Raw genomic sequence first — 117,270 nt, 5'->3', positions numbered from 1 at the left:
TTAGTATCAGAAGAACAGTGCAAAGTTGCATCAGTAAACAGGTAGGGAAAGACACAACCTTCACTTCAGGGTTAAATCCCAAGTGGTGGCAGTCTAAGGAAAATAAAGGTGTTTGGCTTTCTGGAAATGAGATGCTGGTATCAGCTAAGGTTTGTTTTTTGTTTTTTTTTACTTGATCAAGGCAAGGGCTATGTGTTAACTGTTTGAATCCACTATGCAACCAAAATGGGACTCTAATTCAGAGATAAATATTTGGTTAATAGTTATTTCATGACTACCTGCAGTTACTCGTGAGGCCACTCGGGTGCTGTAGGATGTGCCACAGGGAGCAGTCATGGAAGAGGGCAGCCCACAGCCACTTGTAGCAGGTACAGCGGCATCTCCACGTACTCTGAAACCATCACCTCACCCCGTTTGCCTCTTTGTCAGTCAAGGGCCACACTCCTCAACCGCAAAACATTAGTCGTCTTGCAAGAGCAACTGCATACCTGTACACAGCTTATGAGTAAAATGGTGTTCCCCTGAACAGGTGCATCCACAAAGCCAAAGGTGGGACCACCAGGATTAAACACTTTTGCTCCACAGGACTGAGCTGCAGGAGCCCCTCAGATTTGGCACAACACACAGCCTTTGGGCCATGGCACCAGTGTCCCTCCTCTGAAACTCAGGGGAAGAGCCATATAAGTGAGAAAAAAAAAAAAAAGAAAACAAAAACCAACCAACCAACCAACCAAAAACCAACAAAACAAACAAACAAAAAAAAAACAAAAAACAAAAACAAACAAACAAACAAGACCCCAAAAAAACCACAACCCATCATTTTTCAGGTCTACATATCTAGAAGGAGCACTGAGAGTAGAGCAGAGGAAAAGCCAAGGTTTCCTAAAAACAACTGAATGACCATTTTTGGTGGTCCAGTGACAGGTACTGTCATAAACCTCAGCAGAAAGAAACTCAGTGCATAAAGTATGTATTCCATTTTCTTCGTGGATGAGGTCCCTGCTTCATTTTGGTGGCTTAGGACCCCATTAGCCTCAAACTTGCTTCTCTCTTCGTGTCCATAGAGACCCAGCATCTGCCTGAGGAGCTGCAGGGACCCCCAGTGAAGGAGGCAGCTTGGAGGACACGATCTGCCGATCCTGGTTTTCCCTGTTTGTAGGAGGCTGGTGGCAGGCAAGGGTTGTTTCCTCCACCAGGAGCAGAGGGACAGGCATGAACACTGAAGAGTAGTGAGATCCTAGGAATGTAGTTGACACTGGAGCAGGCAATTTTTTGCTGTTTATTTGAATCTAACTATTAACAGTCTAATATTAAATTCGTACAATTTTATTACCATACTGACCTCAGACAGCAGCTGGCCACAGCTGTGGCAGAGGCCAATTGGATTAGACAAGGTGGAGGACACAGTTCATTTCTGAGTAGAAGCCAAATTTCTCTCACACTTATTTCTAGTTTCTCTTTGGTGTTACAGTACAATATTTTTTTTAAAGCACAGATGATCGGAGTCAGTCAGAAAACAAAAAGACTTAAGATTGATTTTGCTTAAGTAAAATGGTGATTTCTATTACACTAGCCTTTACTTAAAGGCTTTTGTCTGCTACAAGGAATCAATTTATTCTACTTGTCAAAAAAATCAAAATCAGAAACAACCCAGCTCCTTCTACACCTTGCATGAAACAAATGCCCAGCTTGTAGAAGCTGACTTTTTTGCAGGAGAGGGGCCAAAGACCGCAGGAGTTAATTACATCAGCAGAGAAGGGCTGCTTTTCATTTCCAGCGAGCCCAACTCTGACTAAATAAATAAAGCTGAAATGGGAGAGCAATGAGCACAATAAGTAGCCGAAACTTCACGTGATGACAGAGGAATGATTTCCCACCGCCACCGCTTAAATATAACTAAGGTGTTCTGTAATTTTACTTCCAAAAGCCAGAGGGCTTATTGTAATCCTGATAAATTATAGCAGCAGAAGCAGGAGAGAAGTGGGACAGAAGAACGGAAATGTTAATGCAAAATATAAAATTGCCTCACAGAAAAGAATGGGGAGAGCAAGCAAGCGGTTTGTTATCGTTTATTTTTCTTCAACATATCATTCAGTTTCAGCTGTCTCCCATTGCACCCAGATCACCATTTCTCAGAAACGTCTCTCGATGGCATCTCATTCTCTTCCTGTCTTTCACCAGCGTTTCATTATTTCTTAACTGTCCCTGAAAGGGTCTGGGCAGGAGGCGGAGGAGAGAGGCAGGCAGACGGGAGAGGGACGAGGCTTCGCCTCACGTGTCACCTTATTTAAGCAGTTTCCAAAAAGCGGGCGGGGGGAAGAGGGGAGGAGGAGACGTTGCAAATAATGTTAAATGTGATTAATCTCCTGGATTCCTGGAAATCAGACATGCATGAGTTACAGCGAAACCTCCTTTATTTCTCCATGAAATGCTTTTGCATAATGAGAAAGAAAATGTCCTCTGTGCCCTAATCAACTCTGACAGGTCCTGGACTCCCAAATACTTTTATTTATGGCATTATTTATTTTATCCCTAATAACCGGGGAGGCGGGTCCTCGACTCGCTCCGGGCTGGGAGGGGATGGTCGGGCGGCCGGCGGGGCACGCGCGGCGTGGCTCCGCGCCCGGCGGAGGGGCCACAAAGTTTTTGCGGCGGCTCCGCGCAGCGCGGAGCGGGGCGGTACTCCGCGGCCCCTCCGGGCCGGGCCGGGCCGGGCCGGGCCGAGCTGGGTGGAAGCGGGGGAGACTCCCGCCGCCGTTCGACCCCCGCGGCGGCTCCCGGCTGCTCACCTGCCCCCGCGGGGGAGTGCCGGGGGCGGTGGCAGCGGCCCCGCCAGGGCCCGCCTCCCCGCCCCGCTGCCATTAGCAGAGATTACCCTAAACACTTGCCGGTCGCCGCCCGTCTCCCTCCAGGCATTGGCGCGGCCGCCTGTCAATCAGGCCGGCGCCCCGCCGCGCCGGGGCTCCGCCGTGCCACAGAGACGAGCCGCGGCGGCGGCAGACACAGCCCCGGAGCGGGGCCGCGCCGGGGGAGGCGGCGGAGGATGGAGGAGGAGATGCAGCCGGCGGAGGAGGGGCCCAGCACCCCCAAAATCTACAAGCAGCGGGGCCCCTACAGCGTCCTGAAGACCTTCCCCGGGAAGCGGGCGGCGCTGGCCAAGCGCTACGAGAGACCCACCATGGTGGAGGTGCCCCGCGGGCGCGGAGCGGGGCAGCCCTTCCCGCACGCCGCCGAGCCGCTGCCCTACGCGCCGCACGGCCCCTTCCCCAACGGGCCCGCCCGCCCCGCCGCCGCCCCCAGCGCTGCCCAGGGCCGCCCGCCGCCGGCCCCGAGCTCCTCCGGCCGCTACGGCCCCTGCCCGGCGGCGGCGGGGGGCGGCGGCGCGGAGCTGAGCGCAGGTACCCGCAACTCCTCTCCTCCGCCGCGCAACTTCGCGGGGCACTTTGCAGCAGGCGGGAGCGGAATGGGGGCTGCGGGCTAAGCCCCCTACACACACTCCTCTCCCGGGGGGCTGGCGGGGTGCTCGCCCCCCGCAGGGTTTCCCCCATCGGGGCTGGCGGTGCCGGGCGCTCCGAGGCCGGGTGCGAGGGAAACGCGGCGAGCGGCTGGGTCCGTCCGTCGGTGGGCCACCGTTAAAGTTCCCGGGGACGGGTGGGGCCGCTGTCCGGCCGGCATCGCCCCCGGGGAGGCAGGGGGGAATCGCTGCCGCCTCCGCTGCCCTCGGGGCGGTGCCGGCAGCTACTCGGGACTTGGCGGGGCAATTGGCCGCCGGTCGGTTCGCACCTGCGGGAGCGGCGCCGCCGTCTGCGGGGCGGGGGGGGCCCGGGCCGGCCGCTCCGCCGCGGTCGCGGCTGGGGAGGGCGGCAGAGTGGGGCTGACTGGCGGGGGGAGCTGCTGGTAATGGAGAGGCTGCTGTGGTGGTGATTTTAACAGAAAGAAAACAAGTCGGCTGCTTGCCTGCACTGTTTTCCTAAGATGCAGCGAGGAACAGGAGATCAGATGTTTTTATTTATTTTTTTTCTTTAAAGGTGTAAGATACCGAGATACTGAATACATATCTTTCTTCTAGTGATGGCTTGGAGTTAAAAACCACGTAGATCTTGATATGCAACCTAAATTTGGCATCAGGAAATGGGAAATTGCATCTTTAAGCAGAGTACAATCAAAAATGAATTACAATAAATCCTATATAATTGCATAGGTCATTCTCTTTAATGAGATTTTATTAACCTGACTGTCAAGCTTTTGAGTCAGGCAGATATTTTATCTTCTTCAACTGATAAAAGTGTCAGCTATAAACCACCATATAAATATTCATAAATCTACACATCTGTGGCAGCCTATCAGCATCATTCTTTTGGACATTAAAAGCATTCTAATTACTTTCTGTCTAGCAGAGCTGAAATGCTGCCTGTTATAGTATGTGCTTGGCAGGCATGATTGCTTTTGTTTGCCATCACAAATAGCAGCATCCTATTTTATATACTGATGGTCCAGAATATATTCAGGGTTTGACTGAACAGGATGAATATTATGAAGCACCATCTGGTTTTGATAACATCGGGTATATTAACTCATCTGTTAATTTTTGACACATCATTGATTTATTTATTTAGAAAAATTGGATCCTGTTTTGGTATGTTGCTGTTTGCCTTTGTAACAAATGTGATGACATTTCCTTACTAAACAGGGCGATATGCTAGTTAATAGGATATATGGCTATGTTTTAATGCCTCTTTTTGCTCAGAAGCAGCTGTATACTGGATGAATTTATTATGTCTTGTTACAGATAATTCAAGTACTTTACAAAAAAAAGTTTAGAATAGATTAGGCCGAAAATTCACAGCTCTGACGCATAGTCCCATGATCCATGGAAGAAGGTCATATTTTCTTTTTTCTTGAAACTACTTCTTATTTTAAATGCCCAAGTGGTGGTAGTTCAGTATTTTTTGTGGCCCAAAATCAAAATGCTGCTTATAAGTGTGACACCTATGTTTCTTTACAGAAGCAGATTACGCCATGGAAGACATTCAGCTGTCTGGTAGATGATACATGGGGCCATATTCACAGTGAAGCCCTCTGGGCTTTCATGAGCAGAAGTTTGGACTTTCTCCTGCTTCTGTAGATTGTGCTAGCCAAGAGCTAAAGCAGGCTTCAGGGTTTGTCATTGATTCAGTCCTGTGCTAAAAAAAACAACCAACCAGCCATAGTTAAGGGACTTCTCTTTGAGCACTGAAGTTCTATGAAGTCCCTGTCCCGTCACCTGCACATCCAGGCTTTACTTTTACTTTAGGTTCCCGTATAGGTCCCAACATACCCTTCTCTCTTAAGTCAGAAGCAGAACAGAATAGGAGAAAACAAAACAAAAACTTACTATGGTGTGCTGAAGTGGAATTCTGAATAGAGTCAAAGTTTAGACCTTTTGGGTGTTGCAGTTCCTGAGGTGCAGGTGCTCTGCTGAGCTATGGACCTATCACTCCAGCTTTGAGATGAAGAAATACCAGGTGCCTTGTGTTGGAGGAGCGGTAGCATGGTTAAGCTGAGCAGGGAGCTGTCGAGGGGTAGCATGTTGGGGCCTGGAGGCTGTAGAATCATTGAATGTCCTGAGTTGGAAGGAACCCATGGGAATCATAGAGTCCAGCTCCTGTCCCTATGTATGACAACCCCACAGTTCACACCATGTGTCTGAGGGTGTTGTCCAGTCCCTTCTATCAGGCTTGGGGCCGTGACACCTCTCTGGGGAGCCTGTTCAGTGCTTCAGCACCCTCTGGGCGAAGAACCTTTTCCTCATGTCCAACCTAAACCTCCTCTGGTACATCCTCCTGACATCCCCTTAGGTTCTGTCACTGGTTGCTAAGGAGAAGAGTTTGGCACCTGCCCTTCCTCCTCCCTTTGTGAGGAAGCTGTAGACAGCAGTGTCTTAGTCTCCTCTTCTCCAGGCTGAACGAACCAAGTGACTTTAGACACTCTTCATAGGTCTTCATCGCCAAACACTTCAACAACAACTTTGTAGCCCTGTGTATGTATGGGAAGTACTTCCATCACGTCGTCCAGAGCCCTGGAATCCTCTTAGCAAATGTGTGAGCCAGTTTAATTGCTCAGGCTGCTGCTGGGGAAGCAGAGCTGGGGTTTTGCCCCTGGGGAATGGGATGGTTTACATGTGCTCCATGCGTGGTCACTCCGTGCTTTGCCCAGTGCCTGCAGGGTCTCTGCCCAGCCATCTCCTGGGTTCCCCGCAGCAGCAAGGGGCACAGGCTTGGCCCTTTCCAGAACACCTTGTTGCCAGAGGTTCATCTCCTGAGTGGTGGCTGTTGTAGTGGGGAAGGATCCTTCCCTTAGCAGGTATCCAGCAGCAAGTCTGCTGGGTTGTTCTCCACAGAGCAGTCACCATCCATGACTGGTATGATTTTCCCACTTAGCTTTGCCATAGCACTTAGCAGCTATTTACTTGAGTGAAGATGTGGAGGGCTGTAGGTCAGTTTTATAGGGATACCTATTTCATAAGCTCAGAGATTCCTCCCTTTTGCTGATACCTCTTCACTTGTGTGGGCAACAGTGAGCAAGCTGACAGGTAAAACACCATTCCTGGGATGTCTAACTCTGCGTTAGCAACTTAAACACTTAATGTGGTTGATTCTTAATCCTTAGGCATGACATTTCTGGCTGCTTGGGATTCAGAATACCAACTTTGTTTCTGAGAGTTTGCACCTCAAACACAGCTACAAGTAAGGATTCTTCCATATTTTTGAAGCTTTTCCTGATGGTTAGAACTCTTTCCAAGAATGAACGGTTTCTTCCTCAGTTCGTCTTGAAGATATGGCCCTGATTTCCATCTCCAGAATTGCAGGATGAGAGGTTAGATGAACGAGGAAAAGCAGGTGTGCACCCTACACCATGATGAGGAAAGCTCTCACTTGAGATCCCATCTTGTATGGAAAGATCCTGCATGAGAAATACCATCTTATGATGGGAGATGTGGAACTGCACTGCAACATGAGCTTTCTCTTCTAGTGAATAGTGGTTATACTGACTGCTGCTGTGGAGTAAGCCACACAAATGGATGCATCCAAAGCACCAACAGATACCCATTTTATCCTGTAAAATATTAGTTCTTTGTTAGTCTATTCAGATTTTCCTGGATGAAAAGAATGTTTGTCTTTGTGAATATTTACATGCTACATTTACCTGTGTCATAGTCTACCAAAGAAACTCCATTTCCTTAGGAAATCACGATGCAGACCTTACAGTGTGCCTTAAATTTTAAGATGGAAAGCAGAGATAGAACAGAGCTGTCTTAGAGGTGTTATCCCACTGCCAAAAACCTGGCATGTTTAACACAACCAGTTAATCAACCTTTATCATGTCCAGACAGAAAAAAGGTTTTTATGTGAACAGAGAAGGTGAAGATCATAATTTTGGCCTTATACAAGAAGCTGGGAACCCTCATCTGGAAGTAGATCTATTGGATCAGTCCTGAAATGACCAAACACTTGTAGTCTTCATCCGCTGGACTGCCTTGGTGATCTTCATGCAAAATGCTCCAGAAATCATCACTTAGTCAGGATGGGGGGGTGTCAAATGCTCTTGAGTTTTGTGACTCAGCCGTAAATGTTTGCAGCAGTGTTCGTATCTAAAAGCATAATGAGAAAGTCTGTATGCATGGATGAAGCCATTTGAGGGGTGCAGAGCTGCTGCCCCAGGATCTAAGGTAATAATAATATTATTACAATCTGACAAATAAGGAAATACAAATCATCAGGTGAGAAGACAGAAAACACTGTAAGGTGAAGAGTGAGGTGATTGAAATTGCTATTTCAAATGGACTTTCAAATCTTGCTGAAAATTAAATAGCAATGAATACATTCCGCCCAGGTGAAAATGTACGGTATTCAGACCCGCTCAGTAGTTATACAGATGGCTTTTTAAGCCATCTGTATAAGATTACAAAGGAAACTATGGAAGAGCCACGACCTGCACCCAGAGCCATTGAGACTCAACACAATACCTTATTAATAAAGCTGTCTGGTATTGAAAAGATCATCGGATGTAGGAAAAGCTGATGTTATACCTGCCAGTCTTTCCAAATATCTTTTCTGATGCATTGGTGTAAGTTGTCAAGTTGAGTTTCAGAAGTTTGCTCTTTCTAATAGCCTGGTTTTAGTCTGGCTGTTGGATAGCTAAGAAGCCCCATAGTTCGGCATCAATTAGGAAAAGATGTAAAGGTGAATGCTATATCCAGGGACTGGTACCTGATTTGCCATATGATAGTGTCTTCTGGTTGCTTGCACTCCTAAATAATCTAGTTAGGAATACTTAACACTTTTAGCAATTTAATCCTGATCTATTAGCACTTTATGGGCTTGATCTGGCAAGTCTACCTTCAGGCAAAAGTCTAGTTAAAGTCCTTAAAAGTTCTGTAAGACTAAAGAGTGCAAGGTCTGAGTCATTAGAATTACATGGTTGGTGAGCATCGTAATAAGGAAAAGGAATATCACAATAAGACTTTATTAAAGTGTTTACACTGTTTTAGCCTGGTGGAGTCTTCAATAGAATCCTCCTTTCCTAGAAAATATACACATTACAGTAAATCAATTAAGAATCATAGATCAGTGATTATTCAATAATATTCACATCAAACCAACTTTTTGTCATTTCTTAGGGACTAGATATTGCATAGTGCCTGCATTTCTAATGACAGCCCATAAAAGCTGAAATCGCAATTTCTATGATAAATGCTAAATGGCCAGCATTTGTTTCTGGTTTTTCTCCTATACAAGAAATAACCATAACTATCATTCTCAATTAGGATTGTTCACACTGTGGGTACGCATACTGTTGTTGGTGTAGAAGCCACATTAAAGTGGTGGTACCTCGTTCAGCACAGAGCTGGATGTTTCCAGAATGTGTGCTGAGAGCATCCCTCACTATTGCTGCCCAGTGGCACCCACAAAAAAAGCATTTGCAAATCTTTCTGCTAGCATTTCAAAATAGCCCTGCCTTGTCATGACTTTCATTTTTGTATCTTTGAGTATGGGTTAAAGTTAAGAAAAAGAACAGTAATTGCTGTTATTGTGTCTTTGTAGTTGATCTGATACTGAAGATTAAATCAATACTGTCATTTCTGTATAAAATTTCAGTTACATTCTAAGCTATTATCACAGTGGATGTGCCTAATGCATTCAATTTTACAACAAAACTAATGATTAATTTTATCTTTTCTGATGTTAGTGTGTATTACAGCATTCTTCAGAACTGATATTTGAAATGTCAGGTTACTTTTCACTATATTTTAGGAGAAACCATAATATTAGTGTAACATATCTTATACTAATCTAATCCCTTTCCAGTTTCATTCATATTTTCTCTCCTTGCAACAAGGATATGCAAAGAATGAGTAACTGTTTTGTCAACAGGGACCATAATGATTAAAATACAAACAGTAAATATGACTTCACGTCTGGAATCGGATTATAGGATTAAAATGAATGAAAAACTGCTCCGTAGTAGGATTGCAAAGTTCCAATCAGTATCATCCTGTAATAATTTTAAAGGGAAAATGTGGGAAGTGAAGAAATCGAGGAAAGAAAGCACAGCTTAATGTTGTTAGTGATGCTTGAGTTTCTTCATTTTCTTTTGGTTTATCAGTAAGTTCCACCTAGAAAGCTACAATGTCACCGGGGTTCCATGCTTTTGATTTACATTGCACCTGTTGTGCTGGGTTATTTTCTACTTGCATTGTAAAGGTTAAAGGCAGCTGGCCTTAGGTGAGTGCAGTAAGAGGGAAGGAGGGACAGCAGGTACGGAGGCTACAGAGCACCTGGCACCAGCATCCACTTGCAGAGAGCATTGCTTAGTATTTTGCATCAAAGATGTGTTAGAGTAATCTTTCGTGGTTCATCTGAGCCCATCTGTAAGGGTGTGGTATGACTCATTAGCACAGGAGGCTGATTGCAAGGATGCTTTAAGGGGTCTTAGGGCCACCTCAATCCTTCAGGTGCCAGTGGGCTCCCTCTGCTTGGTCCTGGGCAGCCTCATTGCCCAGCGCTGAGCCTGTGCTTGTTCTAGCAGCCTCAAGTCCCTCTTCATACAGGTGAGTTCTCAGGAGGTCACATCCATGGGTTAGTGCCAGGGAGGTCTCCTCGGGCTGCATTCGAGATGGAAAGCATTTGTATGCTGCTTCAGCCCTGCCCTCTTTACAGAGATCTGGAGAGTGGTGAAAATGCCAATTAGTGTTGTTTCAAATATTCTTCAGGCCAGCTGTACTAACCTCAGTGTGAAGTAGATTTTCCACCAGAAGGAAATTGTGGATCGTGGAGAAGTACCATGGCAAGTGTCACCTCTTCAAGGTGGCATTCTGAATGTTTCTGTTCTTTATGTATTATCAGTGTGATGAGGCTGTGCTTTCATCTCTAGTGATGAAGTTAACATAAATGAAAGTCTGGGGTGCTTCGTCTCATGCATCTGTAGCAGGTTGGCTTTTCGAAAGTCAATGCGTTTGTCACTTTCTAAAAGTCAAGCCTGCCTGAGAAGAGCTCTCCAATTTTGGCAGCACTTAAATCTCCTTTTTTTTTTTTTTTTTTTTTCCACGTTTTCTCCTGCAAAATGTTAGCTGCATGATTTTAGGCACCTAGAGGAACTCAGCTAAGAATAAGCTAGGAAATTTTTGAAAGGCATTATTTTTGGGAGGGAACCTAGCAAGTCATACCATCAATTAGAGCCAAATGTCATGGTCGTTTTCCATCTGGGTCTGAGAACTGTTAGAGCAGCTTGACTCTACATACACAGACACTCAGAAATGAACCATCCTGCTATAGAGGTTTAGGCTGTAGCTGCTATTGCTCTCTGAGATGTGACACCTCGTGTCACTGGAGGGAAGGCTGACTAGGTGCAGGGTGGCATCCTTATCCTGTTTCCAGAGCTGAGCTGCTGGCTCCAGAAACTGCTGCGCAGCCCCAAGCAGAGTTTCCTGATTATGTCCAGAGCAGCTTGAAGAAGCCTGCACTGCTCTCCACTGTGTGATATTGGCCTACACATAAACTCTCAGGAGGTCAGCAGGACCGAATTCGCCCTCTGACCAGAGGAGCTTCAAATTGTGCATTTTGTACCTTTCCTTGGTGTAAGAAGAGGGTGTTGTGCTTATCACTCTTGAGTTGTTCTTGCACAATCCTGGAACCAAGAGGAACAGAAGCAAAGTCCATAAAACTGAGGGTGGATCACAGGAAGTGTCCCATGTCCAATGTCATGCAAGTGCAGTAAAGATGAAAAGGAATAAAAACAACACTTGGATGTCTTGTTGGAGAGGAGCAGGGCATGGGAAGAAGGTGTAGTGCAAAGTCCTGCAAAAATGTACAGATAAAGCCCACCAGCAGCTTGAAACAGGCTTCCAGAGAAATAATTAATAACTTAAACTTTTACTTGTAGCAAATCGGATGGAATTTGTATTTTCTTCCTCATTTTCATGTCTTAATCCCTCTGAAAGAAGATGGCAGTAAGCAGTGACTATCATCACAATGCATTTCTGATTAACAGCAAGGGCACAAGGGCGCTCTCAAAATAGAAGCAAAGTCGGGATTGTTTTAAATCACAGTGTTGCAGAAGTATTAAAGCAGAAGCCATATTTTTAATGTGTTCAGAAATAAAATGCATGCTACTGTAAAGGGTTGTGTACATTCATCTAGCTGCTACTGCCTGGCATAACCTTTTGCATCAGGTTTCTGTGATTCATCTTTTCTTTTGTTTCAGAGAGTCGAATGATTCTGGATGCCTTTGCCCAACAATGCAGCCGGGTTCTAAGTCTCTTAAATTGTGGTGGAAAACTACTGGACAACAATCACTCTCAGTCCATGATTTCGTGTATAAAGCAGGAAAACCCAAATTATAGTGAAAGACAAGAGCAATGTCAGCTTGGGAAAATGGTCCATAGTCAGACGTCAGACATTTTAGACATAGAGATGCAGTATATGCAAAAGAAACAACAAACCTCAGCCTTTCTGAGAGTTTTTACCGATTCCCTTCAGAACTATTTGCTTTCTGGGAGCTTCCCTTCTCAGAACACCTCATCAGTAAATGATTTTAGCCATTTGGCAGATGTGGATCCACTTTCGACCTCTCCAGTACACACTTTAGGTGGATGGACATCTCCAGCAACATCTGAATCACATGGTCACCCATCATCTTCTACACTTCCAGAGGAAGAAGAGGAGGAAGAGGAAGAAGGTTACTGCCCTCGGTGTCAAGAGCTAGAGCAGGAGGTAATTTCATTGCAACAAGAAAACGAAGAACTTCGTAGAAAATTGGAGAGCATTCCAGGTAAATAATCCTCTGCCATATAATATTGTCACTCACTGATAAAAACAGTTTAGAAAGGAGTCTGTTTGAAGTTCTAGTTGTCTTTTAAGGTCGCAGTCCTAATAATCAAACACTGGAATTTGTCTCCATCCAAAATTCCTTTAGCTGTGCCCATTGGAAAATTATCTATTTATCCATACAAATTGTGAGTCCTATACTAGTGAGCTGTGTTCAGGATGAAATGTACTTGTAATCCCAAATATCAGGTGATGTGTCATGGTAATTTCAAACATATGCTTTTATACTTAATTATCTGTATTGTTCTTTAAGTGATGTTGCAGTTTATAAAACTAGTTCATTTTTTGGGCTCCTTTATTGATTACTTCAAGAAACTATTCAAAGTTACATCCATATTTTTATCCAAAATATATCTGGCTTCTGCCTCTAACAGTATCTCTTAAACTGTTTGTAGTTGAATGAGAAGCATAAATACATCTCCTCCCATTCATCTTCATATAATACCTGAAAAAAGGTTTCACAACAAGTTCTCCAGTTCAGTTGCCACTGGGGGAGAGGAAGCAGACAGAAAACCTCATCTAATTAAAACACCCTCTGGGAAAATCTTCTCTTGCCCCTTTGAACTTAGGACTTCTCACTGTTAAGTTCCTCTGACATACTTGAAGACTGATAATGGATGAGAACAAAGTATCTTGGACACCTATCCTCTAAACTTTAAACAGGCAAAAATGGACCCCAAATAGTACTACTAAAAGCAAACTGAAATTTAGAAAGGAAAATAAGTAGACAACAACTTCTGAAATCTCTGTAAGTGCTACAGAGCTGCACCCTTGCTATCTATGTTTGAGATGCCTTGGGTAGATCCATGCGAAGTTCACTGAACTAATCCCTAAATAGTGAGAAAGCCATTTCGCACGGGCTGCAAGAGAGAAAGCACTCCAAAGCTGCTAACTATGCAGAAGGGAAGATGGCAGCAACCAACCACTGTCCAAAGATGTATGCACAGTTGCAAAGTCTGAGCAAAAAGCAAGCAGTAGTTTTCATCATTCTTTTCCCCAGCTATCAGTGATGTATTATGAATTATTTGTATTACATTGTGGTTTTCTGTTGTGCATTGGTCCCTTGGCAGTAGCAGCAAATCCCATAACTAACATTGTGCAGTGCAGAGAAAAAACGAAGTTTAGAATACTTCCCCCACCCCTCTCAAAATCTAGAGTCGCCATAACTCTCACACTCGCACTGGATTCAGTAGTGGTTCGTACATCACACAGAAACAGTGTGTGACAAAGGGAATTGTGTGGACTTTGACTGCTGTTGGGTCCTAGCTTCAGTAGAATAACACCAAAAATTACCATTAGGGTCTATAGTCTCACCTACAGCTTTCATTCAATGACCTGTATTGAACCCAGTGATGCTTTCAGTTTTGGCTAAAGCGTAATTTATATTTGGGTCAAGTAGTATCTCAGAAGGCCTCCAGTCCTGGGTTGGAGACTCTGGTAAGCAGTGGCTCTACCTCTTACTCTGACAGTTGGCTCCAGTGGAATTACACTGGTGAAAACGTCTGCTGTATTCCCTGCCTGGCTATCTGAAATCAGCTTCTAGTCATTGACTTGTGCTTCTCTCCACTAAATGAAGTGCTGTATAGGACTGAGTGCTTTTTTTTTTCCAGATGAAGGTACTTACAGATTGAAAGCTGACTTTCCATCTAAGCGGAGTTGTTTAAAATTCCTCAAATGAGTTGAAACCTTTTTGTGGTTCTTTCCTCTACTCATTTCTTTGAAACTTGGGCACTGGAAATACGTGCCTAAGCGAAGGTGAATAATTTCTTTGTTCCCACCTGCAGTCACCCTGGTCATTTGGCCATTGGTTGTGCAGCTGAGCTGCTCATTTTGTGTGCATTTCTTCCTACACTTAGTACTTTGTATTCAGCTGTGTTTGTTTACTAAGTGATATAGATTGCTTTGGCTGCCCTTTTTTCCCCACTGTTGCTGGTTCACCAATTTTCTGTATCATCCAGAATTTTTTTGGTTGTTTTTAAATTAACTTTGTGATCCTGGTTAGAAGTGTTGAATGATATTGAGGCTGCTGTCATTCCCTGGTGAGCCTTGCTAGAAACACCTCTGTTCATGATGATTCCCCCAGTGACAAATACTTGAGGTGTCTGTAGCAGGTTCTTAATCCGTGTGTGCTCTAGTCTACTGATGTTATGTGTTGCTGCTTCTGCAATCAGATAACTCATGGTTGTAAGCTAAATGTCCTTCAGGAGTCTAGTTATAGTACATCTCTTCAACCCAACTTTTTCAAGCAAACCTATAATCTCATCCAAGAATGACAATCGGGTTAGTCTTGACAAGATCCACTTTCCGTAAGACCGTTTTGACTGGCATTAATTATATTCATGTTCTTTAGCTCTTAGTCAATTGAATCCTGTTGCAATTGCCTGTATTTTACTAGGATTAATGTGAGGCTAAGCAGCCAGTATTTGCCTGGGTCATCACAGTTACCCTTCATCGCATTCTGAAAGAGAGAGAAATATATGTAAACGTAGTCCTTTTTCACCTCTTGGGAGTGATCAAACACCTTGTTAGTGGTATATCAAAGGAAGCAGACAAACATAAAATAAATGTACAAGGATGTATGACCTCATCAGCCAACATAAAATCATCAGCAGCTGCATCTGCTGCCATCTGGGTGACATATACAGATAGGTCTGAAGTGACCTATGTGTTTGGGGAAGTGTTAAGAGCCACAGAAGGTGCCCTCAGATTTTGCTACATGTTAGAACAGAGGTCTGAGCTCCCCAAACAGTCCCTCAGCCACCATTGAGAAAGGCTGATCAAACATCTAAAGGAAGTCTCTGCCTCCAGTGCTGGTTTTGCTCCAATGAGCTTCTGCTACCAAAGAAGCTGGCAGAAATTTTTGTGGGACTTGAAACACACAACTCTGTATGTAACCAGGCACAATGCTCATTCTGTGAGCAGGCTTTTTTTGCCACTCAAGACATGTGCCTCAGGAGGGAGCCAGAAGGCTCTCTGCAGAGGGTTTCAGTGGTGTTTGCCACCATCCATCACATCAGAGTCATCTCAGAGCACAAACTTTCTTCCTTGCTCATCCACGTGTCCCGTGCTGGGCACCTGGCAGGCCAGGCAAGGCAATTAGCAGCTGTGGTGGCAGCTAGATGAGCATGGAGGCTACTGTGCTGTCCCATCAGGCTACTGAAAGAGCACATATTTTTGACGTAGGTGGTTTCCCTCTCATCCCTGGGGAAGCCAGACCGGAGCTGCTTGCTGAGGCTGGCCAGGGAGCCCGCGGGGTGCGGGGAGACATACGCCGTGCCCTCCTCATGGGCACCCACCAGCAACTCTGTCAGCAGCAGATAAAAGCACCAACCCTTCCTTCTGCTCTGTAACTGTCTATGAATCACTTTATCCTTTTCCTGAAATACTTTGCTTTTTTTTTTTTTTTTTACTTTCCATATGCAAAAGCCCCTTTTAAAATCCATGAGAATTTGAGGTCTAAAAATAGTTACCACTGTACATCTCTGCCTCAAGCTCTGCAAAGCACCATTTGCCTGGCTCACAAAGAGACTACTGGGAAGAAGCGTGTTTTCTCAGCAGATGTAAAAGCAACAACTTCTTTTTTTTCTTCCTTTTTTTTTCTTTTTCTTTTTTTTTTTTTTTCTTAATGAATATTACACAAAACATCCTCCTGTAGCTTTTGAACACAGAAAATAAGTTTTTCTGTTTTCAGGACTCTGCCCCGTTGCTGTAAAAACCTTTAAGTCCTGTAGGTTCTTTTTGCCCCTAGCCTAGCATGACCCTTTGACAGACACCACTGGAGAACAGCAATTACATGGGTGAAATATTGCATATGCCTTGGTTGTTGGGGTGTTTTTATCTCAAAAAATACCCATTTGACTTGACTGAAACAATACTTAAATTTGTGTGAAATATTAATTGTTTCAGCTATAGCATAAATGAAGTAAAATTCATGTTTCAGTGGTTTGGATTTAGAACAATATGACATCTTGCAATTTGTGCAGTTTTCCTGATTTTTTTTTTTTTAAGACAAAAACATTAACTGAAGATTTTCAGTCCAACTGAAAAAAAGGAGAAACATTTTTGTTCAGTGTGGTTTTTTGTCTTGTTTTAAAAAAATACTTACTTAAAGATTCAGTAATTTCTGGAAGAACTTTGGCAAACTTGTCATTGTCTTTTCAGGGTTTTGAGACTGTCAAGAACAGAGCAAAGTAATCTATCTATATGAGCAGAAAAATGTTTCCTAATCTCTTTCCTCTGTATGAAAATTACTAGGGCTCTGATACATTCCCAATAGTAAAATTAAAGACTTATTTGTGAAACTGCATGTAAGACCTGGGTGTAGACCATCTAATATCTAAGGATATTAAGCAGTTCTTCTTCGCTGTTGTCAGTATAATCTTCTCACAGCTTTCAGCCTAGACGGGAGAAAATATTTCCAGATGGTTAAAGCAAAGGCCAGGAGTCTTGAGTGAGGGTTTGCCTCCAGGTGCCTCCCAGCTTTGTGATGTGGTTTGGATCCAGCCAGCCGGAAAGTAGTGAAAAGGTACAAGTAAGTAAGGTAAAGCAGTGTGTGATACAGTAATTATTCTTACCTCACAAGCCTGGCAGCAAAAAATACTTCACTGAAAGATGGAAGAATGAGGGTGAAAAAAAACCTCAAATGTAGAGAGACAGTAACCTACAGAGAAGATGTTCATGGTGGCTGGAAGCAGCCAAAGCAAAGTGGGATTTGCAGGTAGAGTTAATATCAATGTAATTGAAAAAGTCAGACAAGTTTTCTAGAAGGTTTTGTGTGCCGAAGGCTTGACTCTTTTTCCTGACTCTATCGGATGATCTAATAAAAGATATTACTTTTCCCTACAAATCCTGTCTCCTTTATACTTTCAGAGCATCGCATTTCCAAAGAGCCTACCACAGCCGCAGCGTAGATAAAGCAGCCATCAAGGGTTGTGACAAACACTTTTTCATGTGCTTTCTTTTTTGTCCTTTTTCTTGATGTTCACATTTAACCACTTCTTTGGTTTCCTTTGATGTTCTGGATGTTTTGGTCTGATCTCTGGCCTTGTTCTGTTGTTCAGCTTCAAAGTGTTGAAGGTACTTCGGGAAGAGGGAGCCTCGAGTGCAGTCGCCCAGTGTTTGGCACGAGAACCCCTTTGAATTTGCGGCACACCTTTGCTGGCAGCTTGGGGGTGCCAGATTAGTTTGCTAAACCAACCTGAGTACAAAAACTTACTGAAACACATAGCTGCAGCAGACCGAGGCTTAATTAGCTGTTTTTTACATGCTTCTGGTTAAAAACCCATGAGAATTCGGGGAGGCAGGTTTCTTTGCCTACCTTGGGGAGAAGGAGCTGGTGGGAGCTTTGCGGAGGGCTGGTGGTTCAGCCTGGCGAAGCCGCAGTCCCTGATTTCAACTTTTTTTTGTGTTTTGCAGGTCAGTATTTAGCATTTTAGTGACACAAACTGCTATCCGTGCTCACTGGGGGCTCCCCTGTTGTTTTATCAGCAGTATGAATGTGTAAAGAGGTTTAAAGGGGATGTCCCTGTCCTGAAAACATAATGAATGAAAGGGAGGACAAGAAGAGTTACTTTCTATTAAGTAGGCGAAAAGTTAGGGAGCACAGACAAAAATAAAAGCCGCAGGAGCATGTGGTAGCATCGCTTAAATGAGAGACACGCAGTTGCCTTGTTTTATCTCTTGTTGTTCAGGCAGAGGCATGCATCCCAGGGCTGTATGGAAGTGGCACTTTCTTTCTTTCTGGAAGAAATATTCTTTCAAAATAAAACTGAAAGACATACAATAGTTTTTCAGATGCAGATTAACAGAAGTAAAATGGTTTTCCACTTCACCTGGAAAATACAATTGAGAGGGATTTTAAATGTAATGGGATATTTGCTATATTTTTTTTTCTCTTCCCTGCTTTTGGCAGGCACGAGAGGTCAGTTTAGGCAGTCTTTAACACCTTCTCCGTGTAATGTCGATTCTTATGCTTTCTACTGGCTGCTCTCATTAAGAATGCATGCTGGTTTTATTTTACCATCTAATTATGAACATCCAAATTTGCAGTCTCGAACACCAAGATCAGTTCCTCATTACTAACACCATCTTCTCACCCCTCGCTCTTCTTCCAGCTCACCGCACCCCAACAACTTGTCTTCACAGGCTGTCCATGCAGATTTCACTGGCTTTCAGCTGACTATTGAAATAAATGAGCATATGAGCTAAAGTGGTCCAAGTCGTGTTATACTGCACACTTGTCCAAATCTCAGGCAGAGAAGGCATCTCTGTTAATGTTATAAGAAATTCACACTGCCATCTAGTTCGTCAGCAGTTTCCCTATCATTTGTTACATCTTTTTGACAGTTGAGCATCAATTTAGAAATGCCCTGCAATGAACTTGGAGTGAAGAATTGCTCAAGGTCAAGCAAAGGAGGATGCATTGCAAAGCTGAGCCAGTCTTAACTAACAGCTGCCAGTCTGAGTGAGGTGGGTGCAGATGTACACCCTTCTCAATCCTTCTCCTCGCTGGCGAGTCAGAAGTAAATGGTCTTGAGTGCTAAGGGATTCATCTTCTGCTGTGGAAAACAGCAGGAGGAATACTAGCCAGTGTCAGCTACAGAGCACAAAATCTCATTAATGAACAGAATAACCAGATTTCTTATTGTCTGCTTATGGGGGCTGAGGCCACTGTGGCTAGTGACACGGCTGAGCCAGGGGTGAGATATCCCTTCTGGCGAGGGCTGATGCCCTGGGAGAGGCTGGAGATATACCTTATTTACATTGGCGATATGCCTTACTTACAGCAAGCCCAAGCATCTCTTTGTAACACTGGTTTGGCAACAGAAACAGCCCCAGAGTCTGTTACACTGGAGGTTGCATATTAGGGAGGATGAATGAGTCTTCATTTTGACAGATACCAATACGAGTGGCTCAGTAACATACATAATGAGCAAAACCCCAGCCTAAACCAATAATGGAGATGTTTTTGGCACTTTGTAAACCATTGGAAACAATTATCAGAGCCAAAAGTTAAAAAAAAGAGAGCGGCTGATAATTGGGAAACGTTTAAAGCATGTTGTTGAAGGCCCTGAAAGAGTATCTGGGAGGAAAATTTTCACGCTGGTTATAGAAACAACCAGTTTAGAGGCAAAGCAAAGGAACAGTAAGGATCATAACAAATGGAGTAAAGTGGAAGTTGATGGTGATGCGTAAAAAGCAAAGGTTAGGATCTGTGGAAAACTCCACTCTGTGGAGAAGATATTGTTTCCTTGGCAAATTATAGGAAAAATATTGAGTCATAACAACAGTATCAGGCCATTATCAGATGGAGATAGTGGGTTATGCCAGTAATAGAGGACTGCTCATTGCATATTTCTGTTCTGGTATTCATGAGGAGTAAAATGATGCAGTCACACCACCATACAATGATGATGGTAACCAGGTAGAAATATTTTCCATTTCCACCATAACTCTGGGTGTTAGTATGCATTCAGTAGTGGCTTCAAGTGGGACTGCAACCTCGGCTGTCTTCTACAACTTCTCCCAATGTCAGGGACAACCTAAGAGCTTGTTAGTCAGTGCCAGAATTGCTGGCCCTTTTAGAAATGTTGAAGACATGCTGAGCCCAGCTCAGGTTGTAAGACAGAGTGGTTCAAGAGCAGAGTCAGAAGTCTCTCTTTTAGAGACTGGCATCGCCGGGAGAGCCACAACACAGGCCGCTGAGAGCAGCTCCTGCTTGGGCACACCAGCTTTTCGTCCCTAAGAGCCCATCAGCTTCTTACCAAAAACATTAGGCAGCTGCTACCAAAGTGTGATGTTGCCAGAATCATGAGATCTGGACAACTCACTTCATGAGCTAGAACAAAAACAGCAGTAGACAAAGAGGGCTCTGACTATGATTTTCTTTGTGCTTTGGAATATTTGCGATGCCCCAGAAGACTGAAAGACACAAATACTGTATGTTTTCTTCTTTAAAAAGGTCACATAAGTTGTCCCAGATGATTGTCAGCTCATTGGCCTGATCCTTTTCCCAGATGAAGTAATTGCACAGCTGATGCTAGATTAATAGAGTACTAAAAGAGAATAGTAGAGTTAGTACCAGGCAACATCTTGCCAAATTATGGTTTTGATGAGATGAAAAGTTTGGTTGATGAGGGTTTTGCAGATATTCAGGGTGTTACATAACATTACATATCTTAAAAAAGTTATTTAAAAAATGCAGCTGCAATTGTATTCAGGCCATGATGCAGATTAATTTCTAGAGGGACTCACAGCCTATGTTTTTAATACTTCATTGGTGAAAGAAAGCATACAGTCATTGCTCATGGCTTGCAGGTAGTGCAGAGGCAGCAGTGCATGAGGAAGACCATGAGAGGTAACAGACTCAGCCGAACGTGGTGTGGCTTTAACATGTACTGAGGCACAGAGAACGTCACCTGTTCTTGGTTTCAGCCCCTGGAAAATGGATATTGAGAAAGACTTTTGGAGGCTGCGGTGGCTGAATATTGAAGCACAGAGTGTGGTCTTTGGCTACCCAGACGTGTAGGTAGGTGTAGGGACTCTGCTTTTAACATGAGCCCAGCATCTCAGGAAGGTTAGTGTTGAGTTCAGCAAAGAAAAGACAGATAAATTATTTGACTACTAACTAGGAGTACATAACAGGTGACAGGCATTTACAATTTCTTTTCCGATACTTTATAAAACCTAATTGAAGGAAAACAAAATGCAGACTTGAATTAAAGTGAATGTTTCTGAGAATGAACTAGTACATACCGTAACAACAAACCAATGGTAGAATCTGCATCTGGGAAATGATGACTTGAGTTGTACTGTCTTTTACCTGCTGATGTAAAGAGGATTTAGTCTGGGGAGTTGCTGCACTGTGTGGCAGATCAGACTGAGGGATCACACCCTGGCTTTTGGCATCAGCACAGTCGGTGGCCTCCACACCGTTCAACTGTTTATTAGGAATTAGGATACTCTGCAGAGAAAGCTGTGACAAGCTATGCCAAAGCAGCACTTACTACAGCATACAAATGCCTAGAATAACAACGATGTCTTACAGATTGGATCAATAAACAACAAAGACCTGCTACTTCTTGTGTATGTCCTGCTTAGTCACTGCTTAGCATCTTAGCAAGGCCAGCCTTCCCCAGCACGCCACATTCCCTGGAGCATCTCCTTCTCGCCTTTAGCTCCTGCAAAGATCGCACTCTTTCACTCGCTGCAGGCCAGGTTACTTTGCCACTTCCAGTGTCTTTTCTGAGTCACTGGCACTTTCAGAAAGTAAAGACCATGGAAACTTCTTCCTAATGGGCAGGAAAATTACTGCCTCCACACAGGCTTTCGACTAAATTATGACAAGCAAGTGTGGTTTCTACATGAGCATCTCTCCTGTTGGTTTCAGTAGGCACAGATCCCTGTTGGTGGTGTCAGTGGGAGTGGGTACGTGTGTAAGTACACAGAGAATCTGCTCTCAGCGTTATGGTCTTCTTAACTCTCCAGAGACCACATCAGAGTCAAAGAAATACAAAATAAATAAGCTAGTAGGTTCAAATGGTATTTGTACTCACAGCAGGGAGCTGCAGGCTCTTACAAAGTTATGTTTGCTGCAGGGTTTGGAGGTAACAGTTCCTCTTACCTCTCAGCGGAAAGGATGTTTGTAGAGCCATCAGAAAGACAAGCAAACTGAAGCTTTGACTCTCGGCCTTGTGTTGCCCAGTTTGTGGCTTCCTTGAGGCTTTAGTTAATGTGGCAGCCCAAGCAGCCTGGCTTTGCAAATAGCATCTGGTGTTTGAAAGGCTGAAGTTATTTGTACCAACAGCAGATAGTGTGATGTATGGTGGCTTTACAAGTCAAAAGTGCTCAGAGTCCTCCAGTAACTAGAAGGAAAACAAAATCATACAATTTTGTGGTTGAAATGTGACTGCTTTTGTGAAGAGAGAAGTATTCATAAGCTTCAGCCAGCTTTTAGTACCTTTGTATTTCTCACCAGTAATGAGAAGCGTTTTATTAGCAGAATACAGTTAAAGTAGAGATGTACTTCATCTGCTGGGGACACAGCAGGTTAAATGGTTTCCTGGTATCTTCTCGCTTGTGCCTCATCCCTTTGGAGGAACATAGGTAAGTACATCTTTCAGATGATAGCCTAAAGTGAAATTACTTACTGTGGGTAAAATACCATCCTGCTGTGAGATCAGCCCCTAAAAATTAGAAATTTTTTTATGCATTATATTCTGTTCCCTTTCAGGCCCCACATTGTTTCACATAATTACAGGCAATAGCACCAAGTATGGCTGAGAGCTATCAGGACATCACCAGGGACTTTTGCTAATAGAGATAACCAGACAAGCAAGTGCAAACTTCACAGACTGTTCTAAGGACAGCTTCATGGGGACCAAAGAAGTCTAAAGCTTCCAGGTACCACTGACGCTTTAGCAGCCATGTCCTTAGTGAGCTTGCCAAACAAAAAGTAGCATATATAGAGCAGGAAAAGCATACTTTGCGAGTGTCTCAGGTTTCCCAAATATCACTCGACTGTCCTCCAGGTCGAAGTATTGAGCATCTTTTCTTTCAAGCAGTAATACAATCACCCATCATAGCACGATAGTCCATGTAGCCCCTTCCGTCCTTACAGGGGATCCAGGATCCCACAGGAGATGCTGGGTACGCGCAGTAACTTCCACCCAAATGGGAGGTTTTGCTGAGCTTGTCACAGGGTTTCGGATGCTTCTTGGGATGAGATTTCATGATCCTCTTTCTTGGACACCTACTTAATCAGTGAGTAACCTCTGCATGAGAGTTCCTAGTTTAATCTTCATTTTGGACATGCCAGGTAGCAAACAGGCAGTTTAAGAAAAGGGTCTCAAAATACAATCTTATCCTTCAGCCCATCTGCATGAAAAAGAAATATTTTCTTTTTTCCACATATGCTTTCCTGTATATAAAAATGGGGGCACAGGAGAAAGTCAAATCCTTTTCTGCCACACCTTCTTATGAATATCCAGTGTACTATTATAAACCATTACCTGTGGTCATTTTTCTCCTTTATTCCATGTGAGAACTTGTTTGCTTGGTTGGTTGCTTGCTTGTTTGTTTTTTGTTGTGGCTGTATGCTAAATACAACAGCTCTCGTTACAGGAAGGCCACAGAATGTGTTGGTGGGACTATTAAGCTGGACTGTCCTTCTGACTTTATCATAATTGAAATGTTTTCTAAAGTCATCCATGGGGTTTTTTTCCTATGGAAAAAAAGTATCCATGCTCACGTAGTTGGGCAGAGTCACTGTGTAGCAGCTACACCACCGAGACACTGCCCTGGTCTGGCCATGAGCAGTGAAGTCACTGGAGAAATTAAACAGGTACGAGTCACTTGAAATCCTAACTTCTGCCTAGTGCATAACCTCCTGCAGCAAAGTGTGATATATCAAATGGAGCAAGAGTAAATACACGGGTGGCTTGTCTTTACGGAGGAGTCAGCATGGAGTGAAATGACAAAGGACTTTATACTCCATGCGAGGCACTTTGCGTGACTTCTGTATGCAGAGTACTGTATGTAACACTGCTTAGCCTTTAGTAAAGGGTCTGTTTTGCACAAAGTAAAGGTGTTTTGCACCGTCTGCCTAGACAGGGCCATAGTTACTGCACAGTGTCAATGCCCAGGAAAGAGTATAGAATATATGAAAATACTGCCTTGAGACATTCCCAGAGATTTCAGTGCTTGCTTTCAGAATGCCAGCTTAAGACAAAACCTAAAATGCCACATTTTTTCCAGGTGTAAAGGCTAATTGCCAAGACTTTTATTTTTTTTTTAAAGGAACACCGAAATATTTTTTCAGGAATTTTATCTGAAGCTAAGATTATCTCTGAATATTTTACAAAAACAACTCATATGAAATGTGAGACTGATAAGGTACCTTAAAAACTATGCTTATTTAGTCTTGCACGAATCAGTCATAATGGTGGGTTAATATCTGTTTAATTCTCCTATGATGTTTCAGGCTCAGGAGAAAAGCACTGTATCTCAAAAATACTCCAGAGTTAATCAGGGATGTGGCAGCATCTGCTTAAGAGAGATCCGTAATTGAATCATCCCTAATTAACCTATCACCTCAGCAGAAGGGAATAGGACGTTGATACCACTACTGAAATGGATGAGAGTGATGGAAATGGAAAGGGGGGGAGGTTGTGGGAAAGAGAAATAAAGCAATTTGCGTAACACCTAGTTTTGTAACAAATTTGGGAGGAGGGAGGGAAAAGAAATTAAAGTATATGAATCATTAAATCTGTTCAGTATAGTTAATCAGACTGTGGTTTCAAAAGCATTTGAGCGTATTTACATGTTAATCAGTACATGATTTAGGTCCAAGAAATGTTTTCTCCTTTGTATGGTTTGGGCTGTTTACAATATTTACGGATTTTTTTTCTTATTATCATTACTGCTGACCTAATTTGTATTTGTAATAATTATAATTTCAAACTAGGAAAATAACCTTCGAAAGCTAGTGGGCAGAAAATAAAAGCAATATCAGAGATATCAACATAGGAAATACAACATCTGTTGTATATTTATTGAACGAAATGACTGCACAAATCAAAATGAGAAGTATTTCCTATTTGAAATAAATCTCACAGATGTACAAAGCAGATCCTGAAGAACACTGCTTGATATAATATTGTTGTTCTATTTTGTGCTAGATAGCTAATATACAGTAATTGCAATTTGTTTCATGCAGTGCCCTGCCAGACTGTTTTAGATTATTTGAAGACTGTACTTCAGCATCACAACCAGCTTATGGTACCACAGCCAACAGACCATCCGACTGAGGTAGTGTACAGTGAAGACGAGCTACATCTCTGTATGTTTGACAATTAATTGTAAACATGTAGGCAAATAAATCAGTGGGTGCTGGAAGAATATATTTAGTAGTAAAAAAAAAAAAATAAAAAAAAAAAAGGTAAAATCTATTATTAAAGTGTTGTTCTTAAGTACAATAATCCTCCAAATGGAGTAGACTCACCACTAGTTTAATCTGGGATTAATTTTACTGAGCAGAATGTAACTCCTTCCATCAGCACCAGCTGCACTTGCCTTGCTTGGAGAATTTTTCTCTCACCTTTCCTCAGAAGCCTCACTTTTATGGGTGCACTTTAGGCTAGGGCTGGCCTGGTGAGAACCAGAGCTGGCTGATTGACAGTGGCTGCCGCGGTGGCTGTGGGTGCACAGAGGCTGCAACCCATGCTTGGGGGCACCAACGTGTCGTGTGTATGGACACATGTCTATACACTTAGTGTAGCTCTCACGCAACCCTGCTATGGTTAACTCTAAAATATACGTTTCCTTCATTTTGCAGACAGACCCAAATATAGACTTCTGCAAGTCTTTGGAGTGCTCTTGGATTTCAGAAAGCATCCCAAACAAAATGTTGAGTGTTGACAATTTTGTACTTGATACAGAGTTTGGGGATTTTCGTAATTATGTTGTGTTTAAAAGCACTGCAGTGCAAAAGCAGGAAATTTAAGTCCTCCCCTTCTCTATAAGATAGATTTATAGATTTCTCTATCAGCTCTAGCGTAATGCACGCTCCAGTGTGTTTCTATTCAGGCTGGTAAAAAATGCCTCAAATGAAGTTATTTTTGTTGAGACACTTCTATTTTAGACTGTCTGTGTTTGAGGCTCTTGCTACACATTTTTGTATATGTAATTCATACATGTCACTACCTGTTATTCATGCAAACAGAATCAGAAGAGGGAAGACAGGTCTAGTCTGACCTCCCTTTGCACATAAATGATACGTAGTGCAAGCCTCTCATAGTCCAGCTTACTGTAGTTTCACTGAAGTTGCTCTGCAGCAGTTCAGGATGTGCATCACTTTGCTCCTCCATTCAGTATTCATATTTATATATGACATCAGCTGTTATTGCTCAAATATATTCCAAGGATTCATTTTCCTTTTTCTAATGCTCTTTTGCTTAACTAAAATTTTCAAGCACTGTAAAAAATGAAGCTTTTCTGTAACATACCCCATGAAATAGCTTGTCATGATGTGACGGAATATTTATTCAATTAAATACATAGATGCTAGTATTTTATTCATAAGCTTAATCATGTACAAATACAGCATGAATGCATTTGTACTTTGGTTATTCCTTCACAATTGGCTTATTTAATTTTTGGAAGGTTTTCTGTTTGTTTTAGTTTAGTGACTGCTGGACACACCAAACTTCATCATATATTTACCAAGAATCTTTTGCCCAGAAGTGTTTTACTTCCAGAGAATGTAATTAAATTGCATCTGTAGCAGGAACCCAGTAATCAGTTAACAGAGTAGTATAACACAGACTCATGCCTTTGCAGCAGCAGAAGGAAAAATATCCTAAATTTCAGGGGAAATAAAAGAGAAGTAGAATAAAATTGGGACTGAGGAAATTACACAAAATTTACTGCCGTCTCCTCAGTTAACAGTAATGTGAGCTCTCATGAAATTTAGATGTTGGGCTTTTCTGAACCCTATTTCCATCAGTGCAAAACATTTAAACACAGAGGTGACTTTTAGGATAGCTTGCTATTTAGCAAAGCCACACATCAGCATCCATCCCTAACACACAAGAGCAAGCCTGTAGCCTTGCATTACATTGCTGGTTTGCATTGTGTTCCTCCTGCCTGCCAGGGCTCCAAAGCAAGACAGTGCCTACAGAGTTAGCTGCAGCTTGTACTTTGCACCATTATCAGTAGGAAAGTCCTTGCCTCACTGCAGTTTTTTAATAGGGAAAAAAGTAGGTTTCAGGAGTCTCAGGTAGGAAAATAATTATCTTTATATAAAAGGGGTGCTCGCACTAGCTGCTGAAAAAAAAGATCAGTACCACTGTAGGGATCAGATGGTCCAGTGTATTGCCTCTGTGATCAAACAAGGCAAGGAAATACAAGTGTTCACTCCCCCTGAGATGGAGCAGTCACAGTTGCTTCAGCATAAGAGCATCACACCCCCAAAGAGCTTCCCATGCTGCCCCCCTACTCTTCCTCCTTCCTCAACCCCCTTTCCATGTTGGCAGAGGACGAGGAGCTGGGCTGGATGGAAGAAAAATTCTTTCCACAGCAGAGCTCCCCAGCCATACTGTTGGCTTCCCAGGGGTGCGTGTACCCGGCAAAATTAAAGCAGGTTCTTGTGTCATGAGCGGAGCGGGGGTGAATCGACCATGGCTCTTTTGCAGCAGCAGGAGGAGACAAGCAAAGTGCAAAGAGAAAGCCTCAGATTATAAATAGAGTTGGGCTGTAGGCGAAATGTCTTTATTTTAGGGGTTGCAAGCTTGGATTTACAAGCTGGAGGGTTGAGATGTTTGGGGAGAAGGGGAGGGGCCCATCAGACAGACAGAGCCTATCTCCTCTATATTTTGACTTCCTTTGCAGGGGTTTAGATTTGCTTGTGGCTGCCTTTGTCAGCAGTTTGCACCGAGGCAAGCAAGTAGCAGACGCTCACGGAGGCTCAGCTCCCAGTGATGCTATCCCCCCTGGGAGGTGGTGGTACCCTGAGTCACACAGATTCTTCGAGGACTCTCATCACAGTCTTCACTAAATTCAACCTTCCACATATTCATCAAACTTGCAAAAAAAATAAAAGCAAATAACCTGAGGAAAAACTTCAAAGATGCTCCCAAGCTGTCTCCCAGGATGCTGTAATAAATACAGGAAAGGAGGCAAGGGTATTCCTTAAAATAGTTCTAAGATATCAAATATACGGAACCAAGTAGGAGAAATTTGTAACAGTTGCCCATCAGTGCAGCATGTGGATCATCACCTCTGTTGATCCTCAGGCCCTTATTTTTTCTAGTTAGCAGTAAGCTCCTGTCTAAGCTCGGGGCTATGCAAATGTTTTACTAATTGGGCCTCCAGATTTACGTGATTTAATAAAGAGGTATAGCTGCAAAAGTGCATGAGTCTCTAGGAGGGTGTGGTTTAGGTTTTTTGTGTACTTCAATTATTTCAAGTGTATTAGCAATACCATTTTATGTTAATTGGGTAATCCTGAACTAGAGCATCTTATGGGCAACAAGAATTAGATACAATTTAGGTACAATTGACTGAACAGGGTTTATAAATGTGTGTGGATTACAGGAATTCCCCAAATTAGCCCCACAGCATTCTTTCAATGTGGAAATATTGAAGCACACAAGTTATGATGGTTAAAAGCAGAATTTTTTTCCAGCTGACATGGTGGTATTTCTGTAAATCTATAATTTGAGTTAATATGGCATTCATTAATAATAATGAAGCTTTTAGTTTTCACAGTTCCTTTACTTATTTTCTTTATATTTTTCACAGTAACATAACTGCTGTCAAGTTTCAGGTGTGTTCTACAGAAGTAATAAATTTATTATAAAAATAGACCAAAAGAGTCACCTCTGAAGTAAACTGTCAGCTGCAATGAAGTGATCCATTTGATCACACTCTTCAAAGACCCTTCTTATGCATTTTAACAGACTAAGAAGAAAGGTTATACTTAAATAGCAAAGCTAGTCACTGGTTCATAATTCTTTTTAACCTACTTGTTAAAGTGGGAATTATCAATAGCCACCTCTCAAAAAGTAGTCCTTGTACCTCACCAAATGCAAGTTCCTAGAAAATTGAAATGTGATTTTAAAAGTACTTATTCACAGTAAGAGCAATTATGTGTTCACTTTAGGATGTGTTTCGCTGTCAGTATTGCAGCTAGTTAAAAAGGGTATTTTTTATTGCAACTGACATCTTTACTTATTTGCCTTGTAAAATAAGCAATGAAATTTCACTTTTTCAGGGGAGCAAACAGTTGCTGAACAACTACCCCGTCTACATCACTAGTAAACAGTGGGATGAGGCTGTAAATTCCTCCAAGAAAGATGGACGACGGCTCCTTCGCTATCTCATCAGATTTGTTTTCACAACCGATGAGCTTAAGTACTCATGCGGCCTTGGAAAAAGGAAAAGGTCAGTGCAGTCAGGAGAGACAGGTCCTGAAAGACGTCCTCTGGATCCAGTTAAAGTAACATGTCTCAGAGGTACTGCATCTTTTCGCTCAGTGTCCACCATATGTGATCTCATTTCACCACATTGGCTCTGGCTCAATCGAAGCGTTTAGCTGACAGTTGCAGAACTAGAAAGGGTTTCACAGGCAGGTGACAAACAGCCAGAACCCCCCCGTGTTGTTGTTTTTGGTTTTTTTTATACATACATAACCATATGTATGTATTATATATGTGCACTATTTTTTAATGGGAAGAAATAGCACTGCTTAAAAGAAGAGACAAATACAAGGGCACAACAACACACTGATATACTTGGAAAAGAATCAGACAATCCTAATAATGCTCTTTTATAATAAACTAACAGGGCATTCTTTGACACTGATACACAGCAAAACTAACCAAAGGAATATTTATAGCCTAATGTGTAGTGAGCATAGGGCACTCAAGGCCACAGTGCATCACTGGAGTTAAAAGCTGAGTTTCACAATAGGTTTGAATATTTTGTAGGGCAAATAACAGCTACTGGTTAATTACGTACAAACTGTATGCCAATGCATTGTCAAGGATTTAACTTTTTTTTTGAGTACTGATGCACCATTGACTGAAAAATGTAGGGAACAACTTTCCTTGATGTTTAGCAGAAAAGAAGGCAGAGTTTTTTGCAAGCATTTCACAATGTCAGAGGGCAAGGATGTTGGACAATACAGAGAAAAGGTCCAGACTGAGAAGAATTATCTGTTGTGGCAGTTCATACTTGGGTTTCCTGAAATTGTTCAAAAGGCCTGATACTGAGCGTTATAGTGAAACATACAGAACAGGACTTTTTAAAGGCCAATTAAAAACATGTTTGTAGTAGTATTTGCATTTTAGAAATGCATATACTTCTAATTTCTTTAATTAACTCATAGTTAACTTTCTAGTATTTCGTGAGCATACACACAAAATTTTGGTTGAATGGACTTTGAGAATATTCTACTAATCAGTACAGTGTAAAAAGCTATATTTTGGCCAGTCAGTGATAAAAATACCTTTAGTCATCCAAGTGGAGTCCAAAGTGGTTATATACATCAGACCGAGCCTCTTCCCATGTAGGACAGAAGAATCCAACAAGGCCAAGTAAATAAGACTTGGGGTACACTGATGTAACCAGGTAACGAACTCAGATTTTACATACAGCCAAATTAGGCAAAGAGGCTCTTTTTTACTACAAAGGAGCCTGATAACCTGTTCTATGATGCTCTACCAGACCAGTCAGAGCTTAAGAGAAGGACAAGTCTGTTGCACATCATGCTGCACAGAGGTCTGGAGCAAGATTCAGGATCCCAGAAGTTCTCCTGGAAACCGAAGGCTGAATACAAATGCATTAACCCTTTACTAAACTACTTTAAATTTCATCTAGTGATTTATGCAAAAGCAGAGTGATAATACCATCTGTTCCACTTTCTTTTCCCTGCCTCCCACCAGGACTATCCGTAAATTCACCTGTAGACAGACTTTTGCTTATGGTCAATCTCCTTTCTGGTGTCCTGGATATAGAGCATGTGTGGAGCGCTCCTTTCAAGAAGGAGAAAGGCCAGTTTCCTTACTTTTCAGGAACTTGAGGAGGGAACTAAAACATTAAGTATCCAAGGACCAGTTAAGAAAGCAGATTAGACAGCTCTCCCTTTGGCCTTCTGTGCGTGGGTGGAAATGTGACAACTTTCTCCAGTGCCAGGAGTTGGCCACTGGCACTTACCCATTTGCAAGCCAAGGCAACAAGTGTCTGACTAATTCTCAGCACATCCCATTACGCCACCTCACCATAACACGGAGCACAAACTGCTTCTCTCCTTGCACTCAGAGTAGTTTAAACATCTATAAACATTTTTAATATATTCCTGCAACTGACTGATATCTGGAACCAGCTTTAAAACAACCTGGCATACTTAAGTTATAGCATTACACCTTTATATAGCGGGTAACCATTTCTCTGAGAAAAACACCAGTCTGCAGAGCCTCACGTGAACATAACTAGGTAGAGATTACTGTTGCCTGTGTGGATTTCCAGGGAAATGAATTTAAAAACCAAGATAGCTATCGTTTTTGCAGACACACTGCTGGAGGAGCTTTGCAAAAATCACGTCCTAATTGTCCAACAGATGAAATAGCTTGCAGGCACGTGCACTCACGTAAAAGCACTGCATTCCATTGCCTCGAGATGCGGTGACAGCAATGAAGTTACCTTACGCCACTTACTGTGCTCTTGGCTTGTCAACAGTAGAAAATAGAATTTAAAAATAGCCTGGGACACACAATACCATATGAGGGAATAACTAATGTTACAGAATAAATAAGAAGCTCAATTTCCATATGAGTTACAGTGTATTCAATATATCTAATAAGGTGCCCTCACATTTAAAATCGTATTTGGACATTTCAAAGTCCAAATACACCTATTTGAGCTATGTCTAGCAGTTACAACTCCAGAATTGGTAAGGTGCCTTCTACAAGCTTAGCCTATTACTTGTGAAAGAATCTGAAAAAATAAATGTAAAAAATGCAATCATCACATACAAATAGCTGTGTGCGGAAGCAGCAGCTACTTAAATAGCCAAATTACATGTAGTACAATTCATTTTCTCCTGCATTGAAAACTATTGCAAAGCTCCCCAAATTAGCCCTCTCATCTCATTTAGCTATTTCTAAGGGAAATTTAGTCTCTGAAAAATAGGTGTCAGATTCAGGAAGAGGGAAAGAGCAGGACTTAAAATGAAAGATATTTCAAACAGAAAGGAGCACCAAACTGAAAAATAATGGTAGTGACAGGCTGTGGGCTACTGCAACCTGCAGATGTTGAAGCAGCCAGCAGAGGGAGATCATAAAGATCCATGAGAGTAATCACCTTAAGGTACAAGTACAGAACAGGTTGCAAATGAAGTACATCCTGGTTCATGTTAACTCCCACATGTTTTGCACACGCTGAATCACAACTGCCTCTTTGAATTAGTTCTTTTTGTTTCCACAAGAAGGGATTTTACCTCCAGGTCCCAGGTATCACATAGCTCAGGTATAACAAAATACGCTGCATGTGGAGAAACATACTTGTACAGAAATAAAATAGGTCCAAGTGGCATTATCATGACATCCCTCATAAGGCTTTACTCCTGCTTAAGTAGAGCAATAATGCCCCTTTCTTGTTTCCCATCAGCTTTAGACACCTGGGCAATAGCGAGTTCCACAAAGACAAGTTGTTTTTTATCCATGCATGTTTTCCTGCAGAGTTCATTAGGATGCATTGCACTTCCAACCCAGACTGGTGGATGCCATCCGAAGAGCAAATAAACAAGGTATTCAGCGACGCGGTAGGACATGCTCGTCAAGGGCGTGCCGTGGGGACTTTCCTTCACAATGGGAATTCGTATTACGAAGGGACTGACCACCCAGGATCACAGGATGAAGTCTTTAATAGAGGTATGCAAGATGGATCTGGTGATTGATGGCAGTGAGAAGATCCTCACACAACTAGCAGCCACTTAATTTAGGAGAGACTATTTGTTAAACATACTTATCCTGCTGTCATTTAAGAGTCCAAAGCATGTTTGAACACATACTGCATACATTTCAGCTTCTTCATTCTACCATGTCCCAGTTAACAAAAAGAAATCCACTTCCAGACCTGCTGTGTGGAACTTCTCAGTGCCTATTATTTGCAAATCCTTCATAGCACTCTCAAAGGGAAATTGCAGCTCATTTGATCTAGTTCTAGAGGAAAGGTCATTTTAAACTATAAAAATGTCAAAATAAACAGCAGCTACTCTCTTGTCTGCCTATTGATAACAAACCCAAGTCTGGACCCAGAACAGCTTTCCTTGAGTAGTAGATGTAAGAACAAGTCTGCAGGCTTATAACAAAAAAAGAAGTGGTCTCCCACTTCCTAACAGAAAATAACATAATTATAAATGCTACCTTAAAATATCACACAAACTGGAAAATGCAGGGACTTCCTTAAGCCAACTCTGCCAGGAAATTAAGCTTCCCGGGTAAAACAGCAGCACTCGTCAACAGCAGAATCCTTCAAAGACCCAGAACAATAGCACGCACTTCTAATAGATAAAAATTGCTTTGTATATCAGATAGACACTATATTTATCTAGATTTCTAGGGGATTAGAGTTGATCATGACAGTTTTCATTAAAACAAGATTACTAAAAACAAATTGCCATTTCAGAATAAAGGTTTTCCTTTGTCTATTCCTATTCTGCAGCCGTATTATGTAGCTTTAGAGGCTCTAAATTGCCTTTTCTTGGTTTTGCTTTCATTTACGTTTTATATCCATTTCTTCAAATAGATGAGGCAATGTGCTGATCTTAGTCAGATACTCAGAGTTGCATTCAGGGAGGGGCTGGGTAAGAAGCACCTAATTTAACCTTCTGTTGTAAGTAAACACAAGTAACAGCTGCAAGAAAAATTCTGATGTGCTACAGCAGAGTTCATAATGGCACACAACACTGGAAGCTTTAAAAAACAAATCAGTCCACTGAAAACCCTTAATTTTAAAGGCTTAGAACTCCGTTGTCCCTCCAATTTGATGCACTCCAGAAACACACAATGCCAAAGAAACTAAACCCTTTCTTTTCCACATCAGGGTGTTTCCATCTCCTCACCCTTGTCCGGTCGCTCAGGCCGGTGCTGGTGTCCTTCACAGCCCGAACCAGCTCTCCTTGAGTCAACATTTCCCCTCTGATGGGTACAGGGAACTGTTTTTTTGGAAAGAAAGTTCACTTTGCTTTTAACCATCCTTAGTGCTACCTCATCAGCATTGACTCTCCTGAATGCATATCTCATACTCACCAGCTTTCCTAACCACCTTGCGCACGCCCCGAGAGAAGCTACTAATTGCTCCTTTTGCCCTTCTCCTCTCCTTCCCGACCTTCTCCCCATGTACCAGGCAGGAGGCACCCAACCCCTTTCTCAAAGATGAGGAAGGTCCCCATGGGGCGAAACACTGCACTAGCTCCGGCCTGGTGACAGATGGAGGGCCGAGGCAGTCTTCCGAAGTCTGGCTCGCCCACACAATGGTTTCTTCCCACCATTTGCCTCTTCTTTGCTTGCAGTTGTGACCCGTCTCTCACAGCCAACCTGCAGGGTGTCCCAGGACATGGGCTCCACCGTGCACCACAGTAGACAGGACCTCGGTCAGCCAGGATAGGCTTTAGGCCCTTAAATGTCCAATACCTCTTGATTATTTTTATTTCTGGTGATTTTTTAAAAGGTGGTTGAAAGGCACTCAGTTGACCCAGAATAACTCATTTATTTTCTAAAAGTGAATGAGCAGTTTAGTCACACTGGACCTCACCAGGCCCAGGGGTTTGGGACACCGTCCCTCACCACAGGCAGGAGGCGGCTGGCTCTGAACAGTCAATGTTGCGTGGTGGCCTCCGGCAAAGAAACTCAGTGTATAGAAATGTCACGGTACAGATAATCCTATAGTAGCTTTTCAGTGTTGAACTTACACATTTTTTTAAAAAAAGAACTATAATAGAAGATGTTACATTGCTCAGATGGTGTAAGTCTTGCTGGTCTGTCTTTAATGTGGTGACATTTGCCAGAACTACTTGGTAAAACATGTCAGAATGTGAGTCGACATTATACTGTAAATTTGTCCACAGAAATATGTATCATGCTGTATTTTTGTAAACTTTGTGATGGTTTCCTTTTAAATGTTTAATTGTATGAGGTCAAAAATACAAATGCTTCATTTTTAACAGTCACAGAACAGAATTACTGGACTGGACAGACCTCTCACTTAATAACTTGAAGATTTGCTAAACTCTAACTAGTAAGCCTAGCTTTATTTTTAGTGTAAAACATGTAGCCAGCCTCCTGGAACCACTCACAATCCTCTACTCTCATATTGTGCAAAATAACCAAATGTATAGTTTCATCCTGAAAGCCACTTTAGCACTAGAAATGGCTTTGCAGGCTTGGACCTTTCTTTACAAAACTCTGCCCTTAGTTGCTTGTGTGCACTGGCCAGTGATGTGAATTGTAGTCACAGACAAGCATTAGCAGACACCAGCTCATCTTTTTTTGTTCATGTTTGGTTTTAAAATAACAGAGCACAACAACTTTTCTCAGTTGTCTGTCTTTGTTTTTAATTACCATCATGGCCACTCGACTCTTGACGCACTCATTTCATTTTAAAAAAAAAAACAAAACAAACCTTCCACAACAGCTTTACACTGAAGTGTCTAAATATCCACAAGATGTTAGGTGTAATAGTACAGGACTTGAAATAAGGGATAGCACGTAAGCCTCCACAGAGCGAGACACCCGCATTTAAGTGGTGTGCTTTCTAAATCAGCACACCCCTTCCCAGCTCTGGATGTCGACAGCCAGCTTGTGACAGAAGGAAACTGCTATCTATCATGTCACTCCAGAAAGTCCCAGGAGGATAGAGATTCTTGTCTTATCCTTCCATACTCTTTAATCTTACTGTCATTTATGTATCTGCCTTCTCTCAAACTTTGTGTAGCAGTACCGCACTCCCATCTGTGCCAACATGCCTTCGCTATATTTTCTATGACAAATATTTGTGGAGAAACTGTGATTAAAAAACCATTAATCCTGATATTTTTATTGTTATGGTGTAGTTAATTCTATGAATACTTTCTAATGATGATTGTACTGTGTAGAGTATGTACAAGCTAAGGATAGACCTTTACCAGATATTGTAAAAAAAAAAAAAGTGCATAGTGTAATATAGATTAGTAAGGTTTTTGTGACAATTTCTATAGGATGTGTGAATTGTTTTCTATGTGGCAACACACATTTCTTTCAAAGAATATAAAATCTTAGAGAATTTTTTAAACAGTCAATATTTTTTAATTATAGAGACATTTGTTACCTATAGTTCACTATTTCAGGTGTTAATTCTAATTTGAATATTTGTTTTATTACTACATACCTCCAGTTCCATTTGTTCTGTTGCATAAAAATGAACAATAAAAGTTGGTCTCTGGTTAATCTCTCTCTTTCTATATAGGCATTATGTCAGTGCGACACCTGTCACAACTGTCTCTCTCTCTATATAAAGTTTTAGACCTATATTGCTATAAAAGGCTAGAGTGTTGTCTTTTATGTTAAATACTTGTTTGGTATGAAGCACCAGCAAGCACAGTGAAAGATTATGAAGAATTAAACTATGAATACAACATAAATAATTTTCACCTCAAAACATAACCACATATTTATGTGCTGGTTAGATAGAAAGACTCTTCAGAGAAAGTACCCATCTGCAATCATAAGACCTGGATTTTCAAGTGGTGAAGTTTAAATCTCATTTTAATTCAAATTTCAGTGGCTGAATGTCCGATTGTCTTAAATGCTTTAGAAAATCCCGACTCCAATTAATTTGTAGAGGAATTAGGGTGACAAATGCCCAGCATGGCAACCCCTTCTGCTGGGCTGCGAAGCAAGACGGGTCTGACCACAGGCTGGTGCCACCATCAGAAACAGTTGCAAAATATTTCCATTATAAAACAACGCTTTCAGGTGCCTGTAATGTTGCAATACTAACTAGGGTTGGGGTAGTATTTTCTGGACTATTTTTTGTGAAAACCCTTACTAGTGAAACCCTCACCAAAATTATTTCAGGTGAGTATGCAAAATCTAAGTTCAAGTGTGTTAAACCCTCTGAAAAAAATGACAATTAACTTCTCTTTGTAAAGTTGTAACTTCCCAGCCCATTGAGCAATGACTTGAAGTATCAGAGGCAGGAGTGACTGGGGACAGGCAGAGGGGGAACGGCAGGGTCATGGGGCAGGACAGGCAGCAAACCAGCAGGGAAAGCTGGCAGGGAAGGAGAGCACAAAGGTGTGCAACTAGAAGCAGCAGTTGAGTTTTCAAAGCTTGGAAAGATCCCCACAGAGATGAGGTCTAACAGCAGAGTCTATAAAAAGCTGATAAATGTGAGAGGTAGCGACTGGGGCTGGAGAGGCAGGGAGAAGGGTAAGGAAGGGGTCCCTGGGGTGAGGGAGAACCAGGCCTGGGAAATAACCGGTGTGGAAAAGGCAGCACAGCTGAGGGGTGTGATTCAGTGTGGTTCAGTAATGTCGTGTTTTACCGCTCTTCCTTCCACCTGTTAACCATACTGGCAGGGCAATAGTTAAACCATGGTTCTGCTCTGCCGTAACACTGGGCCATTCAGAGAAGCACGGCCCACTGCTGCGAGTATATATGCCCTTTCTCAAGTGCCAAGATGTCCCCGAAGAGGATCTCTATGGTCCAAGTCAACCATTGAATCTCATGCATATGAAGTAATTTAGTTTTTAACTGATTTTCTTAAAAAAGCTCATGTGCAAGCTCACATTATAAAAATATTTGTAATATTTTGATAAGATCAGTTGCAAAATCTAGCCCTCAGGAGTTCAGCTAGGCAGGAACTGCTGTTTTCTCTGCTACCTTCCCTCTGCTGAGGCACCTCTGTGACCAAAGCCAGTGGAAGGATGGTCAGAATAGGAAGTGCTTCCATCACAGTGAGGAGACTGAAACATCAGCGTCCCAAGGAACACAGCATGAGGTGGTATGTTTCAGCCTTCAGCCCATTGCACCCAAAACCCAGATAGTTCTACCTCTCCATGGGTGTTCTGTGAAGATTAGTGCTACTGCAGAACCAGAGCTATAGTGTGAAGCACAACAGTAAAGCCCTTGAAGAAGGTAACAAGCCCTGCCGCAGAGTAGTTTGAGTGCATGCAGTACACAAAACCAGGCCACAGATCAAATCATGAGGATAAACCAGAACATCAGTCTCTGAAGGAGCAGCATCCTTCTATGGGAGGCTGGGGTGCTGAACAGCTGCAGCACTGTGGAGTAGATGCAAGGACTCACAGGCACAAGGAGACTGAGGTTATGTTTAGCACAGCAGCTTTAATTTTGCCCTCTCCTAATATCCAAGTCCTTAAGATACTGCCTTCGCAATGTCCTCTTCTCAGAGCTTTACAATCATCAAGGTCACTCAGCATGGATGACAATGGAAGATGAGTACTGACTTGCAAAGTTTAGCTTTGGTTTGTAAACATGCACATAAATGACATCTCAAAAGCAACAGCAAAGAAAGAACTCATCTTCCGTTACCTGGCACTTACGCTCATCAGCACCACGGGTGACTACAAATGGTTCCTGAGGGTTTCAGTAGAAGCAACACATGAATACAGCTCCAGGTGACAATCATTTAAATCTTACTGATACATCAAACCAACACCACTGATGAGTACTCCTTGAGTGTGGCCTTTTTAAATCAAAGGCCATGTCTTGGTTATTTCCTAGCAAATTCATACATGAACAGCTCTCCAGGGACAAATCCTCCCTGCTACAGCATGGAGTCCCCTGGCATACTGGGCACATCTCTGAATATGACCTTGCCCTATGAATACAAAAACCTTCCTCAAAAACCTTCAACATCTGAAGTATAAAAGCAGCTTCTACTACAGATGTATGGCATTAAGGGAAAACAAACAAACAAACAAGCACAACCAAGCACAAGCAGCCACCACAAACTAGCAGTTTACTTAACTGAGTCAAGAGAAAAAAATCTGACATGAACTTATATAACAATGTTGGGAAAAATCTAAAAAGCCCCTTTGTCCTTAAAAACACTTTACTCTCGCTCATCTGACAGATATAATTGCCACTACTAAGGCAGTCTTTTTAGAAAAATGGAAAGAAATAGTCTTGCTAATGATTCAAAGTAGTTTCCCATTAGAAAAGTTATTATTAAATTTAGTTCTCATTTAGGAACAGGGTCATAGTACAGTAGAAAGTCTAATTAAACCTTTCAAAAATGCCTTGTAGTAACATTAAGTGAAAAACTGAAAGGTCTTCTTGCAAAAGGATGTGAACCTGAAAGAGCCAACAACTGAACTACTAATTGAACCGATGGAAAGAGGGATTATTTTTCTAAAGGATAATCCAAAATGAGAAGCAGAGCAGCAAGCAGTTCTAACACAATCTCTTGATAAAAAGGAAGTGTAGGAAACACCCAGGTTATCTTTCCTGTCCACAGCATCAGAAAGACAGTTCCAGTGAGAATAATCTTACTAATTGGTATTGGTATCACCACCCAAAATAATGCTGCTTAACATGAGCTTGTGACACACAGTCTTCAACAATCCCAGCATTACACATTAATATCCAGTGTGTTGCTGAAAGAAAATCCCTTGAAAAAGGGAGTTTCTTTTAATAGAGAAATTCCAATGAAATGAAATGTCTTTATCAATTCGGACAAAAATCTGCTTATTGACAGGTTCATCTTCAAGTCACAGGATATCCCAGTTTATTTTTGAATGCAGAAAACTGGTACCTGAAGCATTAACTGCATGTGCTGATGAATTTGAGTCTTCTAGCAACCTGAACTTGATTGTCAAGGCTGAGCTGAAGAACAACGTTCTCATCTTTCCTGAAGTACACTGCTTGACCACCTTATTTCTCATAGCTGACACCATAAAGACAAAAGCTCCAGTTTTTCGAGTTTCTCCAGTTTAACGCCCAGGCTTCTTCCTTTTTTGTTTCCTCTTTACAACCACATACAGATTTTTTCAGCCCAAACAGAAGTAGTTCTTTCTATAACTGTAGAGATGACCAGTTTTCATCAGGATTAATGATAAAAAAGGTGTTTTAACGAAGCAGACAGTATGCTAGATCCTAAGCTGACTAATTTCAAGTCAATACCTGGCTTTGCTGGGATTGTCATGTTACAGTTTTTACCTAAGTCTAATCCATAAACTCAACCTCCTCAAGAAATTCTCCATACCCTTGACTACACACAGCTAAGGAAGCCATCTCTCTTACTACCTTTCTTCACATCATCCTTAGATCTGGCCCAGGACAGCCATCCAACTGCAGACAGAGGCAGGAAGAGCTCGCTCTGTCCTGGGGAAGGAACAGTGCCCTGGGGGGGCGAACAGGACGAAAGGCACAGTTGCCAGGGAAGTTCAGAGTATTAATAAATACGGCTCGGCTCTCCTAGGCAGGTTGCTCATGTACTGAGTGCACACTATTTAACAGAGTGTATACTGTCGACAAAGGCAAACTGAATAACTAGCACAAATAGATGGATATAACCTTTGTTTCACATCTATAAAATACTGATATATGCATTTTGAATTCAGAAATGTAGCAAATCATCATCAACTGCCTAGAGCCATTGTTATTGCTTACCTTTATGATATATGTAAAATCACTTGAATTAACAGAACACAACCTTTACTGGCTATACAACATTTTACTGAATAATTACAACTTGCAGACATTTTACAGGCTGTACAAAAGACAGAACATATGCAGAGAAATATTTAAATGCCTACACTTCACAAATCAAAATGACTTCCCCATACTAATCTGAAGTAACCAAGACACAGAATGAAAAAGCCAATACACCGAATGGAGGGAAGAAAATACATTCGATTAAAAGGTTGCATGGAAAAACATGGTTCAACTTTGAGATTGCCCTTTGAAAGTTCTACCACCAGTGAAAATCCTCACCCTTGACTTTCAAAACTTTTAATACAATTTTGGCAATAACCCAAATGTTTTCCTAATGCTGCTTCTCACATAATTCTTCAGCATCTTTAAGAGAAACTTACAAAAAATCCTTTATATTACATCATTTCTACAACATTGCGTATTTTTTTCTTCTGTCTCAAGGTTTGAAGCAGCTGATCGCAAACTCAAAAGCTTTAAATATGATGTAAATTTAGGTTACAAAAATCAAACATATCCTCAATTGTGGAGCTGAATTCCACTATTTTAACGGACACCTCCCCATAACAGCACTGGGAATGCTGGCAACACAAAAATCTGATCAGGCTTACTGTTAGGGTAACACTTCTAGAAAGTAAACCAGAACTTTTGTTTTAATTGGTGGGTTTGATTTACACAGAAAAAGAATTGTCCTCAAGAGCATTGTGTAATATAGAACAATTTACTGCCTATCTACTATAAGCTATTTTTTATTGTCTGTGGTATTTAAAAAATATACATCCTTTTCACATTACACTTTGAATGTTTTCTTAAATCATCACATTCTGCAAAGGAGTTAAACTAAAAATCTTGCTTATCCACAGACATTTAAGGAACCTGAAAACGATGGACTGACACATTCACCAATGATCACAGTCTATTTTAAGAATACCATAGACCTTAGAAAACCGCACCATTTTTTCCTCCCCACAACATCTTCAGTATGGTGCTTCAATAATTTTCTGGCTGAAGAATCATTTTCTCTTTAATTCACTCTAGCTCCCGTTACCACAATTAAAATTATTCACCCTCCACACCTCACCAACAAAGCTCCAGACTGAGATTACACCATCACCCTTAGCAATAAGAGTAAGTTTTCAGAGGGCAAATAGGTTTATACCTGCAAAGCTGAAGACCATATAGGGAAACGGTTAAACAGAGGCACTGATTTTCATTAAAGGAAAAAAGGAGATGAGTTTATCCTGGGAGTGGGATGGAAGAATCACCCAACTATCTTAATACTACTAAGAGCGTGTCATACTACATCGTTTTATGCATTCTAACCAAATACGATTTCTTACTGTTCTTTTCCTCTCCAGTCATCATTTCTTATTTCCGGCCACATATGTTCATATTTTTCTATTCTCCAGTGCTCAACACCTAAAGTTTTTTTCGCTTCCTTGTATTCTTTTCTTTTCACCACACACTTCATTATAGTTTCTCTTCTTCTGCTTCAGCGAAGCCTGATTGACTGCAGTTACTACAGTCTATACAACCTGGCACATTTTAGCTTTCTCAAAGGACATTCATTTCAAAAATCTAACTATTATGCTTTAAAGCCTGTTTCCTATTTCTCTATAAAGATACAGTCTACTTTTGATCTTAATCATTTGTGTCTCACTAACAAGAAAGGAAAAATTACTTAAGCTATGCAATTCTTCTCCACAAAAAACATCTTTTTGGTACACCTGAACTTCTCATTTATATTAAGCAGGTAAACTGCAAAAGAGATGAGAGTGGTACTCCGCTCAGAGCTAACAATAAGAATAGAGGCAGCACGTTACTTAAGCTAGAAGAAAAAAAGCACACTTTCATTTTATATTCGCTTCTGCAGTGCGGGCCTTTAGGCATGCACAGAAGTTCACTTTTTGTACAGGAGTCAATATTAATCAATTGTTCTATCAAGCCAAAATGCCTTAAGAACATATGACTATCAAATGAAATACTTTTCTTTCAAATCTTAAACAATATGCTTCTGTGGATTCTTTCATAAGAAACACATATAAATCAACTTTAGAAAATGGACTATTTAATTGACAATTTTCAAAAATTGCCAGAGTTTCAACACACAAAAGCCTACGAACCCTTTGCCAGAAGCCTGCACTGGATACAAACATTCTTAGTTGAGGTACTTCCACAATGCAGATTTTTTTCTTTGTTATGGAAAAAAGATAAGTCAGCTAAAATGATAACAAATAAAAGAGAGCACAGAATTGCAATCAGTGTATTACCTAGACAAAACACACGTAAAGCTCTTCCCTATACTCTTCTTTATCAAAGAGAGGCCAGTAAAAATCTCTCAGTAAAAACTGAGTCTTCAGATATAACTGAAAAATTTGCATCTGCCAGAATCCTGAAACTCTGGTAGTTTTGGCTAACGTGATTTGTAGCTTTCAAAACAGCAATCGCTATTGTCAACTATCCACGACCAAGAAATACAGTACAAAATCCAGAGATCAAGAGTACCATCTAGCCCTGCTATTAAAAAAAAGGCTCATCATGGCTTCCTCCTCTAAAAGGTATTAAAAAAAAAAATAAAATCTGTGCAGGAATTCAAGGAAAGAGAAAAGCAGAGGCTAAAAATCCTTCAGCTTGAATGGAGTCACAGAGGATAAATGATCCAACTTGTCCTTAAAAAAATATGTTCTCCTGTTCCCCGAGTCCCTGCTACTCCTAGACCAGAACTGAGAGCAAACAGTCTCTGCTAATACCACAGGTCACTGAAGTAGTTATTACTACAACAAGCTTAATGAACACTTCACAAAGCAGAAGGGTAGAGGGGGACTACATCAAATACTGAATTCCACAGTGTATTAGGGAGACAATTTAGATTTGAAACAATTTAAATTTGAAAATCACTTCAGAATTTTATCTTTTCTAGAAAAACAAACTATACAGGAAAACAAGTATTACTAATGTCCAGACAACTTTGACTTAAAACACATTAAGATCACTGGCCATGTTGGAACACCAAGACAATTTTTTCAAACATCGCAAGTTTTACAGAATTATGAGACGTTGCACAACACGTAAGCATCTTTCACAAAGCAGAGGACAGCAGTACTTTGAAAATTTGAAAAGACAGAACCTGCAAGGTCATTCTACAAAAATAAATTTTAGAAGATCACACCTTAATTGGAAAAAATCCTAGAATATATCTTTATTGTTAGCTAAATCCTCACTCCTCCTTAAAATCAATCTAAAAGAAACATTACATTTGTGATAAAGAAAAAAAAAAAACATTCCTCCACAAGTTTTCTTTAATTCTGAGAATGCTATTGCATGAGTGTACTAGCTGAACATTTTCCACAAAAAACACTAAAATAAAAGTAAACTAAGTACTTGGACCCACATCACCCACATCATGAAGACAGGAAAAAAAAAAAAAAAAGCAGTAAAAATATCAAAACTGTTAAAAACAATCTGTGAAGTATAATAGATATTAAAATGTAACAGTTCAGAATTACTTTTCCTTTCCCACCTGACAGGCTCAATGAATTGACATTTTCATCCAACTGCAAGACAGGTAAACTCACAAGGTACCGTCAACACCAGCCTGCCTACCATTTTGTGGTACATCACCATCCAGGTCGTTTTCAAAAATGGAACTGGGTCCTCAAACTACACAACTGTTATGTACCCAAAAACATTCAAGTTCTGGCTTCTTAAATTTAACATATTGTGATGCTATAATCAGTAATGTAACAAGGAGACCAGGACTTGAATTTTATCTTGGAATACAAACAAAAGGTCTGTGGATGGGTATGCTTCTGTCTCAGATAAGGAAATTAAGACTAGAATTCATAGGAATTACATCTCTGATGAATAACAAAACATTTTATAGGCTCTTGGAGCAGATGCCCTGTAAGAATATAAACTCATGCCCCATCTTAAACAAGATCTGGGAACGCTTCAGTATTGAGATGACATTTACTAACCTCTCAGTGAAACTCCTGCCCTGCAAAGCGCATACTACCACTACTCATTCATCAGTAACTCCAGCACACAAACCACTCGGGTCATACTGGCTGGCTTCACTAACCTCCCCAGTAAGAGCATTTTCTCAGTTTTACCTCTCTTCGAGTTCTTAAGATTTCTGGAACAATGGGTTTACCAACGTGTTTATTCAAATTCAAAATCCATTTAAATATTCTAGGAAGAAGGAAAGAGGTTATGCATTATCAGATTCCAGCGCTCTTCATGAATGAGACAAACATCAGTAGAGTGCATAATGAAATGAGATGAAGTTTACATGGAAGAGTGAGTAGAAAGGTAATGACTTATAATGTGCTAAAATATGCCTTATTTACTTGATACAGTGTTACCTTTAGACTGCATTTCGAATCATCAGGTTTAAATATACTAACTAGTTCTACAATAGGAGAAAAGATAAAGCCTTCTTTCAGATTAGATGTAATCATACACTATAAAGAAGCCACTAATGAACTGGAATTACGGTCTAAAGAGCCCACTTTGCCCACAATTACTGTATGTAAATCCCCATCTGTAACTAAACCCTGGAATGTTTTGCTACTGAAAGTGACCAGCATGCAACATGCTTTGCAGTTGTCAGAAGGCATGCTATTAATATTTTAAATTCTCATAGTTCACTGGTGACACTTAGTATGAAAAAAAAAAACCCAAAACATTTTAAAAAGCTTTTAGTCAAATCTGGACATATTGGTCTCCACAATTATTATTTGCTGCAATGTTTATAATTTTATCTTAAATTGATGTTCGAAGATTTGTGTTTCTTATCAAGATTTCTTCCTTAAGCAAGTCAGTCATTACTCAGCGACTGAGTCACTAGGAGGGTCTTATTACCACCTCTCACCCATGAGGAATTCTCATTTTACTGTAATATGTTAAAGTGCGTAAAAGGTTTCCCTCAAGAGTTATTTATGTGCAGTGATTTCACATTTCAACTTGCATGATCAGTACCCATGGCTTTACTAACAAAGACTGGGTCTCAAAGAATCTGGTACAACCTGGGTGCCTATTGCAGAAAGTCTTGAGGCTGATTGTGTGCAGTGCTAGAATTGCACATTTCAAAGTTATAAACTCTAAGCACTTATCTCAGGATTGTTGAGGACCACTGATAGATTTACTTTGCCAAACAAGCAAGGTCAATTCTTCAAATACAGAAAGTGGTTTAGAATTCAGATAACAGAAAATGTCTAGAGGTAAATAAATTAAAAATACAATGTATTCATTTCTTTAATTATAAATAGTTCTAATACATTTTTTGCTATTGTAACTTCCAACTACATCTCTTACACCTTCTAGCAAAGACCATTTCTGACAAGACAGTCTATTAAAAGTATAAAAAGCAAAAAGTGCCAGGTAACTTTTAACAGGCGCTACCATAAATATCTCCCAGATTACATCTGAAGATGTTTACAAATAAAAGAACAAGTGTCAAAGTAGAGAAAAAAGAACAAAATTTAAACCAGAAGAAGTTCACTGAAATCTCTGCACAGTAATTTCTTCACAGTAACTTAACGTACTCTGGCTAACCACATACAGGTGACTCCACTGAGGAGAAAAATCTTATTTTTCTGAAGTGCAGCTGGTAATTGCAATGGTGGCGAAAAGCAGGTTTCCAGATCATGGTACTTGACAGAAGGTCAGTGCCTGTTTGAAAGAACTTATCTCATAGAAAAGAAAAACTGTGAAACAATCACACAGTTGAAATCTTACAATTAGTTTAAGATTGGCAGGTTCCACTGGAACAAACTCTTCCTAGCTAATCTTAATATCTCCCAAGAATCTCTAATGATATCTTGAAAGAAACTGGAGAAGTGCAAACTCACTGCATAGGGACACAAATGGAAAAACTAAGTGTGTTGTATATTTTCACAGGCAGCTAATATTTGCCTAACTAGACCTCAAGTTCTGAATTGCAGTAAATATGCTCTGACAGACTCTCCTGTGGAATTTAAGTCAAGTAGCTTTTTAAAACTTATTTTGCCATAGAAATTTTTGTCTGCAAGTCTAGCGCTCTTTTATAAACAGAGCAGTGCTAACAGCCCAGGAAGCTCACAGCACAAGTAAGCGAGGTACGGTGCTGAGGTCGCTGCAATTTCAGAAGCTTTTCAGCCCTTTACACGACTTCTTTCCCAAATGGTTGCAACCTGAAGATTTCTTCTGCCCAGTCTATAGTATCTCCAAATCCACATGACGAACATCAGGATTTCGTTGCTGAAATAAAATTCAACAAAAAATACATTCTTTTTTAAATATTCAAACACATTTTTGTACATGGATACAAATAACATATTCTTGGTATGATGTTGGCAACTGGATAACAAACTCCCTTTTCTGGTAAGATAGGGACTATTTTAACACAGGGACTACTTCAAAACAAGGAATAGCTTCAACAAACACTGCCCGTACTATAAGCAAGTTTTTGAAGGCTGTCTTTTTTTGTTTGACAAATACTTTTCAACACCAAAGAAAAAATAGTTCTTATGCTTTATAAATTATGAAGTAGCTCGCTTGATTTTAAAAAGGCAGTTTTTATACAAAACTCTTTAAATAAAACTTCCTTAAACTGAGAGATATATGTTTAACAGATATTTTCCTGAATAACGGATAAGATTGCTGAAATAATTTGTTCTGTGCCATTGAAGCTATTTATAAAGATTCAAAAATATTGTTTCTATTAAGAAATCTGCATTTTCTGATATTGTACGAAATAGGTTATCGTCATTACACAGACTGTAAAATCCATGAGATGTTCACTGAAAGTCACTGACTTCAAAGTCATCTGGCATGTAAATCTGACTAGCATATTTAGTAAAGCATATTCAACAGCAACACTGAAATCCCTGCCTATACCAAAAAACAGCTTATAAAATAATTAGTTATGATTCTACTCCTCAAAAACCACAAAGAACTGGATCTGCTGATACAATTAAACTCAAAAATAAATTTTGATTTTTAAACAGCATCACTCTAGGAACAGAAACTAAAACTAGAATATTTACCAAATATAAAAAGAAAGGACAGACGTGCTCTTAAGCAGTGTCTCCTCATGAATAGAAAAGGCAGTCATGACAGGAATGTATTTGTCTGGCAGTCAGTACACTTATAGTTCTGTATTCATGCCAGAAAAGGTAAGATTAACAGCTACAGTTCTACAATTAAAAACTGTGTCACACCAACCACAGGATATTTAAATCACAGAAAAAAATGTTATTACAGGCTCATTAAAGAAGTAAACTGTACCGTTTCAACAAGAGCAAAACTATGTTGAGCAAAGTCCTCATCACACACTGATATATTTGATACAATGCTAAGTACCAGATTTAGAAAAAATAAAGACTGAAATTTGCTTCTTTACAATTAAAATAGAATTCAGTAAGTTGTAACTAACTAGGTATTTTGAGAACACAGTAACAACGACACAATCAGGTCTCATTTCACAAAAATATTGTTCTACAGTGTTATAAAATTGAACAAAATACATAACAAACAGATCAACAACAAAGCAAGGCTCTCCTGTTGGTCAGAACTTTGTTAATGATTCTATAGCAAGAAAATTTGCATTAGGATTATCAACCTCTTCCCTCTCCCATATTTACAAACAAGATCCCAAAAAGCAGATACAGTGATATTGTTTAAAATATATCACAGAATAAGTATTCCCTAATAAGCAGCCACATTTTACCTTTAAGTCCTTCTCAAGTCTGTCTACTTCAGCTCCCAGTGTGTCAATAATATTCTCACCATGCTTAAGCATGAAGGCTTCTAATTCTTCAAGGGTTTTCACTTGCTGAATTTCCTAGGAAGAAGTCAAATTTAAGAGACTGAGCTGAGTGAAAGAAAGGAATAACACTACAGAGGGTCCTGACATATTTCAAGCAGGAGAGGGAGGAGGGGAAGAAAAGAAAAGACAATAAAAAAAAAAACATACAACAAACAACAAAAACAACAACAACGAAACCCACCAACCAAACAAAACCAAACCACAGAACACCCACTTTTCAGCTTTTGCCATTTCCTTTCAAAGCATCCTAACTCTTTAGTCTCAAAGACAGAAAAGATTAGGACAGCTGGCTTACCATTACACCTGCACTTGACATAAACCGTTTTATCTTTAATGGGTTTTCTCCTTTATTTTCCAAGTAAGTTTAGAGATTTTCACTCATTTTCTAGAAGTTTCTGGGGTATCCCCTCCTCACAGCAAGGCAGAGCAGGGTACCCCTATGTATTCTTTCCTCATTTTCATACATTCTCACTGTTCCATTACACTGCATACTCTGGGCATCACATTACCAAGTCATCTGAAAACCTACAAGGATTACTACGAATGCTGCTGCTGTAAATATAGCTCCTCCGTAATATCAAAAAAACTCAAAGGCAGTTGGTAAGAACTCAGACTGGAGACCCACAGCTTACAAAATTGAAGAAACAAGGTTAAGGAGGACAGGACGCTATGCTCCTCCCTCCAAAAAGCCACAGACATCAGAAGCACCAAAGCAGGTATTAACGCATCATCATGAGCCTTCCTTAGAGGCCACACACCAAGAACCAAGTCAGCCACTAGCCATTTGCCCTGTAGTACCTCACCGTATTTTAGGTGATACAGCTGCAGTATGTTTATGACAAATAGGTTATTGCTAACAGACACAATAATTATTAAATAGCTAATTCTTGTATATACAGTTAGAACACAACAGCAATTTAGTATTTCCCCCCATTACTCTAAAACTGAAGAGGAATAACATAATTGAATGAGCTCAAAAGATATCCCAACCACAACAACCTAGGATCATGGCGAGTCTAAAAAGAAAAAGAAAAGATTAATCTGAATGACAGCAATTCAACAAATATTTCACAACTTTAGAAAGAGTAAATGTTGCTATCAATGCTAATTTTACGAGTTAGTTATTTGAAAAAGGCAAACGCTAAGTTTGCCCTTGACTTAGGGTGGCTGAGTCTCCCTGAAAGCAGCTATCCTGCAACAACAGTTCCACACCTGACACCTGCTTACTACATGAAGCTACCACAACCTGTACGAGCAACAGTTGCCAACCTAGAAACAATCAGAAAGAACTTTCCCAACAATACCAGCTGGAAGAACCAGTGAAGACTGCATGCAATGGCCAAAGAAATAGTGGGTAAGGATCAGAAGCCATCAAAGCCTTTGAAAGGAAAAGTCGCACACTGAACAGCTGTAATAGCAAAGCAACTGAGACCTGGTAATATAAAAGCAAACAAAGCTGCAGTACCTCAGTTGTAAAAAGCTGACAGTATTCTTCCTCTCAAAAATGTATTAAATTGAAATCCAATACATTAACAGGTCACTTAGTGCACTGTGTATCTATAATATACATACATTCTTATTTTGACATTAAAGAGCAGTACTTTTTTAAAACCTGAGACAATAACTACTGGTTTTAAAAACTGCAGTAATTTAAATGTAAACTCAGCTTCCAAGTTGTGTTTAACAAACAGACATAGAATGCAGACACATCTGATACCTACTTTTCATTTTGAAAGGGTAGCAAAGACAGAAATCTTGTAGGTAGACAAGCAAACGTATATAAGCACACGACTGGTGAAAATGGGTAAGCAAACAAAACGTTTTGCCGACTTAAAACTCTTTGTAATTTAGATAAATTATTATTTACTTCATAGCTTTGCCACATGGAATCAGAGACAGACACTGATTTAAGGTTGTTTAATTGCTGAATGCTGTCAAAAAGCTCACTCATGTGATACACGCAATCCACATTCAAGCCCAGCCTGAATGGCAGGATCTGTAAACCCTAACAGTGCATCTTCAGCACCCAAGGTGGATGGCTCTGCCACAACAGATGCATATTGTCAGGTAACAGGCTTCCAGTTTTAACTACAGGCCTTGTTAATTAAATAAAAAAATTATCAGAAGAATTACATTCTCATCAAAATTATTTTGGACAAATCTGCATTTTCTAACAAAAAAACTAATTAAACGCTACCCAAGTCGTGCTCAACCCAGAAGTGGCTCTATTTCAGTAGCACATAATGTTATTCTGTGTATTAATATTTAACACACTTACACAAAGTAAAAAAAACGCGCAATTTTTCAAAACGAAGACGTGGAATGTATCTCACTTGAAAATCTTGTTTTCAGACATACTTGAAATTGGAAAGTAAATATCAAATACTAAAAGTTACAAAATCATTTTTTAAAAACATACTTGTAGCAGCTGTTCAATGTCTTGTTTTTCCAGGTAAGAACGAGTAACAACCCGTCCATCAAAGTCTACTTCTGCCTTGAATCTCACTTTGCTCATTCCCATGTCTGTGGCTTTAACATCATGAATTGCTCTGAAACACATAATTTTTGAAGAAAATGTAGAACAACATAAAACAAACAACTAGCTAGTTTGACTTTCTGATGTTAACAATATCGTCACAGTAAAATGATAATGTAATTTTAAAAGGCCATTGTCTTTGACAAACATCCTCATTTTATGTCACCACACACTGCCATTAAATACTAATCTACATTTAACCAGTTCTACCACTTTCACAGGTATCTGCTACACCGGCACAAGTATGCTGCATCTATGAAAGGCTCGCTAAAATAAAAGACAGACTACAAGAAGCATCGCAAATTTTAGAACTGGACTAATGGTGTTAAAACACTGCAACATCAAAGTGCAAACTTCCCTAGTCTTAAGTTGAACTGAAAAGTTTTAACTCATTTGCTACTGCACAGAATGCAACTATTTTAAAATCTTCCAGTATCCTCAATTCTGAGATAAAGAACAATAATTTCTTGCCAATTACTGAATGTACACATTGCAGTTACCTAAGTGTCCTTTCCTAGATAAAACTACAATTTGTAAAGGCATGACTTCTGGAAGAATTTTCTATTCAAAATTACAACTGATGTAAGAAAAGGTTATGGATATTGTGTTTGGAATTTATTTTTGATCATACTGAACTACTGATCATGACTAATCACAATACAGCTGCTTGTAAATGCCGCACTTGTGTATTTATCTGAAGTTTTCTAATAGATGATAGAACACGAATGTTCCAATACGTTTATTTTGGACATTAGAAGACTTCTGTTTTTCTATAGTGCAGTTTTGCTCCAGTTTGTTAGACAAATTCCATGACATATGAATACAGGTAATAAACAAAAAATCCTCTTTTTCAAGGACAAAAAGATACGTAGCAAAGTCGGGCCAGAAAAAAAAAGACTAAAATATGGGACATATATCTCAAATAAGTTTCAAATTTTTAAAAAGTCTTTATTTATTCATTTCCAAATCAAAACAGAAAAACAAGTATCTGAGGTCAACTATAAAATATTCCAAAGACTTCAGCTGTATTAACAGAAAAATGAAATCTTGACAATTTTTAAAATTCTAACACAAAATTTAGATTTGACAAGAAAAATCACTTGATGGAAAGTACTGAACTTTTTTCCTGTTCATTTTACTAAGTTGTACAATTTCCCAGCATCTTGCAAATTAGCGTGCTCTTTGTTTTAAGCAAATTTACTCTTCCCAACTGCAAACGTTTCTTGTCATCTGAATATTTATAAATGAAAAGTGACTTCACAGGGGGAGCAGGAAGAAAGTGGAAGGCATGTATTCAAGAAGCAGCCTTCTACAGGGAACTGCCTACAAACAACAGGAGGCAAAAATTTCAGAGGAACGGTCACAGGAAATGTTTATGGAATACTTGTAATGCTCAGGGTGGAGGAGGGGTAGTGTTAAGCACATGGAAAAAGAAACAGAACATGAACTAAATATAGAGACACCAAAAAATACATCTTAGTAAACATTCAAGCAGATTAGAAGAACTATCAGCTTACCAGTGGCAATTGAGAATTTCTAGCTCAAATCCCATTTACACAGCTATTCTGTGGGAAGCTACAAAACAGTATTAACTGGAGTAACCTAACTGGTATCAAACAACCTCCTCACACAAGAGGGTATTTAAGATAATGGATGTGGTTCAATGACTGTTATCAAAGAGATTTTGAAATCATGAGATTCAAAATCTTGAAGATACATCAAGTGTCTATCAGAGCTAAGCGAGAAGATAACAAGAGACATTTGAGATTCGCATTAAACAGTAACCTGATAAAATTCAGTGGAATGATGCATATTCTGTAAATGTGAAGAAAAAAAAAAAAGAAAAAAAATCTACCTCACTGCTTATAATCTGTCCAGGAAAGATAAGGCAGCGAGTCAGAAATTTAAAAGAAAAAAAACACTAATAATTCAAAAATACAAATGTGCATGCTAAAACTTAAGTTACAAAGCTTGCTCATGGAAGCTTCTGGATAACTAGTAGACACCATCAATTCAAACTAGGGAAAAGAGCAAGTTTCCCATTAAAGAAAAATTTGTCAGAGGATGTCAAGTTACTGGTTTTGAGCCATCAGTTGTCATACTTGCCCCCTTCCCAACCCCCCCTAAAAATGACAGATTTTCCAGCATAACAGCAGCACAATTACACAACAGTTGCTACAATGAAGTAAAAATTAAAGATGAAACTCTGCATAAAATAGTTTATGACTAGGGATCCATTAATTCATTCCATAAGAACAGAATCAGGACAGCCTGTACCACATCATATATTTTATTTCACAGTTCTGAAAGCTCAATCTCCTACACTTCAGTTAAACTGAGCACAAGAAAGATTTAGGCACCAAAGGAGTGAGAGTTGAAAATGTAACGTTTTTGTAGCAAAAAATAAAATAATTTTACAGCTGGGAAAAACTCAGACTGAAAGCTCATTCCAGATCAAATGAAATAAAGGCTACAAATAGGAATTACCAAGCAAAATGGAAAGAAAGGGGAAAAAAATAAACACGAGCCTAAGAAAAGCAATTATGAAGTCCAAAAAACTGACAGAAGCATAAAAAGGCATTGTCTGTGATACAAACGAACGTCTTTTAAGCATACCAGAAACAAATTATAACCTGGAAACAAGCCTGCTACTGGATGGAAATGGTAAAATCATTACTAATGATACAGAATAAGCAGAAACAAGCAATAAGCATTGTTCTCTTGATCTAAAAAAGCACAACACATTAGTACAACAAAGCATTTCTCTATGAGTAGCAGAAAAGCATACTGGATATTTAAAAGGAAAAAAAAAAACCTACTACTTCAGCAGGGTCCGTAACCTGCATTCAAGAGTAAAAAGAACTAAGAAAACTGTGAAGGCAAATTAATTTTTCATCCTACAATACTGACGTGAATTAATAATTAAAAAAAAAGAGTGTCCTGGTTCTGTTAAAAACAAGTTTCTCTTTTAGTGAATTTTTGCCTGTAAGCTAAAGCCTTCATATTAGCTGCATTTTCCTGAAGAACTCAACACATGTTTTGGTTAAACCTAGCAATGGAATGCAAACTTATTGATAAGCACGGATGGACATCTCACGAGAGGGGCAACGAGAAACTGATGACCGAGAGACTGACCAATGGTGTATAACATTCCATTCACGTGAATACTTCATATAAAAGTGGGAGATCACAAGGATCTCGGCCCCTTTTTTCCCTTTTTTCCTCATGGCTGACATTAGGAGAGGACCTTGCTGGTCGTCGCTGTGAACTGAGGCCTAGTGAGAGACTGAATCCAGCTCCGGTTGGCTACAGAGTCTAATCCAGGACTTTGGGTGCTGGCTCTGCAGTTGCTGAGACTTACAAGATTGGTTTTGTATATTTTGTATTATTTTCTCTATTCTTATTAGTAGCATTAGTAAAACATCTTTAACTTTTCCAACTCTCTTCTCTCTGTCCTTCTTTCCCTCCCGATCGCCTGTCCTGAGTGGGAAGGGGGGAGAGGGAGGGGCAAAAGGGGGAAGTGGGGGGGAGAGGAGGTTAACAATACATCTGCCAGGGTTTGATTGTCACCCCGCAATCTTAACCCCCGACAAAGAGAAAAAAAGATTAACAACAGTGTGTCAAAATTTAAGAAGGGCAAATGAGGCAATTCATTTAACTTCACCTGACAACCCAAGGAAAAAAATGTGAAAGAGGTGGGGGAAAAATAATATATTAAAAGCATTAATTCCAGTCATTAAGATTTTAGGGAATGCGATGTCAAACAACCTATGTCAAACAACCTCATAAAAAAAATTCAATATTTAGCTGAAAAAACAATCAACACAGACATTATTTATTTTAGTAGTAGAGCAACTAGTATTGTCTGATAAATCTAACACTATATAACGTGATGCAATGTACTGCTGAAATAGTAAGTTAAGTAGTTGTGGTGGTGGTGATGGAATCAGCACCTCGGATCTAAAATAGCTTCTGATGAAAAATACATGATTCCTTAATACATCCCCCTCATATCTAGCAGAATACATTTGAAAATAAAGACTGCAAATCCTTCCTAAAAGAACAAGAAAGGACTTATGGGATACAGCAACTGCAAAAAGGATTGCATGAGAACTCAGGTACAGTCTGATAGCTGAAGACCCTGAAAGGTTGAAATAAAAAGAACAAATTTTAGTCACAGCTGCAGAAGCACACCAGTGTTTGGGAGGTTTGTCTTTTAGATTGGGTGTCAGATGGAAAAAGGTAAGAGTAGGACATCATACTACACAACCGCGTTTCAGAAAATGAGAATTTGAACGTTCAAGAAAATGCTGAAATTCTTATAGGTCCAAAACTACATTGATCAAAATGTACATCTAGTCTTTTTAAGAAATACTTGATGCTAAAAGCCTTCCTTATTTCACAGAAAAAACCTGAAAACAAACAACAAAAAACCTAACTAACCATAGGTAGGAGTAAAAAAAGAATTAGAATAGCTTTTCCCAAAGGAGAGGAAAAATATAAAAAAAAAAAAAAATAATCCATATTCTGAGATGAAGACCAAATGTCTTATAAGATGATGTAAGTTAATCAAGCTCAGGATATTAGTGTTGTTACAAGAAGAACTTGGTGAAAAACAAAGTCGGCACTAAAAGAAATCAAAGCAGTTGATGTAATGGATCTAAGGAGATGACTCGACACAGCGCACACAGAAGTTACCGTTACAAGAAGCACCTAAATGTATTTAAGCTTCTAACCTTGAGAGAAACAGAGTTTCTTATTAAGTCTTTGCTTTTTTTTATCCTTTGTGTTTGGTTTTTTTTTAATTAAGTTAATTTTTGTTTAAAAAACTGTTTACAGTGAGGAGATGAACTATGCACTGTTGAAGTTACAGCCATCTACAGAAAAGACTGTAATACAAAATGGTGCCTGGGATAGGAAAAACGTTATGATCAAGCCTGAACAAGCAAAAGCCACCTGCGCACTTTGCAAAAAGAACTACAGAAGTCATGTACAAATAACCACGTAAACTCACCTACTCTAACACAGCACTGTTGACATATGCTGCAACACTCAGACTAATCCAGGCTCACCACAAGTATTTTAGCAGAGTTCAGTTATTGACGTGAAAATTCTAACACAATCCTATTCCGAAACAGGAATCTTTTTAGCTTCTGGAATGAAAGGCATGTTGTTCAGACCTGTTGCTTCCAACTGAGATGATCCAGCACTCAGTTAACACCAGAATATGTGGAAGAAGCTAATGGTCTTTTTTTTTTTCCCTCCAGAGTCCAGTAATGGCTACAAATTAAAAAAGCTTTAAAATGTTCCAGCTGATTTAGACCAAAATATATTCCTGAATAAAAGATTAAGAAAATAAAAGTGGTTTTGCTTCTAGATCAAGGTTAATAGGGTTAAACTAATAGCTCCTTAAAAACCATTTAAACAACATTCCAGAGTTACAATGGTCTATAAGTTTATTTCACTGCAAATTGCAGATTTCCAAAAAAAAGATAAATTAGCATTGAGTTCATTCTGTAAGCATCTAACCTGCAGAATCTATTACATCGTAACACTACTGCACCACTTCACTGCCAACTGCTAGAGAATTCCAGACACCGAATATTAACAGTAAGAGAATTTAAATATTTAAGTGCTAATAAACTATAAAAGCAACATTACAAGATTATTTAAGTGCCTGCATTTCACGCATCTGAAAACAGTTTTAAGTTTGTGATGGCTTTCTTGTTAAGTGATTGTCAACTCCTGCAATTTATGTAACTGTTAGAACATATTTGCAATTTTATTTCAGCTTTGGAACGTCTAAGAGGTAGGAGTATTCACTTATTGCCATTTTTAGCATAGAAATAGATGCTAGTAAAAATTAAGATCCTAAAATCTCAATACAGAAGAATCTACCCTAAAAATAATCAATCTCACCAGATTTCTCTCATTTAAAGTGCTTGAACTATTTTTTCCAGATGTTATTTTCCTGCTTTTTCCTGTTCTTAGCTGTAAAGATTCTTACCTCACTACAGGATCACTTTCCAGTAATTCAGTGAGTCGCTGCAGTTGTTCAGGCTGAATGGATCGTCCCAGCAGCGCTTCAGTGTTAGTGTAGATTAGAAATGCTGACACAGTTCCTAACAAAGTTCCAACACCTAGAGAACCCACGCTGTCATAATATGGATTTCCTAAACAAGACATGCCAAATTAGTTTCACAGAGCATTTCTACGACACAGCAGATAATTCAGATTTCACACTGTATATAATTTTTGCAGGTTTTTTTGTTTTGTTTTGCTTTTTGGTGGGCCTTTGGAGGTTTGGTTTGGGTTTTGGTTTTTGGGTTGGTGGTGGTTCAGGTTTAATACACTGGCAACTCTCATACTAAGGAACAAGCCAAAGCTGGAAGAAAACAAATTATCTTAAGATAAAGCCTGAAGTCCCCTCCTCTCCCTCAGCCACTCCTGTCTCCAGCAGCACTAATAAATGAGTATACTCTTGTCAGCTATTTGGGTTTTGGTGTACAGATTTACCTTTATTAATATAAAATTATATACATCTAAACACAGGTAGTAGCACAAAAGTATTCTTTTATCAGTAACTCAAAAACCCATATTAACCATTTCTGGAATACAATACTTTAAATGCATATTCATTCATACCCAGATTTGTAGAAACAATAACATATTTTTAACTTTATGAAGGAAATTAGAGATGGAATAAAGAACTGTCTTCTATATAAAAAATGAAATTTAGAATCAACTCATTAGAAGCCACAAAACCAAAATTGCCATATTTATTTCTTAAACAATTGAAAAGCCAAAGCCAATGCTTAAAAAGCAATAAGTCATCTTCCCTCTTCAGAAAACTTAACTCTTCAGCAAAGACAGATTTTTAATCCGTTGCCACACAGACCACCCTACCTATGTGACTGAAGTTTCCCACACTGTTCAGGAGCAGCTGTTGTAATCTGATGACAAAACTAATATCACTACGCATCAAAAGGAAGGAAAGAACTGCTTCCCTAAATCCTCCCCACGTGCACACGGAGCCTCACACCACTGAATAAGGAAACTCTAGTATGTAATTCCACCGTGGCACAAAGTGATTTATAACACGTAAATGACTACAATAAATATACCTTTAGCAAAAAATACGTTAAGTTTGTATGACAAAACAGCTCAAAAGGAAGTCAGACCCATCTGCACACCCTCTTTCAAGCTTAACCCTACCAATCACATATATGAAAAAACACCACTTTTTATTTTAAATATTTTCAACTCAAACTACTAGAAATCAGATCAGAGAACAGTATAAACCTCCAGAAGCTTACAGAGTACAAATATCAGAAAAACAGTAGAGGTGTATTTAAGTCAATCAATATAAACTAAATGCTCTGTGTTCATATCATGCAGCGGAGGAAATGCATATCCTGCTCACCTCAGTTTGAGGCAGAATTTTACCTGTTAAAGAAGTCAGGCCCATACAGGTAGCAGCTACAGCCACACTCAGAACTGCTGCAGCATCCTCCAGTAACACCACGTTTGTACTAGGATCACGACTCTGCACAACTACGCATACAAAAGAAAAAAAAAATACATTGCTTTGGAAAGCTTAGCTTTACTACATTATGCACAGCTTTTCAACTATACTAACACCAGCAACTTAAGAGAAAAATTTCTGCAAGTATATATGTGTCAACTGAATTTTTGCATATTCACAGACTTCTGAAAGCATTCATAAATACACAAAACAAGCCCTGTACCCATTATGGAAGCATCTCCAAAGTGCCTGAAAAATGTTAAAGGGCATATATCCTGAAAAATGCAAATAGTTTGGTAAAAGTATCTAAGCAGCGTTACTTAAATCAACAGGCTTTCACCTAACTTGTAAAATGTATTTGTTACTAGAAAACATATCAATAAAGCAAGGAGAAAGTGAGAATAAACAAAATAGTTTCTATCATTACACACATACAGGTTAATAGATTCTGTTTTAAATAACCACATACCTTATTGCTATAATGACACATACCATATTGATAAAATGACAGACCCTTGGCTCGAGCACTCCTGCGAATTTCATTTATAGCAACAAGAAGGGTAGCTGAAACAACACCAAAATAGAAAATGATTAGAGGCAGAAAGAATTGTTTCCATTTTGTAAAAAGGGAACTTTTCTTTATGTCATAGCAACAGATCATCAAGAAAGCGCTGATTATTGATACTTCCAATAATGACAAAGCATAAAGTTATTTTCTTTTCTACATGCATGTCTCCCATGCAAACTGGAATAGTTATATTCACCAATATTTTAACATCAAAAAGGCATTCTATGTGTACTTTCCAAGTTATGTACTTTTCAACTTCTTCCTATATAGACAGAAAAGAAAAAGTTCCCTTTTTTGTTTGTTTGTTTACAAGAATTTGCAATAGAGCTCAAAACTTTACTGTAAGCAAGGAGCAATTATTACTGTAATTACACTGTACTCGTAAAGATTACAAATACTTAAATAGAAGTATTTGTTGAAACTGCGTACCTCCTTCAGAAACCAATGACCCTGCTAATATGCAGTATGCCTGTGGGAAAAAAAGAGAGTCTCAATTATTATGTAAGATGCATGTTTGTACAGATCTCTTCACCACAGACTATCCAAATGCAGCATTCCAGAACCCCATTACCCACTGTGCTGTGTAGCTGTCCCTAAACAGAAGGCAACCAACAATGTTTGAATTATGCAATATAGTGCAAAATAAGAAAGGAAGACTCTTGGTAGGTATGAAGATGCAGGGTTTGAAGAACACCTTCATTTACTATAAGATCAGCTATAGTATTAAGATTACTTTTTCTTAAAACACATCCTCACTAAGGAAAGTTTGAGTTAACTGTGTTGGGATTCAAACTGACTCAGGAAATGGATTTCAGACTGTGCCATTACTTCCTATAAAGTCGCTAGTGTTAGATACAATATCAAACATGATTAGCTTACCCAGAGGAGAGATTCTATAGGATGAGGGTGGAGTAAACCCATGATCCCATGATACCAAGAAAGTCCTGCACCCATCATGAAAATGCCCACCCCACTGATCAGGGAGGCAATATAGCGCATGTTTGTGAAACCATACCTAGATGAAAACAAAGAAAGTCATTTAGAAAAATAAGGTTCTATATATCTGCAAACATATGTTTTTTCCATTAGTTTTTATATGTCTTAAATTATCATCCTATGACCAGGCATCTATTTAAGACAAAGCTGCTAAATTCAGCCTAATCCAAGGAGGAGGAAAAAAACGCCGACCAAAACTACTTGGAAAAGGGTATCTAGTACACACAAGGGCATTAAACACAGATATTTTTCTAATTCTTTTCTAAACAGGCTATTTACATAGCTGCATTAGCTCTTTTGTAGAGACTGAGGATTTTTACCACTGTCAAAAAAGAAATTCACGTCACTTTTTACTGAAATGCTACTTCTAAAAGAAATTTCTAGCCTGATAGGCAGCCAGTCTACATATTTTATAATGTTAATTTTAAGGGAATAAAACCTGTGACACCTTTAAGTAGTTCAGCTAACTGCAGACATTCAACACTTGCAGTTTTTAAGAGCAGTGAGGAAGGTAGAAGCAATACTAAAAGTGTACATTTATTCCTTTTCTTGTTATTAACTGCTACTACGAACAGTACACTTCTTTAGCAACATTTAAAAATCAATAGTACAAAAGACTATATAGAGGAAGAACGAAAAAAAAAGTGAAAAGGGGAAGGAGATACAAATATATAGATAAATTTAAGATTAAAACATTTTTCAAATTACCTGACACTCCTAATGAAGAAAAACTTAACTTATTCTGTAAATTAGACACATTTTGAACTAGTGCTTACACTATGAATAACTTGCCGAAACATGTGAAGTGTAAAGCAGGTCAACACCAAGAAAATATCATGGAGAGTAGCTTCTAACTTTCATGAAATTTTAAGAACTTATCAGTAATACCCCTCTTACTCAGATAAAAACAAAGAGGAGTTTACGTCAAACACACCTAATTATGATAGAAGTAGCTGCCTTGCAGACAACCACTTTGTTGAAAAAAGAAGAGGACAGTATTTTTTTCTTTAAAAAAAAATCTTGTCATTGACGTAAGTGTTTAAAAGTCAAGTAAATCTATCTATTGGAAGACGCAGAAGAGCCCAGAATGATTTAAAGAAATAAAGTCAATGAAATTAAAACACATCCAAAAGCATACTGCAAAAAGGCAAATCATTAAATATAACATGTATCAAGTCACTGAAGCTAAAACTCCTGTATTTTGGAATAAATCCCTTTTCTTATTTTATCTATTATAAAATCAGAAACAATGCATTTCAGAAATTATACAAAACGGTAGATTAAAAAGAACAAGGTGATGCACAAACAAGAACTACTCTTACTGATTATATATAGTTACCAAAATCACTATTTACTCAAAAACCTTACGGATGACTAGGGTCAGGCGTCCTTGCAGACTGACTGATGCCCAAAGCTAGCAAAGCCTATTTAAGACAAAAGGAAAAAAACTTTGTCAAAAAATAAATAAACAAATTTAGAAACATTCTGTATCAACTGAACTTGAAAGATAAAGGCAGATGCAATTTGCTGATGTGCACATATGCTTTGCTAACGATGCCTTATTAGAGCTAGAATATAATCCTCAAAGTCTCTCATTTAACTCTAATGCCCCCAAAAAACTGTTAATTATACCTATATATATAATAGATAGGGAATTATATAGTGTGTTGTCCTGGTTGCAGCTGGGATAGAGTTAATTTTCTTCCTAGTAGCCAGTATAGCACTGTGTTTTGGATCCAGAATGTGAAGAATGTTGACAGTAGTGTGATGTTTTAGCTGTTGCTGAGCAGTCAAGGACTTTTCAACTTCTCATGCTGCGCCAGCTGCATAAGAAGCTGGGAGAGGTCACAGCCAGAACAACTGACCCAAACTGGCCAAAGGGATATTCCATATCATGCGACGTCATGCTCAGGATGTATTTTGAGGGAAGAAGAAGATGGGGAGGGACATTTGGAGTTACAGTGTTTGTCTTCTCAAGTAACCATTAGGAATAATGGAGCCCAGGCTGAACACCTACCTGTCCATGGGAAGCAGTGAAGGAATCTCCTGTTTTGTTTTGCTTTGCTTGCACGTGCAGTTTCTGCTTTACTTATTAAACTGTCTTTATCTCAAGCCATAAGTTTTCTCACTTTTTCTGATTTTCCCCTCTATCCCACCTGGAGGGAATGAGCAAGTGGCTGCGTGGTCCTAGTTGCTGCCTGTGGTTAAACCACAACAACTCTCTACTCTCCAAACTAAAGAAAAAAAATATTTTAATGGAAGAAGTAAAAACCTCTTGCTATTTAAATGGCCTATTTGAGATACAATTAATTAGGCCAGTATTAAACGATTGATAAAGTAAGTTATAAATCTAGACCTCAATTTTGCAAAGCACATGTTTTGGTTTAGGACTATAAATTATTGAAACATAGTAACAAGTATTAAACTTTAGACACTTCAGTCTTTGCAGCAGCAAGCTGTCTTGAGGCAGCAACATTTCTCCTGTGTTTTCCCCAAAACCACATACTCAAAAATATTTGAGCAAAAAAAACCCCACATTTCCAGCAGACCAGTTAACTTCCACATTTAAACCAGAACAGCACGTGTAAGTGGTAGATAATATCACTATCAAACTTAGTTCACCTATAAACTGACACACACGGCCAAATGAAATGCCTGCCCATAAATGTAAATATTATCAGTTGAGTTACTAGCACACCTGCCTTCACTTTGCAGCTGGAGCAGCTCAGAGGCTGTGTAAAACCACTTACAGGAGGACAGGATACAAAAATGTGATTCTCAACTTGGTCTTTCTGGTCAGAGACCCATGCCAGGAACAACTGAAGTAAAAAGGTAGCCAAAATTATGTTTGAATTATTTTTAAGATGCAAGTCTGGTCTAAGGTCCATGTATTTGTCAAATTTGGAGGGCTTTTATGAGTCACAGACTATCCAAGGACTCCTCTTGCCTGAGCTGCAGGAGGGTTTCAAGTCACACTTATCTTTAAGTATTTTTGTTTCCAAAGCCTTGCTACATCAAAAGCTGCAACAAGAACAATTATTTCTACACTAGGAGAAGGGAAGATTTCAAGGCCTCGTAATGTATACCTCAAGCACACTAAACAAAATCACAGGAAAAACAACACTAATTTTGTCCTTGCACACTAATATTATGTGCCCAGTTCTGAGTCTGCCATGCCACCTATCAAAGTAAAAGTGCCAGGTACTTGTGTTGTGAGTGGCTGCTAAGGCAGCCTATGAATAGAAAAGAAACTGAGATACTCAAATTCTCATCATTGTTCTAGCAAGAGATGACTAAGCAACAAAGTCTGTCATTCTGCTACAATACCCAACAGGAAAATTATTTCAGGAGGCATACTTTGTACATCATCCTAACTGCAAGTCCCAATTATAATCTATGAAGTAGCTGAGTATAGTTCTGATTATTACAACCCCTCTTTTTCAACTCATTTCTACAAAAACTTAAGAATCTATATTCTGACTTGTCAGAATTAATACAAATTTTTAAACACTCTTTTATCTGGCCAGGAACTCAATAATACTTTAAGATGACCATACATCATTCTTTTCTGGGAGGGCTGGGGAACAAGGCAGAGAGGAGTGAGTATGTAATCTAAATTACTGAGATTTTTTCCTGACATCACTTCCTAAAGGTAGGGCTGGTCACATTATGCCTATGCATTGTGACAAAAAAATTCAGTCTGTCCTGGGACTTATTTCCTAAATTGTATGTATTTGCCTAACATTATGACCCATTTAACCTTTTTTGGTGCTCTTGTATCTTGATAGTTATAGGGAAAATAAATTGCAGCTGAAGTATGGAACAATTATAGGAAAAAACAATAGTTTAGAAAACAAAACAGAAGTATTTCAAACCACTTGCCCCAATTAATGTAGATGTATTACCAACAGTATTATATTAGCAGAAACACTAGTGCAAACACCTTTGAAATATATTTTATTTCTAATTACAGGTGACTTTCTAAATTCCTTCTGCATTTAAGGCTGCTAGCCTAGGTCAGTTATTTTACTGGTAGCTTACAAACCCTCCGTCAAATTACCAGCATAAATATATATTTAAAAAAAAAAAAAAAAAAAAGAAGAGCAGTTAGATAAACCTGTAGAAAACACTAGCTGAATCCACCCTTTGCAACAGAGTAACAACAGCTTTGCATTCGGACTGGAAAAAACAGAAAAAGCTCTGGGCTTAGCAGTATTTCTCAAGCACTGTGAATTTCTGACAAAATATGCCTTCATCTGCCTACAGTTTGATAAAAACTGTATATAACAATAACATTACTCTGTGAGATTTACTTTTGCCTCTGGGAAACTAAAAAATACACATGTATACTATGCATACAAAGAAAACAATACCTCTTCCTCCCACTACACGCATGCAGAGCTTGTCACACTCTGGGCAGGCTTCATAATCTGAATTACTTAAACCAGAAATTATTCAATAATAAACTAAAACACAAAACCACCCTCTCCTAAATGAAACTGTTTATTTAAAAAAACACCTTTGAGACTGTTTTGCCTCAACATTGTTTAAATGGCCATTAGATTAAGTACTAGCTTTTTTCCTCCAAGAATATATCACTATCAATTCTAGGGAGCATGTGAACTGTACAAAATAGTATAAAAGTGATCACAGGTACTGAAGGGGAAAAGCATCATAAATACACACCACAGCAGAATCTGAACATCATTTTTAATAAGAGTTGTGGCCAATGAACTTGGAATTTCTAGGTTTCTCTACAACGCAAATGTTATCTATGATCAAACTTTGTAAATAAAAATTAAGTATTTTGTCATGAGCTCTAGTCCTACTAAAGAGAACATTGTTTTCATTTCTCTGATGTTTATTATTTATACAGTGCAGACAAACTAAAGAACACTAGTAGACTCAATTATTACTTTCAAGTGTAATACAACTACTTTCAGTATCTGTCTTTATTCCTGAAAAATTATCACAAGTGCTAACCTTAAGCAGCACAGAAGACATACTCACCTGGTTACATGTGTCTGCCAAAGAATGTATGGCTTCTGAAAACATACTTGCAGAACCCGTGTAAACCCAAGCAAGCAGCTTAAAGAAAAAATTCAACCCATTTCTGAAAACAAAGAGAAGAAATAAGCTAAAGAACAACAGAATGTTTGGTCTGTAATATTTTGAGCAAAACCACAAGTGCTGTACAATCACGCATTACCTGCCAGCAAGTGATGAAACCAAGTATCAGTTCATTAGAGACCTGTACAAGCAGATACGGCACAGACATTTTCTGCACGGTTACTGTTAAAAAGCCCTTCCAGCTAAAATTGGTATGTAAAGATATACCATTTATTTTTCAAAAATCATTAACTTCTAAGCAGTCCTGAATAAGCTACATTTCCTGAAAACTACCATCACATTCACTACTCAGAGCAAATAATTGCCTACCAGTGGGAGAACACAAGCCTTAATGATTTCCTTCTCTCTCCTGTCAATCTTTTGCCTCCTACACATCCCCTGTTCATACTGGAGTACAAGGTTCCCCATTTCAGTGCCAGCTTGGGCAATTCCCCGTAGGATACAAACATAAGACAATAGAGAGGCAGACACGGCTGTCCGTAGACTACACTGTAAAAATTATCTGTGGAACTTTTCCATTAAGCTGTCCAGCATGACTTCTCAAGCCTTTTTTAGGTTATGAGCTCACTGGATTAAGTATTGTGTTATGTTGTACAGTGGAGGGTAACTATTAGCACCAAAATCCAGGTCTACGTTCTCACTTCAAACATTCATTATCAATAGCTTAATTGTTACAATCATATTGCAAAGAAAATCAGGCTAGAAGATTATAACATTATCCTCCAACTTTTTAAATATATTTGAGTTTAGCTTATTGGCAATTTTTTAAAGTATTCAAATGAAATCACGTGTTATAAGTAAGTATTAACATCTTGTAGATGCATTTTCGAACAACCATATGCCAAGAAATTATATTTAAGTCAGAGGAAGCACAAGTCCAGCCCCTCGCCACACACCAAATTATAGAGTTGATTAAATAACATTCATTTCCAAGGTCATCCTTAAAGAATTTCTGTGAGAGTACCTCGAATTCTTCAAGCAAGAAGAAAACTGTTTGTTTTCTAGACTAACTTCCATCCAAGGACCTGAATGTGCTTTACTATTTTTCACCTGAATGAGATGGTGAGACATCACCATAGTTTACAGGTGGGAAGTAAAATAAAAAAAAAAAAAAAAAAGCAAGCATAAATCGGTGGATAATCCAAGAAGAAGGGAAAGCTGTTGTAGCACTAAACCATAATTTAAACTCCCTGTGTTAATTACAAGTTCTTCCAACTCACACTCTAGTGCATTTTTAGCATAGAAAGAAAACGAAATAAATTACAGTGGGATTCACTATCACAGTCTCTTGACTTTTGTACTGTTCTTCTCAATGTTGTATTAAGGGAGCTGACAGCTTATCTGAAGGTACAATTATGGCCCATGCCTGTTCAGGTTACACAACAGGCTCTCAGCTGATATTTTATTTCACCCCTACAAATTCTGAATTTGTGGCAAGATTTGGCATCCTAGCGATCTAAAAAGAAACCACACTAAGATTTTCAAATGTTCAGCCCAGCAAAATCAGTCTGTTAATAATGCCCAGTAAGTTGGAGACATGGAGACAGAAAGATAAAGAGTGACACATGGGAAATAATTGCAAAAACCCTTGTGAGTCTGCAGAGCCACCAAGGCTATTTGGTGGTTCCTGCCTGACTAGATGTTCACATCAGTATAAGACAACAGACAAAAGTCAGGTTTGAGTTTAAAAAGAGTCAGGTTTTTACTGCAAGTAAAATATGTATTGCTTTAAAAAACAAATTCACCACTGCATTTGAAAATAATAAGCCCTACAAAAGCCTGAATTCTGTTAAAGAAATACTACAAAGACTTTAAACAGCAGAGGAAAAATAATCCAAACCCACCAAATTCTGAGAAGGCAGCTAAAATACTCGGAATCATTTTGAAACAAATTTATCTTTTACATCAGTGACCACCAATTCATGAAGTATTGTGTCTGCCGTACTGAAGCAAACTGACTGATTTAACTACATCATTCCTATTCGCATGAACCTGAAAGAGCAGGAAATCTTAAGAGAACTTACACCAAAGCTAGGGAAAGTCTGAAAAAGATTTTTTGTAATGTTTTGGACATCATGCCAAGACATAACAAAAACAAACACACCACAAAAAAGCAAACATGATTAATTAGGTACAATTCTCTTGCTTATTAAACCTACTACTGTACAGCATTTTCTAATAAGCCTCTCTTCTGCACCTAGAAAATAAGCAGTTTTATTTAACATAACTGTTTATAACTGTATTGAAAAGTCCACAGAGGAGGCCAAGAGAACAAGGGGGGTAAAAATGTTATACATCTTCTTCCTGCCAGAAGTCTTGTCAATTTTAGTGTAAAGTCTAAATTTAATTGGTAATTTTCAAATGTACTGATACGTGAACAACGTAAGCCTCTTTGGAAAAACAAAAAAACAACTACAAATGCAAAAGTAGATCAAAAGCAAATATTCAAATTGAAGTTCCTAACTTAACAATTTAAATTACAATTAAAACATTCAAATAAATCTATCCTGACTGAACTGCAAAGTTGAAAACATTAAAGGGCATTAATATTTCCATTTACTTATTTATCATTCCAAATCTGTTTCACAGATCACCACCTCAAAACATCAAGATGTATATGAGGAACAGGAATTACAGGCAATTGAGAAAGACAGACAGATAGATAGAATTGTACCATCATGTGATTGCTCACTTTCTATACTCAATTTTATAGCATAAAAGAATGGTCTAGAAGGATATGGTCTGATTTAACACAACCATCCCTGTCTACCTACATAAAATATTTAGGCTTTTGAAAAGACAGTAAAAAAAGAAGTCAAAAATAAATAAATAATTATCTCTCTCTCTCTATCAAACTGAAAATATTCAGATCCATTATAAATCCATACAAAAAAAATTATTTGTGCCCTAGATTTGAGAACTAAACACATTTCATCACATCTATTTTCAGGGTAGCAGTAATATTACTAAAATACTTCACCAATATTATTTTTTTTTAATATTATATACCATGAAAACTTTGGATTGTTTAAAAGTAAAGCATTAGCTTAACAACAAAATCATTTCAACAATGCCAGACCCTGAAGAAAGTTTTGCTAATAACAGATCAATCCTTTTTTGATAAAAAACATTGCCTTCCTGTATTTCTTGTAACAGAGCTTCAAAGTTTTTCCTCGCACAGAGAATTCCATCAACAACATAAGAGTGAGCCAGTGCAGCTGGTTTATACCCTCACACAGGGATCCATACAGACTCTGCTTTTATTGAGCCACATTTCAACCTTACTGGGGAAACATGAAGTTTGTGAAAAGCCAACCAATCATTCCAACTGGAAAAGTTAAGGCAGACTGGCCTTTCTTGACCCCAAACAAGAAGCCATTAAAAATCATGCTGATGTCAAGAAGCTCAGGCCCACGAACAAAGCAGCACTGATGGTGGCCATGACTTAAATCTCTGAAAAGTCATCAGGTATTTGAGGGCCACAAGAGATCCTTTAACTTCTAAAAAAGCTCCACTGAGAATGTAACAGGTCCTATAAACTTCTGCCAGTCAGGCTGCCAGGCATTCATCTACAAAAGTGCCTAATCATCCAAAAAGTATTTATGAAGAGAGTGCAATGTTTATTGCAATGGCCTATTTACAAAACAGAAAAGACAAGGCTGTTTTCTCTAGATCATTTTAAGAAAGCGAAGGAGGTGAAAGTGCCAATACAACACCCCTCCCTTTTATTTTTTTTCTTTTTTTCCCCCATTAGAAACATCCATACTAGCAATTCTTATATGTTTTAACTTAGAAAGGCCTAAACAGTTACTAGTAGAATACTCAGTAAATAAAGAAGGTTTTCAGTCAAACTACGTTTTTCTCCCAAGTAAAAAGCATATAGTTTTGTAGAAAAACTCAAAGAGTTATTTCCTGTCCAAAATGTTTCCCGTGCCAAAAAAAACCCCACACCTATATTTCTATGCTGCTGCCTTATATAGTGTCTTAGCAAATAAATACCGTTTATAAAATCAAATTTATTTTAAAAATTCACGGATTTCATGATAAGTAAATTTTAGTCATCATTTCCTGAGAGAAACTTCACCTATTTCTATTTATTTCATGCCAGACAGTCTCTGTGTTTATTTGCTTTAAATCACGATCATTAGTTTAGTTTTGTTTCATTTCCTTCAAACTGGTAAGATATGTGAAAGGCAAAAAGCTCCTAAAATATCCCTTTTTCAGTTATATAAGAAAATAGTTGAATAACAGCAGAAAGAGAAAAGTGAATTATTTTCTGTTGGTTTTATGAAAGATTGTTTGAAGTTTATGAAAACCTCCCCTCAAGAGGAGCAAGAAATACGAACAACTTTAAATGTCTACCTCTCCACGTCCTTTAAAATTTTAGTTTTTACTTTAAAAAAAGCTGTTTAGTCTAATTTCAAAAAATTTGCTCTGCTCTGATCAGAGATATATTCTGTCCCCGGTCTCTATATATTGATGAATGTATTTACCTAAACTCACATCAACAACGAATACACCAATCTATTAACTTCAGTTACAGAGACTGAGGTAACTTTAGGTTGAGTACATAGACTGTTCTCATTTCCAGGATAATAAACTGTTTTTATACTTGCATAAACAAAACATTTATTTTTTTTTTAAACTTACATGCAAATGGCTACCATTACCACCTTCCCTGGTCCCTTGAAAAACATAGCTGCTGCACTGGAGCGTGGCTACAAAAAGAAATAAGAGATAATTACAATAAAATAGCTAAATCTTAACCTCACTAAGGACCTACCATGCAAATTATTAATTAAAAACTCTGCATTGCTATGTATTGCAAAAGGGAAGCTACTGTCCTTGAAGTCTATTAATTTACTACGGAATGCTCACCGAAACTGCAGTTGATTCTTAACATTTCTACAAATGGATGGCTATAAAAAGGATAAACACCCAAAGCCTCCAGAAGGGACCACTGCAACCATAACGACAGGAGGCAGCTGTGCACCAGAAAAATTAAGAAATCACTCTACCATGGCAGAGCACCTGGGTCTGGGGAATGGCTCTGCTTAAGCAAGGAGGAAGGGCCAGCAGGGCACAGAGCAAGTGTTTGATGTTTCTTGTTGTTTTGGTTTGGGTTTGGTTTTTGGTGGTTTTTTTTGCCTCTTTTTTCCTTAAGAAACCTATTTCATCTCTTATCAATATATTTACTATAAATGTTTATCAGCTATAAATAAAACCACAAATACAGCTGCAATTTTGTTAATAGGAATGCAATTGACAAAAAGAAAAAAAGCCACTGGTGGATTACACTGCCACAGTAGGAATCCTTTTAAAATGGCATCATAACATTTACCACTGGATTACACTCAGAGATAGATCTGGTATACTACAGCACAAAGAGATCTTCCAAGAATGTTCAGTTAGTTAAGCTTATGCAACAGTTTCATAACTTTTTCCTTCAAAATGTATATCTCATGGCATTATTACAGCAAAAAACTTTAAAACATCTCTTACCTTCGTATTTCCAAAGAACTCCTTATATTCTCTCAACAACCTTTGGTTTCTAAATAGATCTGCAATACAAATTTGTTTCCATGAATACTAACTACTAACCAGTAGTTCCAGGAACTTGAAGTCTGTTTTTTTTATGCAGCAGCAAACTTCTAGGAACAACTACATGGTCTATCCTTCTATTATAACCAGAAACACACATTGTTATATACCCATGCAAAATGCCAAATACAATCTGTTATGATCCTATACATCACTGCCATTCGTACCGACGAAGGATGACACACAAAGGAAAAAATCTCAAAACACGCTGAACCAAATCCAGGCCATTCTACTGCCCCCCTCCTGCCCCTTAACCATGTAGGAGAGTGGAAAGGATATTTCAAAGAAGTTTCTTATCATTAGTATTTTTCCATCCACTGATGATGTTCAGTAACTTCAAAATAAACACTGGTATACTACAGTATCTAGAAGCTGCAGTGCTAGATTCTCCCCTACAAAGTTACATAAAATACACAGTACACATAATTTAAATAGATTAAAACAGACAGTGGACGACAAGGCTAGTCTGTAATGAAAGGGGGTTACCACTTCAAGTATATGATTTTTCAGTATGATATTATAACTGGGTAATATTTTTTTAAACTCACTTATTGGATTACGTCCAATAATTCTTCTGCTGGTCCCTAAAAGTTTTGAAGCTACTGATATTACTCTCAGCACAAACACTTACAGGTACTTTAACAGGTACCTGCAGCTCCAGTCTTTTCACTAGGACAGTGTTCCAGTGGCACAACTGTTTCAAAAAAAATGAAAATACCTCTAATTTATAGGCACATAATGGGGATAAATACCTTGAAGCAATATCACCTCTCCTGTGATTTTAACTGACTAGACAGATCAAAATCCATTACAGACTACTGATCTGACTGCACCTGTTATTGAGAATACCAGCAAGGATGGCAACAATAATTTTAAGAAAAAGATGGTTTGAGGGTGTTTCAGCCCTTTCTGAAGCACAAAGGTAAGCTGAATTGTCAATGAAATAACACCCCACCTACCAGATTTCTAACAATGCTGTACACATTTGCAGTTATTAGAGAACTCCATACTCACTTTCCCTGTATTTGATCTCTGCTTCTTTACGTCGTTTTCTTTCTCTAGCAAGAGCCTCCGGACTACCCCAAACTTCAAGAGACCTGCACAGAGTAAACGCACTTTAACAGTGGTTCTACTTACGCAATTTCTTTCAGTTTGATCACATTACAAATGCCTTTCCTAAAAGCAGAACATCACATTCTTTCTCCTAAGCAGCCCTGCAGATTACTTTACAGAATAAAAAGCTGGGCAAGATGAAGCTGAGGACAAGCACTAAGTGGACACATGAAATATACTCTCCAATTTTATATACACCACGTAATTATTACAATGAGGATATAAAATGTGTTCAGATAGAATATTGAAAACATTAATGCCCTTTCACGTTGTTAACCTGACTGTTAAAAGTTGTCTCTCGCTCATGTAATCCATTTTAAATGATCCAAATATTTTTCTTCATAAAAATGTTCTTACTTTGCCTCTACATCCGCTCTCAGGTACACAGTGAACGTCTCAGTATCATCATGGGGGCTTCGTCGTTTAATTTTCCTCAGCTGGTCTAAATCACTAAGGAAAGTGGACAAACAGTTTAGTGTAAGAAAAAGTTCGTATTATTCTAATTTTACTTTTACGTCTGGGGGATCTTCCACAACTTTTATATTATTAATTTGCAGTACAAAAAAAACCCATGAAGTTGTTTACTTGAGCCAAACAGAACAGATATGCGATAGGAGGCACGAGATCTCTATGATGCTATTGCAAAGTACTGTGTTTCACGCACTCAAAAGTCCAAATCATGTCCTCACACTATTAAGTACTATACATGGAAGACAAAGTAATAAAACACTGAATAACAGAACAACCAATGAAGGATCTGCATGTAATTGATAATGTGCACAAGTGCTAAAAAAGAGGGTTCATGGCTTAACATCTCCAAGTGGAAATCAGAAGTCATGTAATATGAAAAGTTAAGAAATTTAACCTCAAAACCTACACAGCCTGCACAAGGTTGGAGATACCCTAATACGTATCTCAGCACAGGCAATTTATCTGTTCCTGCAAGCAGTTTTGGTATCTCCACTGAGAAGCATCACGGATTTTTTTTTTTTTTTTTTTTTTAACTGCCTTTTGGTCAATCCAGCAAACCTTTATCTGGTTATTTCTCTGCACAACAAACCAGTTATGATAAAAATATGGCAGAGGACTAAGCATAATTTGCTACTGGATCTTCACCAAAGACCAAATCTGGTGACATACACTGTATGTAAAAACTCAGGAAGAACACTGGCAGCATAAAAAGTTAGAAACAAAGGTGTTAAAGCCTTTAGATTTAATATGGGTCACACACAAAACATGCGTGAAATCTGATAGACACCTCAACTATAGCAATACGCAGTAAGACCAGCTGGCAGGCACGGCACATAGTAAAAGGCAGCAAATGTTAATCAATTAACAGTAGTTGTTACAATGAACCAGATTATATTTTATTCCAAATTACAGACCTCACACAACATGAAGTTTCCACAGATCTTTCAGAGATGGTAACATCAAACCATCATGACCTCAAAATTCTGAAATAAGAGTTACTTGCCATTCCCCCCAATAACTAGCTCCTCTAGAGGTAGACTCCCCCCAACTAGATTCATGGTCATATAAGTACAAATAAATTACTTTAAGAAGCCACTATGGAAACACTCAAAATAAGTACAAGTTCCTAATTCACTGTAACACTAAGTAAACTAGAACTAACTTCAGCCACTTATGATTACATATACCACAAAAGCATTTAGAAGTTGCTGTGTAAAATCCTCCTCCAACCACAATTATTTTTGAAGTACATACAAACAGTAACAATTTAAATTTCGACTCAAAGCCATCATACCTGGATTTAAGACAAAACTCATTTATTGCTCTGACTCCAGTGATGAAGTTATTCTGTGTGTATTTTGGTCCATACTCTCTTTTTTTAAGGACTGCTTTCACTTAAAAACAGAAATGAATAAGCAAGTTAAGTCACTCATGGAGACTCCAGCAGAAACTTAGTTCAATCTAGTGTCATATCATGACACCTCTAAATGGAGGTCTGAAAAACAATGTTTGTCGGTGAGACAGAAAACTTAACAGTGAAGAGAAAGGAATAAGAGCAGAATGATTTACCTCCAAAAATGCTACTTGCTAAACTGTAGTTCAGGTCTCTGAAACATTCCACACACTTAACTGCCACTTTCAGCTACTTCTGCAACTTTGATGTCAGAGATGGTGTTTGGCTACTAAGACAGCATTAAATACAGTAATTTGGAAACCCTTGCTTTAGAAACTGAAATGGCAACACGGATCCCCATTTCTTTGTTTCCAACACTTAACCAATTCCACCTTCTACAGGCAAGATTTTTGACCTTTGCAGACCATCCACAGAACTGAGACAGACCGTACACATTGTTTTTATCAACTATTACTTTCAAATTAGTGCACTTAATATTGGGCATTTATAATAAAAATACACATTCTTTATTTCTAATGCTTTGTACATCTAGAATATACATTCTTACCACATCGGATTTTCACGTGCAAGGAAAAGAATATCACATGTATTCAGAAAATGGAAAAATGGAACTTTAAATTTACGCCACTATTTCCTGCTTGTCAATATGTTCCTAACTTCGCCTTATTTCCACATGTAAGTCACTATACACTAGCTTCCGTTCGTTACACTTACTGGAAGAAAAGTTACAATTGCTGAAGGATACAACAATAAAGAACACAACTGAAAACAAAAAGGTCACATTCTGCAGGTCAGAAGACTTATGAACACACATGAATTTCCTGCATATCACAGGATTGACGTGATCTCTATACCGAGTCCAAAAATCCTCCTTAAGTCACAAGACACAGAAAGATCCTACATTTAAACATGTTGAGAATAGACACTGTAGAACTCTGGTAAAATTTATTTCTGAGTTTCAAAAGCTTAAAAGGCAAAATATATTGCTTAACACTCAACAATCCACTAACATTACAGATATCAATATCTACCATAATAATCGGATTTCTGTCATCCAGTTTGAACTTAAACAATTTTTTTAAGTACTTGAGTAATCACATTCATCCCATAATGCTCCTGAGCAAACGTGACAAAAAACTAGATATTTCCTAAAAACAGTCCATCATTTACCCATGTTAGAATAGGGTGAACATTTTAAAATAAGAAGAATGCTTCCCATCTCTTCTTATTTAAAACAGACATATATCCAAAAGGTATTAACCTTTGATAAATACACAAGTTATTTTTTACTAACACTTACTAATCCATCTTTCAGAAATATAGGTAAATTTCACTATAAGAAAATACTATAAGCAATTGTACATTGCAGAATATCTCAGTAGTCCTACTGTTAGTTCAAATAACTGTATAAAACTGGCAATAGATGTAGAGGAAAAAAAATGCTATTTGGAAGAGAAGGACAAAGCCAAATAAAAGATTATATGAATGAAACATTTTTTAAGTAGCACATGATTAATTATTCTTTAAAAATGTTATTGCCTTAGTAACACTTGAGTCAGTAAGTTTTTAAGTCACAGCAGCATCTGAAGACAACTGCGCTTTCTAAACCCAATCAAAATACTTATCATAAACATTCTTGCTTGCACCTCTATAATCTAAAACAGCAAAACTCTCTTCTCACTGAAAGATATATCTATTTTTACAGTTATTTCACAGTCTAATTTCTCCTATCTTGTACATTCCCTTTGCACGCACACACTGACAACAGACCCAAAGAAATTGACTTAAAGGATGTAGACAAAAGTGTACAGAAAATATACACAGACATAGATCTCACCTTGTCACTGACAAGTTTTACAATTTGATATTTCTTTAAATTTGGGGAAAGGCATGACAGAATTTTGATACAGTTTATAGTCACTTTCATTCCAGACATTTTTTTTTAATGGAGTTATTGATAAAGTTATTTCCATGCACAGAAGGCTAGGAGTGATCAAAAGCACAGGAGTGTTTAATAGTATAATTCTTACAATAACATAATAGAAACTAGCAGTGTGAAGATGGAGTGAAATCAAGTCATCATAAAAACACGAAAGAAAGTTATGCTTTCATTTTATCCCTTTATGTTTCTAAATGATGCAACTAAACACAAAGCATGTATCCACTGCAGGGACAAATGGGAACATTACACGACTCAGATTAGGGAGTTCATGTGGTCAAAATATATTTAGAAGCAACACTGATGAGATTAACTCAGCAATAAGAAGAAACAGAAGAAGACTTAAAGCAAGGACCAGGGGAAGATCAAGTATCCAGCTTAGCCACATGAAGTCTGAGTTGGTGAATGGGCATCCCTAAAAACATGCAAGGAGGACAGACTGTGACAACAGATAAGAAAACAAATCGGTCTTTTCCTGAGAAAAGGAATGGAGCTTAAATGAAACAATTAAAAACTGATACAGAAGAGAGAGTAATTTGAAGGAATACTGCTATATTTGATTTTTCAGAAGTCATTTTCAAACAACTGGGTACCAAACAAAGCTGACTTACAAGTGTGTTTTAAAACGTTATTCACATAACTTGTTACACAATTGAAGAGGAACCAGAACTAAAGTTTCAATACAGGAAGTATTTTCTTTACCTTTTACTTGAATTGGCTCTTTAAGGAAAGACTGCTTTTGACCTGCATTGCTCGTATCTTGTCCTGCAAAATAAAAATAAAGCTTGCTGTAAATATGGCAGTACCTACTTTTTATTTTTAGTAAAGAGATTGGTTAACATAACAAAATAATACATCTTAATATTGCTTTCCATCCTGACAATAAAAACCCATTTTTGCTCTCAAAAGAAAAGACAGAAACGGTAAAAAAAAAAAAAAAAATTAATATAGTGTTGATCAATAAAAGCACCAACTTGCAACGTACTTCAGAAAGTAATCTGAATTTTCAAAAAATATTTTAACAGTATACTTACAGTCTAGAGCAAGCTTTAGGCAAAATTTTATATTAATAAATATAATGAATTCTATATAGTTTATACCAACCAAGTCTCATAGAGCTTTCCAGCTGTAATTCAATTTTAAGGAACTGAAGCTTTTTCACTTACAAAAAGCTAGTTTATTAAAACACAGAATATGTAAACTAAAATCCACAATGCTTGTGTCACAAGCTGGAGCTAGAATGAAAACGAAGTATTTTAGCTCGTTTTGAAATCTGAGGATATGACTCAACAAAAAGCCAACAGTACTGTTAATCTAATCTTTGGAAAATAATAAACTCCAGTAATTTCAGTGTGATTTCTACTTCAGAATCAGAAGTAGTAATTGAAAACACAGACAAACATTACATCCTTATCTCACAGATCTCAACTTCGCTTTCAAAACAAAAACCTTACGATTCTAACATGTCAAATGAACATAACCCCTCTTTTATGCCCTTACACTCCCTAACTTTGGACACTTGCAACACATCCACAGTCAGTAACAAAATTAAAACTGACCTTATTAAAGCGAGATATTAAAAAAAAAAAAAAAAAAAAAAAAGATTTTTCAAGCAGGTTAGTGTTAATTAATGACATACTCCTAGCTTAACATGCTACCCAAATTACTCAAAGGTCAGATATTCTTGAAGCTTGGACTATTTAACTATCTTTTCATCAGGCAATTAGTTATTGCCCTAACAGCAACAGAGGACTAAGGCTAGTAACAAACCAAGTTTACCTTCTTGGAAGAATAACACAAATTTATGAAGCTAGTCTTATTACACAACATATAAGGCTGGACCATACATAATTTGCATTCCTAAACAGTCAGCCATATCAGCTATTGTTTGACTTGAAAACAAAAGTAAAAAACCCTTTGCTGTTCCTTTTCCATCTTTTCTTACCTAGTTTAAAACACCAGGCAGACAATCTATCAGTATTCATGATAAAAATTTCAGCTAGGACTGCTTAGCAAGAACTGCGTAGTAGGTTATTTTTCAGAAACTCTGTGTGCAACCATTTATGTAATTAAAAGAAATATCACCAAAACTATTTAATAAAAGATAGGGTTATAGAATTCAGCAGAGCAGAGGAGGCTCAAAAATACCAAGATTTATATCTATGCACAGAGACGATGTCAAGTACCCTTTCAAAATTTACTACCTAGTTGGACAAAAATCACAGTGTATCAGTGAGAAGAAAAAAAAAAATACAGTGTATTTCAATTCACAACTACTGTTTTTCAGACAAGCAGAGGTCAATATGACAGAACTTTCAAGATGAATGCATTAATATTTTCAATATCACATTAACAGGAAAAGCATTTCCGACGTTTACTGATAAAGAGATAGAAGTGCAAAAGAGATCCATTATTTGCTAAATATTTAAGTTACAGGAAAATTATAAGAATCTTTACAAGTAGTGTATTACCTTTTCAGAATCCTACCAAAATACACTTTTTTAAATAAACAGTAGTATTATGTCCATAATGCATAAGAATGTTCTATTCACTAAGCCCCAAAAGACATCCCCAATACGAGGTGCACATAAAACAAGCATTCCAAGATAAACTTGAAAGTGGTTATTCATCTACACACAATATCTCTAGGCTGCAGTTTCATATACACTCACACAAGCCAGTCCCCACTCTCAACAAAAGGTAAGTCCCCTGGTGCCCAACAGTTCCGCTCTCGGCTGACTGACTCAAGGCCACACTGCCACAGAGGGCAGCGTCTCTCCTGCAGCCACACTAGAGACACCAAGCAGGAGCAGCTTGCTGACCCATCCTACCTCTACCCCAGCTCTGCAAAAGAAAACAATGAATTTTTCACAAAACAAGCCTAAACATCATTAATGCCAGCACGAGAGAGGGAGTCATCAGATAGGGGTGAGAGAAGGTGGGAACACTCCTTCTGATGACAGTTAACAATCGTCTTAAGGCAATCATGAAAGCAATAGTGCTGGACTATTTTCACATGTCCCATTTTAACACCAGTAGCTGCTCATTAAGAAGCCAGAAAATATCAACAGCTACAACTGGCTCTACTGTATTCAGGCAGACATTCTTCTGCAAGAATCTTGCCCTCTGGTAACCATCTTCAGCAGTTTCCAAGAAACATAAATGGTATTATACCCTTCCAAAATCCAATCACAGACTTAAGAAGCAATATCTGATTGTTCCACTTAGAATAACATTGAAGATCCACTTTTGCACTTTCAAACATCAGAAAAGTAATACTCTGAGCTGGTTATAGTTACTGCTTTTTAAATATTGCTGCAAGCCTCAGGAATTTACAAGTTACTAAAGAAAAAATTAATACCTACTAATCTGACAATGAAGATTTTATTCAGTAGATGGCTAAGTTTTAGACAACAGTATTTTTAAAAGCATTTCTTATCTCTTGAGCACAGTAGCCTTTCAAACATATCTGTGCAACCCTACACTTAATAAGCAGAAAAAAACCAGGATGCTACGATGGAGTACAGACAAGACAGTTCTGAATTTCACAAGCACCTAAGTAGCACAAGATTGACAATCAAACTGAGCAGCAAGGCAGGTCAGGTTATATCCATTATATCAAGTGTTTAATGCCAATGTTGCAGTTCTGACAACTGTCAGATTTGAGAGCTCCAGCAGATAAAACAGTTCAACTCTCCTTAGCAGTCATCTATAGCTTGACCTGGAAAAGTCACAGTGCTCAGTATTCAAACTCATCCAATCTTTATCACTAGTTCATTTCACACAACAAACATGAAATACTACAACAAAAAGAATTAAAGCAAGCAAAATGGTAAAAGACAAGTAATACATTCAATTTCTTATCCCTTAAGCTACCTAGTCCCTTCTGACATCCACATTTTATCATCACCACTTTGAATGTGATAAATCTAAACTTAAATCCTTTAAATACTGGAATGACCAAGAAATAAATTTCAGCATTCCTCCCTGTTATGTATTTGAAACTTAGATACAGATACCCACAAGCAACAAATACTAAGAATTCTGCGATCGTAACATCACACAATTGTGAAAAAAAAAGTTATCAATTGTTAAATACCAAAAGTTTACACATTTATATAAATACTCTTTATTTTAGCTTAGTACTACCTGTTTCAACTTTATGCTGTGTTTCTTCAGGGTTTGATCCATTTGTGTCTTCTGATCCAAGATTTTTTTGCTGACCATTGGAGGTATAAACTCTCACTTGACTCATCAACTGCACAGGCAGACGATTGCATGGTAGAATATAAGACAAACTCCCACTTTTTGTTGAAGCTTGCCATCCTAACAGGGAGAAGAAAAAAAGATGTTTCAGGCAACCATTTTCAGAAGAAAAAACAAGGGGGGGGAGGGCAGGGGGAAAGGTGATCCAGCTGTATCAGCATAAGCTATGGAAATTTATCTTTTAAATACTCATCTATGTTTATTTTACCCATGTTTTGGAATTACAAAATGGGAGTACATAGCATGTTTTCACCGTCTCTCTTCAAACATCCACTTTTAAAGCTCATTCTAACATTAGGAGGTTTTCCCATACAATCGAGTATACATTTTTTCAAAAGACCTCTAGATGATCCTAATGGGGTTTAAAACAAACAAACAAACAAAAAAACAAACAAAAAAAAAAAAAAACAAGAGAGAAAAGATACAAAGCTATTTGGTAAGACAGAGTTACTGACAAATAAGTCCCACTCTAGTCATACTGCAACAAAATATTTAAAAAACAAGTGTTGATAAAAGAACTAATACAGACCACTGTAAAAGTACTAGCCAGTGTTGCCACTTCATTTCACTCTATGTATACTCTGTACAAACCACAGCTTACCAATTAATAAAAACTGAACTGTGTACATCACGCATCAAGAGCGACTTGCTACAGAAATTATGTAGAAAAGCACACAACACTGTACAAAACATTTTATACAGAAGAATCTCATTTTTTGCAACACTTGCAACAGTGAAATTACAAGATAAATCCATAAAAAGCCTACTGAGAAATCACCTTGAGTATGCAAAAGACTAGCCAAAACAGAATTGTATGCAGTACAGGCCAACCTGTATTAGGCAGCACAAACACTTCTATAGGGAGAGTATATAACTCTTCCAACCAAAAATGCAACTGGCAAACCTGTTGTTTCAGAAAGCACTCATTAAAAGAATACATAAATGTAAAAAAATAAATACATAAATAAAATAAAAATTAAGTAATGCAGGTAAATCAAGTCATATGAGGCATGACTAACAACATATGATTAATACACCTCTCAACCAAACGATAATCCTTTATAAAACTGTTTATACCACAGAAGTCTCAACAGCTTTCCTTCTGTTCTAGTCCTCTACAGAACAAAAGCATCTGCATGTGTGCACACACCAATCTGAATCTTAGAGAAAAACGACTTCACCAAAACCAAGTCAGATAAGCTCTTACTACTAGTCACTGCTAATGTGACAAAAGACCAGAAAAGTCAACTCAACACAGCTCAGTGAACTCACTGATCGCGACTCACAAAAGACTACAATGAATACATGGCACAATACGAGCAGCGTTGTTTCCTAAGCTTTGGTGCATACTGGAGCCATTGAAAGAGAAACTTAATCAGCATGTTTAGAGGACATTTCTCCTGTTAATCCACATATACACAGGAAACCATTAACAAAATAGGGTATTTGCTGCGATTCAACAAGGAGTGATAACGTTAAGCGGGACAAAACCACTCAGAATTTAAATTTCAAGGGACCTGTGGCCTAAAGCAAAAGCCAGGGCTCACTCTTCAGGCCAACACGAACCCTGAAAGGCTGCTCTTCTTTTTATATAATTACCGCAAACTTCAACACGGGCGTGACGTATCAGTTTTCCGCAGGGCTGGGCTGACACAGGGCAGCTGCCCTACGTGCGGGAATACCCGCGACAAGGTACCGTCAGAACGAGGCTCGTCTGCCCGGGCAGCTACGACCTGAACATCTCCCTTTTCCGAGCTGATACTCGGATGGCAGCCTGCGCCCCCCGGCCCGCAGCGGCCCGTCCCTCCCCGCCCCTGCTGACGCCCGAGCCCGCCCGGCGCCAGCTGCCTGCGAGCGCCGGTACTCGCTTCTCCGCACTTGAGCACGTAGCTCGATTACACCTTCCTCCGAGACTCGACCGGGGGGTTCCGGTAGCCCCCCGGCGCCAGGCAGCGCGCCGGGCCTTGAGGGACTCACCGTGGCAGCTGCGGGGGAGCGGCACCGCCTGGCACCTCAGGTACAGGCGGTAGAGGCCGCGGCAGCCCCGCCGCTGGGCGGCCAGGGCCGGCATCATGGCGGCGACCCCACGCGGAGCGCAGCCGCTCCCCGCCGCACGCCAGCGGCCGGTGGGCGGGCGGCGATTCGCATGGGAGAATCGCTGCGCGGCTGCGGCGCGGCCCCGCGGGTCCCGGGCGGCAGTGGCAGCCGGGAGGCCGGCGGTGGGCGGCGCCGCGGCACCCGGATGTGCGGAGGAACCTCGGGGCCGCCGGGCGGGCACGACGCGCAGTGGCCGCCGCTGATTCACCCGCCCCTCCCGTGCGCTTGCGCGGAGCGGCCACTGGTGCGCGGAGCGGTGTCGCCTCAGCGGCTCAGCGCCGCGTCCTACCCCGGCTGGCGGTTAAACCCGGCTCGGGCGAAGTGCGCGTCGGGAGCGCGTCCTGCTTGGCAACTGCAGCCAGAGAGTTGTGATGTCTCCTTGAACCCGTCTCAGCTGTGACATCTCCGTCTGGCTCAGGACCATGAGTATCATTAGTCCCACTGGCATCACATTATACACTCTTTTATAAAAAAGCATTTGGACACTTTTAAGTTTTTCTAGAATAGCTTTGATGCCAATTCACATGACTGACAAAATGACTCTGGCTTCCTTGTCTTTGTTTGCACACTGTGAAGAACACGGGAGCTCACCAGAAGTTAACTTGGCAGGGAATTCATATAATTGATGTACCTGATAATCCACAAAGCATTTGCTCACGGAGGAGAATAATTACAGTGCCTGTCTTTAACATAGCCAATTAGATTTTGAACAAGGTTTGCTGGCACACAAATTCTTTACCAGCCAGCTAGGGATTAGCATCACCAATACAAGTTTTCCTGGAAGCCCAATGCAGGCAGATTAAAGTAAACCATCTTCCCAGTAGTCTGATCACAGCCACACCAGGTGAATCAGGAGCACTGCAACAGATGCTGTGTCATTAAGTACCAGATGTACAGCAATGAAGTATTAGATTCACTGCAAGTTGTAAAGTAGCAAAGGTGAGGTCAATTGACCAATTTTAGCTTGCGTCTAACATGCAGCTGATGTATGTTTTGCTGGCTGCTTGTTATTTTGGCAAGGGCCTAGCAGTAACAAAAAGAAGAAACAAGGTTAATAGAGTTCACTTTCTTTTCTCCACATAAAGATGTTTGAAAGAATATAGAAATTCTTGAAACATTTGTAATACCTGAAGAGTCTCTGCTATACTCCAGAAGAGGTGTTAACTGCCGCATTACTTCTAAAAATACTTCTCTTTAGGTTTACCTTTTGCTATCAAAAACCAAATGGAATTACTAAGCTATTTCGTATTCTTTTATCCAGCTGAATAACTGACTTTGCCTTGTCTAGTTTTGTTGTTGTAAATATGAAACAGGAAGGAAAATTTTAAAAGCTAGAATACCATACACAGATTAATAGATGCTACTGGTATGGCTGTCAACCAGGACTTTCATGATCAAGGGCTCTGCATGAAGATCTTGATACTTTGCTCATAAGAAGGAGGCTGGCTTCTCTCTTGGGGTCATCTTCTCATACATCCTTTTGCAAAAACTCTATAACTTTGTTGTATAAAGCATATTACCTTGCCAGTAAAAATTTACAAGGTTAAGTTGCTTTACCAGGTCTTTGGGAAGAAGAGGGACTTTTAGGATCTGATTGGATTACTCAAGCTACAACAGTAGATCATGATGGAATTCCCCAGTGTCTTGCCTAGCAAGAAATCTGATATGTGATGGCTAATACACAGTGAAGGATTTTAGCATTCCTTATATTAAAAAAAAAAAGATGTATTACCAATTTGAATATTTATGAATCTGAAGTTCATTCAAGATTTCAAGTTCATACAGTGGAGGAGACTTGCAGTGTCCCCAGATCAGCAGCAAGAGCTGAGGTAATGACTTAATATAGTTGAAATTACTCTTTGGGATTAACAAAACATCCTGCCTTGTGTGTCTTTCATACAACATAGAAAGGTTTTTAAAAGGGAAAGACTGTTTTGATTTCATACTTTTTATGATCCTAAATGTGTGTTAACACAAAGCAAATACATACTGCTAGTTAAAAAAATTAAAAAATAATGAATACATGAAGTGTCTAGCAATCCCAAACAGCCCTTAAGTTTTTCAGGTGAAATGTTTAAAATAGCAGATAAAGAGAATATATTTCACAGCAGGCATGTGCATGAAGGGAATGACTCAAAGCACAGAATGTTTAATCTACACCAGTCTGTGTAACACCACTCTGAGTCACGTAGATCTGTAAAGTTATTTCATGATCACTGGGCCAAAGACCAATGTACACTAGAAGTTAATATCTTTCATTTCCAGCACATGGGTGTTTTCAATTATTTGCATGCAGTTCACCTGAAAACCAGCAGAGTCACCTGCAGTTTTTGGACCTGCCCACTGGAGCCCAGCAGCAGCCAGGCAGGGCAGGAGCTCCTGCTGCTGGAGCAGCCTGCAGGCCTCTCCCAGCACGGCTGGGAACCACAGCCTTTCCTCAGGAACCCAGGTGACACATGCCCCATCTTCCGGGACACTAAGATGACATCAGTTCTGCAGAATCGGTGGGAGTACAATATAGCAGAGGGAGGAAATCCCAGAAGAGAGGGTTTCAACAAGAGCAGACACCAGTTGATAGGAGAAACATGGGATAAACTTTGAGGGCTAGAGAATGACAGCAGAGATGAAGGCAGAATTATCATTTGGCCCTTTATTTAGTGCTCAGAAGACCAAGACACCACATGTTGTCTCCCTCCATTGCCACATGCACTTGGTACACACTGGAGCACCTGGTGGTAATGCAGCCCCCACACCAGAAAGGCTGTCTATCCCAGAGACTGAATCTTGTTAGGAGCAAGCCTAGGGCAGATGTTCTGGTTTGGTTTCATGGTAAATGAGAACAACCAGGGCATTCACTGAAACAAAAAAAATAACCACCACCAAATAAAACAAACAATCAATCTCAAAACACAACACCACAACCCCACAACCCCACAGTATGGCTCTGATTTAACATGACAATGCAGGCACTCCTTTTAGGTACCTGGGACTCTGTTTTCCTAAAAGTAGGCATTACATTTTTATATAATTTGATCTCCCACTGGGGAATGGAGAGTTGCTTGCCTATCTCAACAACAATCAATCAATCAGTAGGAGTTATACTGGGACACATGTAGATAAAACCAAATTAGGGAAAAAGGAAATATTCATACAGTGTATATCCAAGAATGTGTGCTTAATGATTATGTAGGAAAAATATGAAAATATTACTGTTCTTGGACCAATAATCCCACACATGTAGGAAAGACTTCAATTGTAAAGCAGCAACATCGTAAGCAAAAAGGAATCAGGATTCTGCAAATATAATTACCATGCTTTATGACTGCAAGGATTTCACAATAAGTGTTTTAATATCTTTATTACGGGATGCTCTCACAGATCATAGAGTCTTTTAGATTCCAAACAAACATTTGGGCTTGTGAGTAGTTGCTTCTTTAAAGAAGCCTTAACCATAAATCTGGTTTTCTTTTGATCTCCTTTCAAATGTATAAGGCAGATAGATATTTGCAAAGCCAAAGTACAATAAATCATTAAGACATTTTATTCTCATGAGAAATTTAAAGAGAAAAAGACTCTCCCATAGCCAAGACATGTGAGGAGCACATTAAATTACTAAAATGTTTTGCTTCATAGTTGCAAACCAGACACTAGAGGTCAGTAGCTTGGAATAAAAATAGCACCTGGAAAAATCCAATTTCATATCAGTTCATCAAATCATATAGTCAAATTCCCAGTCTTTGAATAAGGAAAAAGAACTCCTAAGGTTAGCAGTACATGTCTTTATCCTAACGCAGAAAGCTAGTTTAAAATTCTTACAAACAATATTAGGTACATAATACATTGAAACAACTGCTCTTATCTCTATAGTAACATGCAGACATGCATAGGAACACAGGACTGGAGGAAGCTTCCTGCATCACCAGGTCTAGTTTACCGTTACTCTACCTGTCATTCCTTTTCTTACATGAAGAAATCAAGGATCAGCTTAAAAGCAGCTTAATTCTTTTGCTTGTAAGAAAAAAAAAATAAAATACAAGAATATGAACTAAACTTGACTAGTACTTTTTGAAGTGTATAAAGGCAGGACATTAGAAGCATCAATGCACTGCAAGACTCTTTTCTAAAAACTATTTTCCTTACAAATGTGTAACACTCTGAAAAGAGAGGCGGCTGGCAGAAGGCAGGACGAGGTTTTATGATTAAAAGTGCATTAATATATCCAAATGGCAAAAAAACCCCACCCTTCAAAATACTACATTTTGTCATTTATCTGCTGCTCTAAGTATACATACACATCATCAATCCACAGCACATGTACATTGATGTAACCAAATGTCTTGCTTATCTCTGCCCCAGGGTGATGTTAAAAAATTTGTGAGAATTCAAAATGTGAATAGAACCAGTGGATGCTCTACAAATGCACAATGAACTAATGCTTGGTGCTGCAACTGTTGTTTCTAAGGTTTCAATGTTTCTCTGTATTATACAGTTACACAACCGATAAAACACCAGTGGATACAGGAGAATTTAGAAAGTCAACTTCAGATTTCCATCTGCCATTACAAAAAAAAAGCAAACAAACAAAAAACCCACAAACAAACAAAACCAACAAACACAAACCCAAACCACAAACCACGACCACTTCCTAATAATGGCTTTGATTTAAACTTTATCACTAAAAGGAATCACAATAATTTTCATCGTACTTTCGTAAGAACCTAACTGAAGCTGCTATAGCAGAAAGTATGCTGGGAAGGGATTGCAATAGGCAAATATCTGTCATCTGAAAAGAGTTTGGTTGGATTTTGTAGATTAAAAAAATTAAATTAAAAAATGTTGAAATGCTAAGTTACAAATATCATGTTTTATATGTCTTTGCACACAGAAACAAACATACATGAGGACAAAACATCATGCATACAGGATATCTTCTTTTAGATGCCAACATAAAAATGTAGAAAAAAAAAACCAAAACCCAGTAACAACATAGACCATTGTGTTTATTTCCACTACAGGAGTTTCAAACACAACAGACAAGAACACATAATTGCACTGTAGCTGTTTTCCATTTTAAATGAACCAAGATCAGGCTGTCAGCTCTTCTACAACAACATGTCAGCATCTGAACATGCTATTCCAAGAGTATTTTAATAGAGACTAAGTTAGAAATAATTTACAGCTAGAAAACTTAAGTACTATCCAGAGGATACTGATGGCATAAAACCATGAATGGTGAACTGGGGTTTGTAAATACAAGAACACCCAATAGGATTTCCATACATCTTTTCATCACATAGAGCTGAACTCTTGTGCATTCTCATTCTTCTTCCCATTGTTCTTCCATCTCCTTCTATTACATTTCTACCTTTGTGAAAACAGTAGTTGATATTGTCTTAACCTTTGCAGATAATCAAGCCCTGCATCTTTATCATTTCTGATTTTCAGCTTAATTTTCCTGTGAAATATCTCAACCAACAGATGCACCATCTTCATCCAACATACTCTCGCTCTTCACACCAGCAAAGGTGCATGAGTGAACACACGCAGAAAAACACACCACAAATGAAAACACCACGATCTGCACTTGTTCTCAAGGAAACCAGATTCCTCACCCCAGACAGGAGTCTGGACCGCTACAACACTCATCTCACAAGCCTGATACCATGGTCAGGCACATGGAGACTGGGATAAAGAGAGATGAACTCTAACCATTGCTTTCTTTTAAGAGCAAAGTCATTCATGGCTCCTCAGAATACAGTCCACACTACTGCTTCTACAAAGCTGCAGCTGTGTGGTGGTACCTCGCTGTGGTAGAATAAAGCCCACCTAGTTGGCATTGGGGGTTGAGCATAAGTCCGCTATTTAGTGTGCCAGCACAAATGAACTAGGCCTGGCCCACAAGAGAGTAACACTGGGTCACATTATTAACAACACTGGTTTACAATTTTGCATACTAGCTGTAAACTGAATTATTACTATTATACTGATATAAATGTTAAGTAATGAAGCACCAGCTACAACTTATTTTCAGTTCAGCAGTGGCACTTATTTAGGCAGTAGGATGTAATCATAGAAAGCAACCTATTTTAAGGTTAAAGGGACAGGACTCCTGTCAAAATACAAGCGTACAGTCAACTTTCTCTATTAATACCTGCATTGAAAATACAACAGTAAACTGAGCAAGTAGGTACATTTTTTCACAAGACTTGGTGTTAACTGTGCCATCTGTGAAGCAGAATGGCTCCAATGGACTTAAAGACAGGGATCAGCTTGCTTTGGCTTTGATATACAGCTTAATCTTCCTTTTTCTTTGGAAAAAAGCAAATGAGAAGTTGCAGTAGCTCACTGCAGCCTACACTGTTACAAACACACAAAATACCCAACACACACATCAGAAACCAAACACACATCTAGAACACTTAACATTGAAAACTGTTAGTCACTAACCCAAACTTGGAGATTAGAACTTAACAAGTGCTGTTATGCAACACAACATTGGTAATATTTTAAATCCAGAAAAATAAATATACAATTTGATTTCAAGAACATCAACGAAACCACAGCTATATCAATACAGAAAACAATTTAATTTGTTTAGAAATAAATATTTGACATACAAAGCACATACAGTGAAAAAGGGTCACGATAAATTACAAATGGAGATACCTGCTAGTTCACTGAGAAAAGCCCTTGGTATTTCCAATTTCATACCAACAAATTTATCATTCTTGCTGATTTAAGCACAGCACTAAACAAATATGGATCCCAGTGCTTTCTTTCACAGGTACTGGCAGGGATAATTTACTGCAGTGATGCAATTTGAAAATCAGTAGGGACCAGTAAATTGCTGCATAAAAGAAAGAGCGAATGAGGTGCTTTTTCCTTAGTGTCAGCAGCCTGTGATTATTATGTTTATTAGATTTTCTTGAAAGGGCTTCACATTTTCTCAAATATGCAGGAGAACTGTATTTCCCCTCTGAGCCCTTGCATTAGCATTTTGTGCCTCAGTCCTTGAATACAAGTAAAAGATGAATTTTTCCAATTCATTTTAGAAGTTTGTACCATCTGGATGGCACAAAACTAAGCAATGAAACTCCCTTACCTGCACAATATCTGCTATTATCACAGAGCAAGCTTCTGCAGAAAAGTTAATAAGTGAAGTTGACATTTTAGAAAAAGATATTTTTGAATCCACATTTAAGATTAAATTACATTATCCATACTGATAATGCATTTTTGAAATAAAGGATGGCTTAAGGTTCTGTCCTTAGAAGGCGATTTAAAACAACAAGGCCTGACTCTTCCTGTGATTTTAAGAAAAATATAGCATAAGAAGTTACAGTACAGAGATACACTAACCAATTTCAGTATAGTTTAACCAATTTCGGTATAGTTTAACCATAAATACTTGCACTGCAACAATTAAAAAATTACAGACAATTACAACAGATCAGCATACCCTTCTAACATCTAGTATGTAAACGCTTAAAATCTTATTCTGTTGCATTATTTCTCTTCACCAGAAAGATGACAATACCAGGGCCCATATCTAGGCTCTTGCACACAGGAATCAGCTCTTGACACTGCTTTAAAAGAATGTTCTGTTCTAGCTAAATGGTCTTTGCTGCCCTTAATTTGAGTACCGTGAGGTACAGTACTTTTTAAAATTGTTTAAGCAGCAGATAGTATCATTTTGGAAACAGGACCACATGATCCTATATGGTGTAGAAACAAATCAGTTTCCCCTGGACGCTTGTCCAACTCTTATTTATTTTATTTTTTAAAAATTTCCTCCCCTGCCAGAGCTCTTACATCACCTCAGGCAAATCAGTCTTCCATGCTGTCTGTAATCAGGTTTCCATTCCTGTCTGTAAAATGGGCAAGAACTGCACTTCCTTAATTAACAAAGGATCTGTACAGCAAATGTCACAATACAGGTGCCAAACAATAAAGAGCTCCAAGAGAGACTACACAAAAAAACCAGGTATCTTTTTTGTTTGGACATTACTATCACATATACAGTTAGCAGCTCAGAAACTGTTGGAACAAATAGTGGCTCATGGTTACATTAAAAAAAAATCCTTAACATGTAACAATATATTAACAGATATTGCTCCCCTTGAACATCCATCATCAAAGAAGCCAACAAAACAAAACTGACAGCACAAAAATGACAATAAAATATAAAATTTAAATAAAAGACAATAAAAGAAATGATGGATGCATTAGTAGACTACTTTGTATGTAAGAAATCCCAACTGGCATTAGTCACTCCAACAGACCAAATGTGTCCTGATATTTCATTTACCTACAGCTGAAAATAGAAGAGTCTCACACTGGATCTACAGCAAGCTTGAGCACAGGAAGGGGTAGGTCTACCCACAGAATCTATGCAGCAGCACTTTAGCTCATGAAAGCCAAGATGATAAAAGCAATCACAAGTGTGATTTACACCAGTAGACGCGATAACCACACTAGGTAGACAACCTTTCAGCAAGACAAAAAATCCTCTGCTTCACGTTTGAGGTTGGCAGGCATTTTATGGTCAGCTGCAAAATTTCTCTACATACAGCTCTTTTCACTAGAAAAATCTCAGCCTATCAGGACACAACCAGCATTTCATGCATTTAATTGAACCATTAGTATACAAGCAGTCACAAACTGTGGGAGGGAAACAGGCACAACGACAGAGTGGTTTTGCCAGCACTGAGTAAACTTAACAGTGTTATCACTTAGGCAGCCTAAAGGCTACAGTAAAAAGCATAGTTGATGCAGAGGGCAGGTCAGTTGCTAGATTTGTTTGGAAGTTATTCTTAATGCCATTGTTCCATGTTTTCTTGGCACAATAAAGAGGTAAGTTTTACCAGGCCACACGTAAAATCCAGGTCTCGCTTGTCAAGCAATTCCTTGCAAATCCAAGAATATACTACTAGCCAAATCAAATCCCATTTATGAAAGATATTCCTCCTGTTGATCCTTTAAGGCTTTTCCTAGTTACAAAGAATTAACACGAAATCCACATAAGCTTTGCTTCATGGCACTATCTTCCCACTCTCTACTTACTGCAATCTCATTCTTTTGTTCCTTTAATCTTCTTCCTCCATTCATAGAGTTGGATCTCGAGACTTAGCATCCTTCAGTTAGTTTCAATACATCATATCCAATTTAGACTCCTCTCTAATTTAATAACAGCATACAATTACAGGAACAGTAGACTGCACCATAAGAGCAGTTTTAGACCAGAAAAATTTGCTCAGAAGTAACATGTTATTTTGCTTATATTAATTACAAAAGTATTTCTTTGCCTTCCACTCTCAGTATGGGGAACAAACTTAGAATACGAAATGAATTTTTAAATCACGGTGGTGCAAAGAGCTGAACAGAGTCTGATGTCACAACTCAGAAAAATATACGGCATAACAAAAAACAGGGTCTAGAACTGAAATGATGATAAGTAGGTCTAGATTTCTGCTCTGATTAGGTACCTTTGTTGCAGTGCTCATTCTTGGGCTAAATTTTGAAGGAAAGAGTCAAATATTTGCACTTTAGAAGGCAAAAATTCTCTATAAAATAATTGAGAAATGCACAGAACCTTATGTCCCAATTCAGAAGCAGCACTGGGAACATAAGAACATGCACACATACACACGGGACAGCATTCTACTCAGCTTCCAGGTGCAAGCGTCAGTATGTTCTGTTAGTGAGAAAATAAGCTTGAAGAGCCTAGCAAATTACATTTAACACTCCTTTTATTGCAGTAGAAATTTTAGTTTTTATAAAATCCTCAAATTACAGGATATACATATAGTGAATCTCATTGCAAGTCTTTAGCAGCTGTAGAGCATTACTGCATGCAGTCGCTTCTGCAGTGTGCAAGTGTTCTATAAATAGCTAATCATGTTCAGAGAGCAAGACAAGTAGTCAAAGAATATCATATTCAATTACCAACTAGTTCATCAGTACCAAGAGGTTGAGCAAAAAATAAGGTTATAAATACAGGCTGTGATCTAACAAACTAATACAACTGGGAAGTATGAATGATATCCACATCACAAACAAGATAACTCAATAGTTCCAGGAAAAAATACTTTGCTTCAAGACCGTTTTCAAAAGTGTTTCACATTAAGATTTCTCTGACCAAGGAAGAATAGTTAAGTACAGTGCTATAGAAATTTACAAAAGGCCAATGAAACCCATTTACTTTATGCAATTAGAATACTAACATTAACTACAGAAGACTAGGCAAATACTTTGCCTTGAATTTACGGAAAGCCGTTGTGTTCAGACAGATAATATTCTTCTTCCACGACCTACCTTCCAGCTGCTGGGTGAATACATAATCAGCACTCAATTTAATATTCATTTCTGTAGTAATGACACTGGCTTCAGATCAGTCATCAGATGGATTTATGCTAAAAAATCCTACACCCATTTGTTTCAGGAGCTGCCTAAACAGTTAGAATCCCTTATGCAAATTTCCCATCACAATGAGTCTCAGCAACTGTAAGAACAATTTATATAGAGCTAGCTACAGATTAATTTTCTAAAAAGCTGACATGCTTGGATTATTGCAGTTTCACATTTGCGTAGAAACAAGAACAAATTTGCAACGATTCTGCAAAAATTACTTAGTTTACATTGATTAGTTCACTTAAGAGATGGTTAAAAGTTTAAGCATTGCAGTTTTGTCTGAAAAGCCCACAGGTCAGCAATTCAGCTTGGTAAAACATCTTGTTATGGCAAGATAACTGCACAGAGTTTTCTGCGATCAGAATGTTGAGATTTCTTCCAACAACATGAAGACTATTTCACAAGGTAGAAACTTGGAAGAGTTCTTTATAAGTACTGCAAACAGAAATAGCGTCTCCTTCAGAAAAGGTGTTAACTATGTCAGCTTGATAGATTTTAATCTCTTTTGTGAAATTCAAAGTGGGCCATATTTTTTTGCATTGAATATAGTAATTTAGAAAAAATGGTTCTACAGATATATCTAATAAGCAGAAGAACACTGTCCAAAGCATATTGCATAGGTATGCATACCAGCTGCTATCCACTGGAGACATCCTGCAGTATCTATAGATCAAACTAACAGAAGCCTACTGAGCACAGGCTTCTAAAAGTTTTAATCAACCTCAAACAATCCTTGATTCCTAAAAATCAATTCTGTATGACCGGGCATGTTTTGGATAGTACACAGCTACTCTTTTTCACCAATTACCAATACAGCACAGTAATTTTAAGTTTCCATTACTCGCTTTTGATATGCTAAACTTCATATTATCTCCAAGAAAAGCATATACACATTTTTATACAGACTGCAATGAGACTGGTGTAAAACCAGGATTTTATAACCATCAGCAGAAGTACCAGCTGCTCATAATGTTCACAAAACACAGGGGCCTGAAATCTGGCTATGCAACAGTTGGTGCCAATCTGCTTATAAAGGAAATGCTGCTGAGGCATAGTCTTCTTACAAAAACAGGGCATGAGGGCTTCATTATTAAGTGTTCAACAACAATCCTCAGCTCGGTGAAGAGAGTCCTGAAAATCAGATTTAAAGAGAGTTTTAAAATCCTACAGCATTTAGCAGAAGTATAATCTAAATCTATCTTTTTCATTTACTATTTTTCTCACCACCACCCCCCCCCCCAAACTCTAGCTAGTAAGTTCTTTAGATCAACTCAGTGTTGCAGTATCTTGCAAGAGCTTCGGAATTCTTATCCTTTAAACATTAACATTTTAATTAACTTTAGTTCAGCAGCTTACAAGGTAAGGACAGATATAAAACAGCAGAAAAGTTCTACCTTCTAGAAAAAAAAAAAACAAGCAAACCCCAAGCACTAAAAAAAGAGTAATGCTCCATCAGAAATAGTGTCAGGAGTTGGGAGGTAATTATGTGTTTGCACTGCTTCTTGACAGGATGCAAGAACCCGGCACTCTAGAGGCAACAATTAGAAGACAGACATGAGAAATAAAACTGACACCACCAGTTTCCCTTAAAAGCACATAAATGCCAGAACATCTTGGATAAACTAGTTATATCAAAAGTTAGTTTTAATATTGCAAAGCTTAAATTATTTTAGATACCAAAGTAGTAAAGCACCTTTGTAGATATTTGTTGTTTAAAAAAAAAAAAAAAAAATCCATGTACTAAGATGGAGCAATTGATTTCTTACAAAATGGTAAGGAATAGGAGGCAATCAAGTTTATGATTCTCACACCTGTCTTTGCATACAATGGCAGCCAAAGCCACTTACTTGGTACTTTAGCAAAATGTTTTTTAATCAAGTAGTGATGATACTGGAAAGTTCACAAAATCTTACCCTATGCAATGCTTGTAATAAAAGTTCTGAGAAAGCACTAACCTGAGCAAATCCTCATAGAAACAGTTACGGTTTCAAAGTTCAAAGCCATAGCATTGGCTTGACCAACTTTCAAACAAAATCAAGAAAGCTCTATTTCAATTATAATTAACCTAAGAATTTAACTAAAGGAAGTTATGAACATGCTTAAGATCATCCACAGATTTTTTTTCTCTCAACATTACACAAGTTTGTAAGTGCCTGTTCACGTATAGACTTAGCCTCAGACAGGCCTGGAATCTAAAATAAGAATCTTTCTGGTAAATGGTCACAGAACAATTAAAAGACTTTCCTCTCCCAAAGCACAGTTTTAATTACAAAGGCATGTACATTTTAGGTGGTACATTTTAGAGAAGTTCAGTTACATGAAATAAATGCAACCTTAAACCAGCTAGTTGGGGTTTTTTTTTAGCATCCAGGTGTATTCCACATTCTATAATTACCATTTGCACATTTAGTATTAAGTTACGCATTCATTTTAGAATGAAAAATTTCTGAATGCCTAAGACTCTGCAGTTTAATGTTAACTTCCAAAATCAACTTCATGCTTACCGACAGTATGGATTTCGCCGAGAGGAGTAGCGTAATGTGAGAAATCTATAGTAAATGAATGGCTGGAGCAGACTACCTTGCCCACTGAAAGAGAATAGAGAAGAAGAACTTGAAACTAACAAAAAGGAAAAAAAAAAATCAGGACTTTTCCTAATAAAAGCAATCAAACGCCTTAGGATCAAAAAGGCTACATCGGGGTCACATTGGTTCAGATAATCTACACGTGACAAGGAAAAGTACACAAACATACACTTAGGAAAGCAGAAACTTACATTACAGAATAGAAGTGTTCAATGAAGCAGTTTTTAATTAATATAAAATCAATACCAGAACAGCACTTCAAGTTTTTTATATATCTCATTTCTGGTGGTAGACAAAGAATCATAGAAGTGGTGGTAGATGCCTGTTCAGTATTAAGAAAAAGCTTGCAGGCCAAGCACAGAAATTGGCTGACATAAATAGTCCAGTTACAGCGAGCTTCTTCAGCCCTCATCATAGCGCTTTGAATATATGGGCTGCATTTCTAGTATCTTTTGCAAAACTTCCCAGTACGCGCTGGACACTACTATAGATGTATTGAGAAATTAATGCCAAGGCAACTATTTCAGTTACAACAAAATTAGGTTTTGATACTTTAGAAAACCGCTGTTTCACATGAAAGTGCTGTAAAATAGTGAAAGGCTAGCATAGAAACCATACACAGCAAAGCACAGAAATACCATAAGTAATTTCAATGACTGCAGCTTCTTTATATAACACAATATTAAAAAGCTCTATTTGAAGTTTAACATGACAGTCCCAATAACTAGAACACATTCAAGTATAAGCAATATCTTTACCCAAAATAAAAAATATAAAGTGAAAAGAAAAGTGAACTACAGGAGAAAATCTTGCACCTGTACAGTATTTACAAGCATTTAATATGCTAGGACAGTTTGAAAAACAAATTCTCACAATCGCTGCATTTAACCATTACACAATTTTAAAATTTGTTATATGATCTTTTATAAGCTTCATTATCTACTACATGATGTATCCAAAGTAGCAACACTTCTCATACTAAAGTCTCCATAGAGATAGAAAAAAAAAAAAGAAAAAGAAGTTACCCTAAAGAGAAGTTTTAAGTACTTCAAAGTTTCAGATATTGGATACAGAGAGTATCTATCTGTCAATTGGTAAGTGGCCTTAAATGAAATGGAATCCTTCAGGACTGAAGCATTTAAGCATTCAGCTGACATATTAAAGACAAATTATGTATTCTGTCAACTTCCACGATGGTAAAGCCTGTGAGACCACTCAAGACAGATGTTCTCACTGTGCTACAACCTGTATAGAAAAAAGGGCATAACCTACTCCTGCTTGCACACTTTTAGCAGAATGAAATACCATGCCACCTTAATTTATGGAATCTAATAGTCAAAAATAAGAGTTCACTTTCAATTATATTACATCAACCTAAACGAACAATGTAGGAGAACACAAGTTACAGGCCTGAAAAACTTTTATTTGACCCAACAATGTCACCCATGCTATGACAAGGAAGCGTTTTTGGTGCTTAGTTATATCAGAATTAATGCTTTTTTGATTTAATGATGCACCAACTTGAGAAATCTAGTATTCAAATAAATGTAGCTCCAAGTTCAAGCCTTGGTCAGCCAGAACCATATAAATGGAGATCTATGACCCACAGAGAACTCAATTACAGAAAGTAATCCACATAGCAAGTTTCTAATTCTGAAAATAGTTATGGTAATTCTTACCTGAAGAGCATAAAAACTGTAGCTGGCATCAGGAAAATTTCATTGCAAGCAATGAATTTTAGAATATTCTGTTGATTAGCATTCAGTTTGTCTAAAAGATTTCTCAGAAAAGGCAAGCTATTTGAACTCCGTGCCTTTAAAGAAGAAAAAAAGATTGCAAGAAAACATACAAGTTACACCTACCTTCTCCAGCACAGAGAAATCAAAATACTAACAATTATAATTTATAACTCATTTAAGTATTTTAAGACTAAGTCATTTAAAGGTATGCAAATCAGTATCTCAAGGAAAACTACTGGAAGCTTGGAACTCCGTAATTACATAGAGTTCAATTAAAATCACGAGGTGCTGCAGTTCCCTCCCACACCCTTTTTGGTTCAACAGCACAGAGAAGGCCATGAGCCTTATGCTGGCCACTAGGAGGAAGCACCTACGGCAGCAAGACAGCCCGGTTAGGAAGACCAACGGTCGGACTTGCATGAAGCTGCACAAGGCAGTTCACTGAGCAGCAAGTCCAATGGCAAGTATTTTCCTTGCTAGCCTCACCCTGCATTTTGTTATTTTACTACTGAAACAGAACATTCAATTTCACAGACTATGGTTTAGCTTGAAAGCGTGTCTTAAGTTTCAACGTAACTGCTACACAGCTTTTGTTTCCTTCAAAGAACAACATTTGAAGAAAAAGAACTAGTGTCAACTCCAACATGGTTAAGTCATAACAGAAGGGTTAAGAAAACCAAACCACCCACCCAAAAAAAGACTTTGCATGTTCCCTGTGCTGAGATTCCATACTACAATGTCATTTTAACTCCTCTAGCGTAGCTAAAGGAAACCATAGCTGCAACTCAAACCTGTTTATAAACCCCAAGAATACCAGTAGTATTAATCGTATCAAAAAGCATGTCATACTTACATCAAGAACCTTCTTCGTATACGTGGCAGCATGAAGCAAAGAGAACAGCAGAACTGGAAAAATACTCACTGAAGCAAGCGATAAGGAAAATTATAGGCTGCACAAGTGCTTCAACTTCTTTGTGATGTTAACACACAAGTAACACCTTGATGGTTGGCTGAAATTATCTATGCTGTATTAAAACATGTATATGTCTAACATCTGTATTTATAGCTCTTTGCTTCTTCCACCTCTTCACTATACATTTTTATTAACTTCAAAATGTGCACGTATGTAGGTATGCGAAAGTACAACATACACCATTACAAATTAGTGCGTTTCTGCTGGAGTGCATTCTTTCTGCGTGGAAGACACGTGTGAGGTTACTACTTAAGATGTATCAAATACACGTAGTAATAATACTTTTAATTAAGAGATGCTACAAAATGCATTTCTTTACCAAAGAACATGCAGTTGCCAGCCATTCAGATTTGAGAGAGCAAGAACATAGCCATGCCTCTGTCAGACACATTTTAAGAGGAGGATACTAAGCATATACACAAAGTGGCACAAAAGAAAAGTCGGTTCTTACACATCACCTTTGACAAGCCACAGGACTAAGTCTTTTTTTGCAGACTTCATCTCTGTAATAACTTATCTCAAAAAGCTACTACTGTATAATTATCTCTCCACATGATACATGTCCTACTCACAGTGAGGAGTCATATATTAACTCAGTACTGGTAATAAATGAAAGTTACCAACTTCTCAAAGCATCACTTGAGACTGCTCATAAAATCCACTGAAGTCTCAGGTAAAGAAAGCCTAAGTATGCAAAGACTGCAGTGCACTATAGAGGTGATTAACCTGAGTATAGATCAATCAACATAAGCCTCTCCTATTTTACACAGAATACTCTCTATGAATAGCAAACATATTCTAGTTTAAACTAGTTTTTCAACCCACGGCACAGGTGGTGAGAAGTTTTTAAGATATTTAAAAACATCACCAGGGTGACCAAAGCAAAGGATACTTGTAACAGGGTAGGAATTCACAAAGATAAGTGAGTACAACAGGTAGTGGCAGCTGTCCTCCAGCAAGGCCTGGGCCAGAAACGCCCTACTAAGCTGGAAGTGCGGTAGCCTTTGGTGTAGTCGGAGGGCACTAGTAAGAGCGTTAGCCAGCAAGGCACGCTGATAAAAGCTCGCTGCTTCATGCAACCTGCAAATCATCAGAGGAGACGTTACCATATGAACCAAGCCCCTGCTCAGAAGTCTTCCACCCTTGAGAATTGCATCACAATTGCACAACACCTGAAGTATTTTTATTATCATACACAAGCACTATTATCAAAATACAACTCAAAAACTTGTAACACCAACTTACTGCAGGTGCCAAAGGTAAACCAACTCAATATATGACTCCATAACCACACATAAAACCACACATTTGCCAGTACTTTACAGTTGTTCAACACATTTTCCAAACGTGTCTACAAGTGTTTCAAACCAATCAAAAATGGATAAACTGTTCTTACAGAAATCACCCGAGTAGGCTGAATAACAAAAATTTACCCTAACATGGAAAACAACTCTTTGAAAAGGGAGTGTATCTACTTTGCAAATATTTAATGCTATTTTACAAAATTACAATACATACCCTAGAAGAGGCAGGACAAATAAAGCTGAGCAGTAAACTGTGAACAAGCGGGAAATCCACATTGCTGTATCCAACTTGTTAGCCATCAGAAATTGCTACATCAGAGGAAGAAAAGAAAAAAGCCAACCCCCACAGAAGTTGGTATCTTAATATCTGCATACAATGAACATTCTTCTGTTCTATATTAAATTGTAAGTCTTTCTCCAACCTTGAACAGAATCAAATCATAGCTTGAAGCAAAGAGCATCTTTTTCATCTGTAAAAAACTTGACTCATACAATGTTACTAACCATATCAACAACAGCTTGGCTGTCTCAGAACCAAAAGGCTCCTTTGTACCTTGCAATAAAACACACTCTTGTGTGGAGGTAGCTTTTTGGAACAAACCAACCTCACAAGACAGCCAGCTTCCAAAATGCATCATGCAAGGTCTGACTTTCCTATCTATTCCTTCAAGGTTCCTTTTAAAATACACTTCACACACCTAGGGCTAAATCACATTTCTTATGAAGCGGGAAAACAGAAGGGGTCTGGGAGATTAGCATAGCTACATCATAAGGAGAGTAGCATCATTTTGGCTTACATATTCTTGGCTGAAAAAAAAACAACAAACAAACAAAAACGCACACACACAAACAAACAAAACAAACAAAAAAAACACACAAAAGACCCAACACAACCAAACTTTTAACGGTAATCTAGCAGCTCTCCTTAATCACAGTCCTCTTCACACCTGATGCAGTCTCGGTACCAGAATGGCTCTAATATAGCATGCTTTGAGCCATTAGATGCCTAAGAGTCAAAACATCGGCTCCCTTTCACCTGAAAGAGCTCAAGATATTTTACCGAATTTAAACCAGCTTTTGAAGTATTCCTCCACGTTCCTAGACCCTTTTTATAAAAGTGACCAGAAATCAACCTAACCTAAAAGCGCTTTCATATCGTCATCTCCTAACTTATGTAATAAAACCACAGACACATGGTTGCTGCCGCACAGAATTAGTTCTGATTGAGGCACTTCCCAGAACGGCGGCGCAGCAGCAACACGTTTTCAACCAGCAAGTGAAAGGTCCGCTTCCCCCTGCCCGGGCGAGCAGCACACGGGGGGCGCCCACGCTGCCGGAGAAGCATCGTGGCCAGCACAGGACGCTCCCGCTCCCCCCGCAAGAGCCAGGCCGGCACCGCGGCCTGCTGCCCCCCGCACAGCCGAGCACGGCCGCTACTTACCACCGCTCCGCCGCCAGCCCCGCCTTGCATGGGCCCGTTCTGCGTGGAGTCTGCCATGGCTGCACCTACGGGGAGAGAAGGGCCTCAGCAGGGACAGGGGCAACCGCCTCCCGAGCCCAAACTCCCAGCCGGGCCGCCCACGACCCACCGCAAGCGCCACAAACGGCCAAGCACGGCCGTACTCCCCGGATCCGGCCAGGCGTCACTTCCAGCAGCCGCGGAGCCTGCCGGGCAATGTAGGCGACGTGACGCCTGTGACCGCCCTAGGCGGCGTCACAAGGCCTTGTTGGGGGTGGCGTGGAGCTGCCGCTGCCAGAGAACACGGGTGGGGCGGAGGTTCGCTCCGGCCCCCGGGGCTCTGCTGTCTACAGCGGGCCCGGCCACTGCTCCTCAGCTGGCTCTGTGGGGTCTACATAGGGGTTTTTCTGTGTTCTGACAGCGGTGTTACCAGTGCTCACTTGGGCACCTGTCGGCGGAGCGTTTGCTCACCGAGGGCCAGGCAGGCTTTGCAGAGCCATTTACCGAGACACAGACGTAGGAATCGTAAGGTCCCAGGTCTCAGACAATGCTCTCCAGTTCCCCAGTGCTGTAGTGTCATGGTGGTGTCACACAAAAATGATCCAAATAAAAATATCATCCTGCCTCAGGTGGTGTTTGGGGTGTTACTTGGTTCCCTATAATGTAAAAGGGAAAAAACAAACAAGCTTTTTCGAAGCTCCATGTGCCCCAACATTCTGCAAGCAGTATTAAATTAAAATGCAGAATCTTTGAAGCACATTTCTGGAGTCTTTGGTCTGTAACCATTTAACGTTAAAGCAAAGGAGCTTTAATCAAGTACAGGTATACCAGCAATGTTGACAGGAGGACCAAGCCGGATAGCACAAAGCAGAAGCCTTCTGCTCACTGTGCAACATGTCACATATGAGATGTGCAAGGTTTTGGGAAAGGTTAATCCTCCGTTAATCTGACTCTTGTCTTAATATTGGTCTTTTGGTTTGTTTTTGTGGGGGCTTTTTTGATTTTTTTTTTTTTAAATGATCAGTGCTGGATAGCTATGTGAACATGTTTCTGTTCTCAGCTGGACATCTGTAAATCTAGTATAACTTGGCTGAAGTGATATCAAAGTAAAATAAAATAAACTGAGGGCCTCAAGATAGATACCTTTGCCTTTTAGCTCCTGTAGCCTCGTGTGGTTTGTACTCCCAAGTTTCTCTCAAGGATGTGCAGCAGGTTCCCCCTTCTGGCAGCATGGGTTCCAGGACGGCAAACCAGTTTCTAATCATTCTCAGGTGCTTTCAGTTACTCTTTAGCAGCAAAGAAGACATATTTTTGTGACCACGAATGTTGGAATCAACATCCGCAATAAGCCTCATCTGTGGTTTATGATGATTAAACTTGAAGATTGATGGGAAGAGACTTGGGAAGGCATCAGGACAATGTGCAATGAAGTATGTTGATGGGGAAGGAGCAAAATGAGAGTCAGCTGATAGGGATTCTAATAACATAACAATTATAAGTAAACTAAGGCTTGAGGCTAATTAACACTTTTTTAAATTGAAGATGCAGAACCTGATTTTCCACTTCTTTTCCTAGCCACTCATCTCGTACTAAAGTGGCTACAAAGTAGGCACAAGACTTACCTGCTGTTTTGGGACCATTTTTCTGTAGGTGGAGAATACTGTGTGTAAAGAGCACTGGAGAATTAGGGCTCTCAGTGTGTCTGCTGGATGTTCTCAAATGCATAATAAAAAGACTGACACTTATGCTAAACCAAAATTAAGGCTTTGAATATTGCCCCAGTAAATTTAGTTTAACTATTACCAGATTATTTTCTTTATTACAAAATAAAATATTGGTATATCTAGATTTCTTTAGATGCAACTGAAATACACATTGAAGACAACCAGATGTTTAATGTTGCCAAACTGAAATGTCACAAGTGAAAAAACCTTTTGACCAGTCTACAAGATTAGGTATTTCTTAAACAGACCTAGGATGACAAATCCATATCTATATCAGAAGTGCTTATTTATTTCTTAGCCAGAGGAGACCTACGTAGTTAAGCAGGGAACTGCTGCGTAAGCTCAAGTGGAAGAGGAGAATTTACAGATCATGGAAGGAGGGGCTGGCCACTTGGGAAGAATATAAGGCTGTTGTCAGAGGGTGTAGGGAGGCAACTAGGAAAGCTAAGGCCTCCTTAAAATTAAACCTGGCCAGAGGGGTTGAGGACAACAGAAAGAGCTTTTTCAAATACATGGCAGATAAAACTAACACCAGAGGCAATGTAGGCCCACTGATGAATGGGGTGGGTGCCCTGGTGACAGAAGATATGGAGAAGGCAGAGTTACTGAATGCCTTCTTTGTTTCTGTCTGCTCTGCTGGAGGCTGTCCTGAGTAGCCCCATACCCCCAAGGCCCCAGAGGCAGTCAGGACAATGGAGGAGTTTGCCTTAGTTGATGAGGACTGGGTTAGGGAGCAATTAAGTAATCTGGACATCCATAAATCCATGAGTCTGGATGGGATGCACCCGCAGGTGCTGAGGGGACTGTCTGAGGTCATTGCTGGACCACTCTCCATCATCTTTGCCAAGTCTTGGGATACAGGAGAGATGCCTGAGGACTGGAGAAAAGCAAATGTTACTCCAGTCTTCAAAAAGGGCAAGAAGGAGAACCTGGGTAACTATAGACTGGTTGGCCTCACCTCCATCCCTGGGAAAGTGATGGAACAACTTATCCGTGGTGCCATCTCAAGGCATATCAAGGATAAGAGGGTCATTAGGGGCAGTCAACATGGCTTCACCAAGGGGAAGTCATGCTTAACCAACCTCATAGCCTTTTATGAAGACATAACGAGGTGGATAGATGATGGCAGAGCGGTGAATGTGTTCTACCTTAACTTCACTAAAGCATTTGACACAGTCTCTGACAACATCCTTACGGCTAAACTGAGGAAGTGCAGTCTGGACAATCAGGTAGTGAGGTGGACTGGGAACTGGCTGAAGGAAAGAAGCCAGAGAGTCGTGACCAATGGTGCGGAGTCTCGTTGGAGGCCTGCATCTAGTGGAGTGCCTCAAGGGTCAGTACTGGGGCCAGTATTGTTCAATATATTCATCAATGACTTGGATAAGGGAATAGAGTGTACTATCAGCAAGTTTGCTGATGACACCAAGCTGGGAGGAGTAGCTGACACTCCAGAAGGCTGTGCTGCCATCCAGTGAGACCTGGACAAGCTGGAGAGTTGGGCAGGGAAAAATTCAATGAAATATAATAAGGGCAAGTGTAGAGTCTTGCATCTGGGCAGGAACAACCCCAGGTTCCAGTATAAGTTGGGGAACGACCTGTTAGAGAGCAGTGTAGGGGAAAGGGACCTGGGGGTCCTGGTGGACAGCAGGATGACCATGAGCCAGCACTGTGCCCTTGTGACCAGGAAGGCAAATGACATCCTGGGGTGTATTAGGAGCAGGGTGGTGAGTAGGTCAAGAGAGGTTCTCCTTCCCCTGTACTCTGCCCTGGTGTGACCACATCTGGAATATTGTGTCCAGTTCTGGGCCTCTCAGTTCCAGAAGGACAGGGAACTGCTGGAGAGAGTTCAGCACAGGGCAAAGAAGATGATGAAGGGAGTGGAGCATCTCCCTTATGAGGAAGGACTGAGGGAGCGGGGTCTCTTTAGCTTGGAGAAGAGGAGACTGAGGGATGACCTTATTAATGTTTAAAAATATATAAAGTGTAAGTGTCACAAGGATGGAGCCAGGCTCTTCTCGGTGACAACCAATGGTAAGACAAGCCGTAATGGGTTCAAACAGGAACACAAGAGGTTCCCCTTAAATTTGAGAAGAAACTTCTTCTCAGGTAGGGTAACAGAGCACTGGAACAGGCTGCCCAGGGAGGTTGTGGAGTCTCCTTCTCTGGAGACATTCAAAACCCACCTGGACACATTCCTGTGTAACCTCATCTAGGTGTTCCTGCTCCAGCAGGGAGATTGGACTAGATGATCTTTTGGGGTCCCTTCCAATCCCTAACATTCTGTGATTCTTAGCATTTGTAGTTTAGGAAGGACTGAATACACACACAAGCAAATCATTGATTTCTAAGGTCTGGTTTGCTGTCTGTCAGTCATAACATTAAATTTTATGTTTTCTTTTAGAAAAAGTTATCTTTCACAGTAAATAGAATGTTAAACCACTATTTATTCCCAAAAGCTAATGGCTTAAGAGGTACCATGCTTTGGCAAACTTAATAAGGAGTATTACACTTGTTCCTTTGCAGCCAAGAAATCTCCTTTGGTTTATATGTTTTTCTTTTCCAAGCTTTCCCCTTCACTTTTTTTCTGCATTTATTGTTGCATCTTGTTTGATATGGTTTCTCCTGTTGAGCAATTTGGACCATGCTACTGTTTACTTTAACTTGAGAGAAGACATTAAATTATATCTTAAGAAATCTAGTGGCAGCTATTGGCTTATCCCTTGCTCGATTCTTCTCTGCTATAATATAGCAGATTGAGCAGAGAGGAGCAGGAATTTATTCTTGTTTTATTAATGATCTAGTTTCCGACAGCTGTAAGGGGATTCTTCTGGCACCAGTTTGCTTTCATTGGTGATGAATAGTTCAGATATTTAGAAGAGTAATTGTAATTGCCAAGAACTTATCTACCTCATTAGCAATACAGTCCTATTTCTCCTCTGTGGCAGCCCATCACGACCAGCACAGACATATATGCAATTGTAACTAACACAGCTCTCTACTTCCCCCCGGTAAACTGAAAAGCCTATCAGAGAATTATTGGCAGTAACGATACTTGGGATCAGCTCTCAATTTAAAAAATTATGGTTGCAAAGAGATATATTTTGACCTTTTGGGCACAAATGTACACACCTACTTCCACTAACACACTTTGAAGTCTCAGATTAAAAAAAAATAAAACACCTTAGTATGTCTGTAAAATAATACACATAATTTAGAAATATATGAAAGAAAATAAGCAATGCTTTGTGTTTGCTTAGCTCTGGATGAGACTCTCCAGACACTGCAAGTTTACTAATGCTCACAACATCACTATTAGATGTTCGGTGAGGACTTTGGGTCAAAAGGGTTAGTAATTTTCTTGTAGGCACACAAGCAGTAGCATAGGTGGGCTGGAAATCACAGAATCACAGAATGGTTAGGGTTGGAAGGGACCCATGTAGATCATCTAGTCCAACCCAATGGAATCCACAACTCATGAGCCCCCATTATCATTCTTTCTTAGTCACTGTGTGTTTTCAGATTAAATCATATGCGAAGCTCCATATATAATTTGAACCCATTTTGAATATCCAAAGAAGTAGGCTTTTAGGGTGTTTCAGATTAACTACTGAGAACCTCATTACAGACACCATGGAAATATTTTATAAACAACAGTTATTATTAAATAAATGTTGTCAGCCACATTAAATATTTTATAGAACCAGTATTTTGCATTACAGATTGTTTTAAATTTGATCTTTTAATTGCCTTTTTAAAAGCATCACCATCAGACGCATGCAATCTTTTATGGTCTCCAATGGCCTCAATTCTCAATTGTTTTAACAGAAGCTGATATAGCGTTTTTTATGTGGTGTTCACCACCTTGCAACATGGGGCACTTGAGGTTCACATAATGATTTATCTATTTTGTCCTTCTCGATTTGAAAGAAGATACTGTTGCTGACATCTGCATACAGTTTTCATTTATTTCAAATAAAAGAACATTCTTCCAAGGCCAATAGGATTGCAGTTTCTCATAGCCAAACTAGCTCCATTATTTGTATCAGTAGTGGATAACGCAAAGCTAAAACAAGTTTTTATGCAAAGTTGTAATGAACAATTTGGTTTTTGTTTGTGGTTATCTCAAGCTGCCTGTCCAAATCTCAAGAAACAATGAAGGACATCGGGTCAACGCCTGTTACATTTTTCAGAAAAAGATACAGAAGTCTTCTGTCTCTCTCTACCAGATTGCTTTGTGATTTTTGCTCGATGGTCTGTAGCAATATCAAACATGCTCTTCTTTCTTTTCCCTCGTAGCTGAAGTTTCCATTTACTCACCCTTCCTGGAAGGATGACCCTTTTAATCACTAAGTGCCTGCGAAAGCAGTGAAAAAGAGAAACCACAACCTTTTTGAAGATGTGCAAAATAGGAGGATATTTCTTCCAGTTGCTTTCTGTGTCAGTAGTTTTGTAATTTTCAACATTTCAATATATCCATGTGTTATCAAGAGGAGTGACACAGAAGCTGTAAGTGTAAGCTTAAGATGATACAAAGAACTATAATTAATCTATATATATATTTTTAAAGATCGGAGGCTTAGCATGTGATTGAACCAGTGAGCAGCCTTACCAGTGTATTTTATTTGTAATGTTCAGCCCAGTAAGGACATTAAAAATATTGGAAACTGAAGAATGGAGAGAAAGATGGGCAAGTGTCCTTTTAATAAATGCAAGGAAGGTTCAGAAGATTTTAGAATTCTGCAGCAAGAGACCGTATCAACAAATGGAGGGCCAGAGTGAATTATAGATGTGAACTTTTGACTACCTGTACTGCCTGATTAGAAATACCACATCAGGAAAGATCGATAAGCATTTTCTTGCAATCTCAAAGAAGTATCTGGAGGTGTATTGATCAATGCTGAACTCAGTTCTGAGTTGTTAGTAAAAGGCTCCTTTTCTCCTGCTAATCACAGGCTACAATGAGGGAATAAAAAGAGGACAAGGGAAAAAACCGCAAAGCTGTGAGATTTCCCAAGGACGAGCTCAGTTCATGATGCAAGGAATGTTACCTGTACGTGTGCATAGAAATGTGCAAAGAAATATTCCCTTTCTGTAATACTGTCCTATGAACTGAGCAAAAACTCCACAAATTTTGGTGTCAGTAACACCTGACACAGCACTGCACTAATAACTGAAGACTAATGACACTATATCTGTGGTCCAGTCTTTTTCAGCAGAGATATTAATGAGAGCGGTTACACTTCTGCCAGTCATCCAGTATAAGCAGATGTTTGCAGAGAAATAATTAGGGTTGCAAGCTGTGTAAACTGAATGAAAATGAATCACCAAGAAATTTTTTGCTTTTCTCTGAAGGTGACACAAGCCAAAGACTTCCCTTGACATAAGTGCGCCAGTCAGAGTATGGGGAATCCCACCCCATTCACACACAAAACTTCTCTCACAACTACAGCAAACATGATGGCTGCATTTTTTGTTCTCTGCACCCACAAAGCTGCCTCCAGTTTCATCCACAAGCATCTTTAGATGTTTGTTTGTGTCTGTCAGTATCATCTGCACTCTCAAGATAATTACAAGTGTACCTAGGCAGTAAATGTTTTACAGGTATATATGTAAATCCTTATTAAAATTAGAGGAAGCTTCAAAGAGAAGCTTTTGATTTTGGACAGTTTTTACACAATCCATCATGTCTTCCTGAACAGGGTATGTTCCAGTGGTCTTATTTATTGCATAAATTCTTCTTGGATCTTTTACCACATACTGCAGGTGCTGAGTTTTCAAAAGCACTTTGCAGTACATCAACTCTGAAAACTTTCTTCATTCTTCATGAAATCCCATTCAGAAATTCAGTTACAGAATACTGCTTGGATAATTACATGATAGGGATATGTGGAAATATTTTTAATGTTCTATATTTGATATTAAATTGTTTAAAAACAGTGGACTGACATGTTCTGCAGACATTTTATTGGGTTTTTTTTGGGGGGTGGGTATTTTTATTAAATGGTGTTTATTCATTCATAGCATACCAATCCGAACCTAGGAGGCAAATGATCCAAGAGTTCCAGTTTATATAGTTAATACCTCAATTTTTAAAATTTTATTCTATATAATTTGATTAATCTAGGTTTATAATCATTGCCAAAAAAGGAAGTAAATGCATGTTTTATCCAACTCTTTCTTGTGGCTAGTCATAATCAATAAGAGTTTCAAACTTAGAAAAGATAAAGAATCCATAGAAAGACAATCAGGTTAATTAAATTTGTCCTTCCAGACAGTCATAGGTAAAATCCATCCATCTAAATCTGATCTAATTGTGTGCTGAAGTGGCGTGAAATTGAATGAAATCAAGCTGTCCGTATTCCAGAAAACATTCTTAGTGAGATGTAAAAATCTTCAAGGATACCAGGTAGTCAGATATGCTACTGATAAGTCAAGGGTAAGTTTCTCACTCAGTCATAATGTTTCTGATTTATATACTGACCGTGGTGGCTGGTAATGGACGCTTGTTCTTCCATGTTCTGACTTTTGCAGAAAAGAACTGTCTTACATTTCTTCTTTGGCAATTTTGGTTGCTTGTACAGAGCCACTTTATTAGAAAATTAAAATACAGGGAGGTTAAGATTCAAGAGAGGTATCTGGCATTAGGAAGAGGAAATTGTAGGCAATCTAGAGAAGGTCACAAGTAAAATGGAGAGTTAAACACAGAGCATGATTATTGACATGGATGACAGCTTCTGAAATATATTGGTCAATGATGTATCAGTCAGTGGCACAGGAAGAGATGCATAGGGAATTCAGGGAATGTCTGTAGAAAACTGTCTATACTCACTGTTAGTTTCACTGCAGTTTAGGAAGGCATTTGGGGATATGATTTGGGTGATATGATTGTTCTTTTTGGTATGAATTTTGATGAGATGCACACTTCCAAAAAGTGTGCAAATGTCCTTGATCTCATTTTCCTAATCAAAAGATAAAACAGAGATTTAAAAAAATTCTTTGTCATAGATATGATTGTCTTACATTACTGTTTGTCCAAGACCACTACAATAGTTCTTTGGTAAGAGAAGATGTCTGGCACCTTTGTTTTAATCTTCATGGATGACATTAGGTAGAGGGCCTTTATTAAAAGCCCTGACATATTACAAAGTCTGGCTAGCTTGTCATGTGATTCCTTCAGAGTCATTTGTCTGCAGCAAAAAACAATGTGGAGACATAAAGTTTAAAATAATTCTGACAGGAGGAGGAAATAGTTCTGGAAGATCACCTGACATGACAAAATTCACATTGCGATGACTGCGTGAGTGATTAATATCCTGGGAAAGATGCTTAAAGGAAAAGGAACACAGCCAGTGCTCAATATAGTTCCCTTGATATCCCACTGGGGAGGCAGAAGCTATGAGAAGATGTCCTCAACAGGTAAATTCATGATGGGTGATATAGGAAAGACATGAAGATGTTGGACCATGAAGAGTCATTCACGCCAAGGGAATTCTAGGATTCAGACTGGCACAATGGATAAAAAGGAAAATGGGAAAAAAAAAAATGAAAAAAAAAAAAAAGACGAAAAGGGAAAGGTGTAATTCACATACTAATTTTAGCACAAGTAGAAAAAAAACCAGAGAAATAGAGTTATTAACATAGATAAAGAAACTTCAATGCGGAGAAGGTTGAAGCGCAAGAAGTTGTAGCAGGTAGTGTGCTTAGTGACAGGAATGTGCTTGAGAAATGAGAGATGAATAATACAAAATGAGAGAATAATTTCCATACAGTGGTATATTTCCCAGAGGTACTGGAATCTGTATCCTTGGAGATTTTCAAGACTTGTCTAGAAAAAGCCACAGGTGACAATGTCATGTTGGTAATGCTTCTTCTTCAAGGGGGAGGTTGGACCACCTGGCCCCTGGGATCCCTTCCAGTCAACATTTATATGATTCTGTGAAAAGTGAGGGTCTTAAGCAGCAAAAATGAAGGAATCGGAATAACTAGTGATGGGTGTGACATCCACCATTGTCAGGATAACAAATACATGATGGAATAGCAGGCATGGTTGTTAAGGAGTACTGAAGGCTAATGACTCTTAAGGATTCATAGAAATTAAAGTGATAAATAACAGGGAAGGTTAATAACAGAATAAATGTTCTCAGGAATTCCATTATTATGAAAAATGTTGATTTCTAAGATACAGATGAAAGAATACAGATTATTTGTAACCATACAGTGCAGCTATTCTGAAATGCTACAGATCACAAACTTCCTTATCAGTACTGCATCAACAAGCTGAGCTGCTACATCGATCTTGGTTTTGGAAATAATACAAATATTGTAAGATAACCATCTGTTGAAAATAACCCTGAGGATATGGTTTTAAATAAACTGAAGAATAAACAAAATATATTTCTCTAAACATTTTATATTTTGCAAGAATATTAATCAATAAATTAATTAAATGGTTAGTGGGGTCATCTATACAGAGGAATTCAAGTAAAGGTGAAATAAGAAAATAAAAATTATATATACGCTATAGCAGGATGTCTGTAGTTTCTTCCCCAGTGTCTGGAAATAGCAAGGAGGCAAACCCCTCAATTTGAGGTATTATAGGCTGCTGGAGGAAAAGAAAGGGAGGTTGCTACTGATGCCACCACCCTCACATGATCTGAATGAAGTGTACTTGAGAAAATATATTGGAAATAAACACAATGGATGAGATTCCTCAATGTAACAAACAATTAAAAAATTAGTACATTGTAGTTCAGCTAGAAGTCAATATAAGTTTATGACAGGTGTCAAATAGACTTGTTTCTCTATAAAAATGAAATGTAGTAGATTTCTGCTGTCTCATCAATTAAAAAAAAATGCTGTGATGCTGCATGGCACCGCTGGGGGATAATGAGAAGGGTATTAGAGGAACTACAGGTAAGTAAGGAACTGGCTCTGGCAAAGATTAGAAGTGGAAGACTGATGGGTACTTACTAATGTAGTTCCTTAAAGATAAATTGCAAGACTGTTCTTGTTCGTTACGCTCATAATTGCATAATGGCATAGCTATTAGTATGGAGATAACATTATCTGCAGTGTTGCAAAGACAGGCGGTATCTCAAGACAAAAAGAATGCAAAAAAAAAAAAAATCTGAGTGGCTTCAAGAGCCTGAATAATAGAAACAAGATCAAATTCAGTAGGATTAAATGCAAAATCATAACCACATGGTCTCAGGAAAACTGCTAGGGGAAAGAGGCATCACCTGGAAGTGACCTTGGTGGAGCTGAAAGTAGCAGGCTACCACAGCACAAACATGAGCTGCCAAAATGATAGGCAAAGTGAGGGATAAACGTGATCCTCTAGGCAATAAGAAGAAATGGGGAAATATTATTGTCATTGTATGTGGCACAGATGAAACCTCATCCAGAACACACTGCACAGTTATGGTGACATAAGTTCAAGAATAAGGGACTGACACAGAAGTACAGAGAGTTGTATTCTTCAGGGGAAGAGCTGGCTTTATGAGAGGACAGTAGAAGATCATTGCTCTGTGTTAGTTAGGTAACAACAGGACAGGCATGCAATTAGTTAAGTTCAAGTTGATACAAAAATTAATGGGTAGTAATTGTTATTAATGTATTTAGAGTAGAAACAAGAAGCAGCCTCCTAACCAAACAAGCAGAATATGTACCAGCCTTCCAGTGAGAACAGTGAAATTGAAACATCTAAATACTCCTAAAAGGGAGTTTAGTAAGTTCATGCACCTTGGCAACCCAGGTGTTTCCTCCTGAGATGTTAAGGAGAAACTCTGTGTGAGTCATCATTAAAGACTTTCAGTTAATTATATCCATTCATTGAGAGGCATGAAACAGCATCAGACATGATTGTTTTTACTGTATTAGTTTAGAGGACACTATGAGCATATCCACAAAATTAAGAAAGAAGTTAGTGCATCCTCTGAGATCTGCTGCTGTATTTGTTTGTTACCTGAAAAAAATGCTGATAGTGTTGATATATTAAAATTATTTTAGAATATTTTTTTTTCAGAGCAGAAATGGTTTTTTCCATCATGAGTTTTTTTTCAAATGTATGGAAATTAAAATATTTTTTATTTGTTTTTAATAATCTCGAATCTCAAATCAAAAAAGTACTCTGCGATTTCTGAGGAGAAACGGTTTTGCAAGATGGCTGGAAAAAAACATCTCTGAGGTTCTGTTTTTGGTCAGGACACCAATTATTCACCCAGTTAAGATGGTAACAACTTTCAGTAGTTGTCCATGGCCAATGTAAAGTTGCTGTCAGAATTGTATAGTTCAAAGTACGGTAACCTTGGTAAGTCTGACTGCCCAAATTAACTACAGTCCTACATAAAACCCACTTCCACAAGAATATTTTCTACTGTCTTTGCTTTTATGAAGACCTCTATTTAAAAGAAGCTTTTTTTTTCCCAGAACAAATACTAATATTGATAACATTTGATAGTCTAACGACCTTACTATCCTATAGTGGCAGTATACACTTCTAACTGTTACATATGACCAGGCTATTTTACAACAGTTTTAAATCAGAGATGCCTCAGGCGTAAACTGTAAAATTTAATTATCTTCGCCTGTGTGCATCAGCTTGTGCAATTGAATAAAACTCGTGTCAATCAAATATTTCTTTGTCTTGGCTTTGCATAGTGCTTATCGGGGGATTTATCACTTAGCAATAAAACTGGAAAATAATCATTCAAAATTCAAACATGCATGACTTAAAAAAGCATATAAATAAGAACATGTAGACCTATCTTCTAACTGTAACTTCTGACTGATGATACATTTCCAAGTGAACCATTAAATTAATGCATTTCTGTTCCTAAAGTATTTTTACTTCTAATTAGAATATAATCTAAAATAGGCATTTGATACATGAAAAAAAAATATTTAGTGTAGGACAATAAACATCTTTTTGTCCTCTTTACTTGATCAAATACATGCCATAAGGACACAAATGCCTCTTATATTAATCCTCTTACCAGGATGGTACTTCGTGTTCAGTGGACAACCCAGAGATGAGACTAAACACTTCAAAACTGATAAAAATTTGAATGGAGGGCCAAATAGTAGCTCAAGGGAAAGGCAGGGTTAATAATAAAATATATTACATTATGCCAAAAGAATGAGCTGTGGTTTCTCATGTCTTCTGAAGATGCCATCTCTTGCTCTACAAGTGGTAGCTAGGTCAGAAGACAGATCTGGTTTCATTATGTCCCTGTCAGTGCTGGAAAACCTCACCATTGATTCTGTTGTGATAAGGACATCTCACCAGGTACAGTTCAAGCCTTCCTCTCACTAAACCCCAGTGAATGAACAAGCTGGGAAGCCCAACATCAATAACATAGATGATCATCAGTAAACTTATTTCTGAAACATATTTTGGAATTCTGCAGTTATTAAGACTTCTTACATAGTAAATGGGTGAAGAAACTTGGCTAAATTTCCGGTTTCTTCAATTTTCTTGGGATTCAATTTAATGGAGATTTAGAGCATTATGATCTGATAATTTGTATTCCATGTGTAGTGGAACATTAACTTCCTACCACACCTTTCAAGTAAGTTTGTTCGTGACAATCCAGATATCTAATTATCCAGAAACTGGATTGTTGTCTACTTGTTCTTGAAAACTGAACACACAGGTCTGCTTAACTTGGTTGAAATGACCCCACTTACTTCAGCCAGGGCCTCAGACTGCAAAAGCCCACCAAGAAAAAAAAATTTTCATCTGAGCAAGTGCAGCTTCAGCAAAGCCTCAATAGCCTTGTTTAAGGTCTTTAGAGGTGGCAATAACAAAAGCAGTAAAGCACAGAATGATGATGATGGCAAAACAGTAGTGGTAAGTTCTGTTCATCATTTATTACATAATTATCTCATAAAATTTCATTGGAGACCCTCACACTAAGATTCTTCATGTTTAAAGTATAAGCCAATCTAAGAGTGCAAAAAAGGTCATTAGAAATGAATAGTGAATAATATTTGTGACAAGAAGGGTAGTTAGGAGAAGTATTTAACATATTGAAGGACTTTTTCAGTGGTGTTGGCATCTGAGTCTTTCTGGCATTTGCAAATATAGAATTGCATGATATCTTGCAGGAATGGTATTTCTCAAAGAACAGCGAAGTTTACTAGGAACCAGAAATAGTGTGTGGGGGGGGTTTCTTCTTAAGCTCTTAAGGGGACTTTCGTGCCATTTATCTATTCTTTTGGAAATGGAACACTCATGCCATCTAATCACGACTTCCTCGGATTCTGAAAGACTGTTAAAAGGGGCACATTGATATCCAGTGAATAGAAATACAGTATCGCATTTTGGATTTGATCTGTTCTGTGCATTCTTTATATTCAACCCATAATATTCAAAGATTGTTTTCATGAACCTAACTTGTTCAGTCACTAGTCATCTGATTTCATTCTGCTCTGGAGATCAGTGTGAATAGTTTTTCTTCCCTATTTGAGTATTGAGTATCAAGCCATCTAGTTTGAGAAATACTTTAAAAGATGTCTACCATATGTATTAGTTATACACAAATAGAGATAGTGCTTCAATTTCTGTCAGTTGCTAAAAGCTTTTTCAGTAGTGCTATCAGCTGAGATCAGTTTGAGTAAAAGCATTAAGATCTGGTATCAAAATAGAGCTTTATTTTATGAAGAATAAACTCCTAAGGCTAATATCAAACAGTTAGGTGACTTGAGATTAATCTTTGGTTAGATCTCGCCTCTAGAGACCTGCTGTGAAATCTTGTTTTAAAATCATAAGTGAAAAACAGTTTAGTGGTTTCATACTTGTTCCTTGTAGGTATTTGTCTAGGTAACAAAATCACCACACAATTCAGTGTGTTTATCAGTCTAAAAGTAAAAGCAACCAGAAAAGAAAAATATTTTTCTAGATGAAATAGAGTTTGAGTTACATTTTAAACTACAGCAAGAACCCATGGATGAGGAGGCTTGATTTCGCTCCTTTTGTGCTACTGACTTACGTGAAATAGATGGGCATAAATGTCAGCATCCCTGTGCCTTAGGATCATTAACAAGGCTGCTGAAACACATCCTTACAAAATGAAATGACAATCTTAATTTGAAGACCTGTCTGTAAAGATCCTTTTCCTGCCTGTTTAGGGAAGTCATGGACTCTTGGCCACTCTCTACAATCCCACATAGTCATCTAGTAGTCCTGAGATAACATTATTTTGAAGATATCATGTTCACTTGGAACCAGGATAGAAAGCATAAATATGAATTATATAGATTAATGTGTTAATTCTACGCCATCATTTCCCATTGCACTGGAAATCCAGGGTAGTCAGATTGACACTGGCTCATTTAAACTAGTTAATAAAAAAGATTCAGAAAATGAATTTGAGCCATTGTGGTAGATCATCCACACTGCCAGCTCCTACTTTGCTCCTTATTTCTGCTCTAGGTTGCTTCCATTAGTTTTCTCCAAAGCAAATCTGTAAAGGAGCCAGAAAGCAGTCTAAACACAAGTTGTTTGGTCTTTTGGACTCAGTCATACTGCTTAGTCCTTTTTGATTTAGCAGTATAGACTAACTAACCCGTGAGTTATTGCTGAGATTCTGATACACAGACACCTTCTGACTTATCCTGGACAAACATGATTCTTGCCCCTTACTGAAATGAAGAAGCTGTAGAGATAATGCAAACTCTGTATTCTGGTCCTTTTTCTCCATGCTCATGTCATGCACTAGGCTCAGAGTGGCTTTGTCCATGGGACATTTTAACCAGGGAAATAAATTCTGTCAACTCTATTCAGTTCCTGTTGGTTTTTGAAGAAATGTCCCAGCACAAGAGAAATTTCCTGCCTAAGATGCAAATTGCTCTTGATATCTTAATAATTGCTGTACTAATTAAAGATGTTTCTGTGGCAAGATTTTTTTTTCTTACATAAACTGTAACCAAATGAAATCTTACTCACATTCTAAACTCTGATTTCATCAGAACCATTCTCCTGGATGTTTGACTGCATGGTAGGAAATTATTTTGTCCAAGGTTTTTTACCTAATAATACAAGACAATCAGGATAAAAAGAACTTACTCCTTCTTTTAGGTGTTTATAAAAGACTGTATGAGAAAATGACTGTCAACATAAATAAATAAAATGGGCCAGGATGTGTTCTCTGGGTGTATGGATAAAATATACAACCCCTGCCAGTCTGCCAGAACTACTTATTTGGAACAGTCCCAGCTACATATTTTCCCCAAAAATTATTCCCAAATGGGCCAAAACCCTGCCAATGAGCACTATAACAATCAAATAGGTATGGGCTAATACAAGCCACTTAGACATAAAAATTATTCAAACTGTTACGCAAAAACAACTAAAATCACAGGCAATTACAGTGTTTAGTCTTCGATCCTTACCATCAGTCTGGCTATCACCACACACAAAAACCAGCCATATCCTGCCATCAAGCTGTCCACAAGCTCTTTTTACCAGAGGAAAACAGACATATGATCAGATATATTTTCCTAAGATGCAGCACAGTACACAGCCACGTAATTGCATTATACTACTGGTCCTGACTGTAAGCAATGAACCTGGCAAGGCAGAATTCTGGGCTAACAGTCCTAATGGGCCATTTCAGTTGTTTGTTTGCAATAAAAAACCTTCTGCATTATATAGCAAGATTTAGGATCCTTAGAGAAAGTTGTTAAGCTCGATATAGTCTGTTCTGGCAGCAGCAGACTTAACACAATACAGCAAGTTTTAAAGAAAGGTTGGATATTTCAGTCTTACATTCCAAATATTTGCATACGTCCATTCAAAATGTCTGTCTGAACATGTTACTGAACATGGCTGAGATAAATGCTGTGTGTGGCAAAGGTATGATAGGCCTGGATTTTAATATAAAAGTATGCATGATTTGCTTTTTCCATTTATTGTTGATACACAGATTGAATACAGAAGGGTTTGTTTCTTCCCTGGATGGTTAAGTGTATATTAGTCTGCAAACTGGGGCATACACAGTGTATTAAGTACCACCTGTCTTTGCAA

At 38.8% G+C, this 117,270-nt stretch overlaps 3 protein-coding genes across 5 annotated transcripts; 1 reads left to right on the top strand and 2 right to left on the bottom strand.

Annotated features, from left to right (window-relative positions):
* Window positions 1-2,928: 2,928 nt before the first annotated feature.
* On the top strand, window positions 2,929-36,349 carry BEND4 (BEN domain containing 4). 2 transcript variants are annotated; one of them, XM_065837928.2, is made up of 5 exons: window positions 2,929-3,398; window positions 11,743-12,309; window positions 25,081-25,172; window positions 29,137-29,377; window positions 32,603-36,349. In XM_065837928.2, the coding sequence occupies exons 1-5, from the start codon at window positions 3,044-3,046 to the stop codon at window positions 32,818-32,820; spliced, it is 1,473 nt and encodes a 490-aa protein (XP_065694000.1). In that variant the 5' UTR covers window positions 2,929-3,043; the 3' UTR covers window positions 32,821-36,349. The 2 variants fall into 2 exon arrangements, with proteins under 2 accessions (XP_065694000.1, XP_065694001.1); XM_065837929.2 differs by having other exon boundaries at window positions 29,137-29,306; window positions 32,603-32,718.
* Window positions 36,350-40,584: 4,235 nt separating this feature from the next.
* On the bottom strand, window positions 40,585-82,183 carry SLC30A9 (solute carrier family 30 member 9). 2 transcript variants are annotated; one of them, XM_065836589.2, is made up of 18 exons: window positions 81,929-82,176; window positions 79,835-80,011; window positions 76,388-76,450; window positions 73,627-73,726; window positions 72,219-72,311; window positions 71,763-71,845; window positions 70,650-70,708; window positions 69,798-69,865; window positions 65,028-65,130; window positions 61,386-61,441; window positions 59,901-60,036; window positions 59,451-59,490; window positions 58,946-59,017; window positions 58,375-58,482; window positions 56,936-57,101; window positions 50,812-50,941; window positions 48,294-48,407; window positions 40,585-46,822 (listed from the first exon to the last, which is right to left on the bottom strand). In XM_065836589.2, the coding sequence occupies exons 1-18, from the start codon at window positions 82,023-82,025 to the stop codon at window positions 46,778-46,780; spliced, it is 1,710 nt and encodes a 569-aa protein (XP_065692661.1). In that variant the 5' UTR covers window positions 82,026-82,176; the 3' UTR covers window positions 40,585-46,777. The 2 variants fall into 2 exon arrangements, 1 of the variants encoding a protein (XP_065692661.1); XR_011738765.1 differs by lacking the exon at window positions 50,812-50,941 and having other exon boundaries at window positions 81,929-82,183.
* A 9,596-nt stretch (window positions 82,184-91,779) lies between these two features.
* Window positions 91,780-100,728, bottom strand: TMEM33 (transmembrane protein 33). Its single transcript, XM_065836611.2, has 8 exons — window positions 100,649-100,728; window positions 100,501-100,565; window positions 99,274-99,368; window positions 98,648-98,835; window positions 97,636-97,703; window positions 96,723-96,856; window positions 94,963-95,046; window positions 91,780-93,589 (listed from the first exon to the last, which is right to left on the bottom strand). The coding sequence occupies exons 2-8, from the start codon at window positions 100,555-100,557 to the stop codon at window positions 93,460-93,462; spliced, it is 756 nt and encodes a 251-aa protein (XP_065692683.1). The 5' UTR covers window positions 100,558-100,565; window positions 100,649-100,728; the 3' UTR covers window positions 91,780-93,459.
* Between the last annotated feature and the right edge of the window lie 16,542 nt (window positions 100,729-117,270).

This window comes from Patagioenas fasciata, chromosome 4, assembly GCF_037038585.1.
Source record: "Patagioenas fasciata isolate bPatFas1 chromosome 4, bPatFas1.hap1, whole genome shotgun sequence".
NCBI classification, from domain to species: Eukaryota; Metazoa; Chordata; class Aves; order Columbiformes; family Columbidae; genus Patagioenas; species Patagioenas fasciata.
Note: the sequence above shows the minus strand (reverse complement) of the source record. Positions and strands in the feature narration are given on the sequence as shown.

Coding starts and splice junctions, on each gene's coding strand:
- BEND4 (XM_065837928.2), top strand. CDS start 3,044: ATGGAGGAGGAGATGCAGCCGGCGGAGGAGGGGCCCAGCACCCCCAAA. Junction 12,310..25,080: donor AAAATTGGAGAGCATTCCAG/GTAAATAATCCT, acceptor TGTTTCATGCAG/TGCCCTGCCAGACTGTTTTA. Junction 29,378..32,602: donor TAAAGTAACATGTCTCAGAG/GTACTGCATCTT, acceptor GTTTTCCTGCAG/AGTTCATTAGGATGCATTGC.
- TMEM33 (XM_065836611.2), bottom strand. CDS start 100,557: ATGGCAGACTCCACGCAGAACGGGCCCATGCAAGGCGGGGCTGGCGGC. Junction 97,704..98,647: donor GAATTCCTACCCTGTTACAA/GTATCCTTTGCT, acceptor CGCTTGCTTCAG/TGAGTATTTTTCCAGTTCTG. Junction 96,857..97,635: donor ATACGAAGAAGGTTCTTGAT/GTAAGTATGACA, acceptor TCTTCTTTAAAG/GCACGGAGTTCAAATAGCTT.
- SLC30A9 (XM_065836589.2), bottom strand. CDS start 82,025: ATGATGCCGGCCCTGGCCGCCCAGCGGCGGGGCTGCCGCGGCCTCTAC. Junction 69,866..70,649: donor AGTTCTTTGGAAATACGAAG/GTAAGAGATGTT, acceptor TTCTTTTTGTAG/CCACGCTCCAGTGCAGCAGC. Junction 46,823..48,293: donor GACTTGAGAAGGACTTAAAG/GTAAAATGTGGC, acceptor ATTTTATTTCAG/CAACGAAATCCTGATGTTCG.